General features: G+C 38.6%; 3 protein-coding genes across 3 annotated transcripts; 2 read left to right on the forward strand and 1 right to left on the reverse strand.

Annotated features, from left to right (window-relative positions):
- Positions 1-13,427: 13,427 nt before the first annotated feature.
- srrm4 (serine/arginine repetitive matrix 4) lies at positions 13,428-80,561 on the forward strand. Its single transcript, XM_005473624.4, has 13 exons — positions 13,428-14,289; positions 50,441-50,563; positions 63,772-63,855; positions 63,965-64,045; positions 64,134-64,160; positions 64,428-64,478; positions 68,941-69,033; positions 69,796-69,961; positions 73,486-73,811; positions 74,019-74,213; positions 74,306-74,407; positions 74,524-74,679; positions 76,423-80,561. The coding sequence occupies exons 1-13, from the start codon at positions 14,090-14,092 to the stop codon at positions 76,691-76,693; spliced, it is 1,875 nt and encodes a 624-aa protein (XP_005473681.1). The 5' UTR covers positions 13,428-14,089; the 3' UTR covers positions 76,694-80,561.
- hspb8 (heat shock protein b8) lies at positions 80,380-92,455 on the forward strand. Its single transcript, XM_003454160.5, is given in 4 exon segments — positions 80,380-80,876; positions 80,879-81,052; positions 84,669-84,732; positions 91,468-92,455. Coding segments are annotated over 4 exon segments (681 nt in total). The 5' UTR covers positions 80,380-80,608; the 3' UTR covers positions 91,643-92,455.
- si:dkey-1k23.3 (heat shock protein beta-1) lies at positions 92,065-97,050 on the reverse strand. Its single transcript, XM_003454146.5, has 4 exons — positions 95,128-97,050; positions 94,681-94,744; positions 94,332-94,452; positions 92,065-93,864 (listed from the first exon to the last, which is right to left on the reverse strand). The coding sequence occupies exons 1-4, from the start codon at positions 95,480-95,482 to the stop codon at positions 93,376-93,378; spliced, it is 1,029 nt and encodes a 342-aa protein (XP_003454194.1). The 5' UTR covers positions 95,483-97,050; the 3' UTR covers positions 92,065-93,375.
- Positions 97,051-144,179: the final 47,129 nt, after the last annotated feature.

Below are 144,179 nucleotides of genomic sequence, written 5' to 3' on the forward strand. Positions count from 1 at the left end.
TTCACTCTCTCCCTGTTCAGTGAGTGTGCGTCACAGTCCCGCTTGTCTTCCAGCTGCTGGTCTATTTGACTCCATTTATCATGTGTTTCTGTCACATTAACTGTGCTTGCCTCCTCCCAAATTAGGTGTGGCTTCTACAGGCTCTGCCAGGCACACGTGTGTCTCATTATTCACTTACCTGCAGTGTTTAACTCCAACTCACCTCTCCACTCATTCCTGGAGCTGCACACTGTGCACAGTTCCTCAAGCTAGAATCTAGAACCTGCTTTAACTTTGAACTTGCCCAAGAAAGTTTAAAGGAAAATGTGAAAAAAGTTATGAAATGCCTGAAATTAAAAAAAAATATATTAAATTTACCAAATTATTTCAAATAAAAGGGACCATTAGAATCTGATCAAACTCAGAAGGTGGCTCATTTCCACTGAAATGAAGGCCCACTTTATCTAAAACATTAAGGTAACAACTAAAGATCCTTTTTCATGTAAAAATTGTTTATTCTGCAAAATATCAGCATGCTGTCTGATAGACCCCATTACAAGGAATATGAATCATTACTTCTAGATGTTCAGTTATTTGTTTTTGATTTAACTTATCACTGAGAAGTAACCTTTCACATCATAGTACTCAATTTTCTGGGGAAAACTCAAGATTGCTTCACCTACCTCAACAACCTCAAACCAATAAAATCAAACACTAGATGTCAAGTACTGTTTTGGCATCAGTTTGAAATAATTTATAGCCACTGGCTGTTAACATTTGAAGAGCTGAGACACTCAAACCTTAACTTTACCAAATTACCTACAGGTAGAGTTCCTCTACATCAGCGCTCGGCATCAACGCTTTTTATGAAGGATATGAAAAGGAAAAGTACGTCCTGTATGAATTCCAATGTTTTACATGTCAGGATATAATTTAAAAAGCAAAACAAACAAAAAACATTCTTTGCCAATATGTAAAACCTTAGAATTTAGGTGTATTTCCTTTTTCTTTTCTTTATGACAGAGTATGAAGCCTAATGAGCTTAATGATCTCCTGGTGTTAATGGACCCCTGACCTGTTATTTGTGGTTGGTTCACAACAAATCAAAACTCTGTCTAACACTTAATACTCAAAAAAAGACAAAAACACTCATCCCAAATTTTCAATGCCACGGTAAATTCCTTCAGCTTCATCTTCTTATTTTTGGCAATAAAAAGCAAATCTAAGTGTGATAATTCAGTTAAAATGTGTAATCTGTTTTGCCCTTTAGTAGTTCTGCCAGCACAACCATATAACTGAAATCAATATTTGTAGCATTATGGAACCTCATAATTAAATAATGAAACAGATTGCATGTTTAACAGCTTGCTTATTTTTTTAACCCTTGAAATGTGGCTTTTAGTTTAATATTAGATTGTTTTCATGTGGTTAATTTAGTCTCCTGTGGTGTACACAGGAGGCCGTTAAAAAGAGTGTTTATTTATTTTCAGTTCATTACAATACTATATTTTAATGTTTAGCTTTTATTGGAATTATTATACAGAATAAAAAAATAAATATTATAAGACTATGGTCATTTTTAAGGCTTGAGGTAATAGTAGACAAGGAAAACTGTTTTCAAACTCTTTCTACTTTGTGACTGACAGTGGCTGATACTTTGGAAAATAGCTCTTTGGAAATAGTGCCAGTAAAACTTGATTTCTCTGTTGTCTTCAGGAAAAACACCAAATGAAGAAGTGCTTGTTCTGACACAAAAGAAGGGAGCAACCGGTGATCTCTTCTGTCCAACAGTTAGGGCATCACAAAGGTAAAATTTACAAACTGTGTCTTTGGGGGGAGTGTATGATTGCGATATCTCCTCACATATGGAACTGATAATCTAGAGTCTGAAAAGGAAAGAAAGGAATGGAGAACAGCTACGAGAACCACTTGTGTCTGACTGCATGGCTTTATTGAACACTTTAGTTGACCTATTATGCAACAGTGATGGTTGACAGTAAGACCAATATACTGGATCTGAACATAGAGTACATTACTTTTCTTAGAGCTCTAAACCAAACTGTATCCCCTTTGAAAACTGTCTGTGTCCTGCACTGAGCAGTGCCCTTCCTCAACAACCTGTTTTGTAAGTGAATCCACTGATGGGCTCCTCTAGCTCTGGGGTCAGAGCAGCAGCCATATTGATTTTTCTGTTTATAAAGACAGTGGCAAACAGGGCAGACTCTGAATGCCAAAACGAGTGACTCGAAACAGGCATGGCCTGGAGGTATTTCTCTTTCCCCCCGTCTTTGTCTGCCACTCTGTTTACCTTAAATGCATTTCACTCTCTCTGCCTCTCACAGTATTTTCACCAGCACTTGTTTGTCAATTCATCTCCCACATATTTTGTTCTACATGGATAAATAAATTCAGATAAGATAAACAAGAATAATAAAAAGTATATAAAAACAGCTACTACAGAACCGCTCCATTAGAGACGGTGTTTGTTGTGGGATATTCCCTGCCATCTAGCTAAAGATTTCTCTGACAAGTTGATAAGTATTGCAATTAAATGGACTGCACACTGCAGAATAGGGATTATTTATTTATGGCTAAAGCTCATTACATTTTTGTTTCGTAAAAGAACTTGGAGTGTTTTTATGGCACACGTGCTTGTTTCATTTATGTGAATTTGAGAGAGTTATATGAAATAAATGACACACATTATACCACATACGAGGTATGTTAAAGAGTCTGAAAGGAGGGGTGGTTAACACAAATGAAGTTCTTGTCCTACAAAGAACAAACACATTCAAAATCATTAATAATAATAAATAGACACATCATTTTATAAACAGGGATTGCATGTTTTTCAGGCAAATGTCTTCATGGAGCCGATGATAGTTTTGTACAGATGCAACTATGAAAGGCAGTAAGCTAGCAGGAGAAGACTGTGTCACATGCAAAAACACACTGAAAGTAGCCATCTCCCTGACTTCTGTATTAGTTTCCAATAGATATCAGTGACATTTCTAATATTTCTTTCTTCAATTTGACTGATCCCAGTCAAAAGTTTAAGAGCACCCCAATTTTTCCATTTTTTTTTTACTGAAAATTATGCAGTTTAATGTCTGATTGCACTCTGAAATGAAACCAGAGTGCAAATAAGGAATTGGAGTTAAAAAACAAACTTTTGACTCATCCAAGTAGCCACCTTTGGCAGACATAACAGCTGAACACACCCATGACATTCTTCCTACAATCGAAATCCAGTTTTCTTCTGCAGAAGTTCCCATAAATGTGTGGCATTTGTAGTTTGCTTTGCTTTCACTCTACAATACCAGAGGGTGTTTTGTACAAGTCACCGACCCTGGATCCAGCAAAACAGCCCCAGACCATCACACTTCCTCCTCCATGTTTGACAGTTGATGCCGCACACTGAACCATCCTTTTGCCTACTCAGCAGCATACAAAGATCCTGCGCGATGAAATTTTGATTCATCGGTACCTTCTTCCAGTCTTCAGTAGTCCAATGTCAGTGTTTCATGGCCCAGCCAAGCCTCTTTGTCTTATTCTGACGTCTTAGCAGTGGCTCTCTTGCTGCAACTCATCCTGTCAAACCTGCAGCTCGAAGTCTTCTCTTCACAGTTGAAACTGAGACTTGCTTACACGACCACTATTAAGCTGTGCTTGAAGCTGTTGTGCTGTGAGCCGCCTATCACACAAGCTGTTAACTCACAGAAACTTGTCCTCTGATTCAGTTGTGGCTTTGGGACTGCCAGACCTCTTCTTGTGAAAGTTTGCCCCAGTTTCTGAGAGCTTTTTCATGGTGAAGGAAACTGTACTCACTGACACTTTGACTTTCTTTGCAACTTCTCTGTAGGAAAGACCTAAATTTTTAAGTGTTATGATGGTCAGTCTCTCTTACATTTTTAATTGCCCCTTTCACGCAATTTTTGTAGCAACACACTACTTTCTGTAGCACAATCCTTTTCATCTGATGCTCACAAGGGTATGGTACCACAGTGTGTTCCAGCACTGCTTTTGTGCAGACAGGGGGTTGTAAGTAATCCAGAAAAGTTGGAACACCTGTAGAAATTAGTAGTACCAGCTTTTAAGGCTTGATCAACCTGCATTGCTGCAGAACAGATTTAAATTGTTAACACATTTTGTGTTCCCTGAAAAAAGCCTTTTTGTATAATTCTGAAATGTAAATTATTTTTCAGTTTTGGGTAACCTTACTTGTTTTTTAACCTTTTTTAACCAGTTCACCACTTACCTTTGTATTATTTCAAGCTATTCGTTAGATTTGAACAACTTGAATAGTAATAAATAACTGGAAAAATTGGGGTGTTCTAAATCTTTTGACTGGTAGTGTATATTATCTGTGTATTGTCTATAATGTGTATGAATATCTGTGTGCCCTTCCAACCTAACAGTACCCCCAGTTCATAACTTGAAAGCTGTATTGCTGGCAATTCAAAGAAGTGCAGTGTTGAGTTTCAAGTAGACAGTATGAGCAGAAACTTAAAAAAAAACATCAGTGACTACATTACTATTGGGATGCCTTATCAATGTAATTTATGTTATTGATTATGCCAGTGGTGCATCGCAGAAATGGCCCTGTCCTGTCGAGGCATTGATTTTCCCTGACAACAAACTAAATGGTGGATGGAATGGCATTTATTTAGCGCCATTCTAGTCTTATTGACCACTCAGTGCACTTTTACAATACAAGCCACATTCATACACCTATTCATACAGTTTTCTATGCACATAGCACTTTGTATTATATATCAAACATTTACACACTCATACCTCCCAAGCCACAGATGCCCCAGCTGCTCCTAAGAAAAGAAAAGAAAAGAAAAAACCCAACATGCCCACAATCATCTAAATTGTGAAAGTACTTTACACAGAAACCCAGCAACGCGGTGCTCTGTAAGGACTGCAGATTGGAACTGGCTTATCACACCGCTACTAGTGATTTTTTTTGAGCACTTGAAGTGAAAGCATCCCAGAGCACTTTGTCAAGACTGCATCAGCACAAAGACAGCTTTGGCACGGTTCAGCATACGGCTCTCTGGCTCACATGAAGAAACAGTCACGGGCACGGTTCAATTGGACTCTGTCACATTTCAGGTCTGGTGTGATTGCTAACTGTGCCCAAGAACAGAAATGAAGCACTTCCTGCAGCCCAGCTGCCTCTGTGCTGCACAACTGCTGCAATAAATATTTGACAAGTCTATCAGGCATGTGAAATGGCCATGTTTCACTTACTAAAACAACACCAAAACACACAGGTAAAGGGTAAATAGAATCATGAATTCTATTGTGCTGTGCAAAAAACAGTCATATCATGATAAGAGAGAGAAAGAGATTAAGACTAGTTGATTTGGTGTTTAACACTGCGGTGATGTAGTTTGATTTTTGATGATTAGGTGATTTAATACATTAACATAATATTAATAAGGCCGGTTTTGATCATTATTTTGTGTTGATGGTCATATTAATTGAGAAATACAAATATCTGAAGGTTAACTGACTAATCCAGACAATGTTTGGTTATTAGTAAATGGTCAATGATATTGATCAGAGGTAAAATAATGCTGAATAGACTCTACAATAGTTCAAACAGAAGAACTGCTCATTAAATTTTATTTTTTGTTTGCAAAAAACCTTTAGGTTTCGAAGCATTCCCCTTTTCTGCAGTGCATAATAGAAATGTCTACACCAAGAGTGAAAGAGCTTTGGCCAGTTTCACAGCAGGGCCTCTCGGAGTAGCAGAAAGTCTCACTCAGCAAATGAACATCCGACATATGGCAATGCCTTCCACCTTCTCTTAATTGCCAAGTGTATTTATAGATAAAGGACTCAGCCTTCAGGGGCTGGAGGGCAGCACTGCAAGTTGAATAAAGCAACAATTGCATCAACTGGATCTTTGCCGTCTGGCTTTTTTGTGAATAGCTTGTGTAAACAGAGGGGAGAAAACAAAACACCAAAAGCGTTATTCACTGACACCTCAGTAATTTAGTTTTTATAGTTTGTTATTAGTAGCTCAAAAAGAACACGAGGAGAAAAATCCAGCAAACTTCTGTTAAAGCAAATGCTACATTTTTAAAAAGTGGAATTTTTACCTTATAAAGACACAGCTTATTTTCTCCTTTTGTGCCAAAAGTCCTTAAATTCTGGGTGAGCCTCACAACATGACTGCTGTCCTCTCCAATGCAGCTTATGAGGTGACCCTTAGCTCATCTTTAGGGGCTCTGCGTAATATTTCACGGCCCAGCGTGACACTTACCACAGATGAGCGCCATTCTGTATCCTCTGGGCCCAGGCAAAGCAGATCTGCTATGTCGTCCTCAAAGCCTGCAGTTTGTTTGCCCTGATGGAGACTGCTGATTTAATTTGCCAAGATGGTGTCCTCTTACCCTTGCCCCATGCAGCTGGATCTTTCTTTCGCGCAGCCATCCCTGACCGCCTATTCACCTGCCTTGCTTGATTACACTGTGCTGAAAATGAAATAGGAAATATGAAATATTCTAGAGTCTGCATGTTAGTTGTGTAATGAGCCTGGGCAGTACAAGCAGTTGGCTATTATCCTTGGTTTTATTCCTCTGTTTTATTACTATGGGATGAAAAGTCACATCTGAGTTATATCATAAAAATTGCATGTTTTCATATAAACACACTTCACCTGACATAGCATGGATTTTAAAAGAGCAATTTCAAATTAAGGTTTCTGATTATCTTTTAGTTTTGTCACTGAATGTTTACCTCTTTCACTGTCTCGTGTATTTTGGTCTCCCTCTGTTGGTCTATGTCACCCTTCAGCCTCACACCCCTTCATGTGCCCTCTGCTCGCCTTCAGCTTCTCTCCTGACTACTCCTCGCTTCAAACTTAACATCATGAGGGTGGCAGAGCCTTGTGCTGTGCTCCACCTTGTCTTTGGAACTCATGACCACTAAACCTTGGTCAGATCAACACAGTTCAAATCAAAGCTTAAACTATTTGCATATCCGCTATAACCATCCTGTTTAAGATATTCTATATTTTTTACATTCGTATTATTATTTTGTGTTCTAAGGTGGCGTCAACAAAAAATACAAATAGAATTATTATTATTTGTATTATGTGTGCTTTTTATATTTCAGTCATAGGTATTTCCTGTTTTATTTTGGTAAAATTTTTTGCTTGTGCTACATTTGCTATTTTACTTCCATTTCTCCTTCACCACTTTATGACTGCTTTCCAAACACTAATTAGTTTAATCAGTGTCTTACTGTTAGATTATTGTGTATTGATGGCCCTTTTTGATCTTTCTGTTTTTACACTTTACTTAATTGTAAACCTACCTGTGCTCGTTTCTCCTCTGCAGTGTCTTTCTCCCACAGTCTCCTACTGTTTTTCTCTCTATATGCATTTGAATATTTGCCTTTTGCTCTGAAGTTGCATCATTTTTGGAAGTCCTGTTGTTTTCTGCTGCTGTCACTGCAACACTTTAAAGTTTGTCCATGAAACACAGTGATAGGCTGATGGTTCATCCAATCACTTGGCAAGTGCAATTTTAAAACTCCGCTCACTTTTCAAAACAGTTTCCAAGGACAAACTTTTTGAGTGTACTCACATCCAAAGAGCTTCAACATTCACTGTGGTTAACAGTTTGGGCCAAAGTACACTTCAGTTTCTCTCTGCATCTCAACTCCCCTGTCCTTTCAAGCGCTCGCATGCCTTTGAAAAGAGCTTGTGTAGAGCACAATGAGGTTCATGATTTTATACATTTTGCAACTTAATTGTTTTACTCTCACACGCCTCAGTGTTCATCGAGGCAGCTGTAGGTGAGGAAGCCTTGTAGTTACATGCTTGGGTGTGAACTACTATGGTATTTGGAGCAGGCTGGGGCTTCCTCCTTTTCCACCAATTTGATACTGTTATCAAAATACTTTTTGTCAGGAGTTTCAGGAGTAAAGTGTCAGGAGTAAATTAAGAGACTAAAAAAAACTAAAAATGATGTGAATTTAATGAATAATAATGAATTGGTACTTTCCAAAATTTAGAAAAACAGCAAGCAATAAAGAGCACGTGACAAGTTCTGCAGGTTGAAAAAACATTGTGTCTGTAGGACCAACAGCATATATCTGACATAATAAGGTAATCGTGTTTTACATATCTTTTTGGGGTTACATCTGAGTAAAATGAACTTGCTCAGTACACTTTAACAATTATTAATATGTGTAGCTTATCTAGCACATCAAAATCTAAGACATAAGGTTAATTAAAATATATAATATCTAAAGCCAGTAATTTTTTTTCACATCTTCAATCAAGGAAGGCCATGGTACACTTAACCTTCACAGTAACACAGTGGCTCTCAAAATTTTTCTGGCCCCATTTTAGAAGCCGAATAAAAAGGCCCATGCACAATTTTTAATCTTTCAGTAACAATAAAAAATGATCTATGATGAATTTTATTAGAATAAAGGTGCCAATTATCACACAACAGTATCGGCAAACTACTAGTGTGGAATGAGAGTCCTGAAAGCTGTCATCACTGCCAGTGATTATAGAGTGTTTGGGTTTGGGTGAGGGGTTATGGAGGCAACAGCTTGGTGGAAAAAGCTTTTCCTCAGAGTGTTTGTGTGGGATGCCATAGGTCTGTATCTCTTGCCTGATGAAAACAGTTCAAATAGAAGGTGAAAGGGTGTGAGGTGTGTGAAATGATGTCGTCTTCATTAGATTATTGGTGTAGAGATCCTCTAGGTGTGGGAGCTGCAAGCCTACTACACACATCGTGGATTCTTAAACAAGGTGTAGATCCTTCAGGTCCTTCAGGTGGTCCTGTAAAAGTTCAGCAGCAGTTTCTGGCAGAACTGTGCTTGCTTCAACTTCCTTAGGAAGAACAGTCTTTGTTGGACTTTTTCAACCAGGCTGTTCTTCACCTGGTTGTCCCCTCCCCACCTGCAGTGGCTGCACTGTGAACCTGATCCCCACATTGAAACCACTGCACCAATGTTAAACGCTATCGCTGTGCAACAGCCCTTGTAAGTTGTCAGGCTGCCCGTGTTCAAACTTCCATCTACAACTATAATGCTTTTTTTAATATAAGTTCAGAAAGATGTTACAAACGAGTTATTGGGTGTGCACACTTAATAAAACTTTATATGATGTCTATGGTAAAGATTTTTTTTTATAATAACCAAAGATGAATACATATAATACAATTCTTTTGATTTCTATTTGTTAAATTTAATGAATCTTTCAGTTACTATCCCTTTAGCAATTGGTAGGTTTCCCAGTTGTATTTTCACTGGATTATTTATTCATTTAGTTTTAGTTTAGACCAATGAATGTTCAATTTACTTTTAATAACAAACCCTGTTCTGACATACCTCATACTTCCCATATACTTCCCTGCGACCATTTTAACCTAGCAACTGCCAACACTTGCCAACCATTAAGGGAATGCACATTTTTCCCTAGTGACTGGTAGTTGCCAGTAGGTTTCTAACATGCCTCTAGGTCTGTGTGACTAAAACCAAATCTAATTAAAGCAGTGACAGTAAATGAAAAATGCAATACAGTAATGTCTCCTCAAAACTTTTTTTAAGTAGGCTTCTCTGTTCTGAATGCTGTGGTGACAGCCCATCCCCAGATAATACCAGTACTTGATTTCTCTTGAAGTAATGTGGAGGTGTGCATGCTGAAAGTGAAGATGGAGAAAACAATACAGTGAAAAGAAAATATGGCGAGGCTTTGAAAGAAAAGGTGAATCTTTGCTTCTGTTTTTTTTTTTCAATTTATGCAGAAGTGCCACAAAAAGAAAGCTTGATTGTTATTGATAAAGAAAAAGTAATGTTACATTTGCGAACAATTTGTCATGCCTGTTTCTTTTTGACTTAAAAAAAGATGAATTCATCTATTCTAACAACTGCAATTACTGTCAGCTTGAAATCTGAAAACCATTCAGCCTGACCAATAAGTTTTCAAGTATTCCCTCGGATTCTTTTGAAAAACTCAAATAATATGTGCTTCACTTTGAGTGGATTCACTTTTTGTTTAGCTCCGGTTGTGTATCAACTAACCCAGAAAATTACAGAGGACTGTTCAGCTGCCTTTTTTAATAGGCTTAAAGAGATGACAAAAAGCTAGATGTTGTTGACAAGCTAGATGCAAAGAAAAGCTAAATAATTGTAATTATTTCATTTTTTGATGCTATGTTGATGGTTGAGCATAAATTCATTAAGCACAGTATTGTACAAAGTCTCTTAGATGTATGTGATGTCATGTAACATTTGAAAATCAATTATTGTCACTTCATTCCTTTACAACATCAAGGCTAAAGGATGAAATTATTGTCTTTCCACAAATTAATGACTTTTTCTGCAACGGCTTAGTGTCCTTCAGCTGAGCTTTTTATATAAAACCACTGCTAGCAAAAGCACTTCATAAAAACACTCTGCAGGAGGAAACCCAACCTTCTGCCCTCAGCACAGCCCTCCAATATAACCTTAACATCATCTTACGGCAGAAACAGCTGTTTGATATTCCCGACCATAAATGAAACATATTCTATGTTTTGCTGTACCTGCTCGTCTATGCCCTCTGGTTTGATTTGAGAGTACCTCTGCTCCATCGTTATGCAAAGCACACTGATGAAGCAGCCACTTATCATTAAGTGTCTGACGTTGTTATACATCAAGGTTTTGTGTTATCAGCTAATATATGCATTATTAATCCAGACGAGGTACAGCACCGTGTCTTTGTGCATACGTATTAGGAGGCATTGATATTAATTCCCACCTATGCCTACAACTCTTGATCAGAGAAAAGATAGGTTCACACGACAATGTAGTCAGCACAGCGAGACAAAGCTTGTGTTTATGACATCTTGTTCACAGCTCAGAGCGAAACATCTTGTTAGAGGCAAGCAGAGCAGATTAATTTGGAATCTGGAATCAGCTGTGTGAATGGATTTGACACCTAGATTTTCAAGTGTAGTGGTATCCAAACACAAGAGTAAATGGATTTTTAGTGAACTATTGAGACTCTAAAATGCAAAGTTAACTTTGGACAATTAAGGCCTGTCTGCAAAGAAACACTACCAAATTCTTTATATTATAAATATAAAATCTTCCACAGTAAAGTTCAAAAGGGAACACAAAAGGGCTATTTTTCTGTATTTATTTCAGTTTTGTCATGTGTCATGGAACAAGAACTGTACAATTTATTTACAATTTGCGTATTTACAACCACTTATTCATTTTAGGATGTTTGGAGCCTATCCCACCTGTCATAACAGGGAGAGATCAGTAGGATGGCAGTCTCTCAATTCAATTCAATTCAGTTTTATAGCACCAAATCACAACAACAGTCGCCTCAAGGTGCTTTATTATTGTAAGGTAGACCCTACAATAATACATACAGAGAAAAACCCAACAATCATATGCCCCCATATGAGCAAGCACTTTTAACAGGAAGAAACCTCCGGCAGAACCAGGCTCAGGGAGGGGCAGCTCACATGGCTAATGCAGAGAGATGGACAACCATACACACTCACATTCACACCCAAACGAAATTTAGAATCACCAGTTAACCTAACATGCATGTCTTTGGACTGGAAGAGGAAACTAGAGTACCCAAAGTGACCCCACACAGAGGGAACACACAAAAAAGCCCCAGATTGCCAGCAGGTTCAAACCAGGACCCTCTTGCTTACCACTATACAACCCCATCAGTCCTTGTCTAATGCGCTCAAATGAAACATCTTAGTAATGTTGTAAACACCATCTTAAATTCCTTGGAAATATATATACTGCTACAAAATATTTCAAAATATTGAGGGAAAAAAGCATAGTAATAAAAGTTAAATTTGTGTATGAGTGAGCTTTGCTCTATCACATTACAGCCTGCAAGCAATTCCAAAAGTCTATAAATAGGATATATCCTTTAAAGTATTACACTGAGTTTTCTGTTGTAGCATAAACAGGGTGGCATCCCTGTAGTAGTCTGTAATCCCCTCGAAGATTTCCAGAGTCCTCAGCAATGGCAACCAGCAGATGATATGCGGCATTAGAGACAGAGTGAAGAAGAGAAGAGAGAGAAAAAAGAAGGGAGAGCTGGGGAGGGGGTTGTTGAGTTGTGCCTCTGTGCTCTGTGTCGTGTAGAAGTAGACTAAAGAGGAGAGAAGGAGGTAAGTGACGGTAGGGAAAAAGCTTAAACCCCCGAGGGGAAGTTTGTGTCAGCCACATGCTCCGGCTGGTCCTCACTGAGCCAGGCCTTTTATTATGTTGATTTACTCGGCCTTTTGTCCAAGATACTGACGAGACAATCGTCTGTGTGTGTGTGTGTGTCTGTGTGTGTGTCGCATGAAGGAAGAGGATAAGAAAGACAGACTTACACTGTTTGCAACATAATAAAGACTAGTAGACATATCAGTAATTACATATTCAAAATACAAAAGATTATAGAAACACAACCTACAAAGCTTGATACAAGCTGTTGGTTCAGCTGTTGAGAAGCCTATGAGCAGGTTGATAAAGATTTAAAGACATTTTTTTTACTCTTGGGTCAGTATGATGTCACTGAGAGTGAATATCCCTTATATAGTTATCTCTGGGACAGAGCTCTTGCTGTAAGCACATCAAAAACCACCACTTGCTGTTCAGTTTTTACAAAGAGAAGCCAAGCAAAACAACTTTAGCTTAAAAAAAGAAAGAAGAGAGCCCAAGATGGCTGTGGCTTCGGAGGTATAGTGGATCTTCCATCAGAAAAACGTTTGATGGCTTGATCCTTGAAGTCTTTTTGGCCAAGATAATCCCTAATTGCACATGGGGATTGTGAGAGTGTGGGACAAAAAGTACTTAAATGCATAGAACAAAAGTGTAGTGGCTTTTGGTAAAAAGTGCTTTGAGTGCTCAGTTAGAACAGAAAAGTGTTCTATATATATTTATATCAGTCCATTTGCCATTTACCAAATGCTGACAGTGGGTAAACTCAGGCGCTACAGCAAGGCTCAGTATAAAATACGTTAGGATTATTTGTAAAGTTACTCTGGTGGAGTCCAAGACTAAAACTATACTAACTGAGCGTAATAGGTCCTCTTTAATTATTTAGGAACAATTTTGGATTCATTTTCTGTTTATGATCTAACTGATTAGTTCTTGTAGGTTTAAAACCCTTCAAAATGTATATAATAGAAGGCACAGGGAAAAGGAAGAAAATATGGAGGGAAGGCAGAGAGGGAAGAAGAAATCCAAGCAGAGAGACAGAAAGATTAAAAGAACCAGAGAGAGAGAGAAAAATGTTCCCAGTATATCTGAGGATGAAAAGTGAATCTAATCAAGGCTTTAGAAGAGTGAGACTACCACAGCGAGGGAGTGAGGGAGGATGACGGAGGATGTCCCCTTTACTCAGTGTCCAGCCCCCAATTTTGACGTCACATGCTGAGAGACACAAAACAACCCACTCTCAGCTGAGCTTCTCACTCGATTTTCACTCACACACTCTGGCATACCCACTCTCCAACTTACAGATACGCCTGCCCTCAGACACGCTGCAACACTTGCCTCGACACCCGCTCAACCCTCAGCCTGTGTGCGTGGGCGCACAATTATCTCTACACTAAAACGCTGCACTCCAGCAGCAAGAAAAGCACAAGGTCTCTCACTTCTCACGACTGAAGCATGCTCCATCTATTGTCAAGGAATGCCTAATTTTGTGTGAAGCTGCCGAAAGGGACAAAAAGGAGCGCTTTGGCTTCCAAACCCGACCCAGACCCCATCCCAAAGAGCAGCAGATGTGACAGAAGAGGCGGAGAGAGAAACACAATCTCCCTTACCCCTCCTCATCTGGGAGAACAATACCCGGTCTCTAGTTGGAGAGGGTCAGCTTTTGTCCTTCTCCGCACGCTCCCGCTCAAGAGTGAAGAGCAGACAGACGCGCTGACACATTGACCTGCTGCTGCGAGAAGACGGAGCAAAGCAGCTGCTGCACTTTGCTCGGTTTGATTCAGTACTTGGACAGTTCCTGAGCAACAACCGGTATCGTGCGTGCGCGCGTTTGTATGAGAGTGAAGGGAGACTGTCGGCTGAGTGACTGAAGGTGATTCAGTTTGGAGCGCAAGAAGCAGAAATGCAGCCCCCACGTTCACTCCAGCTTGGTCCCTGTGGCGCCTCTCTGTCCCTGGGATCACAGGGAAGCACTACCACCTTCCAGCTGGAAGAGAAGCAGCTCTTTGAGAAGTTTTGGAAAGGGACTTTCAAGGCTGTGGCCACCCCAAGACCAGAGAGTGTCATTGTGGCTAGCATCACCGCCAGTAGGAGAGTGACTGAGTGAGTATCTACAGTTTACAGTATTTACTTCAGCAGCTTACGTGGATGCTTGCTCAAACTTCTCATTTTTCTTTAAACCTAAACTTTGCAAGCACATGGTAGTGGAGCTATTGCTGATATAGTTGATACACACTTTCCTTTAATTTTATATACATACAAGAAGTGCCAGTTCATACAGTTTCCTCTAGAAAAGCATGCCTTAAAAATATAAAAGTCAAAGACATTTAATTAATCACCTCGCACCTGGATTAATTTTTGTTGTAAGGATACAGATAAATGTGTAATATAGAGAGCTGAAAAAGCTGTGTAATCAATATGTGTGCAAAATTACACCTGCCAAGACATTTTTTTTGATCCGTACATCAGCAAATCAGCGAATACAGGGGTCGTGTAAGAGCCTAGCTCAAACATGTCTTTGTTATTGATTTATCACCCAGCAGCCATCTGGATGATCTTTCTCCACTAATGTATGCAGCCACATGTGACACGCAGCCAAACACAGCTGGCCTGAAGAGTTTGATGTTCAATTATCTGACCCCTTTAAAGGTCACGTGACTGCACTTTTTGTGCTTTTAATGTCAGACTTGTCCTTTTGTCCCCCTGTGACATGGCGCTGTGCCAGAGCCTCCGTTGAAGGAGCAACATGTTAGACATTTTCTTCCCCCTTTTCATCCCTTCGACCAAAGGTTAGCTGTAGCACTTAAAGCCTTTAGGGGAGGATGAATGTCTGATGCCCTTTTCCTGCATATCTCTGCTCCCTTTTTTTCCCCCATCCTTGCTCCTGTCTGCACGATCAACCATCATCTGCTAGCTTTGACAGTTTTATCCATGTTATCAGGCACTGTTCTGTCTGCTTTGCCTATTTCTCAAATGTATCAGAGGAGGTTACCCTGCTGCAACTGAAACGGCACATACAAATGGAATAAATGTTCAAACATACATACTTCTTACACAGTCACACACACACACAGAGCCACGGGCACATGGATATACTTATCTGTCAAATGGTGTAGCTTGCTTGGGTGACCTTTGAATGGTTTTGACACCCACTATCAACTTTCTCTTATGTGAAATTAGCTATGTTAATGAGGATTAGAATGGCCCATTTCATCCTACATTGGCACAGGCAAGCGAAAGACACAGTGAACCAAATAATGTGTCCTTAATGGCTTCTATTACAGCAGGACCGTAATACTGCATATGGCTTGGTTATAAAAGATTTTATTGGCCTGTAGGATATGGATAAAAAAGACTTTTTATTATAAGAAAGTGATCAAATATGCATTTGTTCCACTGTGCCCCAGCTCCGCAATCTAACCAAATAATTGTAGCCACAATTTTTCTGTCAGTCAACCATAGCCTGGCGCAGATGACAGATTCAAGTCTATTTGGGGAACCTGGCAAAATAAATTAGAAGCAAACTGAATGGACTCTGATTAAAAAAAAAGAAAGAAAGAAATGTATTGTGGCTGGCTGCCGTGAACTGAGCAGCCTTTTTGAAATAGCTGGAGACTCTGGAGCGGGGCCCAGCTGTCTATTCAACTTTAGCTTCACTAGGAAAGAAGCTTTCCTCAAGTGGCTCTGCCCCTCCACGGGCTCCGTCGGGGTGACAGTGATGATGATGGCGGCATGGCAGGGGCAGGCGAGAGCAAATGTCCCCACAGAGAAGAAGACATAATGTTGCTAATTCGCCTGGGTCTATTTGTGAAAGACAACGGCAGCGCCCCTGTTGTCCAGAGTTTGTCTCTCGCCCTGTCTCTGTGTATGTTTACAGTTTGGCTTGGGTGATACAGATTGTAAATAATGAGAAAAACAAAACAAACAAATGCAACACCCAGAGACTATGGATGCAGGACATCCTAGCTCCCTTCCTACCGCACTGTTGATTTTGCCCAGGCACAGGGTGACTGGGGAATGCTTAGACCATCAGAATGCATTGCCTTAGGCTTGCTCCTCTGCCTCTTTCTCTCCAAGAGGAGACATTATTATTCACTGTGGATAACTGAGGGGTGATGAACAATTGCAGTGAGTGCGAGAGGGCATTATGTACAACAAGCAGAGATGGAAAGAAGAGAAGAGACTGAGGGAGAGCCACAGGGTGATGCTTCATGTTCAATCGGCACGAGTCTGTCTGTTTGTGGCATCCTCGGCTTTCCTCTCCGTTCGCCTCCTTCTCTCTCACTCTCTCCCGTAACTCCTGAAATAAAATGCTGGAGGAGCCAGATAGCCACAGAGGAGTAATTAGAGTCCGCTGTTGTCCCTCTGTCCTCCCTGTATCCTCTTCTTCAGGCCAGTCACACAGAAGAGGGGAGGAGTTCACCAGCTCTATGCAGTGGGGTAGGGTTTGTCTCAAAACCATTATGACCCTGCAAGCTGTGTTGCTCGTGGGGGCTTCTCATTAAAAATGCAGCATGCCTAACTTAATGTTGTATAGCGTGTGACCACGAGTGTGTGTATACGTGTGCGTTCATGTGTGTCTGTGCAGTTTTTTTCAGCGTTTGTGAGGATTTGAAATAAGGCTGTAAGCTCGTAATGCGTGTGTATGTGTGTGCGTGTGGCTGCCATATTAGTGGGGTCTTGTCCAACTCTGTGGCAGATGGCAAGCTTGAGAGACTGCAAAGAAAGGGAGGGGGTGAAGTGTGAGTATGTGTGGGTGTGTGTGTATGCGTGTGTGGTAGGGGGTTTCAGGCCTCTTACCTCAGCAGATGCTGGTTTAACGAGAAAGGGAGAGAAAGGGTGTTTGGAGGGGCTTGTACTCTGACAGCACCGGTGGGAACGTACAGCAGGACGGACAAAATAACAGGAACACCTTTAAACAGAATGCAATGCAAGCTAACTGCAGCCTCAAAACTTTAGTTTAAGTTTGAATACAACAATTCTTCTGCTTCTTTAATGTGTTTTTGTTTTGTTTTGTTTTTATTATGCCATTAATAATGGGGTTGGGTGCGGTCTGAAATCTACATCTAAGGCTGAAACAGTAGTTTCTGAGTGACAGAAAAACAGTAGCATTTACATATCCTTGGGTTTTGACCTCTCAGATTGGTCATGACACAACCATACCACGAATTTAAGAAGCTGGAAAACACATAAAATAGAAAATATGTCATTGCTGGACAGTTTTATTCATAGCTGGACTGGCCATCGGGCATACCGGGCATTTGCCCGGTGGGCCGATGGTGATTTTCGTTTTTATGGGCCAATGGGGTTTTTTTTGGGGGGGGGGTGTTTCATAACGGTATAAACACTGAAAGGTGGTGGATTGGCCAGATGCTGGGAGATGTGTAAAAATAACTCAGTTGCTTGGTGGTGGCTATTGCGGAGCTTCCACAGATTGAGCAACATTAGCAAGTGGTGGAGGCCAGCAGGTGCAACACGCTGGCAGGTGGATGACGGAAAGGTGAGGCAGGAGGAGGAGAGACCCGAGGCGGCCGCTGGTGTTGGTCCGAGTATCAGGTGAACTGAACTTCAGGTGAGAACTTATGACCTGCAGTCTATCTGGGTCAGATATAAACCAAGTTTAGGTGTAGTTTATTTTCGTTATGCTGACTTTTTTACAGTCAGTTACAATAACTCGTACGTGTACTAGCTAGCATGACGGAGTTTATATACTGCTGGGCGGGTGCTATGATGTTACCGATGTTGAAATTTATTTTATTCATAAGGTTAGTTAGTTTCCAACCGTCCAGGAAAAAACGGAATCGTCTGGTATTCAGAGTCAATATTTGTGTTGAGCTGAAAAGGAACGCGATTTGTCCCGTACTTCAGCTAGAATGAAAAAGACACAAAGCTGGATTTATTCTGTGTCTTTATGCTGCAGCTGTTTCTTCTTCTCTCATTCTCTCTTCCTCTCTCCCCTGTTGTTATTTCAATCATGAAACTGATCAATGATCAGCTGATCGTCTCTCTTGTTTGTTTATCGCCCACTTTGTGCCAGAAAGAGGAAACCAGCGGATGTCGCGCTAAACAACAGCAGCACGTTTAAGCTTGATCAGCTGTTGTTAGAATTTATTTAATATTAATTTCTAGTATCAGCTGATGTTTGCTGGAGCCACAGCTGTAAAAGCTGCTGGTCATGATATCGGTTTGTATATCTGGTGAGAGGGAAACATGAAGATGAAACCAGGAGATGTCCTTAATGAATCATCAGAGCTGAACAGGTGATGGAGAAACAGGTTTACCTTTTAGGTGACATGAATGAGTTGAAGGGAAGTTATGAACTGTTTCTGAGAGACAAATAACACCAGGATCCTTTTTTATGTTGCTGACAGCTGGTAACTGTGCAGGGGCGGGTCTAGCAAAGTTTTGCCAGGGGGCCAGGCAGGGCATTAACAGGGAAAGGGGGGCACAAAGAAATACTTTTCTTTCTTATTCTCATTTAAAATGTCTATTTTTTAATAAATAATTATCTGAATCTTACAACAAACTTTTTCATCTGATCTAAAATGTATAGAAATCCATTATTGTACATAGTAATTTTTTTTCAGGGTCCCATCATAATTTCTTCAGAAATAAGTACTGTATATGATGCCAGTATTTTCCCAGATTCTGTACCAGTACTGTGTGTAAAATGCCATCAAAAAGTCAATTAAGTTTTATTCTTTCTCACCTGTCTTTCCTTTCACTTTTTAAAGGTTGCCATGTTAGAAAAAATATTTTACCCTGCCATGCTGTTTATTGATGTGGTAAATGAATAGTTCATGAAAATATATCTAAATCTGTCATTTATTATTTTTAATATTCAGTAATGATCATGTCTCACCTCTAGTCCTCTCTGTCTTAATTTCAGGTTTCCACCATGTGTTGTATATAGTTCAGGAGGTTAACTTGACCAAGCAGTCTTTGGGTTTCGGCTAAGTACTGTTTAGAATACCAGAATAGGGAGGATGGTGTAGTTTATTAGATTGATACATATATACCAACAGGACAGTGTACATCACTGTGACAACAGAGTTTGTTTTCATTCAAAAGCTTTATGGTTTTTCCTATAATACCTGGTGGGCCGGTCTCTAGTCAAAATGCCCAGGCCGATTTTTTTTGTCCCAGTCCAGCCCTGGTTTTATTACACTTAAGACTTAAATGTAATACAAATCCTTAAACAAAATGCACATTTTCTCATTGTGAATAGGTTGCATTTCCAGATTTGGTGAAATATGCCATATGGAAAAGAAATAGTAAAAACTTATAAAAGACTTGCATAAGATGTGGCCTACTTCATATAGTGAATCATATAAGGCTTATATGATTTACTCATGAAAGTGGCCACTTTCATACATTGTTTTAGTAAGTATCCAAAAGATACAAGTTTCATTTATATAATTTTTCAAGGGATCTTGTATCTGTTTTCACTCTTGTATGCTTTTCATACAAGTTTCACACAAGACAGATACAAACTTTATAAGATTTATATATATCTTTTCCATATGGGATGATAAGTCTACCTCTGCCATTGTGTGGACTGCAATTTAACTGCAAAACGAAAAGCTGGTCTGTGGCTGGATATGATCAAACTCACTGCAGTTTACAAACTTATATGCTTGTAATTCCAGCACTGTAATTTCTTGCACACCGGATTGATACAGGCATATTTACAACATAATAAATGATATTCGCTCAGCAGATTCACTGGTTTAGTTCACATGCAGAGTTAAAGTATGTGGGCTCGTTCTGTTGTCTGTAATAAAGGGACAGTTTGGGTTATAATTATACTGTTTGTCATTGTTTTCTCTTCAAAATTATTTTGATTAAGTGGCGGTTTGTTCATAGCTTGTGATTGTCTGACGGCTTGTAGCCTCTCAGAGTTTTTGATGTTTGCGTGTCCACCTCCTGGGTTTTGGAATTGCACAATTTGCTAAACAAAATGTCTTAGATTTAAATTGCTATGGCAGCCACCTCAGAAATAGAATGCTTACAGCATCCACACCCATTTAAGCAAATACAGGAATAATAATGCTCAGAGAGTGGGCATAAATAAATACAGGATATACTGTAGAGTCTGGAAAACATCAAGGAGTAGCAGTCACAGCTCCCCTTGGGACGAAACATCACTCTCTTTCTTCTTCTCTCTGCGAGAATGACAAACATGATTTAGTGACGGACGAGGGGTTTGTCTGCCGTTGTACATCTCTGTCTGTTCTTCCGCTCTCCTCATTGCAGAGTATCTTTACCCGACTTGTCTCCCTCTCCTCGCATCAGTATCTCTGTCCTTGCCTCTCCTAGTATCTTTTCAGTGTGTGTTAACTCGGCCTCTCTGTGTCTGTGTCATATTACTCAGAGCGCAGGATGCGGCTGCTGAAGCATGCTGACAAGAGAGCGGGAGATGATGCCAGCTCCCCAGGCAGGAATCGGACTTATCACCAAAATGGATTCCCATTTGATACTGACTCCAAAATCCATTTGAACCAATCTACCTTCTGCAGCTTCACACTTGATGCACTATTCCAGCGCGTTTTTCGCCTCTTTTTACGTCATGGGCTGAGTTTAAAAAAGCAGAAAGGATTTTTAAGTCTTTCGATTCAAATACAAGGGGAAAGGGAAAAGATATGACAAATATAAATATGTGAGAAAACCATAAAAAGTTATCAAATCTAAAAAGTCTCCTTTCTAAGCTTTAAATGGCTGGAACATTTGTTACAAGTCTGCAAGTTTTAACTTTAAATAAATAGAGGCATGTATGATAGATTCATTGTCTCCCAGGTTCTGTAATGAACTAATTTTGAGTATCTGTCTCTAAAATCAAAACTGTATCTGGCTAAACTGCAACTGAAAAGACTGGAAAGAAATGACACCTTCATATTTAAGACAGGAGGTCTTAAATATGAAGGCCGTGTTACTGGCGGATGAATTGCTCTGCGTTCGCTATGAAATAGGGTGAAGAAATCTCATGAAAACATGAGCTCTTCAGCAAGAGCTGTTTGTAGCTCGAAGATCAAGCCTTTTTCAGTTTGCCCAATGGAATTTAAAAAGGGTTTCATAAATACTAAAATGTACAGAACTTCCCCTTTTTCCCAAGTAGTGCTGAACTATTTAGAAAGCATCAAAAGAATTCCAGGGGAATTAAAAATCTCTCCTGTGAATAAGCAAATTAAATAACCATTTGAACCACATAAACTGATGCACTGTTTAGTTGAGGTCACCAAAAAGAAAAAAGCATGTAGAAAACCTTCTATGAGGTGGTGAGTAATGTAGCAAATCGTTGCACTTGAGCAGGAGGAATGAGTCAGGAAATTTTTATTGCATCCTATTTTCACTCAAGGAATACAGAACATGTTTCAGAAAGTAGCAGAAAGGATTTGTGTCAATGCAGTTACCTTTTGTGGGAAAATAATAGCCTGCAGGAGTTGGGCTAGGGAGGGAGAATTACAGAATAGTTGCAGGAAGGAGGATTTTTTGGGGGCCCATTAAAATTGAAGCTTAACAGCAGCCACTATGGCTATGAGTGACAATAACTAGATAATAAAAAAAAAACAAAAGATAAACACTGTTAAAAGTTGAGAGAAATTTAAAAAAAGCCACTGAATTCAGTAATTCACTGCCCTTCCAAAGATATACAGATGAGCCTGTTTGCTATTTAACCATAAATGCTATTTACTAGGAAACATTCAACAGGTCCTCAAAGTTCGGTATAGTTGTGATGTCTTACTCTAGATTTTTCTAGCTTGGAGTTTGGACATCACCTAAATTTTATTTGTTTATTTGTTTATTTATTTTTCAACGAGTTCCAAGCAGAACTTTTTGATGACTGAGCTCTGCATGTTTCTCCTGTTTGTACTGCAGCATCTAATGCTATTGCACCACACAGGTACCACACCAACACTGAGTAATTAGCACCGCGTTCTTGTTTTCTTGTGTAGTGTTGGTTGGCAAACAGTTTCGAGCTGCATTAGCGCCAACTTCTGTTTGTAGTTCCTTGCCACAATTCTCCTTCTGGACCTGGACGCATCATGAGATATGTAGCTCTGAAGTGAGAAGCATCTAAAAAAAATTGCACCTGTTCTTAAAGGGATATACCTCCACATGCATTTTCTGGAGGTAGTGAGTTATACAGAATATTTACTGATATAATTTTTACATTAAGTGGCCATAAAAGGGCCATAGTGAAAATAACCCACAGAGGTCTAATCCCTTAAATGTACTGCTGCACTATCTATCAATTCATCCATCCAAAAGTGCTCCCAGCCAGTGTGTCCAGGGTCTGCTCCAGGCATGACCCGGCCTGAGGCTGGATACACTCTAGTTGAGGACAAGTTTTCGGTCATGCACCCCTCACCTCACCAAAACACCTCAGTTGGTGTCGAGGAATAGTTACTCTGCTCTGAGCTCCTCACTGAAAACCCCTCCCCTGATCAGAGGAAGGGAGCCTGGGCTGAAAGCTTGTGAGTGTCTCCCAGGGTACAGTCTGGAGTTAAAAAATGTAAAGCTTCAAGATCATATTTTGTTTTAATAGTAAATGTGAAGGATTGAGTGTAAGCTGAAGGAATGAAAGAATTTGCTCACTTTATCAGCAGGCCCCCAGAAAACTGGCATTCAGAACAGCGCCACCTTAAAAGTCGAATGAGACATATATTCACTGGCCTGCAGCAAAAAATGGCTGTAATATATCACTGGGGTGTCTGAAGGTGTTATTGATGAATGCCAATGACTCAACAATTACTTCAAGGGTGATATTTCTGGCTTTTAAAGCTCACTTTGACATTTCCAAATTTCATCCTCATCTCTGCATCTTAAAGGCACAGCGCAGCGGTGAGAAATGAGTTTAGCTATAATGACACACCTATCGATTGTGCCTGACTACAGCTGGACTCGTGTGCTAACTTGTGATAGATGTTTAATATCGTGTAAGCATGATGGAGATAAAGGTTGAAAGCAGCACTGTGAATAGAGAGCTCAAAAGATCCTTTGATATTTGAGTCCAGGAAATGTGTCATTTTTTGTCCCCATAGACACACTCCATGAAATGATGTAAGACTGTGTGTTTATTCGAGTTTATGAATCAGGGGATCAAGCTACTAAGAACCCTTCAGGGCACTGTGTCCACACACACACACATATATATGTACTGTATGTACGCATGCCTTATTATTATTATTGTATGTAGTGAGTGAGTTCATCAAACCCCCAAAGGCATGAAGAGCCTAGCAGTGAAAAGGAACATACCTAAACAGAATCAGTGTACAGTGTTATTATTCCTGTTTCATCTTGTTCTTTGTCTTGCTCCCCATGCCTGACAGGCAACATGAAGATAATAAAAGAGGTGGCTGTAACATAAACAGAAATAACATAAAACTGAGAAGAGCAACAGCAGCAGTGACAGAGTGATGCAGATAGTTTAGATAAATGTGTGAATGCGGGAAGTTTTTTCAGTAAGGATGTTCAGTTTTAAAGAATTGATTATGAAATCTTGAACTAGCGGTTATAAAGACCGTGGTCACAAGGAAGGACTATTTAATTTAGATTTGGCCCTTTGGTCTGTTCAGGCGTGCCAAGGATTTGGCGGCACCTTAACAGCTGCTTTAAACCTTGAGAAAGTACAAATGTATTTCTGATCGGCCTTCCTCTTATGTTTATATATTCCTTCCTCATTAGTACAAAACATTCAAATAATATACTCGCATGTCCAGGTGCCCACACACGATGGAAAAGACGTGTAGGTATATAATGAGAGAACATATTGAGGTTGACATATAGCACAGGGAGGAGGGGGATCGACGTGATAATTCCTTCAAAGCTGAACAGCAACAGCATCATTTTTAAGATGAAAGCAAAGAGCCGAGTGTTAACCCTTTCCATCAAACATCATCTCAGAGCTGCTGTGAAATTTTCCCTTTAGGGATCACAGTTCACCCACTGTGGCAACTCCTCTGCTTGGAAAATGCCACCCACTCCCCTGGCTCCTGTAGCTGCTGGCTACTGTGTCATATCCTGAATTGTGCATTTTTTTGATTGTGATTCGATGCAGTCAGGAATTGTTTTTCTAGTTTTTCAGGGAATAAATGTTTAGTTAGAACGGCAAAATTCAAGTGTTTTTTAGTGCTAAAATGACTGGTTCATCAGTAAATGACATAGAGCATGTTTTTTTTTTTAATTACATATTTAAATTAAATCTGTTTATCACCTAACATACAAGATCCTTGGTTTAAGAGTCAGAGGAGACACAAATCTCTGGGAGGCATGACAATCTGCCAAATCAAATTTTCGGATTCATCCATTGTGGCGAACTCTTGTGAATAGGGGAGTAGCCAAAAGAAGCTTAATGACGAAAGGCACAGAAGTACTCTTTAATTATGAATACTTATGTTTGTTTGTTTGGGGGGGGGGGTTTGGTAGTTATGCACAAATGCCTACATGTTTGTATTTGTTTAGGAACAAATTTGTATCTTTATTCCACTAATTTAAACATTCAAGAGTGCATTTTTACTTGTAAATGGTGCTAAATACTAAAAAAAAAAAGGTAGTGTTAAGTTAACATTTAGTGGATCAAAATGAATGAATGAATAATAAGATGCAACAGAAGCCACACAAAATGTTCGTAATCATCTTCTAAATTGTTCTGAAGTAATTGCACCAGCCTACTTTCCCACTCTCAGGGCTGACAAAATGACAACAACAGATATTTCATTAAAGCTACATGCAAAGATGTAGAAGTTCAATAAGCATCGGTAAAACATAAGGCAAGACTGTAATCTGTCATGCTGTAAAGAGAAATTTTCTGCTCCAACAGCACAGAAGGGGGAACTGATTTTGTTTGAGCCCAAGTTTTTATGCTCGAATTGATTTAATTCCATAATGATAACAGACAAAAAAACAAATGTGAAAGTTTCTGTCTTGCTCATTAGAAATTTGACTGCTTGCGAGCACAAAATACACCGAGCTGGAGTAATATGGATCCGTTCTGCACCTGCCGCACTTACTTTATGTTAAAATCGAGTGCACTGACATTTAAAAAGACTCATGGCATTTAAGTCCATTAACATAGTAAATTGTGTTGCTTGTTCACAATATGTGTGTTGGAGTATGTGCTTGTGATTTTGTCAGTTTGCCGAGTGCAGGCTCTGCAAGAATAAATGTAGCAGATGGAGACATAAAGGCGGGAAATCATCAGCAATGCACAAAAATGTCTGAAATGTAAAATCCGTAAATTCTCCTTTAAAAAAACCAAAATATTTTTCAGTGCTTTGGTTGATACGGAGTCTGATCGCATGTGTTTTTATTTTGTTTGTATTTTTGCTTTTTGCTCTTTTTTTTTTTAAGAACAAAAAGTCAGTAAGTTAATTAGATGTTCCTTATCTTTATCTATGGCCCAGTAATGTTCTGGCCTCTTGAATCTATTTGAGCAACAAAAACAGAAAAGTTTTGACTCAACTTACTTTGAGGTTTGTTTCAAAGGCTTTCAAAGAAGATGCTGTATCCTTTGTTGACATTGAGGAGCAAGTACACAACAGCGTCAAAGCAAATTCTGCTGTATAAGGAAAAAATTAACTTCTAGTTTCATACATTACCGAAACATATACAGCATTATGTGAAAAGCACATGCCGTGGAGAGTCACTGAATGCAGCCACTTTGTGTAATTGACTTGTTTGTAAAAGAAAGAAAGATGGAGCGAGGCAAGGGGGTAAAATGAGAAATGAAAAGGAGAAATGGTTATTATTTGTAATAATAAAGGTGATAGAAATCAATATAACAGTAGCGTGAAGCAAGGATGTAATGACTTTCTAGTGGAACAGAAAAAAAGGAGGAAAGGGAAGCACAAAAGAAAGACTGCGAGAAGGAAGGAAATAAAAGTGCAGACTCTGTGAGTGACATTTTGAGATTGTCCATTTCAGGACACTGGAGCAGCAAAGGTTATTACATTTTACTGAATATCATATTCCAGCCCATGAATAGAAATCCTTTCTTGAGTTGTGGCCAAAGGGAATTGAATTATATGTAGGCACATAATGTACAGCATTGAATAAACTCATAATAGACGATGAGAGAGGGGGGTGAAACGCTCCTTTGTCCTCTACTGGCTCAAGTTGAAATGGACAGTAGTAAATCTTACAGACAGTAAGTGATGACCTATTCCTTTGAGCAATTCATTACCAATGAGCGTGGTACTGAGAGAGGGACGGCTTGCTCATTACAGCCTATTAGATCTTCACAAACCAGAGATTTCCCTGGACATGAAAAAGGTATGAGTCAACTTTCAACTTTAACTACTAATCACTTTGCCCGCAGCAAACAGAGTAAAGAGAAACAAAAACAGATGTAAAGTGTAAGTGAAGCAAAGGCTTACTAATGCAATATATGTGGAAGTGCTATTGTCATGTACAGTTTTTTAAATACGTAATTACTCAGTGGAGTTGAAATAGAAAACAATGAATTCCCAGTGACTGTAATATCCTGTGATAATTTGGTATTTTGTGACAAACAATAGAGAGAACACTAACTGCTTGCTCACATGGTCTACATATTATAGGTCCATGCAGGTGGTGTATTATTTTTGAAGTGGTTAGTCATTTAATGCATGATCTTTTATGATGGAAATGCATCAACCTCCTAAGACCCAAACTCTTTCATGCCATGCATTTTTAATTTCTCTTTGCTATTTGTGCTGATTGGGACCTGATGGATGTAAAAACAAAGAATTACCAGATTTTTTTTTTCCTGATTTTTGTTTCTGAGAAAAATGAAATCCACATATGAGGACATTCGCTTTAAAGAGATAAAGAGATAGAACAGTGGCAGTATAATGTCCTCGTAAGTGGATATCAGGCCCTTGTAGAGCAAAATGTAGTATTTTGGTCTAGACAACCCAAAATGTTATGTCCACATTTGTGGATGCTAGGTCCTAGGAGGTTAAATCTGATTTTGGCATTTTATTTATATCTTTTATTTTGAAAGCTGTACCACTGGCAAAAAAAAATGTGTGACCGGGAACCGTCTTGGCATTAATCAAATAATTCATAAGTGATGCGCCTGGATGCAATTGTTGTTGAAGTCTCAGTACTGCCAAAATTTGCCTGAAAGGTAAATGTACTCTTATATTAGCAAACCCTAAACCACAGCTCGGGCATTTAGTCAATGAATTGATTGATCAACTGGTAACAATTTTAAAATGAATTATTTCTTTTCTGCAGCTTCTCAAATATATCACGTCAAAGAAAAAAGACAAAATAGAATAAAATACATTGGTCTGTGAATATTACTGCAACTCTATCCCTTTTTTAAAAACCTTATTTGCAGACACAGGGCAGGGTGATCAATAATGAAAAAATTGTCAGTTTTAGCACAACTCCAAGAGCCTCAGTCTAAATGATATAATGTGACAGGTTCTGAATATACAACAGCTGATCATAATAACATCAGTGGTGCTTTAGGGGTAGACAGATTATTACCACATCCAACTGGAACATGCCATTAGGTAGTGCAATCACTCATAATGACAGTAGGCAGAAATCGCTCTCTCTAAAATCGCACTGAAGCAAAAGCCTCATTAAATATGTATGCATACGCCAGAGTTGCCATTTTGGAAAATCTGAAAAATCCTGGATAACAGGCCAAAGCTCCCTTTTACTCTAGCAGCAATTTTAACTCTGGAGTTAAAAAACGTCGTAGGTGTAGGTCTACACAGATTCACACAAAAAGCATTCAGAAACAAGCTCAAGGTTTGTCTCACATGGACTGACCATCAGCTTCGTCGGTCTTTTTCTTTTTGTGCCGAGTGCGCTACTTCTTTGTAACTGGAGCCCCGAAGCAGTCATTGTATTCATTATTAAAATGCAAACTTATCAAAGTCAACTTCTCATCACTTAAATCATTTCAAGGCTGAGTGGCTCCCATGTCTCAGCCTCCTCCATTTTTCATTTTCGCTGCTTGCCCATCCTCATTTCAGTAAGATGGTCTGCCAGTCATGTGAAATTGCTACCATTTGCATAACTGATGCAGGGTTAAGGGTGCAAACTGCAGCAGTGTTGATGTCACAAATGCAATCAGAGATGGTAGTGCAGCAATTAATTGGCTCGCCACATTATTTCCTTCACACGGACTTGCTCTCACCTTTGGTGTCGCCCCATGACTCAAAAAATGACAAGAGGTTCAAAAACTCTGAAACCTCTCAGCAAGGTGAAAGACAGGGTTGCTTTAAATGTAGATCCTTTTTAGAAACATTCCCGTGAAGTTGCATCACATCTGAAATGTTTGTTTTTAGCTGCTGTTGCACGTCAGTCAAAGTAATGACCTTTTCAAACAGCAAAAACATCAGCCTCAAGATAAGATACAACTAAACCTCTCATGATTCCAGGTTATTATTCTCAGCCCTTTAGCCTCATTATGCTATTGAACTGTTCAATATATAGCCATAATAACAAAATACTGATAATGACACTGATTTACTGATTTTTTTTAATCAAGGTAGTGTTGCCTTTTAGCATTTTTGTGCCGATTAGCTAGGATTCATTTTTGCTGCATGCTTTCTTTTTAAGTAGTAACTTACTTTTTAAACACCTTTAAGCAGTAAAATCACTGTAGTTTATGTCAGGATTGACCGGATTGTTGATCAATAGCAGTGTTTCCCAATTTTAAGACACTCCCAGCGTATAACAGCAAGTCATTAGTACAGTTATAGCTCCTCTAGGGAAGATTTTAATGTAGTGTAAGGACACAGTGTCACAGACAATGAAGCACCCTTCAGAGTTTAGCACTGTCACAGATGGGAGGTATGAGAATGATCTTGTTTCAATCTGTTTTGTGATAATAAAAATTATATATATATATATATATATATATATATATATATGTATATATATATATATTAGTATGGATAGCTTTCCACTTGTTGTTGTTGTTATTATATTTTTTAAATGTGTTTATCTCTTCAAAAGGGGCGAGGCCATCAAATGAAGTAACTGGGGCCATCAAATATACCAAATATTCAAAACTGCTGCTGTTTAACACATAGGTTTTGTTTGTTTGTTTTAAATTAAAAATAGGCTAGTTACAGTGTACATTTGCTTTCAGCTCTCATGGCATGTTTTACACTGCACTGTGTAAAGCTGCTCTATAGAGATTTAAGGCAGATTTCAGAGGCACACAGTCTCTAATGACATATTGAACAAGTATAGATTAGGAATACTAAAGCAAGAGGCTGATTCAGAGCAGTAGAAACTATGTCAAGGTCAGTAACAAGGTCAAAGAGTGACAGTGAAGCTGAGTAGAAAGTCGTGCAGAGGGGACTTGTTCAAAAACCTATCTTGCCAGTGTGCTACTTCCTATTGTGAGTGTTATTCTGACTGACATTGCAGTAGCCGGCTCATCTTACTGAGAACTGATTAGGACAAATGGAGCTGACAGGTTTGTCGCTGTTCCCGAAGTAAGAGAGACATGCTAGAAAGTGGAGTCAAAATCTTCGTCTTTCACAAAGAAATGGGAAGATGAAAAGATAGATGGATACCTTTGTCTTTTTTTAGACTATTTAATAGCTCAGTTTTGTTTTCTGGAATAAAAACATCATCTTCTAATCATTTCTTCAAATGACAACGCAAAGTTAAAAACAAACAAAAAAACGAGCATAAACAAAGAGAGATCTTATCTGGCTTTCTCGTTCACACATCAACTAAATGATCTTTCAATTTGAAATGATTTCAGCAAATGGTGAGTCAGTCATGCAATTTTCTATTTTCAGACTATAGAAGATACTCGGGAAAGTTATTATTTTTACATGACATCAGCAAACTACCCAGACACCATGAGATTGGTATTTGAGTCACTCAGGTTCTTGGGAATGGCTCATTTATTTCTTTAATTAAGTTTAGTAATAGCCTTGTTAACTGCTCAGTCATTGGACATTTGTTAAATGTGGTCAGTGTAAGGGAATCTGTGGCTCTGGATGCCATGAGTGCAGAAATTACTTTGCAGATGCCATTTAGCAAATGTAATGCTGACTCATTCAGTCAGTGACTCAGTTTGTTTGAGTAGATTTAAGATTTGATGAGATGGTACTTTGCAGGATAATTAATGGAAATCTTAAAAGTCAACCTAACATTATTTTGGGAGATCTTGGTAGATCAGCTCATTGCAGTGCCAGCCCACGTCAGCTGATAGCTCAGCCGATACCAGTCTGCATATCTTTTTGGCCAATCTTGTGTATAGGACATGCTATTTAAGCTGTAGTGGTGCAGCTGCTCTTGCTATATTTCTGCATGCTGCTTTGCAAACCACCTCCGCTTCAGCTACTCTTTTTCCACTAACTTAATCAATGTCATTTGTGTTGCCATTGCCTCGTGCTTCATTCTGTGCAGGGAGGTTTGCTGCTGCTCTCCATGCCTCAGGGTTGCCATCTATGCACATACAAGGCCAGGGAGGGGCCAGAACAATTTCTGCAGAAGGAAATATCCTTCTGACTAAAACACAGTTTTGTGTTTTTGCTCTTTTCACTATCTGTTCAATGTTTGTTACTCACATTAGACCTAATTAAGTATGTTTGGGCAATGCTGGTGTGATGCCAGAGATTTTAATGATACAAATATTCACATTGCTCTGAATAAAGACTCTAAAATCATGCAAAATCTTGTGCATTTGTAATTGTCAGATAGTTAGTCCTAATTACTTTGGTGATCCCCATCTGTTCCACTGTAGGGCTCACCATTATGGTTTTAAGTTAAAGATTTGTTAGCTGTACCCCTAAGAATCAATCATCTACTCCTTTGTATATACAAATAAAAATATAAATTCATTTCTTGTAGTAGTTTGTGCAAAATACATGGAAAACTGCAGTTCCCATACACTCGTAATCTCAGTTGTCTGATGACAAACACATTTCAAGTATAGGTTAAGTAACTGAGAAGCATCTTGGAGAGCTGTCAATATTTGAATATTATATAACAAAATAATTCTTTATATGTAATCATGGTCACATAAGCTAAAATATGCCCCTTGTTGATCCATTTTCGGTTCCCTCACTTTAAACAGGTCTTCAAAAAGAACTGGTCATTATCAACATTCAGATGAAATCTCCAGCACAAACAGATTCATTGCCTGCTGTGATGGAAATTTGCCTTTGAAAACACCTTGAAAGTAAACCAATATAAACGAAGACATCTATTATCCTCAGAAGAACTGCCTTATGAAAATATGGACAGAGCGAGTAGAGAAGAATTTGTCCAATAATTAAATTTATCTGGCACAGATCGGGGTGATGTGAGGATAGTCCACCTAATTATAAGAAATATAATTAATGTCTCTGGCACAAGAGCTCATTTCAGTGGCTTCCTATCACTTTTGATAGAAGCTAAGAGACGGGTTTTTTTTTCAGTTTTACATCGATGAAAGAATCGGTTATCACACTCCCCCCGATTCATTTGGAAAACATGAAAGCCTCTCAGATAGCCACATAATTAAACAGTTATTTTGGGGCATTCAATTTAAACTTGGGCTCAGCGGTGCCCTTGTAGGAGAAATAGAATTGCTTTGTCTCAGCACTCTCTTTGAGTCTGAAGACAGTTTAAAGAAATCTAGTCGCAATAAAACACCAGATCTGACTACAACGAGAAGCCACGAATTAATGATTTGCCTTTGATCCGACCAGGGCGATGCACCAGTGCCTTTTGTCCTCAGCTAAATGAGTTCCTAGCTCTGAGGAAGACTGCTAAATTATTAAGACTGTTCTAGAAGTTTGACTCTTTTATTTTGCTTTTCTTGCAATGCACCAAGGGAGCATTTGGCAAAGAATCCAAAGGTTTAAAATAGAAAAAAATCTGAACCATGTTTGCAATAATCATGATGTCCCAAAAGACTGGAGTTACAGCACATCTGCCTAATCCAATCAGCTTCCACATTAACCTACATTGTCTATATTTGAATATTGTTTCAGAACTTAGTGCAATGGAATACAGCACAGTACATTAGATGTTGTGATGAACCTTAGGCTGTCAGCTACAATTTAACTACAGGACGCCCTCATCCTGTTTGATATATTCATCCAAGGTGGGGGGGTTGGCCTATCAAAAGATGATTTGAGTAAATAAATAGAATCTGACTGGTGGCATAACCCTTCTCTTGATGGCCAAAGGGCAAACTTAATGCATGTACATATCAACGTCAAAGAGCAGAATAGTTTCTATTTTTAATCCACTTATCTGAGTCCTTGATTTCCTGCGCGTTTGTCTCGTTATTCAGTTTGATGAAAAATGCTTTGAAATGCAGAGCTTTTTAGATACAGGTGGGGTGCGTGATTTCAAACCACTGTGTGCGCTGATAAGGAAAACATTTTATTTAAACTCACACTGCATAATAAATATCCAGGAGTCATGTGTTCTGGTTTATTAATCCGAAGGCCTTTAATGGATAGATGTTGAAAATGAACTTGGGCTTGTTGACTTTTCTCTCTTCCTCTCCAAGAAAACCCCTCAGTGCTTCAGGTGATTGACATATTTACTCCTTCTCTGGCAAAGTCCTCCACTATCCCTCTCTCCATCTGTCAGTGCCCTTAACAGCACCTCATCCTGTTGAGAATGGGCCGAGAGAGGCAGGAGATTAGGGGCTAATACTGTATTGGAAAGGACAAATAATCTCACAGACACCCTATCTTTTCTCATAAACTTTGAGGCGAGAGGACAGTCCTCCAGCTTGACTGATAGACTGGCTTGCTGTTTGACTGACAGCCACCAAGGTGAGGGTATGTCAGATTGGAGGAGTCGTGTTTAAATACCCGTTTAGCAATATACCATCTTCGCCTCCAGGTCATCATCTATGCTATCAATTCTGATCCTGCCCTAAAGCCCCATTCCACATGCCCTGTGGTCCAATATTGCTTGGGAACGTGAGAAGGTTTTGCAATGACATCTAATTTTTTTTTTTTAATTGTAAAGTCAACACATCTGGGCAATTTTCTGATTGTATTTAGATGAAGCTAGAGGTCTCCTGATAACAATAATCTACTGAAAACTGGACTTTGAAGTCTACTAAACCTTTTGAAGGTTTTTAAATAAACTGGGCATGTTTTCGCTGTGGTTCCATTAATTTTAGGAGAAAGCAATCCATATATATATATATATATAAAACTAGGCATCTCCTGTCATTGGAAAAAAATATGTACATTTGATTTTGGGGTAAACCAGCTCTATAACATGGGAAGTTATCTCTTTCAGCCTTGTTGCATGAAATATGAACACTGAACTAATAGCAGAATGTTTCCCAAAATTCAACATAAAGATTTTTGGTGCCTCAAACTCACCTGCATCCATACAGTTCAAATCCAATTCAATAATCCAAAAACAAACTAAATCTGAAAGTGGTTTCAAATGGCAGCTTTGATTCAAAATTCACTTGTGATTGCTAACCAACTGCAGTAACCACAGACATTTCCTGCTGTGATAAATCTTTTCATAATAATTTACTTACTGGTGTGCATTACAGTGGCTCATATCAATAACATAAGTTCTCTTTGCTGTCATCAGGCATATTGACGTTGACAAGGTTATGTATTAATTGTATGTGGTTCCTGACGTACTGTGCAAAAATGACCCTTGTGAATACAGCTTATGTCACTTTTCAGCCGCCTGCTGATGTTTTTTATAATCTGCTTCTGCTCAAAATACTGCAGGATCAGACTCACCTTCCTTTAAACCACACCACCTTCACTTCCCCTGAGAACACAGAGTGGACTCTCAACTCCTGAGTCACTTTTAGTTCGCCTTTCCCTCGCTGTTATTTCCCCTCTGGAAAATGTACTTATAGGATTTCTGTGACAAAAAAGAAGAGAGATTCAAGTTTATTTCTATGCATGCTTCTCAGTGACGGTGGTACTTCAGTTCACTCAGGGTACAACTATGTTTGCCAGCAAGGTGACAAAAAATATGCTGTCAAAATAATGTTTGAAGCATGTGACAGGCTTTTCCTTACTGGGTTATTTTGGAACATATCTTATTTCCCAATACGTCATGTACAGTGGAAAACAATATGAAAGATGTAATTTATATTATATATTTACCTGTGTGGCTATGCTATGAAGCAACAATGCTTTTCATAATGCACTTAAAATAGTTCATATATCTGTATGCTCTGTATGCCTACACATTAAATATGGTTACTGATGGTTTCTGTTTTCACACTGACTCAAAGAAAATAATTAGCTAGAGCTAACTAATTGTGTGAATTATGTGTCTGTCTGTTTTGTTTTTTGGTGCACATCTTCTTGGCTATTCACACAATACTCAGATATTTTGAGAAAGAGTTCAGATAGAAAACTAGTTCTTGGCAAAAGCGCTGACGAGCAAGAGCTAGTCCAATGCATAACTTACTAATTGAACTAGTAGGTGTCTAAATATATCTTGAGAAATACATACATGGGCCACACACACACACAAGTTAAATATTGGGTTTCTTTAAAGGACAGGTATGCTATTATTGAATATATTGAACAATATTTTTTTATTTTTTTATAGAATCTTCCCGATGCATGAAATTAGTTTATCAGCTTTAATGGCCATACAACTGTGAACCCTGTGAATTACATTCACTTTATTGAGTTTATATACAGATTACCTCTAATCAATCCAAGAGCATATGTGTATGTCGCTTTACAGTTGATGCTCTTATTAATTCGACATTAGCACCGTACGGGCTGGTAATGCTGCATGGTGAATCCTTTAAACAAAACCTTTGACTTTTAGGAGGATTATCCTTTAATGGGGTTTAAGCCAAATATAAGACAACTCTTTCATTAAGCCAGAATTTTAGGCGGTGTGGCTGTGATGCTTTTCAATTATATTTTAACGCGGTTTTCTCTTTGTCACTTTAAACTCCAAATAAGAATTGAATGTCTGGACAGAACACTTGGAAGTTTTACATCTTCATACAGTCCAGCAGTACCAAATCCTCATGGCATGTTTTTATTTTTCCATCTGCAGCTGGACAGCTTAACAAAGCCGAGTACACCTCTCTGTCGCTTTATATTTAACATGTTTTAATCTTTTTAAATCTAAATAAATAATGTCAATTGAATATATCAAAGAGGGATACAGACAGAAAGACGCTGCGTGGAGTTTACCTGTTCAGTTAGTTATTGTTTCCTCCTGAGGAACAGAGGTTACATGGCTAAATAAATCCCCTCATGGCCTTGACTGCATTTGCCTTCCTACACATTAAGCATAATGGAATAATTCACTTGCCCTTGAGCCCCCTTGCCATGCATCCATACAGAAGTTCTTATTGGGTCGCCAGCAAATTGAATGAACCTCCTTTCCATAAAAAGGTAATGGACTCCTTTGGATAGCCCTCTAAATAACAGGGATGGTAGGGGAGGTGAGATGAACCAATTTATTATCCGACTTTCAAGAGGGTGCGTACAGAGGGTGAGGTCACTCTCTCATTGATCATAGGTCCCCCCTTAGGGAAATGATAATTATGTGTACCAACATGGACTAAGGTCACCTCCAACCATCACCGCGAGCAGGTTAGACACCCTCCAGTGGGGATGTAGACTTGTGGAGTATAAACTGAAGGTGGCCTTTTTCACTGAATTTGTTTAATTTTACAATAATGTGTACGTTTTTGAAATTGTAACAATGACACTTTTGTTAATTAATTTGTAGGCTGGCTTTAATTTGAAGAAACATTGTTAATTTGGTTACATAAAATTTTTGGTGGACAAATTACAAATGTTGCTAATTAAAATAAGCAGCATACAAGCAATGTAACTATTGTGATCATTTTATATCATTAAAGTAGAATCCAGTTCTTTAAACAAACGCTTCATGCAGCTCTGGTCAGTTTAGTGTGCAGTTTGTGTCTCTTTTGTGGCTGATTACTAAACTGAAACCTGCACTGAATATGTTTGTTATTCAGTGTCAGTCTTACCGACCTAAATCAACAAATTAACTGAGAGGCCAGACAGGTAATAAAGTTTCCATCTGGCCCGTCCAGCTTCAAGTGGGGAGGAAAAAATCTACCTTGTTGTTTTATGTCTGAAAGATGAGAAATTTGTGATTGTGCCGATTACCTCATTCAGTTGCCGGTTAATCAGAGAATCACCAGGTCTATAAATTGTCATGAAATAGTACAAACTACTCCCTGTCTGCAGGAGCCCAGATGGTGACTTGTTTTGTCATACAGCTACTACCTCAGAAAATAAAACAGCAAATCTTACAATGAAAAGGTCAAAAACGACAAATTGTTGACAGTTTTTCTTGAAAAATAGTGAGAAAAAATTAATGTGTCACTGTCAATGATTATGTTTTTCTGTTGATTTCAAAAGAAAGCTTTAACTTAAATATTATTTCATCGGGCAGGAGTCTCAAACTTAAATGAGCTGTGGGCCACTGCTGGCACCGTCATCTCATTGGAGGCCCACTTAGTGTTCAAGTAGTACAAAAAACACCAAACAAACAGACAAGAAAACCACAAAAATTTCTGAAAATGTAGTGTTTTGTTTGTTTTTTGAAATTTCAAATATTGTATAAGAAGACAAAACTGCAAATGTGAACGCAGTTTATTTTCTCACTCTTAACTAACTGAAACATTTCATTGAACTACCAAATAAACAAATTGGTACTCTCTTTCTGGCCAGACACGTGGCAGCATGTCTGCTATAAGTTTGTTCGTATTTAACCAAATAAAAATGCAGACATTAGTTTACTTTTGACTGCTAGTGAAAATTGTTTTCTTTACAAATGACTCTAACATCTTTGTGCTCTTTACTGATATTGGCTTCATATTAAATCATTTTTTGCTTTTGAAAGAACTTATTTTAACATTGCACTCAACAACAAAGAAATCTTCCCTAACAATAAAAGTAACTTCAAGGGCAAAATTGCATTATTTTTCTTCACGTCAATACACGGGCAAGCAAGTAGGGGTGACGTGGGCCTAAAGTACCAGACCTATCAAAGTATGAAACCTATATGAAATAATGAAACTGACAACATTTTAAACAACAAATGACTTCATGACTCATAAAATGACATGAATTGTTCCTATAATTATTTATACTTGTAGTAATTCACTTTTTTAATAAACTTTGATTAGGTAAAATTTTAAATTTTCATGAATAAATGTTATTTTCAGCACGTGCTCTCTAGCCATCTTCTTGCATCTCGCATGTTGTGAGCAGGTTGATCAACCAGTAAGTTGAAAACACAAATGACAGCCCTTTCATTTTCAGTTTGAATAAGAAATGTGAAACATGTAAAAAGATAATTCTTTATTTATTTGATCATCTATCTGAGCAAATTAACAAACTTTTCAATTTGACACTTTCCATATTTGCACAGTTCAAACACTGACAAAATGTATCATTTTGACTTTTAAAGAACGTGTCATACTGACCAAACTATCTCAAGGAGAATACATGGCAAGCACAAAGGTATTCATAGTCCATCACTGGATCAGCGTGCCTCCTCTGATTATAGTATATTGTGTAGGCTGCTCTGCCTTTTTTTCCCACTAGCTAAAGGCATTTCTGTCTCAAATCAGATCAGCTCTACCAGACAGCCAGCAGCTCCCTCGCTGATTAGCATCAAGGGGGAGAAGTGGGTGGAGGAAGGGAAACTCAGCGGGTGTCTTGATTGCTCTCTGTAGTCGCCACATTTTGAATGCCCGGCTCCAATTTTTTGTTGATTATTTTAAATGTGAATGGTAGGTTGCATGTAGCTAATATAAGTCTCCCTGAGGGCCAAAATTGATACGTACCACTTCTAACCAGCAGCACTACACACTTCTGTTTATGCATGAACTGTATATACAAGCACAGTCATGTAGAGTAGGTAGACAATGAGTTTCTTTTATACATGCTCCACAAATCACTGTCATCAGCGCCTGCAATGTTCATGCTGCAGACAATGTCTAAAATTGCTTCTTTAACAGAGTTGGAGAGAAATATGGCTGAAGGTAAACTAGAGAGAGATAGACAGACAATGTGAGGAATAGAAAAGAAAAAAATGAGTAAAAAAGCAAAGAGAGTTGGCAAAAGAGAGATTACATTAAGGATGTGACATCCATGGCCCACAGGGTACAGCAGCAATCGTGGGAGAAGGTCCTGACTCTGATACACCACAGACAGCAGGTGCTATGGGACTCTGGAATTTGCCACTTTTTTGGATGAGACTCAAATAGACAGAGACAGAAGGTTAAAGGAGCACAGAAACAAAGTCGAACAAGCCTGGAGGTTTTATACAAGCATATGAAAAGCGTGGGGAGTTTGTTGGCTGTGGGTTGCATGTGATGCCATTCAATGAGGCACATTTATAGCATCAAAACGATGGTAGATCTGCTGGATTTGTTGGATGCTGTGCCTCCATCTGCCTGTGCGCCACACCTGGTAGGTGGCACAGGATGGCGCAGTGATGAGAACATGAGGAAGGATCATGGGGATTGCTCACCTGTCCATGTCTCAATGCCAGACTCGGCATGATAGAACTGAGTGGGTAATGTGAAAACTATAATGAGAACAGGTGAGGGGGAAGAGACAGGTGCAGATGATTTAAATCCTCTTCTTCGTAAAGTATTACAAGCAGTCTTTCTTCAGCGTATGAAAGTGTGGATACTGACACAAGAGAATGAAACTAGGAAAACAGGAATCCAGATGTTTCTTCATTCTTAAGCATCATCCTTCCCAACGATTGCATACTCTTTCTACAATAGTAGGTAAAATCTATTTACAGAAAGACACAGAGAAAATTCTGGGCCACTTTCCCATCTACTGACATTGATTACCTAATGAGGGAACAGATCTTCTCAAACGTGGTCATAAGCTGGGCTTCATGAATTATTTATATCGCTATTTTGCATTGTAAAAGCATTCAGTGCTGAAGGTGAAGAAATACAGAGAGATGGTAATCAAAAGCAATGGAACATGTTTGTCTACTCTCAACCCATTTTCTAATTACTAGCATAGATCGAGATCTTGTCAGGGGTTTTCCCACTCTTCTTTCCACACCCAGGTGTCAACTGTCCCATTGAGTTTCAGCTTGTCATGAGTGGCTGCATACCTCATATGCCTACTGACTCAAATTAGTTTGGAAAGCCAGCAGCTCATTAAGGCAGAAGTAGGGGAGGGACTGAAATACCAAATTCTAGGGTCATAATTTGTTTGCTCATTGAGGTCTGTGCATGCAGACAGGTGTGTGGAGAAACTATTAATTAAGTTAATGCTAAGAATTATTCCCATGGAGCAACTACAAGGAAATGTGATGGTGGATAATTGGAGACTCAAGTGGGGAAAGGCAGCTCAGAAAGTCCTTAACGTAGACAGCTATGGCTGCTGATCTGTCAAATCGGGTTTTAAATTAGCTTCAGTGTCATGGAAATAGTTATTTATGGTTTTCTTTGCGGTTGCTGGTAAATATTACTTGTGTAATTGGCTGATAAAGTTTGAGCCAGGTGGTAGTTTTATTTTCTACTCCACTCTCTTAATTAACTGGGAGAAATGTGCTCTCACAAATGTGCTCTCACAGAAACACAGTTCCATCTCACTGGCCTACATCGGAAAATGGAGCAACAGAGATGTCCAATCCCCAAAACATCTGTCAGCTGCCTGTTTGACTGGTGAAATTAGACTTTGTTGGCAAAATGAGTTCCTTTTCACAACAGGACAATTTCCATCATCCAACTTTTCTAAAAGATTCAACTCTTTGTCTTGTTCTTTGGTCGAACTCTGCAGGAACGCCGCCTGTCAGTCATCCAGAGGCTCAGTATTCAGCAGCTTCCTCCATCTCTGGTGACATGGTTGTGCTAATTAAACATGGGATTCACAATGATTCTTCCTCAGTGCTCTCCACGTACATTAGCATCTGCAGAAGGCTCTTCAGTAATCTCCTTCACACAGGAAGAAGTGCAGTGAGGAAGTGGAGCCCACAAGCTGCTAATTAAACCAAACTATGCCTACTTCCCTCCCTCCGCCTTCGCACAACGAACCCTCTAATCACTTCTAACTCAATTTAGAAGCAAGTAATTGATGCACACGTTAGATTTATGATGCGTGAAAGATGAGAAACACTACCAGTTTAGATGTTAACAATATTTGCAGTGAGGACCGACCATGTGATGCCGGAGCTATTCTACTGCTAAAATTCTACTGCCTCTAAAGTAGTATTGTTGCGTTTGGCCATGTTGGATGCAAAATGTTGGCATTCAACAGTTTATATTGCCTGTCTTAAAATGTTTTGCGATTGGAAGTCAACTGCTGCCAATTACTCCATTGGCTTTGTCTCCATGCACCATACTGGCATAAATTTAGCCTTAGCCTTTCTCTGACATTCAACAAGAATTAAATGTATAGCAGGAGCAGCAGCAGCAGCAGGGACTGGTGCCATCATTTTTGGAACCTCGAGGTGTAGCTTCCAATTTAGAAGTGCTGCAGCTATAGTTCACATGTCACTTTCCAATTAGACATTTTATGCTGAAATCATACACTCTGAGCAGTCGCAGCATGTCATATTAAGATGTTATCCAATTGTTAAGATACCCCAGTGTGCCTTCCTACAAGTTCTCCTCTCTTCTCAGTCTGTAGTGGCTCCGATAATGAACCACAGCTCCAGCAGCTCTTGTGAATCTGAGCGCTAATACTGTGCTTTGATTTGATTTTTAGCCCTACTGAGAGAGGGCAAACAGAAAGAGCTGCGAATGAAATGCAGTAGGTTTACCCAAGTCAAGTGAAGCCCTTAGGCTTTAATTTACTGGCTAAAAACATGAATTTATTTTCCGAAAGGGTTCCTCCTCCAGTTGATGTTCCAGTTTTCATTTACATATCTCTGGAGAGGAACATCCAGAGATATTTTAATTTCAATGAGCTGGTCTTTGGTAGCTTTAGCTTCAGGGACAGCATGGTCTGATTTTACAGATACCCTGATATTTGAAAGTAAAATATTCTGTCTTATGTTCTAAATTCTTACCTTTTCAAACTAAGCATTATTTCATTTTTGTTTACATTTAATTTCATTTGGTCTTTTTTCATTTGTCTGTATACTTTATTAGGTAAGTCTATGAAAATATGTTTTTCAATTTTATCTTAAAGATGAAATACACTGTCAGATGCAAAATAAGCAAAGTTTGAGGGAAAGACATTGGCTTATTTGCTTTATCACACATATTTGGTTGTGGTTTGATGACTGATTGATGACTTGACTGGTATTGATAGTGAAGAGTAACTCTGTGTCTTGCAGTATTTACTGCCTAAGACTAGCTTTGGCTTCCTGTTCAGACTCAACATACTGTAACTTTAATTTGGGAAGAATTTTTTTCCAATTCAATAAGACTTTTAAAAAAAGTGAAAAAATGACACTGGTGGATTGAGCTCCCCACGCCGTGGTCCTAATGAGCAGTCATGTTATCACAGAATGCCGAGGTCAGAGTTCAGTTTTCCTTCTGCATTGACCTCACATGCCAAGAGATTCAACTGATCTCTTCAAACCAGGCCCCACTAATTATAAGAAATGCCAAAATGCCTCTTTACATGTTGTAAAGGCTAAATTTTATAGGAATTGCTAAGTCAATAAGGACCATGAGTACTTTGTATGGGCAATGGTAATGGAGTTGCCCCAACGTTATTATAAGCTGGCATTTGATTGCATTTCTAAACCTCTTTCCTGCTAGGTTGTAGCTGCCAGTTGTCAACATTGTCATGAGCTATAATGATTGCTTTGGGCACATAACACCACTCAGGTTCTACACAACCTCGCTCATACCGACATTATAATTGTGCATACACAATTTCTATTAAAATTTCTGACATATTCAGAGATTTCTAATCAACCTGAGTAACCTTTGCTTGGAGTTACAGTTCTTAGGTAAACACTTCTCTGGCCGGAGGCGGGGGTCTGAGCCAATCGACTCATTTGTTCTGTTTGAAAGTGATTGCTGCCGAGTGGAGACTGCTTTAATTTGATTGATGTGTGGTTCACCAAGCGGTGGATTTGGTTGTAATTACTCTTTGTGCTCACCGTGATAAGGAAATTAATCAAGCCATTATGTTGCTCCCATTTTATCATCAGGACACAATAATTGAATAAAACAACCTCACTTGTCTTCAAAGTCACTCTGGCACACATGGTACTCACCCGCTGCAAGGGTAAAGGCCTCGCTATTCTTGATTGGCTGATAGTGAGGCAAAGATGATGAGTGTATTTCATATTCACAAATGATGTAGACATTTTAATTGGACTAATCAGAATCAGTTCAATTTAACTACAAAGCCATGTTGTGAACTTTGCATAGTGTGTACAACTAAATGATCCCATTTGTTTTGAGCAAAAATCATGTAGTGCATGGACCATGGTAGAGAAAAAGTACTTGTACCAAAAATATCAGCAGGTAACATTAAGTAAATATGCATTAAGAATAAGATCATGTTTCAGTGCCATATAACTTAATGGCATTTAATGTATTTGTTATACCGATGCACAAGTAAGATTCCCTCTTTTTACTTTGTGTGTTCTCCTCTCATTCCATGACTACTGTTCAGACTCTGCTGGTGTTCAGTGTTGCATTCATAGCTCAAGAACCTTCTATGTATTACGCATTACATTTCTTAAAAGTACTGCAGGGTGTTACTTAATTACTTGTCGGAATAAAATAATTCATTACAATGAACAATATAAACCTATATGCTACTGTCCCACACATCAACACAACAACACTTAATGGTTGTGTGCAAGCATTGCGTTAGCATGCTGTCTGTGCAGATGGGGGCAAAAACCCAAAGTTGTGTTAGCAGAACGAAGCAATTGTTTCTGTCCTGGGAGTAATTTAGTACAGTGAAATGTTACGTTACTGTGTTACTGAAAAATGTAATCTGATTACAGTAACACATTACTTTGTAACTTACTTTGTAATGTCTTATTACCCAGCATTGCTGGTGTTGTAAATGCACCCAATGTACTTTGGCATCAGTGTCTTGACACACAAGCCTCAGTAATACAGGACAGTGACAAATATTAGATTCAGTCACAGGTCTGCTAGTTAGTGGACCTTTGTTTAAGACTTTATACACAATTTTTGACTTTTGTTTTCACTCACTGGTTAGGTTTAGGCACCAAAAACTACTTGGTTGGGTTTGGGAAAAGACTGTGGTTTGGTTTAAAACATGCCTCTTCAAAACATTAAGCCTGGTGAGTGGAAAATATCACTCACACAGTGCATTTAAATGTGATGGCCTGAGTTCAATTGGAGTCCAGTTATCTTCGGGAAAGGGAATTCTTAAATTTCTTGTGAAACACTGACTAATTTAACCTCTTTTGACTTTAGAAGTTTACAGGGAAATTCTATCTTTGATAAAAGCCACTGGTTTCTTCTTCTGCAATGCGCTTTTTATGTTCATCAGGTCCTTTTGACTAAAAAATATGATAATTCTAAATACCAGTGCATAAAAACAGCTCACAAGTTGCTTGAATGAATTACTTTTTAATGCACTCTGCAGGACGCTTTTCAATAATAAAAAACTTGTATTTGTAGATAAATCATGGTCCTTAAAATTAAAAAGAAAACAGAAAACTTACTCTCATCATTACATAATAGCAGCCTAATGTGCTGTCAAAGCTTTATGCTGAAATTTAATGTTAGACTTGGAGCAAACTAGTAAAGACGGAAAATTGCCTGGAGCCACTGATACCTCATAGCTGGGGCTTACATCTTTGATATTCACTTCTATCATTCTGCCTTCCCTTCATGCGTAGTATGGAAGAAGAGGCAGCCAATTTAGGGCTGATCTCAGTCCCCCAAAAGGATTTGCATCCAAAGCTGCAATTTAGCTGGTAGGAGAAATGTCACCAAAAATCTATTACCCATCTGCGCACATTTAGGAGAAAAATTGCCTCCCCTGTGGAGTGAAAACATTAGGTGATTTTGGTAGCTGAAAGAAATGAAACCACATTTTAACATGGGCTGACATGTTTTAGAGCATGCTTTCACAAAAGAAGCCATGGAAACTGGACTGTCACAGCAACATATGGGGGTTTACAATTGGATATATTTCACTTTGCAAAAGATATCCTCATATCTAGAAGCTCATTTAAATCAGTACTTCATAATTTTATGCCATTTCCTGATTGTGAAACTTTTAGTGCTCAAACCAGCAACTTTCTGCAGTTTTAATGAAGTGGTTGGAGCTCATGTGGCTAATTGATTAGGACTAGTTAATTGCAGCCCTGTTTGTGTGTTTCTTCAGCTGAATGATTGCCTCAAAAATATCTTGACATTTAATCTATAACACTTGACCTAAAAGTATCCACTTTAACTTTTCATTGAACAGTTTTAGCAGGTCTTGTGTGCCTTAAGACTCAACCATGTGAGAGATGTGTTTCATTCACTTTGTGGGGATTTAATTGCTTGCTTTTCTCCTTTGGATGGTGATAAAGTTGCTCTTCACTTGAGTCTAAAACATAGATAAACACTCTCTGTAAATTAAAGCAAAGTGACTTGGGACCACAGTGTTGGGATTTTAATTGTGGTAGTAGATCACCTCTTTCTCTAGTAATTATCTCAACTATCATCACTCCTGTAATAATGATAATCAATTGCTCCCAGTCACTGTGACAGGGATAATGAAAAGTTTATTAGCTACCCTGAATCTCACATGAGTAGTTGGAAACTCTTAAATCATTTACAGAAACAGAAAAAATAAAAGCATCACTTCTGCACTGTTGTCAGTCTTTTTCTGATTCTTTTTCTCAGGGTGAAGGTCACACAAGTCCTCCCTCATTCTTTGTTATCTTTTACACTTTTCTTGACATGTTTATAAGCTAGTGAGTTAGAGGGGAAACCCTCCACTCTGAATAATCAGGGTATCTGGGCTGTTAGACTAAGGGCTACTTCACTGTATAGGGAGGGATTGTTTATACCAATATATGTGCTTCTGAAGTAAAAAATAAATAATCATGAGCACGTTACTTGGTGTTAACAATTAACTTGATGGGGGGGAAATGCTTAACAGTAATCTTCTTCAGCTTTAAATCCTTTTCCTTTGTGTCACAAAGTGACATATCATCCATCGAGTGCCAGATGTTGTTTTCCTGTTGTTGCTTTAGCATTAGCAGTATTGATCTTTCCACGTATCCCTTAACTTGCTTGGCGCAGTTTGTTATTCACTTGCTCCATTAGACATGAGTCTTCTTGGCTCACTCACTCAGCAAGACGGAGCACCTGTGAGGATGGCATGGCAACCAAAATGAGAGGAAAGTCAGCCAATATGGATTTTTGAATGCTGGATCCAAGATTGTATCAAGGTTCCATACTGGTACTGGTTTGTTGTTGCTACCATGTTAAGGATGCGAAAACAAAGCATTCTCTTGCCCCTATAAGAAGCACTAATAAAAATCTTTATTATCAATAGATGACTTGGTTTAGTGGTTCCCCTTCTGCCAGAAACCTCCCTTACACGAATAAATACGATCAAAAGATTGATAAGAAAAACAAAATATAGTTATGAAACTTCAGTGTAAGACAATACTTTGTCATATGGGAGCATTAAAAAAGGCAAACTATCTACTTGCAGGAGTAAAGGAAAATCGTTGAACTATTCCTGTAAAGCTCTGAATATCTCCCCAGTTAGCAAGAGTTCGTAATGAAGCGCACCTTTTTTGTTTGTTTTTGTTTTGTAATTTCAAAAGTACATATGGATACTGTACAATATACTTGCAAATATGTGTAATTAAAGGTTAATTGAACTAAATGAACGCTAGCAGCAGAGGTTGTCAGGGTACAATCATTTATGCTGAGAGAGCATAACACAGCAGTGAGGGAGTGCATTTATCTGTTTGTGCTTTCAGGAGATCACGGAATAGAAAATGCACAAATTCCCCTTGGGTGTCTCTTAGCGCTATCTTGTAAGATCTCATTCTGTCACAGTGGGGTGTCTATACACGTAAGGTTTAGAAGGAAAAGGTTGCATTCAAGTGATGTGTGTTTTGTTGCGTCCCCAAAGAAGCTCTAAACTGACACGGCTCTGAACGCTCTGAAGCTGCCACAGAAGCTTTGCTGAATTGTCAAGCAGCAGTTTTAATCACACGCGTTGAGTAAAAACTTGATTTGAAATAGCAGAGTTCGGATGAAAACATGAAAACATCTTGCAGAATCTAATTGCATCAGCTGAGAATGCGATCTGTATTAATCGTCAGAGAGATGTTCGACACATTTGAAATGCAAACATCGGAGCTGTGCAGCGGTGTTTTGCTGGTGGGTTTAATGGCTGGCTGCATGCTTCTCGCACACCTGTACGGTGTCAGCCGATGTTATGAGTTTGAGACCCCCAACTGTGAGCTGGCGGTGTGTAAAGCAGCTGGCAGATTACTGACTAGCTCCTGGCAGACGTTGTAGCAGTTTATCTCAATTTTACATCGTTAATGGGGTGTGGACAATGAAACTGTACACAAAGTATGACGATCCTTCTGTGACTCTAGCTGTCTGTGATGTTTTATGATTATCTCAGCACACAGCTGAAAGTAGAAGTAGGAGAACTTGCCAAAAGATTTCATTTTAAGGGAAACTCATAATCTACGCCGCAAATAACAATTCTCCTCACATATTTAGTTGGACTCGTCTTACAGCGTTGGTCTTCTCACCACAGTTTTTTCATTCACCATGCTGCCTCCTGTGAACATATTTCGTCACATTCACGCTGATGTGTTTGCTGTGTTCATGTGAAGTATAGGAAAGTTGGAACAGTGCTGTTTCTCCAGTGAGTCTCACTTACAACAACTACTGTTGCCAACTGTGGTCCAAGATAATGGATTTGGAGTACATCCAGTTAGGGAGATATGAGATAGAAAAGGCTGAGGCTCAAAATAAAATACTTTCGCCTGGGACCTTTTTATGAGTTGATCAGTATCAAAAAGCAGATGATATCCCAAAATAAAGCAGCATACTTATATTTTCAATAATAAGTATAAAATATAATATCAGACCACCCATCTCTAGCTGAAAGGGAAACAGATGGAAGGATGTCCTCTGTTAAAACCATACAGGTCCTGCTTTAGGGACGAGCCCATCTCTCTCTGCCCTGCACCATCACGGCATTCGATATTTTAAGATTAATACAGAACTTTGGTAATAATTTCTTTCAGCCAATTACTCCTTGTTTGATATGCTGATGAAACTTCTTCTGCATCTGTTGACCACACACAGTCCCCCATTCAAATTTGGAATCGTACACAGGGGGAAATCACAGCCACTGGACCTTAAAAAAAAGCACTGTCGTCTTGTTTGCAGCATGTTTTTGTGTACCATCTGTCCGTGTCAGCATCAGTGGTGAACGATGGAGCAAGGGAGCCTCATGTTGAGAGGAGATAGACTCTCCCTCTGTGACAAAGACTGGAACAAGAGTTGATCACAGCATGGTCACTCCTCGCTCCCCCCCGAAACACAGCCAAAGGAGATGTTCTGCAGCACACACGTTCAGCTTGACACACATAATAGAAGAAAGAGTTCAAAAAGTCAAAAAGTGGGATGCTACACTCACTTTGAATTTTATCAGCCCGCTAAGTCTGTTGTGATCCCTCCTGGAGATGTGGCTCGTTGGCACCCTACTGCACCACTGTACCAGGCTATAATGTGTTATAAACAGAAAGTTACCCAAATTGTAGGGACCAACTCTGTGTTTTACATCGTTAAAGGGTATTCTTTATGCTTAGCTGAGTAGTTATGGTGACTAAGCCATTATCAGGTTGTTGTAGTACATAAAATGACCTAAATGACAAGAAACAGCCCCCAAAAAAGTCTGAAACTTACGTTTTCTGGGTGACAATTTAACTCCTCCGTGACGCTTTCACCTGTTTTTATGGTAAACAGATCTCGAGTTAATGTAATACTTTGTCATCAGGCACCTTAACTTAAGATGCACAGTATTTCTTTTTATTTGCTTTTTGCAGTTTTGGTGCTTGGAATTCTCCCTTTAAATACTTTCAACTGATGTCTGGTTATAAATTAGAATAAAGGACTTCATGTGAACATGTGAGAGAAGAAGCACGAGGTTTGGTTTGACAGCTTCAAGCAGCTTGCAATAAATCCAGGTGCTTATGGGTTGTAAAATTCTAGCCATAAATTGCAGGGCCACACCAAGGGAATGTGCATTTGTGATAGCAAAATTGATTTCATTCAAAAGTCATCAACTGCTGCTTTTAGAGTGACAGCAAATAACAAAGAAGCCAAAATGGGGCCAGTAAAAGAAAATTGCTCTTTGTTCAGGGACATAAAGTGGAGAGTTCAACAGGGCAGAGCAGTTTTCAGCTCGTGCTTGTGTCTAAAGCGAATTGTGTATATTGTTAAAATACTTACAGAGAGCAACATAGTTACATATAAAACAGCACTATCAGGATACATTGCTCAGAAAAACTGTGGAATCATGATACAGTGATTCAGTGTGTGTGTGTGTGTGTGTGTGTGTGTGTGTGTGTGTGTGTGTGTGTGTGTGTGTGTGTGTGTGTGTGTGTGTGTGTGTGTGTGTAATGACTAGCCTTTTGAGACCAATGGCATTTTTGTACATTTTTGTAATTATCTTTTGGGAAAGTCAGCATCCACAACTCTTTTGTATTTTATAAGGATTCATAATGTGTGTTTTTTTTTTTCTTTTCTTCATTATAATCACCAGATTAAAATGAATGGCCATTATTCAGTTGATATTATGTGTTTTGGTTCTGGACTGGTTGTGATATTTTGCGAGTGGATACAAATCGTATGGAAAACACATGACTCATAAATAATTTCTACTCTGCTTTTGTATTTTATACTGAAAATAAGTTAATGAACTGTTACTGAAGTTGTTTCACCGCTGACATTTCCCTTTGCTACATGAGTGAATACCAGCTCATGATGTTTATAATGTCGGCTTTTGGTATGTAGAAAAACGCTGCATCTTTTGTGCTTGTTTTGCTTGATCAAACAAAACTAAAGAAAATCAGTTGAGAAAACAATGTCTCAACAAAATCTATTAGTTGCTGTGTTATAGCAACAAATCATACATCTTTGAGTATGAGTTTGACACGAGTTTTGTGTACAATTGTAGAAGTTTTGAGTCTTAGTATCCATATCAGAATATAATACAGGCCCACATTAAGAAATGCTGAGATGACGATGGCATGTTATTCTTTACTTTACTATTTTTTTCTTCAGTGAAATTCAGTGTATTTGATTAGGCATCCTTAATACCAGGCAACAGTGTGGTCTGACATTTATTCAGCTCTACATCAGCAAGGAGAAAATTAGCCAAATCACCAGGTTATTCAAAGGTTCCTTTCCATCAGCCTTCCTTATCAGACTAATCATCCTTCCGGTGGCTGTCTTTATCTCCCCTATCACCTTTCACACACTCGGTCATGTTGCAGCACCCAGTCTGCCATTTTACATTATTAGTTCCCTGTCAGGGGCACTCCCTCTAATGCTGAGAGGCTGAGGAGAATGAAGGTGAGGAAGATAGAAAGCGACGGGCCCTGCCTGCTCGTCGCTGGGGGAAGAGGAGGAGGCGGCGTTGACGTCCTAATCTCTGGCTCTGATTATCTTCTCATTACAATCAGACGGGAGCCACTCGACGAAGAGGAGAATGTGTAATTACGCTCAAATCTCCCATGACTAAAACAGAGAATAATAAGCAGGGCTAGAACTGTGTGCTCACATCAAATCATTCAGTTTATTTAATCATTCATTCTATGCCATATTTTGCTGTAGATGACGATTTTGGGTGGGTTCAGCTGAAAGTGGTTGAAATACCTGAACACCTGACTTATTTGGGAGCCAGAAATAATTTTCCTCACTTTTGAAAAAAAAAAACCCCCAGAAAATCCGAGTGTCTGATTTGATTTTGCATTTACGTCTTATTAAATATATGTAGCTTATAGATAAGGAAAAAACTTTAAGAACTGTTCCAGCACAAGGCAGAAAGCACCATTTCACAAAATGGCAGGGCAGCTGAGGCATGTAAATAACTATATTTCAATTGACACATTGATTTGAATGGTAAACGGCTGACCTCCAGTTTTCCTAGAGAGTGGCTGGAGGAAAGAAATGGAGGGGAATAAAACACATACCCAGTCGACCAAAGGGAATAAGGCTAACCAAGCATGTTAAATGCCCCCTCACTATTGTGCGATGGAAGCATTAGCTGTGTGGACAACTACAAAAATCACTTGGAGAAGTTCTCACTGAAGGCTCGAGAGCAAAAACGAAATCTTATTTGTCCTTTTTTCTCTTCCCCCACAGCTCAGAAACAACAACCTGCCAGCAGCTCAAGCCTGATGAGAGGAAAGCTGTGGACACAAGGGACAGATATGGCTGCATCAAAGGAAACAGACGTAAACATCGCAGCCATCGCAGGGCCAGGAGGTGAGTTAGCCTTTGTGTTTTCACACATGCCAAGTAGCAATCCTTCAAAATCATCAGGAGGGTTTTCTGAACTAAAAGAAAACAAGTGCTTGTGAAGAGATGAGAAGGTTGAGAAAAGAATGGGCTTTAAACATGTGCGATTGTTGATCAGTTGAGTTTTGTGATTAAAGTTTGTTTTTGTTGCTTCTGTAGATGATAAAGCCTTTTTAACAGCAAAACCAACACACCTTCGGGGCCTGATTCTCAACAAGAAACCCAAGCTAATCTCTATATTCCGGTGCAGGAAATGCAAACACTCTTATCAGGGTAGGAAATACAAATGGTGTAAGGAATTCCACGCTGTGTCATTCAGATGCAAGAGTCTTCTTCACATGCCGAGAAGAACAGTTTTTAGGCTTTTTATTCAGAGTTGGAGAAATCAGTCCAGGCAGAGTTGGTTCTTTCTTTCTTTTTTTTTCTTTTTTTGGAAAGAAACCTTTTTAATTAATCTGACACCTTCAAAGCCGTTGCAGTTACACAGCAGGGAAGCAGGCAGTGATATGTAAAACATGACTCAAGCAGCATCTGAAGTGTAAGAGCGGATCATAAACATGAATCTTTTCTCTTTGGATGAACTTTACCCGGCGGCTGCTTCTCTTTGTTTTTGAATTTAACAGCAAGCGCAGAGAACACGCTGGCATGCAGGCTTCTGATAATCATTTTTCTGGTTTATGCGTGCAAGAAAAGACATCTGATAGAAGAAAGCACGGTGAGAAAGATTTATAGCATTGTTATCTTTGGAGCTGAGGCTTTTCTGTGAGACACCCTTCTCACCAGCAGCTCCAAGTTACAGCGTTTTAAATTTTAAATACTAAGAAATCAGAGTAGTCCTTGGTGTACTGAGTCTACATAGTGCACATAGAAAGTACACCAAAGCTCTATCATTGCTGAATCGCTGTTTTTTCATCATTTGGTTTGGTGAATCTCTTAAATGATGACTTTACACTTTCTTATATAGCAGCTCTGCAGTGTATCCATTTCATCAGACAGTGGCAGAGATGATCTTGACTTCATGCAGGGATCTCATTGTGAAACTGTAGGTACTTACTATATGAGCTTTATACCAATAAAGTGAATGCATTTTCAGTGTCAAATCTTGCACAACACGGCTGCATTGAGACCAAAAAGCACAGCAATGCTAGAAGCTGCAGGAGGTTCTAGCAGAGACGATGAAAGGAAGTCCACTTTGAGTAAAGCATCCATTAATTTTAATGAGATACCAAACTAAGCCAAACTCTCAAAACCTTGTGCTATATCAAAAAAATAAAGAAATTATATGTCAAATGAATTTTAAAAATTGTATTATCGTTAAAGTACTGTAAGATTACAGCTAAAGGTGATTAAAAACACTTTTGCTAGAGGCTATAATGAACAAGCCAGACCTCTCAGCTGTTTTGGCACAAGCCTGCTTCCTGTTCCCGTATTGAAAAATAAACAGGATTAATCATCACTCAGTTTTTATGCAGCACATATGTGGAACGAACTCCAAGAAAACCAGAGCTCTGTTTGTAATCAAGGAGATAATGTATTTATAGCATATCTACTCTACTGTCCTTTAAGCTGCCCAGTGTTAGATTTGATTTATTCTTTCATACTTACTTATCTGTGTTTTTGCTGTTTGTTATGTCACCCTTATATTTCACATAAATGAATTTTGTGTCCAGTGTGAGGACTTTTTACTGCCTTGTTTAAGGTTTGAAGTAAATCTGCCTTGTAAAGACGGCAACAATGTGTCTACACATTGTTAATTTGGACTATGTATGTGATTGATAATACAGTGGCATGTAAGATGACATGGTGTTGCTGCTGCTTTCTAAAATGCATAACTGCAGGAAATTTTTTTTGCTTAATGTTACTTAGCAACAAATTCTTAGATTCGTTTACCTATAATATCCACTCTTTTGTTTACATTTGATGTCTCCTGGCAAATCTTGTAGAGCCATAGATACATAGACATACATAGATCCATAGTGCATATATCACTGCGGATTTGGTTCTATCATAACTTTAACACACAATGTTTGGCAACACCGAAATCTTTTGCCTAACCTTAATCAAACAATTTTACTTTCTAAATCAAAGCACATATCATACTTGGAGGCTAACCCTGATCTCTGGGGTCAAAGACTCTTGTTTTGTATTTCCAACACCAACTTCTGCCGCCAATATTTGAAATCCTATTCAGTAAATTCATGAACTGTTCCAAAACAGTAAAAATAATCATCTTTTTCCTCAAGACCTATTTTGCAATGATTTGTATTAGACGTATATAGACATGGACTGTGAACTACACCTTTGCAAATACTAGGAATATTGGAATTATAGATTCATTCACAGAATCATTAACAGAAATATACTAAAGGATACATACCATTGAAAAATTAAAGGAAATACCAACATAACTTGTCTTAGTAGGGTGATAGACTGTCACATACCAGAGCAAGTTCAGTGCACCTTGGCATTGTGTGAGCTCTGGGACACCGTCCTTCCACAGGATATTTCCTTATATGGGTGTATGGCTCTTCCTTCATTCCTCCTTCTCTTATTATGTGACAAGTATATAAAACATCTAGAGTTGATTCCAAGTCATGAGTTTACATTTGGTATCTGGTCTTTGTAATTCTCAGTATGAGGTCCAGAGAGATGTCGATGCACATGAAGGATGTCATTATTGGAAAATTCCAAATAATGCTAGAAGAGAGATGTGGAAAACTTTAAGAGTGGCAAAATCAACAATCTGATGCAAAGGAAAATTCACTGGCCAGCTCAGCAACACCAAAGAAAGGCTTGAAAGATGACAGACTTCAACTAAAGTGACTGGTCAAAGAATTCATTCCTCTCTAAGTTAAGAAAAATCCCTTCAGAATGTTTATCCAAGTTGAGAACACTCTCAAGGAGGTAGTTGTATCATGATCAAAGTCTACAGTTGAGACTCAAGAACAGGAAGGTCAGATTAGACCATGGCAGCTATGAAAAAATATCTTTGAATAGATGAAATTCTTAAAACAATGATCAGAAGAAAAAAAGTATAGAGAGGTAAAGTAATAGTTCATGATCAGAAGCAAACGGGCAGTTAAACATGGTGGAGGCAACACTGTGGCATAGGGCATGTATGGCTGCCAGTGGAGCTGGGTCACTGGTGTTTATTGAAGATGTGGCTACTGAAGTAGCAAGGTGATCTCTGAAGAGTACAGAGTTCTGCTTACTGCTCAGATTCAGCCAAATGCAACAAAACTGATCAGATGACACTTCACATAGCAAATGGAAAATGACCCAAAGTATACTGCAAAATCAACCCAAGGGTTTTCCAAGGCAAAGAATTGGATATTCTTCAGTGACCTAGACAGTCATCTGATCTCAACCCAGCAGAGCTGCTTTTCAGTTACTAAAGACAAAACAGAAGGAAGGGAGACCCAGAAATGAGCAGCAACTGAGGGCGGCTGCAGTAAAGGCCTAACAGAGCATGTAAACACAGTGTTTGGTAATCTCCATTTTTACTAGACTTCACACAGTCATTGACTGCAATGACTTAATACTTTTCATCTAAGTATTAAGAACAATCCTCGTGTTATGTTAGTGAATTCAGTTACTTCAGAGCCTCTGAAAATGCATAAAATTACTGTAATTCCTAAACAGTTGAAAGTCTGATTTCAATCACATCTTGATACTTTCTTGAATTTGAAATCCACTGTAGAGCCATTGCAATTAATAAATGAAAAACCTGGAGCATTGCTGTGTATGTAGAGATTGTACTTCATAAAGGTCAAGCTGGTAAATTCCATCAAATTATATTTATATTAAAAGACAAAAAAATAAGGAAGAGAAACCCATGCACACTGTTTTGACCGCACGGTCAACAAAAAAAGAGGAAACATAACATACTATAAAGCCTTAAAAACAAAAAAGATCTATGTGATTGCATGATATATCTTCTACAAGTCACCAAGGCTAGATGCATGTGTTTTTTCATTGCCTTTTATTAAAATGGCTAACGAGCTAGATCCATTTCCAAATACTTTGTCTCACTTACAAAGCATTGCCTGAGAAAAATCTCTTTTGTTGAGAAGGACATTTGTTCTGTGGATTGTTATCTTGCTAATTGGCCTGCAGCAATTTTGCAGAGAAAAAAAAAGTTAATTATAACATGAGGCCATAAGCCGCTGACACTGGATTCCATCTAGAAATAGTAAGTTGATGTAATGAGTAAGTTTTTGAGAGTAGTTGTTGTCAAATAACAAAAGGAGCAAAATGCAGAAGTAAACTATTTAGATTTATTTCCAGTAAATTGGGAATCAAATGAAAACAGTCTGAACTTCACTAGAAACATAGAAGTGTGTCTGGTTAGAGCTGAAATAAACATACTTCAGTGCTTCATGGGAGAGAGATGTGTTTTGTTCTTTATAATAATATAGGTAATGACATCTACAATGTAGTCACATACATTTATGGTCTTCATGCATAATTATGGCTCAGATTAAAACATCAATTCTTAAAAAAAGTTGAATTGAATATATTTTCATCAAAAGTTCCCAAAAAGCTCCCTTCCATACACCATTGTTTCACAAAATCACCACTCCTAGTGCAGCTGGCAATTGACTGCTTTCTCATTCTCCTTTTCATTCTCTCAACTTCATCAAAAGAAAGTGTTTCTGCTGGCAAGAAGAAATGCAAATGCTTGCCTTGTGCTCTCTTTCTACAAGGCCAGAATGGTAGAGGTGTTAATGAGTGACAAAGCGTTCTCATTACCAGGAGAGGGTACTTGGGCTTGGACTGTCTAATCAGCCCTAATGCATTTCAGTTCCTAATGCTCCCAAACTGCCGACTACTCCAAGCAGGGCCATTTATTATAGCAGGACACTCTTCTGCATCCGATGAAACAGGCACATAGTCTCCAGAGCTCTGTGGTCGCATATATCAAGGGAGAGTGCAGTTTGTCACTGTCTGGATCAGTCCTGATCACACTCACCTATGTGCATGACCTCTGTTTGTGTAACATGGAGGTACATTAAATTGGACACATAAATGGTAACAATTACCCTTCTGTAAGCATAAAAATGATTCCAAATGTATCTTACATAGTTGCATTTGCAGGCATTTTGATAGCTTAAGTCAAATGCTGAGCAATGAAAATAATACCTGAATATTAGTAACATTATTTTAAAAAAAGGTTTCTCTTTAATGACAAGTTTTATTCACTTTGAAACATTTTTTCAGTACTTTGTTCAAAGGAGGCTTCTAATTTACCGGTTACTTTGAGGAGAATTCAACATTACATATAACATATATATATATATATGTATATATATATTTGGTGATTGCTGTCAGTTGGTGCCCTGTTGGCACATTCGCATTCAAAGTGGGCGGCTCACACTTTGCACTGACACTTATGCAATTAAAGTTATACAGTAGAGAACTGGAAACCTTGATCACGACAATTAGGGTTTTTTTCTTCTTTTATACTGTTCCATAGCTGCTATGTACTTCTATTACATTACAGAATCAAGTGCAACTTATTGTTGCTCTTGTACAGTACAGGTAATTTGCATAATCCTTAAGCTTTATTTCAAATCCCCCATGTCTTTAAGTCACTCTTAAGACATGCCAGATGTTTTCCAAGGTTTAGTTCTCAATTATCAGTGTCTTTTTACATCACCATTGTTTGTGCACAAGTGAACAATGCATGCAACAATGCAACAATGCCTTAACTCAAAAATAGCACTGTGCGTGTCCATTAAAGCCTTTGTTAATGGCTGTTTTATTTGGGAAAAGATTGAAACAACTGGAACATTTGTACATGCAGGACTAATGTTAGGAAGATCAGCAAATAAGAAAAACACACATATATATGCTGCAAATGCAGCTTCGGTTTTCACAAATATTCAGTGACTTTTACAATTAATCTTTTAGTCTGTAAGCTACTTGCTCCCTTGCCACAGCAAGTATTTCCACATGTTTGATTTGGCTCCTGTTCCTTTCCTAATGCATCCCCAAAAGGGATTTGTGTCTCTGACTTGGCAAACAAAAGGTCACATTTGCTCGCCAAGCAAATGTGTTAACCACTACACCATTTAGTCTGTAAATTTCCAGAAAATATCCACAAGTTTATACCCGTTATGATAACTACTTTTTTGTTGTTGTTCTGTATCACCCAGATATGGTCAGTCACTCTCTCATGTATTTCCTTGCTATGAATTTCAGTCTCTTCTGCACTTGAAAGGCCCATTCAGGGGGCCTGTGGTGCTTCAAAAGACCTTCATCTTCTTTTCCACATCAGTCATTTTCAAAGAGTAATGAAGTGGACCACTGGACAGCAACCAAGCTGGTCAGCAGATGGAATACGACCATTTTCTTTCCAGTATAATGATGAATTCACACTTCAAGAGAAGAAAGGATGGATAACAAGAATATCTCACACTATAATGAGAATGTGGCTATACACAGAACAATGTGTGCAGAAATAAAGGATCCATGAGCTACATGGAGAAATTCAAACACATTCTCACAGTCACCTGCGTTTTTGGCACCATTACAGAGCGCTGGCCAGGGTAAAATATCTGTCTTTAAATTATTTGGAAACCAAAACTGAGTGTACCCCATTGCTTCTGCAAGATGTATATCACTAGCTGCCTCTGTGCAGGGACTAGAGATGAAATTTACCTTACGGCTATGGTACATTAAAGTATTATGCTTCATCCCTGTTAAATTCAGAAATAAATTACCATCTCCCAATCGAAATCATAAAATTGCTCAGCAGGCCCTGCAGCTGAAAAAGTGAAGGTCCGTATTTTAAGTTCAAGATCAAATCTGTGATCCTCCCTCTGAGTAAAGTATAGTGACGTTCGCTGGCATGTTATTTGTTTTATGTCTATACCAGTTTGGAAAGGATTTTTAATCCTTTTGTCACGAGATTATCTCGTATGGGACATTTGGATCACAGATAATCTTGCTTATGATTGTTGTGAGAGGGAATCAGGATGCATTTATGTGCAGTTATGTGATGCCAGTGATGAGTCATGTGGATTATTTTACCCCACCCATTCTGTCGTGGTTATTTATCTGTAAATACTTTTAGGGAGGAAAGCAATACAGCAAATTCCCGAAGAACATATCAATCAGTTTCCAAAAAAAGAAGAAAAAAAGGACTGTGACGCTGCGAATAAAATCTCAATGCAATGATCTACAAATGATTTCAACCATGTATTTAATTGTACAAGGACAACACATATAATATGGGAACTGTTGGGAATTTTGCTTTTTTGAAAAACATGACCTCATCTTCACCAGATGTCAGATATATAGATATTTTTTTTGCTCCAAGTCTTCTTTTAACACCATAAATGTTTGGGGAATGTGGAGAGCAATTACTGTAGATTTGAAAGCCAAATGTTTTCCCATGCTTGATATAGGATTTCAGCTGCTCAACCGTCCAGTGCCTCCTTTGACATATTTTCTGTTTCATAATGTGCCAAATGTTCTCTGCTTCCTGCAGGCAGATTAGTTACACCACCCGGACTGTTTCGCTGTTGAGTCATGCTGTTGTAATACATGCAGAATGTTGTTTTCGTATTGTGCTGTTCAAAAAGACAAGGACTTCTCTGAAACAAGAAGGCAGCCCATGTTGCTCCAAAATCTGTATATTATGCAGCATTTATGGTGCCTTCACAGATGTACAAGTTACCAGGCAGTGTGTACTAGTGGCCGTTTGCCTAAACAGAACCTACAGAGAGGGATTTTCAACCAATGGAGGCATACTTGTGCGCCGTCTTTAGCTCTTTGTCTGCTATAACTTTGCTTTTTTGTTTGGCATGCAAGAACCCACAACAACACAGTCAAGAGTAGCCCACAAACCAGTCGGTTCTGACACTGCCCCCCTGGTCACAGTAAATGCTACAAAATGTAGACAGCGGTTTGCAAAGCTGTCTGTGTGAAGGACTACAGAAGAGGTACAACCAGAATGGTCCTGCTTCCCTTTAACCCACACAACGTTAGTGCAATGATTTTTTTTAAAAAAGATTTTGATTCACTAGACCACAAGGCAGTTTAACTTGGACTTAGAGAAGTCAGCTGTGTTTCTAGATCTTTATATACTATATATTTATATCATCAGTTGCATTTTAATTTGCATTTATGACACAAAAACAAACTTTTTAATTAGCAGTGTTTTTCATGTTCCTGACACCTTAAACAAATTTTCCACCACAGATGTGTGAACTGTAGATTATGCAGATTATGCAAATACTCGTGTGTGTGTTCATGTGTATGGGCAGAAATCTGTGCCATCAGAAACTGAATTTGAATAAGTTAAATTTGAATTTGAATTACTCGGATTGAATCTGAATTGTAACTTGAATGAAAGCTTTTGAAAACTGAATTTGAATTAGTTTAATTTGAAATTGAATTTATGGTTTGAAAATGAATTGATTTGCTTTGAAACTGCATTTTATCCTTTAAAAATTCAGCTCTCGAATAATTTCAGATTCACTTCTCACCATTCAGTTTCAGTTCTACAATTCAATTTCAGTTCCAAAATTCAGTTTTTTGGGACTTACATCCGGTTCCGGTTCAAGCGCAGATTAATAGAACTACAGACTGATAGCGTTACTGACGGGAATCTATAGCGTCTTGAGCTGAATTAAGACTTCAGAAGTCATTCGTCATGTCGAATCACCAGCGGATAAACTCTCAGGTTGGTAATAAATGTATTACATGTATAAGAACAAGCGTCATGTTAACAAATGATAGCCGTACAGTAACCTTTATGCTTATTGTAGCTGCTAGCTAAAAACGCTAATTTAGCGTAGTTTGCCCTGATTTCAGCTTTGACAAACAAATATGATCGACTGTTTCTAGTAGAATTCCAAAGTTGTCATCTTGTACCCTGTCAGAGCCCTGTATGCTTGCAGAGACCCCTACAGTAGGGAAACATGCAAAACAGTGTCCAAACCTTTGTATTTTAGCTTTATTTATGTCTTACACAGCATCCCAACTCTTTAGCGAACTTAATAACTTTAGCTAAAGTGAATAGTTAGTCTAATTCATTAGTGCAGCTTTACTGGATCACCTCTGTTTGAAGTAATATAATATGATATACAACTATCACTGTGTTTAACTATCATAATAATTCTTAGGGTACTGAGTGCATGCTTAATTAGATTTTTTTTTTTTTAAACATACTGCTCCATTGCTATGTTTGACAGGCTGAAGTTGTCGGGTGACCTCCTAAATCGACCATCTTTTACAGGTGTTTTGTGCCAGAAATGGAGTGTCCACTGAAGACTGAAGATACTGAATCTCTACGCCGTGCCATTGATCCCTCCTGTGCCTTCATCTAGACAAGAGACATTAACTTAACCACTCTCACATGCTCTGTACCTACATCACCTTCCCTGACAGTCGTAGCTTGGCTCATCTGAGGGTGAAATTATAAGAATGTGTTATTTTTCAAAGTGCTCTCTAGGGTTCCTAAATAAAATATGGCATTGAGGTCATTTCTTTTGAATTAATCCCTTCTTCTGAAATATAAGAACCTCTCCTGGTTTAAATGGCACTTTCTGTTCCTTACTTCCTGTTCCACTCCCAAACCCAAATAGATGCTGACAAGCTGACACAGTAACATGGAAGAGGGAAAGAAGCTGGAAAGGACTACTACAAATAAACCCAATGCCTAACAATGAAAAATGTAAAATAAGAAAAATAATAATAAAGATAAAAGATGAAGTAACAAGTTTTTTGTTTTTTTGTTTATTCCAAATGATCATCCAGATGTCTGTGACATGTGATGACAAACACCATAATGGAAGGCCTTAGTCATCACATGCTTAAACTCATCATATATTTTTGCATATGCTGAACAGGCAGTCAGACATGCTGTAACTGTGGGGTAGAAAACTGCATGAACACCATACGGCAGGGGTCTCAAACTCCAGTCCTCGAGGGCATGGAAAAGTTGCATGACACCGGCCTTCGAGGAATGGAGTTTGAGACCCCTGTCATATGGAATATGACAGGTTTTGGTTGAACTTCATGAAGACTCTGAAGTTTCTCTTCTCTTCTGGCAGGACAGGAATGTCGCCTTGTCCTGTGAGCCACCGTAAGGATGTACTTAGAGTAGAACTGGAGTGTCACCAGCCTCAGGCTCTTCACCTTTTCAAAGACAAAGCAGTCATTTAGATAAAATATTAGATATTGTTTACCTGTAAATGCACAAAGAGAATTTAGAAATGTAATTATTGTCAAGAGTGAACAAGCACTGATAGTGTAATCTACAGCTGTGGCCAAACGTTTAGAGAATGAGAAGTGTTGTTTATTTACAAAGTTTGCTGTTTCAGTGATAGTTGTATATCATATTATATCACTTCAAACAGAGGTGATCCAGTAACGCTGCACTAATGAATAAGACTAACTATTCACTTTAGCTAAAGTTATTAAGTTCGCTAAAGAGTTGGGATGCTGTGTAAGACATAAATAAAGCTAAAATACAAAGGTTTGGACACCGTTTTGCATGTTTCCCTACTCTAGGGGTCTCTGCAAGCATACAGGGCTCTGAGAGGGTACAAGATGACAACTTTGGAATTCTACTAGAAACAGTCGATCATATTTGTTTGTCAAAGCTGAATTCAGGGCAAACTACGCTAAATTAGCGTTTTTAGCTAGCAGCTACAATAAGCATAAAGGTTACTGTACGGCTATCATTTGTTAACATGACGCTTGTTCTTATACATGTAATACATTTATTACCAACCTGAGAGTTTATCCGCTGGTGATTCGACATGACGAATGACTTCTGAAGTCTTAATTCAGCTCAAGACGCTATAGATTCCCGTCAGTAACGCTATCAGTCTGTAGTTCTATTAATCTGCGCTTGAACCGGAACCGGATGTAAGTCCCAAAAAACTGAATTTTGGAACTGAAATTGAATTGTAGAACTGAAACTGAATGGTGAGAAGTGAATCTGAAATTATTCGAGAGCTGAATTTTTAAAGGATAAAATGCAGTTTCAAAGCAAATCAATTCATTTTCAAACCATAAATTCAATTTCAAATTAAACTAATTCAAATTCAGTTTTCAAAAGCTTTCATTCAAGTTACAATTCAGATTCAGTCCGAGTAATTCAAATTCAAATTTAACTTATTCAAATTCAGTTTCTGATGGCACAGATTTCTGCCCATACATGTGTGTCTGTGTATGTTGAAAAATAGTATTACCCCGCCAAACTATTTCTACAATCTTCCATGAATTGATGAACTCTTTTCTAGGATGCACTTTCTTATTGTGAGTAATTGCCTAATTAGTTGGGAGATGTTCCACTGGGTGTATTTTATCCATACAAATAATACAACAAATAACTTAGTAACTTAGTAGAATTGAGGGCAAATGGAAGACAGACCACACTTTTCTGGATGACAGTCCAGTGCTTTCATCCACAGCATTTATTCATCCACCCCAACCCTATACCACTTCTATTGTTTGACTTTACCTAACTTCCTAAAGTTTTCTGCCAAGCTAAAAATGCTTTTTGGCAAAAGGCAAACTTCTGCCTCTGGCCTGTAGAAGGCTGCTTTTCAGCAACAAAAAAAAAAAAAAAAAAAAAAGCTTTGATATTCCAGTAAACAATACTTGGCACCAGTTACACTTTATATATTTGGCTACAGACTACCTTTTGAACATAGTGAAGCATTTTGGGCAGTAAAGCTGGGTTTTTCCTTTAGGGTGTGGTTAAAAAAAACAGAACAAAAAAACAGTGGCTGCAGGAATTTGATTCATCAGTTTGATACAAATACAGCTCCAAATAACAACTGTGGTGTAAATACTGGATGTGAAAATAGGAAACTGCTAAGTTAACCACATAAGCTTAGGGTAAAAGGTAACGTGTAAACCATTCAATAATTGGGGTCGACGGACCCAAATCACATGATCAATTTAAGATGGCATAGCAACAAGATGCAGTCTCCCTGAGAATCCATTTCAGCTTGTGTTAAAAGTGCTTCCAACTATATACCAATTTTTAAATTGTGTTGATAGGCCATGATATTTTTTCCTGAATACTATCGTCTGCTGAAAGAAAGGGTAAAAACTGCATTTTTTCAAGTCCTGCAAGCACTTAAAAAAACACGAAAAAACATTCCTTTCCTATTGGTGGACAAATGTACCATGTTGAGCAATCCAAATATTATATGGCAACATGTGGCATTTGTTTATTTAGGAAGAGGGGGGAGTTAGTGATAGCGGTGAAAGCGAGAGAAAGAGAAAGTGAGTTTTTAGATTTGAGAGATTTTTGACGTTTAGTGTTTTGTCTTGTTTATTTAGTGTGTAGTTTAGTCGTTTGTTTTGTTTTGTGTGTCAGAACAACGCGGCAATGGCTGAATGTCACAGTTGCTAGCTAAAAAGCCACCAAAGGCAGATTGCAATGTAGATTTTGACTCCAGGTGGCAAACAGGAGGAGTGATACACCACCTGCTGTCAGGCCTGGAGGTATCAGGCTTGTGATGTGCTCCTCTGTCTTATAGTGGACAGATACTATTTTTTGGAGTGGTATATATAATTTGTGTGGCATCTTATTTGATGAACACCTGATTGTTCTGTAAATAGTTTTAAATGGTTATTAAAAAAAATAAAAAACACCTGAGGAATTGGCTGCATTTTTAGGTAAATAGTTGCATATACAAGATAGATAGATAGATAAATTTAGTATATTATATACTAAATTTACAATTTATATTTGCATTCGCATCTGATTTTAGATCAAATGTGTTAATACTGTATGTCAAAATGAAAAAAAAACTGTAAATTCAGACATGTGAGGTTTTGCTGAAAACAATGATATCAAACAAGGCAAGGTAAACAGTTTTTAAAGGTGAAATATAGAGGTATAATCAAAAGTAGTCAACAACAGCCAATTATACCCTTGACCCCGGAGGGTTAAACTGGTCCAAGCTTTAGAACTGTACAGCATAATTTTTAGGGATATTGAGCTATTAGAAATTAATTTAAATTTCTTTATAAGTGTAAAGGCTTCTGCATTGAGTAATGTTGACAGAACATAAGTCTGAATATTTTCAATTCAGTAGATCAAAAATTGCTGTGGAATTCTTGAATGGAAGACTGTGTGTCATTCATCAGATCCCAAAAAGATTACAAAAGTGTCCCCTCTGCTCTGTGTTTGCTTACAGTCCGTCCTTTGATGAGGAACCTTCCCCTCGGCCAAAGAGGAAGAAGAAGAAGAGGAAGTCTGAGCGGAAGAGGAAGAGGAAAAGGTCAGTTTCCAAAATTAGATGACTTTTTTGTAGTGTGATGTGTGTTGGTGTGGAAATAAAGGAGGAATGCTTTAAATTCATATTTATTTTTAAAATTTTCCTTATTTAGGTCTCCTTCTTACAGCCTGTCACCACCGAGGAAGAAGAAAAAGAAGAAGAAGAAGAGCTCCAAGAAAAGCAAGCGGCATAGGTAGGTACAGTCAATGTTAAAACAATATAAAATAACAGTTGCACGAGTTTTATATTTATAACTTAAATCGCCTTGTTTCCCTTTTCAGGTATACCTCCAAGAAGTCAAAACACAGGTACATATATGATTATTTCTTGTATAACCTCTGCATGTCTGCTTGCACTGTGCACATCTCATTTCTAAAAGAAAGGCTTTAAAGGCAAACAGTTTATAACAGGATGAGTTCCTGTGTAACAGTTGGTGCCTGCTTTCAGCAAGATTACTGGATTTCCACCTGAAACGCAATTCTCTTTTAGTATCAGCAAGCAGGCAGGCTGTCTGTGCAGGCTTCGTCAGTATTAATACCGCTCTCTCATGATTCTATTCTCTTTCATCCTAACAGCTCTTCAAGTTTAAAACATAAGAGGAAGGATGAACGCAAGCACAAGAAAAGGTCAGTGTGTGACTGTTGCATCAGAATGTACTCTCCAGGTCCTACACCATTTTTTCCCCCTCACAACCTCCTCTTCTTCCAGCAATGGTAGTCCATCCAGTATTTTCAGAATACCCATTGCCGAGGAGGAAAAAGAGAGGATACTCCAAAATGCTATCATGTAAGGGCATGATAGGTGAATACAGAAACGTACCGCTTTTATATTTCTTGAGCTAAGCGTGAAAAACCTTTGCAAAGAGAAAAACTGATTGAACACTTGAGCCACAAAGAGAGAAAAATGGGTGAAAGAGGGTAAGAGAAACCAATTTCATGCTGTGATCTTGCAACATTTTTTAATTTGACTTTGGATGAGCGCATTGTTGTTTGTAAGCACAGAGCCATGTTCGGTAGCTGCTGACTTGAACGGAAACCATTGCTTTCCAGCTGACTACAACTCTTTATTCTCTTTTCTTTTATTCAGATCACTTCACTCGTTCATGACTTTGTCATTCTGTTATACTCTCCCCTTCGCTAATGTGACCTGTCAATCAGAGAAGCCAATATAGAAACATAAGGTGATGATGTGACATATACAATTTTGACGTTAAATAAATAAAAGCTGACCTCTTTATCAGGCACTCCCATTCACACAAATATTTAATAAGCCAATCACATGGCAGCACCTCATGAATGCCTGTATTTGACCTTTCTTCCTGATTCTGATCCTGACCTCAGAATTTGGAAGAAAGGTGACTCAAGGCAGCAGTCCCCAACATTTTTTGCACCACGGACCAGTGTATTTATCCACGGCCTTTAAGCTGCCGTGGATAAATACAACAAAATCAAACCATTAGCGGTACCAAAAAAAAGATTTATTCATAACAGACGGGAAAAGACTCAGGGAAACCAAGTTAACGATAAAAACGATGAAAAACAATAACGATAAAAACCGATAAAAACCCTGAAAACCATAAATTTCACACCCAAGCCTCAGCTCTTGCTGCCCGGTACTAATCAGCTCACGGACCGGTACCGGTCCATGGCCCAGGGGTTGGGAACCACTGACTTAAGGGACTTTGGTAGTTGGTGCCAGATGGACTGGTGAGACTTTCAACACCACAATCTCTAGGGTTTACAGATCCAGCTTGTTGATATCAGGGTTCACAGGAGTACGGCCAGACTGCTATGAGCTGATATGAGTACTACAGTAACTCAAATAACCATGTATTACAACCAAGGAATGCAGAAGAGCATCTCTGAACACACGAGACATCGAACCTTCAAGCAGACGAGCTGCAGCAGCAGGATACCACACTTGGTGTCAAATGACTCCTGTCAGCTAATAACACAAAGCTGAGGCAACATTTTGAATAAACCCACCAAAAGTGGAACACAGAAGACTGAAAATATGTTGCCTGGTCTGATGAGTCTTGATTTCTGCTGTGATATTCAGATGATAGGGACAGGATTTGGCATAAACCACATGAAGCATGGATCCAACTTGCCTTGGTTCTTGGTTTCTTCCTGTTAAAACAGAGTTTTAACTTCTCACTGTCGCACAGAGATTGCTAGTATCATCTGATTGTTGAGGTCTTCTCTGTATTATTGTACGGTCTTTAGCTTACAATATAAACTACCTTGAGGCAACTGTTGTTTTGATTTGGTGATACAATATATTCACTAGCTGGGCCCACGTCCTCATTTTAGGTTTGACAGCGTTTTAGTAGGTAAAGGTGAATGCTTGGACATGAATTGAGCTGCGGTTTGGGGAAGGCCTCGAAGGGGACTGGCGATGGCTGCCGGGCCTGGCAGATCCCCGTGTACTAAATAGGAGTGAAGAAGTTAAAGAATTGAGAACAAGGTGGGGCACGTAAACGAGAATGAACAGCTTGCAGAACTGAGGGAACCTATATAGATGACAACCGGAAGAAGTGTGTGTGGAGGCGTGGTCCCGCTCCTGAACTTCCGATACATAATCTCCAATAAATAAAATTTGAGAGCCTTAATGTCTTCAGTGTTGTTTTAACAGTAAACAGAATAGTAAATCTAAAAGTAGTCACACAAGTAAACTGTAAACACTGACATTGATAGCTGAAAATTCAAAGTGGAGAAAGGCCACAGACTGCACATAAAAGATAGATGTAGGCACCATAACATCACCGACTGTCTTGACTACCATTTTAAAGCCTCACCTTTTTCCAAGCCAGTTTTTTTGGACTGTTTAGTCACCAGCTTTCAATTAAAGAGGAGCATCCATAATTCAGTGTGATATTAAATGAGAATCTAATTCTGTTTTGTGATCTGCAGGCTCAAGACTAAATGTATGCAGGGACCATTTTTGGTCTGTTCATCTTTAAACTTCTGGCCACTATTAGGCATTTAGACACTTTTTTGCATTAGCTATTTCATTGCATGTGTTTAAAATGTGGCGAAAGGTGAGAAACTATAGCTGCTACCAATTAGAGATGCACAGAATGTTTTGACTGTTCAACATAAACAATGTGAAAGCATGCAGATGTGGAGTATTGTGGTTTGAGTTTGTTTTCTTGCATTTATTTAAACTAAAGGACGACTAATGTAGCCATTTTTGCCTTTGCTGAATTGCAGATAAATGGACAAATAGCACGTGTCAATTAAATGTGTATATGGCAGTCCTCCGCTTTGTAAAAGAAGTTAAATAGCCACCACAATGAACTTAGCAGGAAAGCTGAACAACCAACGTTTTAATGTATTTTACTGCAAATGAGAAATGAACAGAACATAACATCCACCTGTCACTCTAAGTGGCGATGTACATTACTGTGCACATTTAAAGCAGAGACAAGAGTCAGGAGTGATTTGTGAAAGAAGGCACAAAAGGGTGAAAGGGAAGTTTTACAGGATGGTAGTGAGACCATCACTACTGAGTGCCACTTACAAAAAGACAGGATGTGCAGTTGGAGGTGGCAGAAATGGAAGATGTTCAAATTTTCTTGAGTGACCAGGATGAACGGAATTAGAAATCAGTATATCAGAGGGTAGACCAGGCTCTAACTATATTTATTTTTGCTGCAAAGTTGTAAAGTTGTTGGGAGTCAGTGTGGATTTGTTTGCCAGTTAGCAATTCTGCGTTGGCTCTTTGTAATAGCAGAGGAGGCTTCTGTTTGAGAATGACATACACAGGTCATGGCAAACTATCCTGTAGTATGAACATAAACCATGGAAAGTGTGGTTTCTGGATAATCGTTTAACTCTCTGGCCTCCAGGTTAGCCAGACTTTGGAAGATAAAAGAAAGGTGCCTAAGAAAGTATTAATAAACTTGTTGTCTTTTTTTTTAATCTTACTGTAGATGCACACATATAAGAGAAATTCAAGTTTCTCTCAAAACTAAATGGTTTGTATAACGGTTTTCTTGTGCTGCTGATCTTTGGAGAAGTGCAGCTGTGCTATTTGCTTGCATGTTTGGCTTGAAAGGTCACATGTGTAGCTGGGATAATAGTAGAATTTGTTGTAAATCCTGTCTGGGAATGAATGGCAAAAATATATGCCTAATTGATGGAATAAATAATTATAAATTTATTTCTTTAGGCATTTTATTTGACACTTTAGTGCTCAGTTACAATAACACATAAAAATAGATAAAAGTTCTGATAAACTAAAAGTATCTTTCTGAATAACAGTGGTGACAAATTTCAGATTTTGAAGTGGCATTACTTTGCCTGAATCTGAAACTTAAATATTAAACTATTAAGTATTTCTAAGTACTTTTTCATTTTCTTTATTTATCAGGAACAATGCACAATACATATATTGTAACAGGTATAGCTAAAAGCTAAATTTTCAAAAATAGCAATCAGAAAATGAGTAGACTGGTGTTTTAAATGTTATTGTCACTTAAAATTACATTAAAACAATAATTGCATTTTAACCAACAATGTTCAAATGTTAAAAAAACACATAAATGTTTAGTTGTTGTAATTTTGTAATAAATTTTTGTCTGTCCAATGACCCTATATGCAGATTACTGCTTTTATGCCACAGAATTAGGTAGCCAGCAAGCAGGTAAATAGTTACAATACTAATAATAATACAATTGCAAAAGCTGCCAAAGTTTCAAATAATTAAGTCAGTGTTGTTAATCCCTATGATTAAAAAGCTTTACTCCTCTTTTCCTGCTCTTTGTATGGTGTTACAAAAAGAAAATATTCTTAATATATCACACAGCTCTGACTGTTCTTCCTGCCAATCAACACAGAAGTCCTAACACCAGGTTGTAGAGGCCTTGTGTTTGCAATGGCCCACCGATCAGATAAAATGGTTGTTTTAAAGGGACGGGGAAGAGAGCGCAAAAAGATATGTTTTGAGCAGCTAAACCAAAGTCAAGCACAAGAAGACAGGGATTATGTAAAGCTACTTTAGTGGAGTTTTTTGTGAATAAACTAATCATAATCTTAGCTTCTTCTCTACTTGTGTTTTTTAAAATTTTCCTTTGCTTTGTTTCAGTTCTCGGACTCACTCACGTCGGAGACGGCGGTACCGGAGGTACCGGAGGTCAGAGTCAGAGACTTCTTCCTGCCAATCTTCAGCAGAGGACAGGTAGGCCCGGCGCCCCCACTTCCACCCCACCCCCAGTCCGCTCCCTCGGTTAATCTTATCAGTCTGAGGTGTCTGCCGAGTTCTTGGTCACACCGCAGAGATGACTGATAAGGTGGAGGTGACTTCCTCAGACTCAGGCACAACCGGGCCTTATCACAGCTGCACAGAAAATGGCTGCAAATGCACTCTAGAGATCAATTCACTCAATTATAATGACATATAGCAAAATTTTGGTTGTGTGATACTATGAAAGATGTCTTTTATGGGTTATACTGGGCTGACAGCATAAGGATTTCGAACAGCTAGAAGCATATCTGGATACTTTCTGATATTAATTACTCATTTCAGTCATTTATCACTGAGAATAGAGGATATATATATGAAGGCGTGTACAGTTCAATGACTGAACCTTTATCCCCGAGAAGTTTTAACTCCAATCAAAGTCCAGAATTCAAACTGACTGATCTGTCCAAACCGTTTACTCAAACAAAGAGAATTATGTCGCTTTATTCTACATTCTTCCAACATTTTCATCCAATGAATCATTTAATCTTTCTCGTGGAATAACCTTCAACAAATAATTTTGTAACAGATGCTCTATGATTACTAAATGGCACAAAACGGAGCTGAAATAAAGTCTGATATTTTTCCGACTTTACATTGGTGCTACTTTTTATCCCATTCTCTGAAGTGCAAAATTGGCTGTAATATAACACAACCATCTCTGTCATGATGAAAACTGAATGCAGCATTTTCTCACAGACACCATCTGCAAAAATCTGTGGTTCATCAAGCATTTGGAGACCTGGCAGCTGTAGGACAGGAAACCAATGCAGTGCTCAACTACACAGACATGAAGTGGAGACCTACAACCAAATCAGTGTGTAAAATGGCTCCAAAATATCGCTCCATCCTCTCTGCTGGCACCGTAAGTACTCTTTAGGACTCTCACAGTGCTACCACTGGTTCAGTTTCATTTCTCAGTTATTGCCATGTCAAATGGCTTATTTTCAGGCAACCAGAAATGCCTACAGTGAGGCGGCTGCGTTTGGCAATTTACTTTCAATTCTGAAAGTATTTTTATATAGGCCATTAAAAAACAGCACGTCTGTATTTTTAGAACAAAATCTTACAATCTATATCCAGTTGAAACACAGCATATTTTATTCAGCTAAACCCACTTCACAATCCTCAAAGCGATCAACATTTACAAAATAGAACAAAACATTACATGGCCTAAATCTTAGTTCATTTTATGGGTTCCTTATTTTTCAGCGATTTTGTCAGCTCCTGTTTCTCTGCTTTAAAGACTAATATGATTACTGGGCGGTAGAGTCCCCGCAACATTACAGTTGGCAAAACGCGTTGGATAAACAGTGCGATTTGGGTATTTTAAGGCTTATTTCTCCTTCTGTTGAGAAATCATGCTACAGTCAATATAGTACCGTAAATATCAGAATAAACTGACACTGTAACTGCAAATTCTTATTCCCCTCTGGCCTGCAGCATCAGTAAGCAGACACTTGAACAGCTTTCTCAGCCTGGTGTGTCAAATACTGCCGTTGTGTTAAATGCTACTGGTGTCTTTCGATCCGTGAATTGTGGTAATATTAGATGCCCAGAGATAAGAGTCTTCTTTAAAAGTCAAGTCGAGTAGTAAGTCACGGGATGGTCAGCCAGGGGACTGCAGTTTGTGTCCTGTTCAGGAAGTTTGGGTATAGACTTTGTTTTCCTGGTTCTCACTTGCTCATTAGGTTTATTTCTCTCACTGGTTAGTTGTAAACACTGATTATATAAAGCTGACTGGGAAAAAGACTGTGGTTTGGCTTTAAATCTTACTGGCACATTTAAAAATACCAATTACTGCATTTAAATGTAATGTTAAGAGGTCAGTAGGCATTTATATATAAGGTGGGAGTGAGAGATCTGTCTCACTATTACCATAGTGTCAGAGGACACCTTTTGTGTATCTGTGAGGTGCTTTGATAAAAGTGTTGTTTTTTAGCGCCTTGGGATTGAGAATGGGCTGAACTTTGATAACAGACTAAATTCAGTGATGGAAAAAAATGAGCAGTCTCCTACCTTAAAGCTGTGTGTTTTTACTTTTTCACTGACAAACAAGAGGTGTAACACTGACACGCTGCACAGGATAATAATGATGTGTTTTTTGTTCCAAATGAACAGAAGTTACCGACATCGCCTTAAACCATTATCTAAAAGGAGCGTGCAATTGTTTCTGGTCTAATGGCATCAAAAATACATGAGAGTGCAGCTTTTTCGAGTTAGCACATAGCACTTAAGGGTTAGGGACAGTGTAAGAGGGGATATTACTCATTAGCTATGGGCAACCTGCTTCCTGCATTGACGTCCAACAAAGGGATTGTGTGCAAACCATAAATGTTTTAAGGGTTGAATAAGATTCAGTTGCAGGTGTGTGTTTACAGTTTGGTCTATGACCTCTCAGTAGTTGCATTACATTTATTCGGGAGTTTACATTAAGATGACAGCTTTTGCTCCCATCAGCCCTCTGTGGAGAACTACATTTGTTTTATGGAATACTTAGCAAATCATTTCAGTGGCTCTAGTGTCAAACCAACAACAAAAACATCCTTAAAGCATTTTTTAGAAGGCAGATTTCGAATTTTAAAATTCTGCTGTGGAGTTTGAGACTCCTCTTTTGTTTTTTTGTTGTTTTTTGTTTCTTCCAGCAGCCTCATACATGCAGCTATGTCCTAAAACCCCATTGTCTCTGGTTTATTGGAGCATAAAATATATTTAATTTCTCTCAAGCAATCATTAAATTATGCTAATTGCACAGACGGATGTTTTTAATTAAACACCACAGGGTTTTAATTGAAATTCAATAAATTAATCCATATATCGAATTATGCCTGGCTTTCAATTTCCCACAGTCTCTCAGAAGGACTTTACAGTTGGTCGCTGAGGGGGTAGCCTTGCTTTACAGTGTTTGTATAAGGTTTGATCTGGTGAATAAAGGCACATAATCCAAAAGGTAATGCAGAATGATCTTTGCTTATTATTTCTTTCCCAAAAAAAGCAATCCATAAAGGGACAGGTAGGTATGAGTGGACAAAAAAAAAGAGTGTGGTTGATTTTAAAATATGTCACCATATGTTCATGTGGTGAATTGGTTTTATATTTTGAAAGTAAAAGTGTGTAGTGTGTTTGAGGCAACAACCTGAAAGAAAAGCACAAAAGAACTTTACGCCAGAATGTGAGATTAAATGTTTACTTGACGTCAGCCTTGTCAGAATATCTTGAGGTGACATTGAAGAATGTGTTTGTTTAAATATGTACTTCTGTAAGTGAAATCTTTTACCCCTGAGTATGCACAGATTACGTGCCACTGCAAATGTTAAAGAGGATGGTAGATGGACAAAGATTTGCTTAAATTTCCCTCAGGGTCGGTCTGCTGTGTTGACTGTAGACTTGATAATGGGAAACCTTTGGGAGAAGAGGCTGGCTTAACCTCTTACACGTGTTTTGGAGTCAGAATCAAAGTTTAGTTAACTATCACTGTTAAGAGGTCACTACTTTCATCCATCTGTGGACATTTTGCAATTAAGGAAAAACTAAAATTCGAAATTGAGTTTTCAGAGGTCAGTTAATCAAAAAGGTAACTAGTTTCGCTCTCCAAAACTTTAAAACAACACTGAAGAAACAAAAAAAAGGGAAAATGCCGATATAAGACTAACTAGCTCTGGGTTTTGAAGAGAGGGTTATTGTCTTTTTCTTGCAATTTACGACTCTAATGATGCACTTATGTTGCCCGCTCTTCCCTTTTTTTTTACACCTTACCTACTTAAGGAGGAAATCTTGATTGGTAAGTCGATGTTATCAGCAGATTTAGGGATTTACTTGTAGGTCGGTGCAGGCTAATTATTTACTTCTTACAGGAGAAAGAGCACAGTCATCTGTCCTATTCTGAGGGCTTTCTTAGTTAGACTGATGGGATCTCTCTTTGTCTGCAATCCTTTTCATTTCTACATAATACCCATTTTTGTGATGTTTGTTCAATGTTCTTTAAATGAGGCTTTTCAATGGGGTCTATTATTTACTCTTCTTCTCTTTACTCGAGTTAGAGCCAGTAGATCTTTTCACACAGTTTTTTCTTTCTTTTCTGCTTTTTTGTTGTTCCTTTCATATAATTGTTTTAGTTTAGACTTTCCTTAAAAACTGTTTTCTTGTTGATTTCTTTGACTTTAGTTGAGTTCAGACTTTATTTCGAGGTTAATCGCATGCTTCAAATTTGCATGTCTTTATCTTTCAAAGCTTTCTGTCCCAAGAAAAAAGAAAGAAATCTCTTCACTGTGTTTTCAAGGGAATATGTGCCTTTGTACTAGAGTATTCACAGTGCATCAAAGCAGGTAGCAGGTTTCATGTATCAGTTCACACCTGGCTTTAAGCTGCAGCCTGTTTGTCTCTTTGCAGACTTTGTCGTCAAAACCTGCAAGTGAGATTTTACATGGAAATGGGTCTCAGCATTTAACGAGCCAGACTGTAGGTCCACATGATTACGATTCTGGGAATGACACATCTTCGCCGCCATCGAGCAAAACTGGTGTTTCTCAGGGGAGTGTCACTCTTGACAACAAGAGCAACAGCTGTCAACGTGTGGCCTCGCCAGGGAAGCTAAAGTTCACTGACAGAGACAATGTCTCTGATTCAGGAAACTCTGTGACCAGCTATGCTTCCTTGTGCAAACCTTACGGGGAAGACGGTTTGTCTGCAACCCTTTTCAGTGGAAATGGCAAGAGGTAATTTTTTTTTTTGTTCACAATAAATCATCGATCTGAATGAATTCAAGCTTGTTTAGCTGCTGTTTATATGCTCTGTTTCCTCCTTTGAATCTTTAATCTGATGAGTGGAGAATAAAGGGAAGCATTTATTTTAAACCAACCTTGGATACACAGTTGGTTTCTTCACTCAAAGTTGTGAAACATCTTAATGTATTTCCTTTAAAGAGAGCAGATAACCTTGGGGTGTCGGCTAGAGGTTGTGAGATCCCCAAAGACATCCAGCTGCTCAGAGAGGAGGAGCGACTTGTCTCAAGGGCGACTGAAAACCCGGTCATCTAGCAGCAGGAGCAGGAGCAGATCCTCAGGGAGTTCCAGATACTCTGGACGCTACTCTCGAAGCCCCTCGCTTTCATCTTGCAGGTATTATGTTTCCATTGTACGTCACTGGTTATTTTATTTTGCAGAAATGTCAGTAATCTTCAATAGAATTTTTCCTCATTTTGTCACTGTAGCTCATACTCACGCTCCATGAGTAATTCAGCTGATCTGAGGCGAAGAGGAAGCGTAGCCAGCCTGAGCTCCAGAGGAAGCTACTCGAGATACAGTCCCGACAGGTGAACTTCACTACATGTTTCAAATACTAATGAGTCCTCATTTGCAATGCATGGGAATAAACATATATTGGCATTGTTGTTAATTAAATTTTCACTATGTTATGTCTGCTTCCCAGACTGCGAGACAGAAAAAGAACAGCTAGCTCCAGAGAGACAGATGCAAAGCATACACATAAAGTTAGTGGGAAGAGGCGAAGACGCAAATCCTACTCTCCTATGAAGAAAAGGAGGAGAGACTCACCAAGCCATCTGGAAGCACGGCGAATCACAAGGTACAGCTCTACTGGCCTGGTTATTTATAGTACAATGTACAGTTTTATGCCTAAAGGCAGCAAAAATGTACTGTTGGTCCCACCCTCCACCCCCTCGGTTGGACAAGTCCCCAACCTGAAATCTTTCACCCGTGTTGATGAGCTATGTACCTTGAAATGGCATTTAGCCTGAGGATGAGACAAGTGTTGGCTCAGAAGCCACCACAGGGGCTAAAGAAACAGATGGTGACAGAAGGAAATCTGAAATTTAAAAGAAAGAAGAAAGTCGACCATGACTTTAATATGACGCTACTTTTACTTGGAGAAAAAGACACTCAGAAACAGCCACAGAAATAACACAAATTGCCAGGATGTACTTATTATAACTAAATGTTAATAGTGTTTAGTTATTATTTCATTGTTTTAAAGTTTAATATATTGTATAAAGAGCAGGACTGACTAATTTACTAAGTGGCTGCAGGGATGCATTAACTTTAATTGAGACCCCAAGGCTATGAATGTTTTGGACGCTTCTATCCCTGCAGTGAATGAGTTGGTGATGATCATATAAGATTTCCATATTTTTGAAGATTTCAATTAAAATTTTTAAAAGTGTGCCCATGTAGAAATCAATGAGAGACTGTTATTATGGTCTGAATACATAACAAATGCTATAACCAAAGGATTATAAGGGTTTGGTCAGCACTGGAAAATACACTGGATACAGTGCCTACAGGGTGACTGAGTCTAGGTGGAGGCACGTGGTGGGCTGCCACCACAAATAAATATTTGTTTGTTTTTTAAATTATGAATAAAGTTATGGTTCAGTCATGTCTTGTCTCTACATCACTTTATCAAGTCTAGGGTAGCCCATGCATGAGTAGCATGTGAACATAGTGGGAGAATAAATAATGAAGACCCTGTTTTCTTGGTTTTCAGTCATTCTGCTGAACTTAAGCATGTTAGCCTTTGGCCACTAGGGGCAGCACATCAAACTGTATACACAACATTTACAAATTATCTCCTGGGTTATTAAGATGAGATAAGATAAGATAGATCTTCATTGTCACTGTTACCAGAACAATGAAACACAGTTTGGCATCTCTCCGTTTGCAGCTGCAGGTTTTTACATTCAAGATTCTTTGGATAGGAGAATGAGATAAATAAAGACAAAAATAAGTTTAAGAGGTAATGCACACATCATATACAGAAATAAAATATATAAATATATCTACAGGTGCAGTGTAAGGAGTAGGATCAGTGCAGTATAAGGTGCGATGTGATTGGTGGTATTGCACAGGGGTAGGAATGCTGGTTGCTACTGTACAGTTATATAAATAGAGGTAGGAATGTTGGTTGTATTATACTGTAATGAGTACTGTTTATAAATAAATGCTGTAATGAATACTGTTTATAGATAAGTACAGTGCAAGTGTCCATGAGTGTTAACAGCACAGTTAACCTTCAATCAGGGTGGAGGTAGCGCATGTTTGGCAGCCTGTGGGTAGAAGCTTCTATTCAGTCTGTTTGTCTTTGACCTGATGGAGCTGTAGCATTTACCAGAGGGAAGGGGGGGAAAAAAGTGAATGTCCAGGGTGCAAGGGGAGGGGTCCTTGATGATGATACTGGCTTTCTGCTGAAGTCTGCCAGTATGAATGTCTCCGAGGGGGGTTAGTGAAGTTGGGAGATTGTTGGGAGATTAAAGAGACACGATGCATGTTATGTTTACCCTGTTACATCACTTATATTTTTGGCTCTCATTAGTGCCAGGAAGCGACCCATTCCTTACTTCCGACCAAGCCCATCCTCTAGCAGTCGGTGCACCAGCGTGTCATCCTGGAGCAGCCTCTTCACTCGCAGTCGCAGCCGCAGCCCTCTGTACAGCATCAGCCGCAGCAGGAGCAGGAGCCAGAGCCACAGCTACTCCTCCTACCGGAGCTACAGCCGCAGTTCATCGTGGAACTCAGTCTTTGGGAGCCGCAGTCGCAGCCGGAGCCGCGGTTCGTTGAACAAACGGAACAAAACCAGGCGCTAGGTTTCTCAACATTAGGAGACCAAATCTGCAGTTGTGGTTCCCGATGAGAACGAGGACAGCGGCTGTCAGTGCAATCAACTGTGTGTGTCTCAGTGCTCAGCTTTGTTGCTTGAGTGGAAATGTCCTAGCAGTGGTCCAACCACCATTGAGGCAGTCATGTTCACTCTGCCCACAGACAGCTAGGAGACTGAATGTCTTTTTGTCTCTTTTGTTTTTGTATTGCATCCTTTGCATCTGCACTCATAATGGCCTGAGACTGTTCATCTCCTAGATATTTACAATACAAACTGCATATAAGAAACATTATTACTGAATTTAGTCACCTACCATCCCTGTTCTATATATTTCTGTACAGATGTCTGTACATTTCACTTTAATTTATTTCTGCAAATGCTTTAACAGGCTGTTATTTATTTCATAATTTACGGCACATAATGCAGCTTAGTAATGGGTTCAACAAGCACTGAAATTACCTCATTCCCATTTTGATTTTGAATTGCAATATATGTTTTAGCCATATGCAAGTGCACAGTGCATATGGTTAACATGTAACTAATGTTTAACATGACATCAAGCATTTAGCATACCTGTGTCCTAGTTTTTGCACTAATAGATGAAGCATAGAGGTAACATTTGAGCCGTTTGATCCACTTACAAATGATTTCACAGGGATCGTTATCAGGAATAAAGAGAGGGTTTGTCGCTCTGATCTCAACACTTCACAAGGTGGAGGACAAACATGTTTCCCCCTCCTGACAGCAAGCAAACTGGCTGTCAGCTCAAATGTCAAATTAATTCATCCTCTGATCAAGAGGAAAACAATTGAAATGTCAGTCCATGTAGTATAACAGAGAGCGATCGAAACAAGGGGAGATTCTTTTGACAAAACATCTGATGAATTTGTTTTGAGAAAAGGGTGTTTTAAAGATAAGATGATGAACTTTTTTTGTGCTCCAAAGCAGATCACATTTGTAGCTATGTTCATGTAGGGAATAGTCTCTGACTTTATTTGCTAGGTTGTTTTTTTTAAATTAGGTGCAGAAAAAAGCTGTACTTTGCTGAAAATTAGTCTAAATTTATGAACAGCACACATTCCCCGTTTATTTGGAAAATTGTGGTCTTGCTGCACCACTGGAATAAAACCCATAAACCATTTTATTTCTGAGTTGTTACTCAGCAGAAGGTCTAGTTTTGAGTTGTGCAGCACTATACATATTTATTACTCGACTAATATTTATTGTTTCATTTTAACTCTCAGTAGTAGTCAGTCTTTCTATGCAACACTGTCACTTTGTAGTTTTTATGACACTGCTGTAACTGATTTTGTTGTAAATTATAATCCAGCTCATACATATTGTTCAACACAGACTGGATGAAAAACTGCAGAAAATGGTGGAAAATCATCCTCACTGTCTAAGCTTTTTATCTTTTGTGTGTTTTTAAAGCACAAGTAAGACATTTTTGTAAAATATGCTCATCTGCTTTCTTGTCAAGAGTTTAAAGATCAATACCATGCTCAAGTCTGTTTCCTAAATATAACACCACAGCTAGAAGATAGCCTAACTTATTAACACTGGAAAGAAGGAGCAGCAACTAGCCAAACTAACAAAAGGTAACAAATCTTCCACCATGTTTGAAGCCTGATAATTACCAACTTACATTTTATACAGTAAGACAAATATTTTAAAACTAGTAAATGATCAAAAGAAAATTTCCATCTGCAGTAATTTATATTTCTTGGCATGACTCTGTTCTGGGAACTCGCTGCCTTTTCGTGTCAAAACAGAAAAAGATGGGACCAGAAGCAGAACAGGGTTGACATTAGGGGTGACACTGATTAGCCAGAAACAGCACGAGAGGAGGAGCTAGGGTGGGTTGCAAAGTAGCTTGCAGGTGTACAGCAACTGTGCACAGACTAAAACAAGTTAAACATATTGTAAGCTAAGTGGGTGTGTTGAAAGGTGTCAGATAAGGCTGACCTGGGAGCAAAGAGATCAGTGCATTTGCTGGGATTGTGTCTGAGCTTGAGTCTGTGGCCTGACTGAAGTAAAGCTATGCACTCCAAGGTTACTGCAAAACAAAGAAAACTGTTAATTAGTGGGTATTAAAGCTAGTAGGTGGAATGTGTTACTTTTGGATAGAGACACATACCTATTTCCTGCTAACCAGCAGCTGATCAGTATGTCACAGACATGAGCGTGGTAATGTTCTCATTTCGCGTGTGCATCTCCTAAGATATCAAACGATTTCTTCAAAGTTAATTTTGAGGGTGATCCAACTCTATAGTTTCAATCTGCAAAAAAAAAAAGTTTGAAGCTGCCTTGGCTTATAATTAAGAGTTATATTTCTCGATCATTTCAAATCCATCATCCTGTCTGCGTAACTGCTCCAGGCCTGACAGACTGCTCTCTATGCACTCAATACTCTCAGCTTATTTCCCTGAATGTCATCTAAATTGGAGGAATGAGGGAAATATGACGCAGGAAGAGGAAGGAACTTGGCACAGAACTCATTCATAAACTATAAACTGATGATGACTCGTGACAAGCAGTGTTGACTGGAGCCATGGGAAGATTTGTGCAGTCAAGTTGACAGATTTTTCTAGATGGGCACCCAGGGCAATGCCCCCCGCCCCCCGCCCTCCATTTCTCAATGTAAAGTTTACATCAGTTCTTGTGCAAAATTATTTTGTATATGTGGTGTAAATATGCATCTGCATTGTATAAATTATACAAAGGGTGTGACTATTTCATTTGGAGAATGTGATTGGAGCCTCCTTGGATGTTATGGATAAAATGTATCAACCAGTTTAAGAGGAAAAAGAAGACGATATGCATCAGTCAACAGACTCTAGCTGTCTTTGTGCTTAAGGTCCCTTTGATCATGTCTTTTGCTATTTTAAGAATTCCAATAACAAGCTCATATAGCAATAGTGATTCTATGTTAGTGTAAAATTATGCATATTCTCCCCGTTTTCCACATGAACGAGCATACCGAAAAAGCATATTTTTCATACTGTCACGTTTTATCTTGCGTCAGTGTGAACTCTACATTGTAATGTCACCTTGAAATTGAATCGCCCCCTCTATGACCCCATGAAATTTCCTTTTGACTGTGTGTTAGCTATATAAAATGGTGTTCTGAATGGTGATGATTGCAGTCTTGTTTTACGTTCAAAAAGAAAAAAAAATCAATTCGCTCGGATCAGTAAACAGATTTCATAATCACAAGTTGAGCGCTTAGCTGTTTTGTTTTATTCGTACCGTGACATCAGTGCGTTTGACGCGAAGCTCTGCGTTACTTTCTATTAAAAAGTCTGTGAGTCACCAGGGAGCTCAAACAGCATGAGTGACATGTGGCCTCTGCAACTTAGTTTGGTAAAGAGTAGGCTTGGCCTTGATCAGCTGTTGCGCGCCCACTGTAAAAAATCGTCACATCAACAAGCCATATTTTCTTAACTTACGCCTGAACGCGTAAGTGAATGCTAAAAAATTCTAAAAAGCATAAATATTGCGAATAGAAAATCATTGTGTTTTGTTACAGTGTTTTTGTCTTGTGACTTTAAGATTTGGTATTACTACTTTAATGGATATTTTTTACAGCGCGCTTTCTCCAGATCCTCCCAGCACTTTCCGGACACTTGCTCAGTGCAGACTCATCGGCTAGGAGGTATAAAATCAAGCGCCAGAAGAAATGAGATCAGTTCAATTTAGAGTTCAAGAAACTCGGAGACCACTTCGAAGTTTGTCGTTGGATCAACAGATGACTTATTGAGTAATGGTGTTGTGCCTAACCCAAACGATATAAAGTTTTCCTCATAGAGAAAGTCACTTTTAATTTTTATTTTTAATTTTTTCATTTTGCACCAGAACTTCATTACCAGAACTTCATTACTGGATTTGAACTCAAGTGGATATGGCAGAGGGAGACTTTTACACGATGGGAAACCGACAGAGGTTTCCCAGAGATCCATTTGGAGAATCGCCATTCATTGATCAGTCTCCATTCAGAGACCAGTCTCCTTTCAGGGATCAGTTAGCGTCTCGGTTTATGGAAGATGAATTTGGGATGCCACCTTTCCCCGATGATCTGTCGATGGACTGGCCGGGGTGGGCTCGTCCGGGCCGGCTAAGCACGCGTCTCAGCTCCTCGCCCTTTAGCAGCACTTTACGCACAGGTTTCCCCCCGCGTCAGTCCACGGGAGCCCCCAGCTGTATACCAGCAGATACGGCGAGCCCTCCTCCCGGAGTTCACCCACCACCACCTGTGGGGAACCCTGGAAAGTCTGCGTGAACGTCCACAGCTTCAAACCAGAAGAGTTGCACGTAAAAACGAGAGACGGATTTGTAGAAGTGTCAGGTGAGTTGGAGTATGTTTGGAGAAATGAAAAGTAGACGCTTTTCCTGGAAGAAGAAGTTCACTGAGGATAACAGCTTTAAATGAATCATTTAAAAAAAGCTTCTGGTGAATGTTATGTCTCATCAATGACACACTGATATCAAAATGCAGTATATCACTGTGGTAGTCAGTTCTATTTATATGACACATTTAATAACATGCTTCTAAATTCCTTTAGACTTGAATTAGCAGGTCAAAACGTTATGTTTAAAGCCTATTATTGAATATAAATGTCGCAAATAGAGTGCCTTGTACTTGTGAAAGCTCATATCTTCTTAAGTACACCTGCCACCAGAAGCCTAAAGTAATGCCCTCTGTCTTAGAATATTTTGTTTTTTCCATTAGAAAATTTGTTTCTTGTGTTGAAAAGATGCTTACAGTTGAGGGTACAGCAAATCATTTTTGCATGTTTAAAATGAAGTAAAAGCATGCAGGTGTGTTCATCTACTAATTTAACATTCCAGGGTTTGATTCCTTTTTGTAATCTGGTCATGAAATATCTGATCTTTCACTTTGGCACCATGACTGACACAGTACAGTGAAAAAGCCTCAGTGGTATAATATGGCCTCAGATTTAATGAGTCTCGATATGGAAGAGTGGGACAGATTTGGGGGACTGGGACTTCAAGGCAGGCAGATCCTCAAGCTCAGACACCTGTTTTGGATTCTTGGAGAATCACTCCCACAGCCACCCATGAGCTCAATTTAGATTTAAGGCAAGGCCGTGACAACAGTCTCTGTTTACAATAAGAAGAGTTGCTCACTGTCACTAAACACCAGACAGAGAATGTTCTGGAAATAGGGCCTCACTTTTACCCGCAGTTCTCGGGTAGGTTGTGTCTCTGTTGTTGTCACGTTCCTCCTCAGTCACTGATTACTGGAGTGAGTTCTACAAATTGCTTCCTTAACTCAATGTTTCAAGAGACAGCTGAATTCCAGGGATACCCAGGACTGAGGAGGCCACAGAGGACAGCAGCCCCACAGCTCCGAGGCTTTTTTTAAACACATTGTTGGTATGCCAGTTGGGTCATTCACTCAGCGCCATGTTGGGGCTGTCTGTCACAGTGACTCATCGTGATCAAGAAGTGTGACTGTGAATGTAATACAAGCAAGTTAGAGGTGTTCAGTACATGAATGAACTAGTCTTTTAACATGTAAGCATATTCAAAGTTTACTGAAAGAGGAGGCAAAGATTAAAAGAAGGCCAAGCTGAGCACAAATATAGTCCTGAAAAAGTACAGTGAGGTTGCATGTTAATGCAGATCTTTGGGGGTTTTTATGTTTGAGTTAAATTAGAATATGTGGTCTTAGAGACCCACACTGGTGGTCTGAAAAAGTATCTCCAAGCAACTTTGCAGTCCATCAGATTCACTGAAACCTGAAATGCAACACATAAGGGAGAGATCGCGTGTCCCCTGCAAGAAAATGTCAGCACATGTGTTTTGTTCAAATGCCTAAAATTAGTTTCTATTTATATCTTCTTGTTGTTGGTTGCTCAAGAGAAGTTCAAGAGAAAAGAGATGAGCATTGGCTTGTGAAGTCCCATAATTTAATCCAGATATTTTTATTGTTGGTGGCCGTTTAAGTAAGTGACCGTACTTATATGATAGATTGGACTACTAAGTTGGTAAAAGATTCTTAGTATTAATAATTATTAATTAATTCATAATAAGCAGAACTTATTAAAAGGCTTTGCCCAATTTAAGATAATAAACATTTTTTTTATGTTAGCCTTATTTTATCTGCTAATTTGCCTGTTTTTGTTAGCAGGATGTTTTTCTGCATTAATGCAAGTAGTAACATACAAAAAAATGTCACACACTAAACCCATAAATCAGACTTTTTAGAGCATCTGTAGCCACATAGCAAGGCTTATTATTTTTCTCATACTTGTATAAAAAATGCTACAAAAGGTTTGAATTGGCTTGGCTGAAGCCTAGTAGACAGCACCTAGCTACAGTTGCCTTTGTTAGGCTCCACCTGTCAGTCAAAGTGGCCGTGCTTCTTATATTGCAAACTAAAAGCCTTATTACAATTTAAATGGGTGAGTTACTGTATAATAAAATTAATGTTGCAAAGAGCTATGAAATCACAGCTCTAGCTTTTACAGATTATGCAGCAGTAATTTAAATCACCCATGCAATGGACATTTGCTTATATTTCATGATTTGGAAGGCACAGAAAAAAGTATTTTTGATCAAATCTGCTCTAATGGAATATTAATATATGAGTATATACTCAATAATACTTAATATAATACTTAATATATGAGTAAAAGCTTTAAAAGTAGTCTTTCCCTAAAGTAAACAAGAAATACACTAAACATACTGAAGAACCGAGACTGAAATGAATAATGTGAGAAACATTGTTAAATAGAGCTGTAAATTAGTACTGTGACCTGTGGTCTGTTCTGCATTTGATTAGATTGGCTACCCTTGACCTACACACAATATGCATTGACCTTGACACAATAAAATTACCTCAGCACAGTCAATTCCTGCAACCAGCTCATAGAAAAGTCTAAATTACTGCATTTTGTGTGTCTGCCAACCAGTCAAGTTGAAGTTTACCTTAATTTCTCCTTGTGTTACTAAGTTATGGCACTGAGTAATGGCCAAGTATAATGGCATTTTCTTATCAGATCTTATTAGATGTTTCATGAAATTTCGTCATAAGTAGCACAAAAAGCTGTATCCTCTATCTGCAAATAAGAAAACTACACCCAAGCTCTTGATATTTGTATTGACAGAAAATCTTATCCGTTACATAAAACACCACTCTCCTCCAAGAACATGATGTATTACACATCTGGAATCTATAATCTCTGTCGTAAGAAACCAAAAAATGAGGGCCTTGTTGGACTACTCCCCTGACTAAATCTTTAATCAGGGGACCGGTTGTACTTCTTAAGTCAGGATGAAGTTTTCATAATTATCCCATGACATCACTAGTGATCGTAGCTCACTTCTCTCCAGAGCATGTTCTAGCTTCGATCTCTGGAGTCCAGCACTTTGAGCAGCTAGAAACGTCACTGCAGGGGTATAGGGTAGCACATAGTCGAGCCTGTCTTATACAAAGGGGTCGAGGGGTGGGGCAGGCCATGCTGCTGGCAGCGGCATTGACATTTAGCAGTCCAGGAGCAGCTGCTTACTAAGGCTGACAAACAGACTGGCCATAAACAGTGAAGGAGAAGATGGAAGAGGTGCTTTTTAGGCTTATATGTTCTCTCTAACACGAGTCTCTCTGCTGGGGAGTCATTTTAGGAAACAGCGAAAGAGGAAGAAAGAGAAATCATGTTAACAAGTTCATTGCAATCACAAAGCAAACATTCTGGAAGGAATGAGCAATGGAAAACTGCATGATGTGTGCCAAGCTTTGAGCTCAGTTATATCAACACCTTTTTTTATTTACACCATACAAAAGATCTAAGAAGTCAAAGGTGATGGGTGGACTCTTTATGAGCTGTGTCCATTTGAACTGGTGACAGAGACAATTATAATGCATGACCTTGCCTAATCATTGTGCAATGTCAAACTACATCATTTCTGAAGTTGCGTTCACTCCTTTCTCCAAACAGGAAAGCACGAAGAGAAACAGGAAGAAGGTGGAATAGTGACAAAGAATTTCACAAAGAAGATACAGTAAGTATGATTCTTGAGTTGCACCATTATTTTTTTGTTTTCCTTTGCTGGTTCTCATAATGGATGAAAAAGGCTCCAGTTTTCATAATATATAGCCACATACTAGTGCATGTCATAAAATGTAAATATTGTAATGACGCAGAGAACTCTCCTGACCTGAACCCCAGATTTTTGTCTTAGAAAATAATCTAATAATTTGAGATATGGATTTCTGATTTTCAGTTATAAATTGCAATAAAAAATGGAAATAAAAAGCATTTTGTAATATTTCACGACAAATAATGACTATAGAATATGTGAAAGTGAAATGCATTGCATTTTAGACGTTGTACTTACTAATATAGCCCAGTGCAATTTTAACAGCAGACCTGTTTGTTGTCAGCTGTTATGAATATGGGACAATTTTCTTTAATGACTTTGGACAAATAGAATTATTAGCATAGTGATGTTTTTGCAATGGCGAAAAATTAATGGTACCTTTCTGCATTTTACTGTGTAAATTAAGCTCTCTATGTTATAATGTAAGAAATAGCTGTTGTTGTGGATTGGCATTGTGTAAATAAGCTTGAAATGAAACTTACACAACAAATCAATTGCAAAGATATGGTGGTCAGTAACCAGTGGACAAAATCCTATTATTTTCTCCACTGGTTACTGACAAAACTCTTGTACACAAAATAATTTTTTCTGACTTTCACTTATTTACATGTAACAGTCACTCCTTGAATGAACCGCTGACAGCTCAAACACAAGAAGGACGCACAAAAATCTAATAGTTTTGAATGAAACGTTACACTCATTTCCAAATTCACGTGAGGGGGAACCGAGCCCAGGATAGAATCCAAAGTCCAAAATCAAATCTTTCATCCAAAAGCAGGCATGGTGCAAAACGGAGCAGGCAGCAAGACAAACAGTATTGTAGGGGATCAGTCAAAAGTCAAAGTCCAATAAACAGTCCAGAAGGCCGGGCACAAAGAAACAAGAAAAATATCAGGAAGACTAAGACACTAAAAATTAAGACCTATTAGCTGGAACAATCTGACAACTTCATCTGCATTTATGCACACTGATGAGACTATTTACCAGCTGAACACATGCGTGGCACAAAAAGGGTGTGAAACAGAAGAAAGCATGGGAGTGGAACTAACTGGCAACCAGAAATTTCAAAATATAAAGGAAATAACAAATACAGCACAGGTGACACTAACACAAGGAGGGATACTACCTACGGGCGAAAGCAAAAGTGACAGCAAGAGACAAGTATCAATGATTACAAAATAAAACAGGAAATAATTAAACAGAAACTCCACATTTGATATTTACCATTTACTGGGGGTAAGTGCCGCTCCCCCAGTTTACTGTTTAAAACAAGTTCCTTTCCCTTTAAAGTCGCCTGCCTTTAAGCCATTTTTCTTCTGATTGGCTGCCCCTCATTAACTGCAGGATTGAACAGGAGGTGAGTGGGGCTTCTGTGCTCACAGTCAGAGCTGCATTCCTCAGATAAATATTTATTACAGATATCTTTTGTGTTGCATCAAATAGAGCCAGGACTTTACAGCAGTCTGAAGCTGGAGCTTTTTCTTCTTAGGGATTACCTGTAATCTCATCTTTGGATATGTTTAATAAGAACATTCAGATTGTAACAGTGTACAGAACATAAAAATAAAGAAAAGCAGAACTGGTGCTCTTTAAAGCCACAAGCTACATTATGCATCAGTTTTCTGACCCTGAAGCTCCCTAATGCTGATATCTGAAAAAAGATAAAACCTCCTTTCCTACAGAAATCTGTGGAAAGCGTCTCAGTATTACTTGACTGTGCCAGGTTTCAACTGGGATTGAAACATTGTTCTATAAACACCACAAAACTACAGCCAGAAAGATAACGCATAGTTGGCTCATAGAAAAAAAGAGATAGAAGGTAATTTAGTATTAAATATTAGCTCATACCAAAGTTTTCTCCCAACTTTCTGTCTCCTTTGCCACTTTTGTCCCTCTTCTGCACTTTTATTTCTAGCTTTTCTTTAATTACAGATTTGAAAATGAACCACTGTATGTATATACAGTTATGGGCGACCTGTCCAAAGTGTAGCACGCCCATGCCTATAACAGCTAAATTGGACAAATGGTTGAGAACATGACAGTTAGCTTGCTTCCTTGCATGGTTTTCATATTAAACAGTCCATTACAGCAGAGATCCTCATGTAGTTTGAGAATCATGGAGAAAAAAGCCTTTAATCAATGAGAGCTAAGATAAGCTGAAGAAATGCTCGACCAATGTTATACGAAGTTCATAAGTGGAGGAGTATGTAGATACATGATGTATTCGCTTGTTGAACAACATGAAAACATCCTGCATGTATAGGTGAATGTTTTACCTGTCAAGATTGTAAAAACAAGGTCAAGTCTGCATTCCTCGTTTTAAATGTCATGTTGAACTCTCCAGTCAAAACACCAAACATGACTAGAATCCTAAAGTAGGTTTTACATAGACAAAGCAGCATTAGTGCAAAGCAGGAGTCTCTTACAGAGAGTATTCATATGGTAACTAATCCAACCCAAACGAGCAACACAATAGTTTCCACATGCTGCCTGCCTCTAAGCCTTTGCCCGTTTAATTGGGCAGTGGAAAGACTTCAAACGGAAGCGATAATCGTCAGTGCGAATCACCATCTCACTGGCACGTCAGTCCAGTTCTACTAATTTCATACTGGCTAATTAATAAGCAGGTGCTCAAACCCCTCACTGTTCATATCACAATATTTTTAATTGGAATGCCTTCAGATCAGACCTGGGCTCCTCCGCTGAATATACGGGACAGGCTGACTATACAGAGAACAGGAGTGACTGGTGGTGTCAATGGGTCAAATATAAATAACTGTCCTGGATACACAAATACACGGGCTATATGAGAATGAAAAGGAAGAAGAGAGAGAGTTAGCATGGTAGACACATATGATATGATATGATATACCTTTATTAGTCTTCATTCTTCTGTCTCGAGATTTGATTGGTTGTTGATGTCAGTTGAGGTGCTACAACCTTTTTATTTTGGCTGTTCTCGTACATATGCTCTGTTCAGTGGCAATAAAGTTTTCATGTGGATTATTATGATTTGCAGCAGCCTATATGCTGCATTTTACAGCAGGTAAGCCGATTGTAACTATTCTTTATATTTAACATCCTTGTCTGCAAAGTAGGTAGTAACTAAAGCTTTCTTTCTGTTAAATGTAAGATAAAGGTACAAAATGCAGATATTTATCTGCCCACTGCTTCTGTTTGCACTCTAATTTGAAAAATTCAGAAAAAAAAACTGTTGGTTTTTTTTGTTTTGTTTTTTAGAAATCTTGCTTTGTTACAAGAAAAATGTATCTCACACCTGAAGTCTTTTGTAATAATAATTTCCACCATCTTCAAAGATTCTTTGGAATTTCTCCAAGGCTACTGCACCAAGAAGCAGTTTAGCTCTTCCCAAAATAATAATAATATAGCTGACAGAAAGATTTTGGGGCTACCATAAAACTGTGCCATGAATTCATGCAGTTTGGACTACATGGATGGGATACATGGAAGGCTAGACATTCCAGATGTCAATGGGCTCACTTCCTGTTTGGCAGAAACTTGGCATTGATTTCTATTGTCCCGAATTTCTATACCCAAAAAAATCTAATTCCATCTGAGACTTAGTCTGAAGACCACCTGTGCCAGTTTTGACAAAGATTTAGAAAAAAATTTGACTTGTAAAAAAGAATTTTCCATTAAATTAAAATGGCAAAAGTCAAGTATGGTAGAAATTTACATCATAGTGTGCTTTGAACTCTTTTTTGAGAGAGAAAAATTCCATCTTCTTGTGAAATTGTAAAAATGCACCTTTAACTTTGGAGTGTTTGAGATGCAGACAAAAAACAGAGGATTGGTCTCAGTCACATTGCACAGCTTTTTCACTGTTTGATTCAAGGGGCTAGACTCCAATGGCAAGAGAAAAAGAAGAGTATGCGTATTGTTTCAACCCTCAGGATGTAGCAAATGAATTAAGCCAAGTTTTACAATTATTAAGACAAGGATTTAGAAGGAACAGATACTTCAGTGTGGGGAGACGAAACCCCCACAGAGTCTGCTGGCTGAGGGAAGCTGAGATAGTTGGAGGGTTGGCTTTTTTAATGCTTATCAGGTGACACTGAGGAACAGTTGCTTGTTGCTTGGGCTTGTGAAACAAAAACGAGAAGGAAGGAGAACAGAACAGCATCAGATGTAACAATAAGAAAAGATACAAAGATTACAGGAGTTTTGCTTCTTGGTCCTCAATTGTGACACAAAACACTGGAAACAAAAAAAACTAGTAAATGAGACAGCTGTGGTGAAAAAATGCAAGAAGTTGGTACAGTATAGGACATAACGCATGTTCTCGATAAATAAGTGACCAGACAGCTTAGCTTAAGCTTACTGAGAACTGAAGGGTGACTTCTTCTGCTTTCCAAACTGAGAAATTTGTAAGTTATTAACTAAAAATGTTGTTAAATCAGCCCTGGGGACAAAGATAACTTTTGAACCTTGGGTCATGTAGCTCCGCTGCAAAACAACAACCTTGCTCTGTTTGTCTGTGAATGTTTTGTTATTCAGTAATCTCTTTTTTTCTGTTTGCTTCTATTCTCAAAAGACAAATAATACTGCTAGGCTGACTTAGCTGAAATGTGTAGTGTGTGGGATGGAGGAAAGGGTTATATGTGCTACACACACACACACCTCATGAACACCCACGCTCACTGTGCCAGGTCTCACTCGTCTCTCTCTGTCTCAGAATCTCTGCAGGGGGGAAAGCATATTGCCTAGTTTTTTTGGCAGCTTTACAGAATCAATGCTTGAGATAAACTGTACTCTTGCCAAAGTTAAATAAACTCCCCGAGCTGGAAAGATAAGGTTTCTGCTGGAGTCCCACGTAATGGACCAGCTGAGTTATTTGACTTTGTCAGAAGGGGCACAGATACATTTAAAATTATTAAAATTATTCAAGGTTACACACTTAATACTGGCTTACACAAACCTTTCTGAAATACTTTTTGAATTATTACCTGAATTAGAGGGAGCTGACAGGTCCAAGATCCACTTTTTTTAACAATATGCTGAATGAAAATGTTTGACACGAGTGTTGATATCATCCAGTATACACACAGCATGCAACATAAGTTCTGTTTGTCTTTAAACCTCTGAGTCTCTGTTTGCTGTCCCCGCTGACTCCACATTCTCTTTCCCCTTGCACTTTTATCTCTTTATACCTATTGTTTGTCTTCTAAATCTAAATTGGATTTAGTATAATTCCACCATAGGATACTGTATGTTATTTTCTGCTTATATTCTTCAGTTCCATTTTTCTATTGCCAACCCTGGATTTTTGTGTTTTGGTGCCTGGTCTCATTTGTGGTTTCTGGTGTTGCTACTTGTGGGTTAGTGAGCTCAAGCTTGAGAGTTGTTATTAAAAGGTAATTTTAAAGCTCAGTGACACACTGAGCTGCGTATATAAATAGATGTGACTTGACCTCTCAGCCTGTGTGCGTCTGTGAGGTTCCTGAGTGTATTCTGACTTGTATTTCACAGTGGAGTGGTAAGTCAGTGGAGGGTCCTCTCTAATTAAATGGAGGGGAGGACCACAAGTCTCATCCTCTGAACATACCAGTCTTGTGTTTATATTAACTCCCTGAAACACTTGGCTGCTCGCACAGAAACCCTCCAATAACCATATTTGGCCACACTGACAAAGAACAGAGATCACCCCCACCCCCCAGTTTTCAGAGTACCTTCAGTCAAAAATGAGCTGCCTGTTTTCTTTTTTCTTTACAATAGAATTTAAATAACTTACCTACCAAGCGTGAATCTGTTGTTTTAAGCTGATTTGAGAATGCTATCATTCTACATGAATATGAAGTTTTAAACAATGACATCCTTGCACATAGTAACTCTGGCTTATTTTCCCCTCAACACTTTCTATCCTCCTGCAGGTTTTGGAAGCCAATTATCCCACTCTGCTTTGGAAAATCTAACATTTTCTGTATGAGAGGTGTCAAAAAATAAAGCAAACAGCCAGGAGAAAAAAATGCTTGACACAAAATCAGCTGTTACCTGGATGTGAGCTGCAGATTTGGAAAGTATACACAGTCAGAAATTTACAGGTTTTAAAATTCTGCAGACATACTCGAGTAAGGCAGTCTCATTAACTGATATGAAGCTTCGTTTTGGGGAGCGCTACACCTGGATCGAGTGTGTGTGTGTTTGTTTTCCTCTCTGTGACAGAGATGGGGGATTTTTGAAGAATATCTTATTTTTGAAGGGAGATTTCTCCTGTTTCTTTTTGTGAGTTAGAATAAAGCTACCCAAGGTGCATAGGGCGACTCATTTTACGTATTTTTTGTCTCACCTAGATATAAAGTACCAAAATAATTCGACTGAGGGTTGTTTCGGAGTTTTGATTAATTATCAATAAAAACCTCCAGCATTCAACACTACTCGTTCTTACACAAGGAAATCTCACATTAGAGTTTTGCATGACCTCCAAGGAGGAATTGAACTCTTTCTCTAGGTTGTTTCTCATCACTGCTCGCCTCAGTTTTCTCCGACACACACTTAAAAACACACTGAACACACACAACAGCGTAAAGATGATCCTGACCAAGTAAACGTCTTCTAATGACTTACATTAAAACAATCAAACTATATTTTTTCTTCACTTCTCTTGTGTCTGATCAGGATCCCCACAGACGTGGATCCCCTGACAGTCTTCGCCTCTTTGTCCCCTGAGGGTGTCCTCATCATCGAAGCTCGGCAGACACCTCCATATTACCTTTTCAGCAACGAGGGCTCCCAAAGTGGTGAAAAGCAGGAGGTGGAAGCCTCCAAGCCCCAGGAGGCTCCTATGGTCTAAACACATCATTCTGCACAATCAGTTACCAGTTTGATGTGAAATGTGTTGCCTCTAGCTTCATGTTGTTTGACACCTGGAGGTATTTGATGTCCAGATTAAAGTTAAACCAGGCATTTGTTTTTTCTGTTGGAAAATCTATTTTTACAAGCTCAGACAATGATGAAAAGCTTCATTTTCCCATTAACAAACAGATACTTCTGAATTTTCCAGAATAGTCCAATAGTCCCTTTTTTAAAGTAATTAACAGGTGTAATTATCAAATAATTTGACTGTTTCTTTTCAGATAAAAATTTTGCCCATGGCAGAGAGTTTTTAATAAAAATTGTAGAAGGCCAAATACGACTGCTTTTTGATTTCCTTTCTGTCTGGCTCAATTCAATTTCTAACACTTTAGAATGAAAGAAAATCATATAAAAGTGAAGTTTTAAGTGTAGCAGCCTTTCCAGCATATATTTTTGTTCTTTTGTTTGCCTGTACTTCCTTCAGTTTCTACAGGTTTTTTTTATTTAACATGATGTCATTGAAATTGACAAGAAATAAAGGTAATATTATATTTCTATGTAACCAGAGGGTGAATTTTCTGCATTAATGCACACAATATATAATATTCTTTCACAGTGTATTGTAAATATAATAGTGCCAATTCATTATAAATCTTAATCTGAAATGTTCTGCATTTTGCAATATGGTTTGAAATTTTCTTTTCTATTTGAGCATTAAGGATGATGGCTGCATGATTGTTGGAGAGGACAGACTCCCTTCTTTTCTGTTGATGTCTTTGTATTGACTGATGCAATAAACATGTCCAGCCAATCGCCCAGTGTGTCTTAACATCTGTGTCTTACATTGAGAACTGTGCCACTCGGGGGACCCGTTCCAGGGCTCCAGAGAGCCTGTGGTGTTATTGTTGGATAAAAGAAGGAATTGGGCAGCAGATTAGCGGAGGGCTTAGTGCTGGGTGAGACTGGCATCGCTGTGTGCTGCAGAATGGGCTGAACTCATTGAGGCAGCCCTGCCAGAGCTTTTGAATGCGAGTGTAAAAAAAAAAAAAAGACTGGGGCCGTTCCATTGCCCGTTGTGTGATGCAAAATACTGTAATCTTCCCTGTGCACTGGAATCAAGAGGGATGATCGGTTTGAATTGAAAAAGTTTCCAATCTGGAGTCACACGGTGGAAACAACAAAAGGCTCGGACTGTTTCGGCTTTCCAAAGTCACCGCTGTGTGCGATGTGTAAGCTCACATGAAGTGTTGCATTTATTGGTATTATAATCATGGACTTCAATTATGCTGTTGCCATGGCAGCAGCAATACTGGAGTCACACCAGTTTTTGTTTTTTTTCCTTAGGCAAGTAATTCACGTTGAACTGACTAATGCACAGCTGTGCAAACATATAGCACCTGATTAGTGTCAAAACCACTTTGCTGAAACAGCTTGATAACATAGTTTCAGAGGTAATTGTGAATATGATTCTTACAAATGTGATTCCTTGTTGCTCATAAACAGTTTCAAAATCACACATAACAACACATTTTATAATTGTGAGAACATAAAACCATTAAGACATTAATAACATGACACACAACATATTATTTATTGTTTTCACATGCTAGTGCTTTATTGGAGCTCCACCGATAGCGAGGCTGTTACATCTAATGACTACAATGCATCTGTGAGACTAAGCAAGGCGAGCAGTGCTGGCTGTTTCATTACTTTATCACCATTATATTGTTTTTATTCGGTGATCTCTTGCTGTATATTTGCTGCTTCCAATTCCTGGCTCTGGACCTGTTCCCCAGGCTGAGTTATGTCCTCAACAGCCTCCCGTGAGCTCTCCATCACCTGGAGCTCTTCATCCACAACTGGCCTTTGGAGTTCTGGCTGTCTGGATGTGTCTGCGTCTGGGCCTTCTTGGCTTTCCGCTGCTTCTGGCTTTGTAGAAGAATCTCGAAGGCCGTCTGTGCTTTCGTCACCTGCAGGCACTGAGGGGGGGGACTCTCCAGCTGGCTTTTCATGGGTCTCCTCCTCTGTTTCCGTCCTCTCATCATGCTGCTGAAGCCCGACTGTGGCACCTTCAGGTTGGGCCTGATCTCTATGGACTTCTAATGAAGAGCCTTCCCCGTGATCCTCTGAGGAAGCAAACTCTGGGTGGTCTGGTGCTCTCCCGCTCTCTTCTTCTTTCTCATCTTTTACCTCTGGTTCTCCATTATCCTCTACTATCACCTGCATTTATGCATAAATATGTTAAAAAAAAAAAAAAAAAACTAAAACTAAATACCAGCAAAATCAAGACAGATATTAAACTGGACACAATATGAAAAGATTGTAAGGAAACAGTCTATAAAAAACTGTCTATAAAAATAAAAATTTAAAGGAACTGTTTCCCAGGAGCGAATGGAAAAGATCAATACCTCTCTGATGTCTGCGTGTAAATATTGTACTGTTGATTTTAGTCATGTTTTGTGGCTCTTCTACAAAAAAATAGTACATCAGATAATTCCTGAAATGTTGAATTTCTACATATCTGTCTGCATCCTAATCTGAGTAAGCCACCCACTCGCTCTAGCATTGTGAATTACATGTGCCAGACAAATATGTCAGTGGTACTGATCTTTTCTTCAACCCCTTGGCAAGTTATCAAAATGTATAATATTTCTTTAAATGTGAACCAACTTTAAAGTTACTAGCACCTTTATGGGAATGGGGATTGTAGCAGGGACAGAGGTTTCGGGAACTGGAGCTTCCACGCTCAGGAAACCATCTACAGAAAATGTGGATGTGATTTTGGTAGCATCCATCTCCACTGGGAGCCTGATAATGACACAACCAGGTTTACAGTGGCATGACATACAAAGCGTAAATACTGAAACAGATGTACCTAATATCTAATTGTTTAGTCCAGCAAACATTTGAGAGATTGAATACTGTTGAAAAAATACCATCAGTGCTGCATGCTTGGCTGCTGACTAATGTTTAAAATGGCTTAAACTGTGCATATTTCATCATCTGCAGGTTATTGTCAGTGTTTACTTTGCATACCTGTACTTCCTTGTAAAACATCTGGCAATGAATCCATGCTCGTCTGGCCTCTCCTCGTGCTTCCCTGGGGACGGATTACCATTTATGGGGAAGAATGCGAGGACACACAGAGGAATCAAGCAACATAGAGAAACACTCAACACGGAAATTAATTTCTGCCACAGAGCAGTGATTTTAATTTCCCCAAGCACATTATTTAAGCAGCTTTCTAATTTTGTTACATTCAGCTTTTTTACATCAGCGTTTCATTTTAAGTTTTTTTTCCCTGTGAACTATAAGAAAGGTTTTTTTAAATAACTCTTTGAGATAATATTTGATAGCTAGATAAGATCTTTAATACTTCATTAAGACCCGAGACTATCCTGTGTGTAAAAGTAATTAGCAATGTTAATAAAGTGAACTCTTCAAGCTGTTTAATTAACAGAGATGTAAGCCAATGTTCTATACCTCTGACTTCCAGGAATCCATCTCTGATGCTGAGAGAAATCTCTGAGGGGGTGAAGTGAGCCACATCCATGATGACCCTCCACTTACTAATCGTCTGGCTTGGATGATGCATCGACCCAGAGATGTAGGGCACAAACAGCGGAGCGGGTATGTACCCTGGCCAGGAGCAGGCTGCCAAACTCCTCTGCAACCAGTCCACATCCATCCAGCGAGCATCCCCTGACTCCAGGAAAGATGGCAGGCCAGCATCCTGACTGAAAAGCTGGCTCAAATGCCACCACTTTCTCAAGGGGTACCAAGGGGCACCCCTGCTGTACTCCCCACACGATGTGTCTGTTTTGGCCTGTTCGCTCATATTTTGAGAAATCAAAGAAGATTTTAAAAAGGACACAGCAGACTTCTTCTGATGATAGTAAGCCGGTAAATTATGAACTCTTGAGGCTAAATCAGTGAAATTCCAGCAATTAAAATCTACTTAAAGGACAAGGAAAGGATAAAAGCAAAGTGTGATGAGACAGAGAAAACTCAGAGGGGGTTTATATAGTGCTCCTGTCCATTTTAGCACTTATTAAGCACTCATGTGATCCCATGAGAAGGCTGCATCGGCATGGGGTGATGCATGTGAGGACGTGGCTGCTACCTTTTGCTGGCCTGAACAAGGCCGCAGACTAATTAGTTATATTTATAACTTTTATAGGCAGGATGGCAAATAGGCAGAAGCGGGCTTTGGCTGGTTTGTGTTTGAAACGTTACATGTGTCGCCTGAAGACTGTTCCTCTCACATCGTTGTGAACTCTATTTTGTCAGCAGTGACTGGACTCCTCAGCCAGTCATACTTCCCCTGTATTTCTACCCTCGAAGGACACACAGTGATAACAGTTTGTCTTGCTGAGAAGACACAGAAGAAGACAAAAATGCTCTTTTTTGCTGTTATTTTAAATGTTTCAGTGGCATGTGTGTGTGTGTGTGTGTGTATCCAGTTTACAAAGCTCCTTTTCATTCCATTTTTCTTTTCCCCACCACTTTCAGCATGATTATCATTGTTCCCGCTTTTATCAAGTGTGACAGACACATCACTGCTTCATTTTTAGAGCTGTGTGCCCTGAGATCTTGGCATAATGTCCACTGGACCACAAAGCAGATTGAACAGATGTTTCTGACACTTCGTGTGATGCCTCACCCACAGATTCTGTCTGCGGGATACGCTGTGAGAGGTTAAATTGGGATTCTTGCCTGCTGCTGCTGGAGTTGCCTGAAAAATTGGTTCCTTTGTTTCAAACATCATTAAAGATTTCCATCTCTGCTGAAAGAAGGACACACAGACTGATAGTGCAATAGGGTGTTCGTACTATTCGTTAAACTAGCTGGGGTGAGAGTGATGAGAAATTTAACAGTTGTGTGGAAAGAACAAAGCAGGGTGACTACAATTTTTAGGACTTGTTAGAATTATATTTATATATTTATTTTTTGTGGGTATTATTTAAGGGAGGTTCCGTTGCGTTTGTTTAAAGAAAACATTTAACAGCAATATACCAAATTATATAATCATTCGTGAGATTTTTTGTTTGTGACAGTGCGTCTGCCTTTTTGTGCATATGTCAGGTTTTCTTTTTCTTTCCTGGACTAATATATTATCAGCCAATATGTGGGCTTGCAGCTGTACATAAACACTTGCTAGCCAAGCAGGTTCCAGCAAAACACCAGCAGCTAATTTTCCTGATTACTTCCTCCTCTCCGCTTCCTCTGGTTGTTAATTAGTGGCAGAGGTTCAAGTGGCTCCTGTTCATGTCTTCTCTGTTTTCCAACCTTTTTTTGTTTGTATATGTCTGAAATAAATAATTGGACTCAGGGGAAGGGTGTAATCTTTTATATTCAGCATGTTAAGATTCAAGGTTAAACTAAAGAGCTGTCAATATGGAAGATATAAGATATAAAAAGGTAGGTTAATGACCTGATTGTTCTGATTTCCCAACCACATTCTGGTTAATTAATGTTGAGTGATCTCATTCAGAGGGCTGATTTAATAAAAACTCATCTCAAGCGTCTTGATCACTACAGCCAGTATAATCACAAAACTGAGTGGTGGTTCCCTAAAGGAGTCTTCGACAAAAAAAATAAAAACAAAGAAAGCAGAAGTATTTACAGTCAGTAAATTGACAGCAATCTGTGAATAATATGTCCTTTTCATGGCGTGTACTGTATACCGGTGGTGAGAAGACACATTCAGAAACTGGAGGGTAATTTATGTTAAAAAGTAAACATTATATTAGTTTACTCTACTTTTCCACAAAATAAAAAAGGTAAGAAGCAAAAATCAGAGGAATGGAAGAAAGATTTGTCACAATCCTGGGTCATTTGACCAAGCGTTTTGAGTTTAATATGTATTGATGTTTATGGTTTATGTTTAAGTTCATTAGCTCAGCGGTTCCTAACCCCCGGGCCACGGACTGGTACTGGTCCGTGAGTCGTTTGGTACCGGGCCGTGAGAGTGGAGGCTCAGGTGTGAAATTTACGGTTTTCAGGGTTTTTATCATTAACTCAGTTTCCCTAGGTCTTTTCCCGTGTTGTAGTTGTGTGTCTTATTTTGAAAGAAATATTTACGCTTCACAATAGCAACCAGAGAGCATCAAGGGGCAGAGAGGAGGATGTTACTCTCAATGTTGTTGGCACATTTCAGGAGGACGCTGCTAATAAAGTTACACAATTACACAGTGAATTCGCGTTTATTATTATATTTACAAAATATCACAGTTTTTGTCTTGGTCGTATCATTTTTATTTTATTTTTATTTTGTTGTATTTGTCCCCGACACCTTAAAGGCCGGTCCATGAAGATATTGTCTGACCTTAAACCAGTCCGTGGCGCCGAAAAGGTTGGAGACTGCTGCATTAGCTTATCTGAGTTCATTTCTCTTTTCCCTGTGTTGCCCTGTTATGGTTCATTGTTTCTTAGATTCCCCTTGTGTCTTCACCCCCGTGTTTAAGTCTCCCTTGCCCTTCATGTGTTTCATGTCTTATGTTGTCAAGCTTGTGTTGTCATGTCCACGTCTCATTATGTTTCCTGTTTTATTTTGAAGAGGTCTGGTGTCCCATGTTCGTTGTGTTTAGTTTCACTTCCCCTGTGTCGTCATTATGTTCATTCTAATCAGCTGTTTCCCCGTGTGTTTCCACTCCCCCTGATCACCTCCTGTGTGCATTTAGTCTGTGTGTTTTCATTCAACCTTCTCAGGTTGCCTGTGGAGTTCTCGTCATGTTTCCAGGTTTTTCCATGTTCAGGTTTTGATCATCGTCAAGGTTTTGTTCTTTGTCTGCTGTGTTTAGCATTTAGTTTTTCCCAGTTTAGTTCTAGTTGGTTTTGCTTCATTGTGCATCTGCCTTTTGTTTTGTACCTTTTCCCATCCACAAATAAACGGCTCTCCTTTTCTGTTAAATTATAGTTTTGTTCCAAGTGTCTGCATTTGGGTCCTTTTCCCTCCTCCACATGGTCTGCAAATGCAAACTTTGACAAGATCTTGGCTGAGTGTTGCCAGGAGTAAGTCTCTTCTCTCCAACAAGAACGTGGTGGGGATAGCTTAGGTTTGCAAAGTTGCTTTGGAACAAACCAAAGGACTTGTGGAACAATGTCCAGACAAGAGCAAAGTGGAGACCAAAGGTGCTTCAGTGGAGCAGTCAAAGTCCAAACCTCAACCCAATAAACTGCTGTGGCAGGATCTGTGCATGAATAAATGCCTGTAAACTTCAATGAAATGAAGCAACAATGTAAAGAATAGTAAACCACAATTGTTCCACAATGATCTGATAAAGCCATGTAGAAAACGATTGCTTCAAGTTACTGCTGCTAAAAGTAGTTCTAACAAGCAACTAAATAGTGGGGCGGGGTATTCACAGCACTGCTTGGAGTCCCTGAAATCTTTCTTTTTCACATTACTCTTCATGAGAAGATTGGTGGATGGAGTTAGATACTTATGCATGTAAACAGAAATTCTACATTTGATGTGAGAAACGGAGTAAAAAACAAATTTTCAAAAAAAGATCACATTGCTGGGAACTGCTGCTGAGATTGCAGTGCTGATAAAGAAGCTCCCCGGGTATCAAGTGAAAATCCTAAATGGCCTTCACATCTGGGAAACCAAGTGAACCTGAATATAGGAGTAACACATGGGAAAGATGTGTTGTTGTTAGTTTCCATAGACAGCATGACTGCAGCCCAGTTCAGTACAGTTTTGTTTGTGTGTGTGCTAATGTGAGAATAAGGGGGAATGAGAGACTTCAGAATATATTCTCTCAGATGATGAGTTTCCCCACCCCACTGTAAACACATCATTGCCAAATCGTTTTGATGCTTTGAATCAGGATTAACTTCAAAGATCGCTGGAACTTTATTCATCTCACCCAAAATAATAAATGTCTTTTGAAGGAACTAGACTTTTTCCATCTTTTCTTCCTGATTTCTGATTCATGCCATCCCATCAGGCAGCTGCTAAAAATCAGAACGTCTTCATGGTCCCTCCTGTTTTCCTCCCTTGAACTGCTAATACCCTTCGCAAGTGATATTTTTATATCTCTCTGTGTATGTGATCCCTTTCATTTCATGGCAGGGCTTCTATCTCTCATTCATCAGCCCCTCCCCCTCCCCACAGGCCACACAGAGTAGACTCATCCAGACCTGTCACTTCCTCTACTTTTAATGGACGCCGAGTTTTCTCTTTACGCAGCTGTGCCGCCAAATAAACAATTCTAGACCCAGACGACAACACATCTTGGACTTGCAGTCAAACAATGGGGAACACAACCGTGACCCAGTTTACTTTAAGGCGACCTCCGTGTGACTCCAGTGAGAGAGGATCTGTGAGAGATAGTTTTGAAGGCAGTTTTCCTAATCAGGAACACAGATGCTGTCTGATCCCCCAAAGACTGCCCCCACTAACAAAACACATTTGAAGTAAGACATTGCCCATTTTAAGATGATTAGAGCCACCTATGCACAGGGGAGGGCTCAGCAGAGGCCAGTCACACCAAATCAAAAGGCTTCAAACAGCCTGCCATGGATCTGCAGGATATTAGGAGATAATGCATCAAGGGGGATGAAGTGTCAAATGGCTGGTTTGTTCCTGTGGACACTGCATTCATCATAGTTATTGTGAGGTTGGCTCAGTCGGCGAAGCAGGCCGTCTGGCCGGCGAATAGAGAGACGTGTCTGTATCAGAACTGACACATTACAATGGGGTAACTTATCTATCGAAATATATTTTGGGAAAGCTGTTTTACAAGTTATTGCAGCTAGTAGGGAGTCAGAAATAATATAGAGCAATGCTTGAACGTGAAACAATGTTATTGCTCAAAGAAATTTGTTCTTTGAATTGGTTCATCCATGCCTGCTGCCAATCCATTGTCTCTATGACTACAGCAAACAAGAACGCGGCCATATACAGTGCAAATCACTAAGGAAGAAAAACAGGCAATCTCATCTTCTGCAGTTTCCTGCTCTATGGTATTGCATTTACAAGGCTTTTGATTCAGCTCTCAGCGGTGCTGTTAAGACAAATGCAATACTAACAGCACTGGTGTGTGTGTGTGTGTGTGTGTGTGTGTGTGTGTGTGTGTGTGTGTGTGTGTGTGTGTGTGTGTGTGTGTGTGTGTGTGTGTGTGTGTGTCTTGGCTCTTGCCAGACATACACAGACTAAGAACCGCTTCACAGACCTTTTATATAATAATAAGTATTTCAAACACATATTTACTGTCTGGAACATGCGTTTTCTGTGTGCGGTCCTATGCGCACATACAGTATGTATATGCTGAGATCTCAATCCTCAGTGCCCACTGATGTAGCAGAGAGGCAACAACAGTGTCCCGGTTTGACTCGATAGAGATTTGCAGCAAATGAGCTCATCCATCAGCAGAAGCGTGTGGGGACAGGGGGATGATGAGGAGAAGGAGGGTGAGGAGGAAGATGAAGAGAGACGGTGGTGCTGGGCAGGGGCCGAACAGAGACAGGACCGCTCGTAGTGAAGCCTCAAAGTGAAATATGATGGACTTGCCATTTCCACAGCCTCCAGCACCTTCTCTTGTCCTGTTTGAAGTCTTGAGCTCAGCATGGTTCTTGTCCAGTTCATCTCAAGATTTCACATACATTTAAGCAGGAATGCAGTGTAAAGGACTGGCATTTCTTTCTTTATTAATCACAAAAAAATCAATATTCACTCTCTGGGTACTACAGTCTTCTGTAATCAGCGTTTCATGTTTATTTGCACTGACTTAAATTCTCAAACCTAAAATATCTGAGAGGTAGTTTTAAGTTTCTTTCTTTCTTTCTTTACTTCTGAAACATTTAAAAACATTTTTTAAAGATGTGGGTTTGCTTTGCTCTGCAGCATAACTGATTAAACAGAAGGTTTGTGCAAGGGATGCACTCCATATAGCAACAAATAATTTGAAGCAGCAATCTTAGCTGTAAAAGTGACTCCTTGAAGGCGCAAATGAAGTAGACTGATGACTGATCTGGAACAAAAGATGTTCTTTGGCTTGCTTTTTAGTCATTGATCTGTGGTGAAAGCTTGAATCATGCGTCCATTAAAACATTGTGCCATTTCTCATTGTGAGGGGAGGAAAACCCTCCCATGGGTAGATAATGCAATTTTAAAGTTGAATTAGCATTGTATGGGACAATAAACTGACAGAAGGGTTCCATTTAACCTGACAATATTTTAGAAACTCTCACAGACATAAAGAACTTTTTATTGAAATTAAGGGACGCTTTGTGTTTGTGGTTATTTAAAGTTAATTTCCAGACATCTATCCCCAATTCCCTAGTAATTATCTCTATTGTGTGTCATTCTTGCCACAAAAAAGGTTCGAAAATCAGATTTACCTCTTCAAATTCTTGGTTATTTTTGAAACAATGTGTCCCCGACAATAGAAGGGTTGACAGTTAACAATTGGTGCCCAGCTCTTGATAGCTAACCCTATAATTAGGCAAACATTAGCTCATTGAGTTGTTGGAAAAAAGTGGTCTCCAGCTGACATTAATATTTCCAGGAAGAATTCTGCTAAAAGGGTGCTGAACATAACCTTGATGCCCATATAATGATACTGCACTAAAAGGCTAAATGTCCAATGTCCAGCATTGTTCATGCATTGTAGTGCAGACCCAGCTATTATATATATTTATATATTGTATGTATCTATATTTATGTGTAGTTAATTTTTTTTCTTTATTTTTACTGCTTTCTACAATGTAGGTACATATTGAAGACATCAGTTATATGAATCAAGATATATGCAATTATGTAGCAAAGGAAAAAAATGATAAATAACTCTAAATATGGCTTAGATTTTAGGGGTTTTTTAGCCTGCCAGCGCTGCAAACCCTTGGCCTTCCGTCATTGAGCTTCATGATGTAGTCACCTGAAATGGTTTTCACTTCACAGGTGTGTCTTGTCAGGGTTCATTTGTGGCATTCCTTGTCTTTTTAATGGGGTTGGGACCATCAGTTGTGTTGTGCAGAAGTCAGGTTGGTACACAAGTGACAGTCACATTTGACAACTGTTAAAATTCATAATATGGCAAGAACCAATTAGCTAACTAAAGAGAATTGACAGTTCATCATTACTTTAAGAACTGAAGGTCAGTCAGTCCGGAAAATTGCTAAAACTTTAAACATGCCCCAAAGTGCAGTCCCAAAAACCATCAAGCGATACGACAAAACTGCCTCACATGAGGACCACCCCAGGAAAGGAAGACCAAGAGTCACCTCTGCTGCTGAGGACAAATTCATCCGAGTCACCAGCCGCAAAAATCAGAAGTTAACAGCACCTCAGATTAGAGCCACACAGACTTCCAGTAGCAGACACATCTTTACATCAACTGTTCAGAGTTGATGTAAAGATGCGTAAATTAGGCCTTTACAGTCAAATAGCTAGTTTACATACACTCATGGGAATGCATGTCATGGTAGTTTTGGGTAATTATTAATTTCTTTGAGCTGTTCTTTTTCCAGGGTGGAATGATTAATCAACAGACATCTTTAACAACAAATTTTGAATTTATTTTAGATTTTATGTGATCTGTAATGGGTTGAAAACATACATACATACATACATACACTCATTTAAATATTTTAGTAATAATGCCAATTCAATAATGCCAAGCGCTATTAACTTCTTATTTGTGATCATGACTGACTACTTTGGGATTTTAAAAAAGGATTTTTTTGACAGCACTTAGTGGACTGACCAATACTCAGAACAATGAGAAAGATCTAAGGATGAGAATTATAAATTTGATTTCCAAGCGCTTGTGACTCCAGGATCATCAGATCAAAGAATTATGCATACATGTATGTTATGTGGATGTGTCACCTCTCTGTCTGGACATTGACCGAATCTGTCACCCTCAGATAAAGGGAAACTGGTTAGTGTGTTCAGGGGTTAAATACTGGGTCCATGCCAGGAAACCAAGTAATTTAAATTCACTCTACCAGTTCTGCTGAGAAGAGTGGTCAAATATCAAGGTCAAGGTGTAACTTGCCAAAGGATCTTTAACCACATATTAATAGGGGTATATGTATATATATATGCCCATGATTAGTGTATGCAAACTTCTGACCACAACTGTAATTCCTTTTTGCCTCCTCTCTAATGATGTATTCACAAGAGACTACAGATGACCCATCAACGACCGGCGGTCATTCCATTAACAGAAACCCTCCAGATTCCACAAGAGGAAGTAAGGTATGACTGTTGAATGAATACGCCACATTTATACTCCTCTCACAGCCTGTTATTTAATTTATACTGTAGAAAACATTGGTTTATCTTGCAGAATCATTATAGTTTTATTCACTGAAGTTAATTATGTAAAGACAAATTGCCGTTGTCATTTTAATGAGCAATGTCATCTCGATCTTTGCTCCTAGTTTGCTGCCCAGTTTGCCTCCACAGAGGTCATATGAGGATGCTGCAGAGTTTTTCGTGAGTGAGGAAGTGCTCTCGACTCAGAAGGCAAACTGATAATAGTTACTACTTTTGTTTTTGTGTCTTTTTTTATACACCCTCTTTTTCAGAGTTTGTCATTTGGTTGTACTCGGCCTGGAACAAAGTCGATATCGCTACCCTGAGGAGGCATCTGGGCCAAGTCAGGTGAGATTAGCATCTTTAAGTATTTAGCAAAGAGAAAAAAATCCAGTTTGTTTATTTCTCGAAGACAACAGTGCAGATAACAATTGCTAGCTCCTATTTTCAGCAAAGCAATTGAGGAATGCAGTATCACCTATGGAAAAACGGTTACATCTACTAGCATCATATCTCATAAAAACATTAAAACTACAACAGTTTGCTCACTGCAGGTATCTTGAGCTTTCAGCACTTCTGTGTCCTGCAGGCAGCGAAGTCCTGGCACTGAAAAAGCCATGGCATTTGGTCATCTGTATGTGTGGTTAGTGAGTGTGCAACCCCCTAACCCCACCACAGGGTGTAGAGACAACATCCTCTCGGGGCAGCTAAGGGTACTTCCAACCGGCTGACATTTCTGACAGCCTCTGATAGAGCTCAGAGTGCTGAATTATTCATACAGGTGTTATGGGGAAAGGTTGCCATTTTCACAGGAGAAACTAACCCCCCAGATGAATTGTGGCTGTTTATCCCTGTAAGTGAATACAGTAGTAATGATTTGGGACTGTGATGGCTTTTAGGCCAAATGGCAGCTCATTCTCTGTCAGTTCACACGTTGAAAACTCATACATCTCGCTGCTTTTCAAGCCTGCATGAAGCTCCTAAACTCAATCAGCCTGGATTTGTTTTTCTGCTCGGACAGCTACATGGAAACCTTCGACACCTTGCTGCCTGTCTTTCAAGTACTTTGCATATCATAATGGGAAAATATAACCATCTATATACATCATCACCTTTCACTAGATCGCACACACACTAAAAGGTTTAGTTCACTCATCTCACAAAACATTTTCTCACTTGCATCCAGTGGTGTCTAACCATGCCGATGTTTCTGACATTAATATTTCTGCTCACAGTCCAATGCAAAAGAATGGATTATATATCCTTTAAGCTTGTATCCTCTATCAGAGGCCTGGGAGCTTGAGGGTGCTGTGCAGTATCCTAGCTGATCTCGGATGTTGTTCCCTTATTACATTAAGATTCATCGCATTGAGGGTGCTGCATGCTCAACCCCTGCGAAAAAGTCAGTGCAATCATGGGGAACCACCAATTTTTCATAATTATAAGGAGGTTGCCATCCTATTTCTGATCTAGCGACCAAGCTATTCAAGCTGTATTCTGTTAGTTGTGCAACTATAAAATGTAAAAATATTAGTGCTGTCAGCCTTCATCTCATTAAAATGACGTTAACGCCATAGCCACATTAACACCGCAAATCTCCGTTAGCAAGTTAGCGCAGATCGCCCCGTGCGTGGGGCTGCAAGGCGTCAATGCATTAGCGCAGTTAGCTCATTAACGCATAAGCGCTGTCCAGTCCCATGCACGGGGCGATCCGTGCTAACTCGCTAACCGAGATTTGGCGCCTTAAAGCGGTTATGGCGTTAACGTCATTTTAACAAGATTAACGCTGACAGTGCTAAAAAAATATATAGCTAAAATTTAGTTATTATAGGTTTCCTTTATGCTAAAGCTATACTAATCACCTTATGGGTCCAGCTCCACATTTAACCACATAAAAGATGGATTTGACTGGAAGATGAACAATGAAACCTGCACTGAAGGGCCTTAAACCTTCATTCTTTCTAAAGGCCGGGGGGATGCCGCTTCTCTGCTTGCATTAAAGAAGTGAAACTGTATTGAAATCTATTGAAAAAATGACTCTACCATTCACTTGAGATATAAACTCAATAAACATTTTGCTGATGAGTTTATGGCATCACTTGCTAGTTTTAAATCCACAGACTCCATTAGTGTCAAAAAGGATGATAAAGCATTTCACGCCTTAGGGCAGGCCTACGTTGGGATTGACAAGTCACTACTTTATAAGCATGCAGTGTGCTTGCTTTGTCAGTCAGACATAGAAAAAAGGAAGCAAATGTGAGGAAAAGGCAATAATAATATTACATAATGTCAGTGTATTTTAAGTAGCAGTAATCCTCATTTGTAGGACGTGAATTTGTCACATTATTTATATAATCTCAAAAGAACAGGCACAGCTGTAATAGTGTCGCTTGTTCGTATTTCAAAAGACAAGGTGGAAATTATGACATAAATGTGACAATTGATTGGCTCCTTGACCACAGATCGAATGCTTTTTACTTTGTGTGCACTTAAAATAGTTTTCCTTTAACCTTTTTTGCATGTTAAGACAGATTTACTGACATTTCACAAACCTATCCATGCCCTGAATGTGCAGTTACTCACTTCTGTCAGATTCGCGGTAATGTGCCATGAAATTATCTGTTGTGAAGCCTCAGTGAATGTCCAGTTTTGTTTCATCTTTCCCTCCTGTTTTGTCTCAGTAGTCACTACAAAGCCTAATGAGATTGTTTTGGCTCTTACCCTTGGCAGTGCTACTCTGTCATTTATGACTGCACCAGCTTGTGTTGTCGCGGTCTGCCATTTTTCTCTGGTGATGTTGACGCGAAACATCCCACGCTGTCTTGTCAACACAACTGCGAGTTCTGTTTCTCATCACACTGTCGCTGATGGAGAATACTGCCAAAGTTGCACTCTTCTGCTGCATTTATTATAAGGATTTAACATTTAGGAAATGTGTTTGCACTTGTTTATGTCATACAGTTAAAGTGGAATTACTATCACACCCTGCAAAAATTAACCATGTTGACACCTTTAATTTTTTTAAGGATTCACTTGCGGAATTTTTTGTGGTTTGAGAGTAGAAGCGATGCGTAAATTCAAAATACAGCCATAACATCTTAGTTGGTTTAATTGGTTTAATCACTGTAAAGATTCCTCACCTACCAGAAAACCTCTTTTGTTGCCTGGCAACAAGCTGCAACCCATGGGCTTTCAAGATCTGATCAGCTAAAAACTGTCGCCCTCCACCATTACCAAAACCACTACCACCACCACTACCCTACCATTAGACACAAATGTCTATTTTTTTACAGTGCAGTCACTTTAACCACCTATCAAGTACTTCTTGCAAAAATTCTCATCTTTAGTAAGCTTTTCAAGCCAGCCTCCGGTTAGCGGTCATGATTCACTTTCACAAAGAAGAACGGCTTGTTATTGACTGGTAGGACAAACAGACGGTGCTGATGAGAAAAGGCATAATGGGGTTTCACTTCAGAGCCTCTTAGCTTTCAAACACAAGTTTCATTGTGTGTTTGCGTATTGATGATACATTGCTTGGCCTCAATGCCTTTTATTTTCTTGTCACTCCAAATGCTGCAGGCCATCATTGACTCTGCAGCTTTATTCTGTCCCGCAGCCACCCCCCTCGCTAACCACCCATTCCTTTCAGCACATTGTTGTTCAGCTTTTATGGTAGACTCAAGCACACCCAGTTTCGTTGCATTTGTGTATCTTTTGCATCAAACAGAGGCATAAAGGCATCCAATTGCCTCAAAGTTATAAAGTATTAACCAATAGTAATATAAATAATAATAAACGTTAGTTCAACAAAAGTAAGAGTCACTTAAGCACAAAGAGCTAACAAAATTAGTCATGTCTGAGGCAAGGTCATTGAGTCGCCTCCCACACTCTTAGCAGCCTGCAGCTACTCCAGGGAAAAACTTTTTGCACATTTGAAGATACGAGTCATTAGCGATGCTGATAGAAACACACTTTAATTAAGACTGGTGCATTTTGGACTTAGATGTCACATCTGAAGATTAATAAGTAATATCAGGGGTGTGGTGGTATGCAAATAGAGCAGACATGCCTCGAAGCTAAACTGGTGCACTTGGTGTACCAAACGGAGCCAAATTAGCATGCTAGAACATAAGTGCTCCGTGGCCCCCTCCCAGGCTGAAGTGCTTGGCTCCACTTGTGGGTGAAATATTACCAGCCAGCTGCTCAGTAGATAACAAATAAGAAGTGGAACAGCAGAGGCTGGAACATATGTAGGTGTTTATGCTGCTCCTCACCTGTTTCACAAGAAAAATGACAGTTCACCTGGAAAGAAAAGTTCACCAGAATAATGAAAAGTCAAAAGGTCATAGCTCTGAAGCTCTGGTTTTCATGTCTTGTTAATTTGAGTTATGGTTCTATGGTATGGTATGGTACAACTGGTTCTATGGACAAGTTTGGTTACTAAATATTAAAACAAAATCTGTATTCCTGAACATTTTGCAGATGGGGACTACTTTGAATGTTATAAAGATTGTTATGCTTTGCTTTTATAAAAGACATAAGATTTTTTTTTTCCCATTCACTGGGCATATACTGACCACGCTCTGGCATTTTTTTAGACCGGTGTGAGCAGTAGACTCATAGACTCAATAGCAACAGACAACAGAAAAATGAATGGAAAAACTAACATAAAGTATCTTTGTCATGCATCACTTGATTTTAAAAACAGCTTAAGTGCACATGGGAAACTGTTTCTGCAAGTGTCTGGAACTCTGCCGGAAGGATGGAACGGCATTCTTTCTAAAGATAATCCCTAATTTGGTGCCTTCATGGTCCAAAATCTAGTTATTATATATGTATGTATATCTTCTTTCTATATAGTTCTATAATTCCTTTTTTATATTATTAATGAACAATATAAATTGTGTGGGGCTAACACGTGAATGTTTTGCAGCTTGTGAAGTTATGCTTCAAAAAGTTTGAGACCCTTTGCTGTAATTGAGCAATTTTGCTTATCAGCCAAATTCCTTAACATCACGCCCAACTGGTCGCGGCAGATTGCTTGAGCTTGGTTCTGCACGAGGTTTCTTCCTGTTAAAGGGGGAGTTTTCCTTCTCGCTGTTGCCAAGTGCTTGTTGATAGAGGGTAATCTGACTGTTGGGCTTTTCTCTGTATTATTTTAGGATCTTTGCCTTACAATAAGTGCCATGATGCAGCTGTTGTTGTGATTTGGTGCCATATGAATCAAACTGAACTGAGCAGTTACATTCAGTTCGAACTGAATGTAAGGATAATCTTCATATGTTGAAGAGCCTTGTCACTTTATATAATGCAATGAAAGAATAACATTCAGAAGTTTTTCTAATGTTAGATAGCTTTCATTTATTTATTTATATGCTTAGCAAACTGTATTGCATTTAGCAAACTATTGCAAAATGCAATACATCGTGATATAGCTGCACTGAAAGCAATGGTATTGTATTTTTTAGACTTGCTTATATGTTCCTGGATATTATCATTTTGTTTTGATGTCTGCCTATCTGAGAGTCACAGTCTTATTTCAACTTCTGTTGACTGCTGAGGTTCAGCAACATCCATATGAAGTAAACCAGAGCTTTCATTTCATTTTAAAGCACATGCAGCCCTGTAATATTCCTTTTGAAATCCAGTTGATTCCAGCAACAAAGGCCAACACAGCCAACACAGTACATATCACTTTGACTCCACTGTTGCTCGGTATAGCAAGCTTCATCACATCCTGCACTTTGACCTGTTTTTCTAAGGCTCCTTCACTCACAAGACAGCCAGCTACTCTTGTGAAATTATTAAGAAACATGGCGCTATGCTACCTCGGTTGGTCTTCTGGCAAAGTCACCTCGACAGTTGCTTCAATGCTACGTCTTTTAATTTTCCACCGCAGAATTAATACTAAGGTAATTAGGCGTGCAGTATGAGGAAAAACAAGCAAACAATATTTGAGGAAAGGTTATGGTTGGAAGCTAAACCACCATAATTAAGTCATTAATCTGGCCAGACATAACACGTTTCCCTCATAATGCTCTAGTTAGCTGTCATTTGTGCCTGCCTGCTGCTTTGGAGTGCTCTGATTTGGATGATTTACAGTGTGATTTTGTGTGTGTGTGTGTGTGTGTGTGTGTGTGTGTGTGTGTGTAGGTGAGCGAGCATGTATAGTTGTGAAGAATTATTCTAATGGCATACAAGGACTTTTGACCATAACTCATTTGGTTTGATGGTATTTTTACGTCTCTGAAAAAGACAGGAGATTAATGTGTATTCTTGATGTTTGTGGTTTGTCCACATATATCATTATTAAAGCACCCTGACTGTGCCCCGCTGTATTTATGACTCTTGGCTGAGTTCCTCTACTTTGCAGGCATTGGCATCTGTAATTAAGTAGGACCAGAGATTCCACATCCTGCAGAAAGAGAATAGGCAGAGACATCAGGAAGAGGTGAAGCAGCCAACAAAAAGAACACAGAGATGTGACCTCTATGCTTCTCAGTAGAGAGACGATAATTCAGTAAGGTGAGGTAACAACTTGGATTTACTTAACCAAGAAAGGACACTACAAGACAAAACAAAGGTAAAGCATAAAAGTGTAAATTGTTATTTTACTTTAAAGGAAAACTAGCTTTTACACCTTCCCACACCTACACTGATGTAAAGCTGCTCTAATTCATGTTGTCCATTAACACTGATGCAAATGCCTGTGTGCCTCTGTGTAATGATATAGACCACCCACATTAAGTTACAACCACCAGATCGTTCATATTTTATAAGCCCACAGTTTAACTGATTTTAGCACATTCTTGCAGATCTCATTTATAGACTGTGTATAAAAGATGCACATAGCCATTGTGACCTCACATATTTACTACATCGTTGCCTTGTTTCTTGCAGCAGTGACCACATTTGGCCAAAGAGGTGGTGCTAAGTTTCTGGCGAACCTTAACCGGCTTTAATAGCAAAGTGAGAGAGAGGGCATTGCTGCAAACAACTTTCTTTTAGCATCAGTGAGTATCGTTTTCAGTGAAAAGCTAAACTTAGAGAGATTACACTATCTGCTCAACATCTACTATAAGACAGAAAATGTTAGTGACTTGTTAGCTAACAAATAGCGTCTAGCAGGTTGTCCCTCTGGAATGATTGGATACCTAATGATGCACTCATATTCCGAGTCTAATTGATGTATATTTTAGTACAAATATACATTTCAGTGAAGACTGGTACAGTCAAAAATATGTCTGTTTATTGGTTTGTTTTTGGAAAACAGAAATAATATGTTATAAAAAGCTTAATAACAGTAATATAAAAAATAGCAATAAAAATAACAGTGTCATCATCCTTAAATGTTATTAAAAGCTAAGATGGAGTTTATCTCTGCCAGCAGTTGTTCAGGAATAACAGTCAGTCAGTTGGCATATCACCTCTGTCCATCACTCTCTTATCTCCCAAGCACCGAGGTGGTTACAATTCAGTTTATAGTCTATGCATTTCATTTAAGATTATTAAAATGGTTACCTTTGAAGAAGCCTGTGTGGTCAAGGTACTCAGGGTTGCTATTCAACAGTGTATGGTACATTTACATACCACAACATAACATAGTTATCTCCAAGCCGAATGATCTTTGGCGTTGGACTGAAGCAATAAAAATTCTGCTCTATAGTCTCAACACTAGCAGCTGGAAAGCAGCAGCTCAGATTGCTTTGCCCTTCAGCTTGTCACTTTCAGTATATGAGGTGTGGCTATTAAATAATGGGACTTTCATAAGGCCAGCCCAGTTATTAAATAGCCATTGTGAAAGGTGTTGTTCCATCCTCTTGAGAATAGTAATTAGTTACTAATTACTGATTACTTCTATAAGAAAGTAATCCAGTTACTTTACCGATTACTTATTTTCAAAAGTAATTAATTAGTCTATTACTTAGTTACTTTTTAAAAGCATGATACACAACCTGAATATGCAATAAAGCAATAGACCTTTCAGCCCAATTCTATTTTCTCTGCATAATCCATCATATAAAATTGAATCAAATGAAAAAGTCTCTTTTTTAAACTTGTTTTATTAGTTTTAATCTTTTAACTTTATGCATCAAGCAAAAATTAAATTATATGCAACAGTCTTTGACTTGAAGAAATTTGTTTAACATTTAAACCTACTTCTGCATTTTCCAGCATATAAAATAAAATATTTTTTTGTGTTTACACTCACTCTTTCAAATCGATGCAAATAAAACAGCAAAAAATAAATAACATGAAAGATTCAGCGGCACTAAGTCCTGGTGCTCACCTGTTTAGCAGGAGTGGGGCTGCTGGAGGTTTGCCCGGTGCTGCAGCGGTCATGTCAGTGGGGGGATCCGGGGGTGTCTCTATGAATTTCACATTCCTGTGGCGGCGTGATAGGTGCTTGCTCAGATTTGAAGTTTAATTTTTCGCTGTAGAAAGACATTTTCTTCCCACGCAGAGTGTACAGCGGGCACTAATGTTTTTGTCACTTTTTACAGAATCAAACTCAAAGTAATGTCAGTACTTCCACGCTTTAAATGCTGCACGGTCGTGCTCTCTCCCGCACTCCATATTAGCCATTGTTGATCTACACACGTCTGGTGCTGCCACTGACATCGTACGGTTGTACGTCACTGTCATGAGACACTCTCGCGAACAAAATCACAGTTTAGTGACGCAGTAACGTAGCATGCTTACGGGAAAGTAATCTAATTACTTGCTTTCTATAGTAATCCCTTACTTTACTCATTACTTGAAAAAAGTAATCGGATTACAATAGCACATTACTGCCCATCTCTGATTGTCAGTGATGTGTTTGAATAATTAAAACTTTGTCATAATCTGGAGTTGTCCAGTTTTTAGGGTTTAATATTTTGATGGTTATTTTGCATGTTGTTCCTTTATGCTCATACCTGAGGTGCCAGCAAATTAGCCGCTAATCAAAGATACTGAAGGCAGGGTCACATGATTATGTTCTTTGTAGTGAAGGTTTAAAATACAGGCGTGATAGTTGAAACCATATGAGAAGGTTCCCTGTCACTGACATTCATTGTCTAGGGTGAACTTTAAAAGCCAAATATGTCAGTATTTAAGATGTAGTATGCTGCTACCTGCTGTTGTTTATTTACAGTTTGTGCCACTGTGTTGTTTGCCTTCATCTTACTACATGCTCAGGTAAGAAACAAAGGCTGTCCCTTTAACTCCACTGAATGGAGGTTGAAATAAAAAAAAAATTGTTGTGAAGAAAACAGCAATGGGAACGTTTTACTAAATTCTGACTTTTACAAATGAATAATTTGTAACAATTGTCTAAAAATACATATTTCGCTGAAGCTAAGAAGATCAGTTTAAGACTCTTAATGGCTTTCTGTACTTAGGTGTATCTTCAGTATTGTCTGCTGCCTGTTTGTTTTATAAGAATCACCACAGACTGTCTGTCAGTAAAGGAAAGGTTGAGGCTGTTTGAAAAGCATTACGCTTTAAGGAATCACTGCATTTATTCTACCCTCTGTCAGTCAGTGTTCATTCATTCACTTCCTGTCAAACAGATGTGTTACTACACTTCAGCAAACATCAAACGGAGAAAAACAAACAGGCAGATTGTTGAATATTTAATGCAAAACATCTGACAATGACAGGTAGTCCTGATGCTTTCATTTTGTATTTCTTTCATAAGGCGGACTCTTTTGATGCCGCATAAACCAAAGCTAACCTTTGTGAAAAACGTGTCAGAAAAAGTTTTCTCTGACAAATCTGCCTTGTTAAAAATTCGGGTGCCGGTTGACAGGAGACACATACAAAAGTCGGGTGCACAAAAGTAACACTTAGCGGCTTCTGCTCTGCGAGCGTTATGCACTGCTTTTGATCTTAGAGAGGATTTCATGGCACTGCCACCTGCAATTCACAAGTTCTACATTTTGAACAAAAAAGTACAGTATGCATCGCATTTATGTCAAGACAAATGCAATGCGGCTGACAATCACTAAATGGCAAAACACAAAAAAGTGCTCTCAAGTTTTTGGCCCAATAATGGGACAACAGGCTGGAAGTTTCCATACTTGTGGATCAATTTTCATCATACTGTATTGAGTCACTGAAAGATTTATGGGATGTGCACTTTTAATATACCATCATACTGACATATAAACAGTTCATGAATGTTGGATGGCACAGAATATTGGAAATATAAATATAAAATGGTTTCAAACTGTTTTATAGACAGTTTTCAAGGTGACCTTTTGTGCCATAATTTACAGTTCAAAATAATGCTTTTGAACTGGTACTCGGCTTTCTTGCAGCTCGTGAGTTCATTTTCTGTTTGAAACGAGCCCTTTCAAGCTTCCTTTACTGGTAGCTGCTTGCATTTCAAAGATCGGATCAGCAGTTGGCTGGACTCCTGTGTTCTCAACCAGAGCTGTGTGCCTAGGATGACATCATTAAGGATACCGCTTCTCATTGACATAATAGAGATGCAAGAGTAAAACTATAAATATTGGCCATTTATAATGAGCATCCACTGTTGAAATACGTAGTATAAGGAAAAGCAGAGGTCCCCTTTAAATATAATCCACTTAGAAAATGTGTTTTTTAGATCACCAGTTTCATGAAGCATCCTCTGGCATAAAGCTCCACAGACGTCTGTTTAAATTACACAAATTGAGAGATATTTCTTTAAAAGCTTTTTAAAGGTATTTATAATGACTGATCGGGCTTCTCACATAAATCTAAGCTTCCTGATTCTACTTAACCCCACCAGCAAATCCATGTATAAAAACATTACTAGGTTCATGGAAATGAGTCTAAATTTCTGCTTACTGAGGACATTTTGTCCAGCAAGTGCCCTGGCAACTTTTCAAGAGCTGCTGAGTAGCGCTCAGATATTTCTGAGGGCAAAGACACTGAAGGTGAGGTTGGAATTAGGATGAATTGAGTGGATGGTCTTGCAGAACTCACATTAAACCTCCCTGTTAATGACTTGTACATGTGTAGGAGTACTTAATAAATGCCAAGGTTTAAGGTTCACTCACAATGTGGACACAGTAGTGGAGACCTACAGACCTATAGAACTACAGACCTTGGAGGACTGAGTGTAGTTTACAAGTGAATTAGAAGAAGGAGTTCTTGTAATTCTTGCAGGAGGACAATATGGAAAAAGAATAACACTTAAGATCATTTCCAAAGCACAATACAGCCGAGCTGTTTGTGGCATATCAAAGTCAGAAGTCTACATATAAGACGATTGATTAATAGACAACTGACTGTTCACAAAGAGGTTGGAAAGCCATATTAACATTCTCTTTCGAAGGCATTTCTTTTTATATTTATTATTTTAAAATTTCATGTAGTTTTCTGCTTGACAAAAACTCTAAGTCACAAGTATTTACACCAGTAATCGATCCCACTTCACATTAAGGCCTTAGGTGAGTCAAAATTCAAGTCCGCATGTAGCTTATAAAGACAAGTAAAAAAGGACTGCATTTAATGAATCTGCTGAATTCCTTTTCAGAAACTGCAGTAAATAAGCCAATATTCATAATTTATTTCCTGATTATAAATTTTAAGTCATTTCTTTTCTAGCCCTTTTTTTGTGTTTGTGTGTGTTCACTCACCCACCGAGAAAGATCCTTACTCTACAGCTTCAACAAGCATTTCTTCTGACACTGCGTTATTGCTACTGCCAAAACACAGCTCTGCTTTCTGGTGAGAGACCTGTGGAAAAAAAAAAACAGTAATCCTGTTCGAAGGCTGTTACCTGACATCTGACAGATCCGAATCTAGCAGACTATCTGCCTGGCAGACAAATGGCCTTGTCGATAATGAAATGAGCTTGGAGTGACCGGGGGCAGCAACATTTGGCGCATGGAGGGAGCGAGGCAGAAAAGGAGACAGAATTCATATTGTGTTTGATGTGTTAGGAGAGATCATGGGAATGGATGTGGTCATAAAGGCTCGGAGCGTGAAAATGCCAGGGTGACGGACGGCGCCACTTGAATGCAGACGACAATGTAACCAAGCGTTTGAGAGATGGCATGTTTTGAATTTGTTCCCACTACAGCTGCTCTTGTGCTAAAGAGCTGTGCCTCTTCTGCTGATGTTTTCAGCCACTTATTTTGCCCTCAGTAGAAGACTTGATTGGAGCATGCTGCAAGGGTGCCATTGGTTTTGCACTGGCTAATATTGACATACATGATTGATCAACGAGGTATTTACCTTAAATGTTCAAAAACTGCATGTAGAATGACAGACATTTCATAAAAGACAATAAAAACACAATGATACAAAAGGCTTTCTATTTTTTATTATTTTTTTGATGAGCTGCTATTATTGCACAATCACTGTCAAACAAACTACATACAGTATGGATGTGTACCACATGTATTTATATACATGTGGTACACCACAGTGTGCCATATTTATAAAAATATAATAATCTCCTCAATCACCTACACAACAAAGAAAGAATACTGCAAAAAAATCCAAACTAGAGTACAGTGGTCCCTCGCTATAACGCGGTTCGCCTTTCGCGGCCTCGCTGTTTGCGGATTTTTTTTTTTTTTTTGATTGGATTTTTTTTGTGTGCAATTTTATTTATATATATATATATATACACACACACAGCGCATTGTGTCCTGCGTCCTGCGATTGCCTGTAGACCATTGTCAATCTCGTGCCGTGTCTCCTGTACAGTACAGAATGCATTCAGCTTCTCAAATTTACATAAATCTTCGATCGCTAGCAGTGTGACTCTGAAGTGCTGAAGTGTATGCTTGTAAGTTTTCTCCCCAACAAACACAACAATGTCGACGAAACGTTTTGCACCGTCAAAGGCCACCGCGGGTGCCTTTGGTTTCATTCTATAATACTGGACTTATTTTTCTACGAAGGTTTGAACTTTGAGTGTTTAAACAAGAGAGAAGTGTGAAAATGTTCATGCCTGTCTGAGTAAAGTGTATAAAGTGTGTAGTGAGGGGTTTTATAGCCTTAAACATCTATAATAATTGTAAAAAATAAAGTTGGCTACTTCACCGATTTCACCTATCTCGGGTTATTATTGCGATAAACAAGGGACCACTGTACTAGAAAATATAACTTAACTTAATAAGTATTAAGGCTAAGTTCTATTAAGGTAAAGTCTCAGTAAATCCAAATGTTAAATAGTGTAGACAAAATAAAGTGTAAAGGTGCAGCCAAAACATCAGCTGGCTGTTTTAAGGTGTTTAATTTAGCCGCCCCTCCCTGAAACTGGTTCTGATGGAGGTTTCTTCCTGTTAAAAGGGAGTTTTTCCTCCCCGCTGTCGCCAAAGCGCTTGCTCATAGGGGTCATATGATTGTTGGGTTTTTTTCTCTGTATGTATTATTGTAGGATCTACCTTACAATATAAAGCACTTTGAGGCAACTGTTGTTGTTTTTTGGTGCTGTATAGATAAAATTGAATTGAATTGAAAAATGTAATTTGTCAGTCTGAGTCATTCATTCTGATAACTTTTACATTTACAAATCATTTCCGTAGCACGAAGTAGCGTGTGCTTTTATGAACTTTAGTCTCTTTAAATGGGGAATTAAGGGAAAATTTCAATTAAAAAAAAAAACTTTCTTATTTTAAAGAGGACCTCATTTTCCAACTCTATATTTTTATTCTTGGACTCTACTACAGTTGCATTGCATGACTCAAAGCACAAAATAATCCAGATTAGTAAACCGTGGTACATCAACACTGTGTATCCACAGTCTGAAACAACAGTGGCTCCTCTGCCTTTAAGAAAAGATTGTCTGAAACTGAGCTTTTGGCTGAGAGGGATTACTTTGGGGGTGACTTTTTATGTCAGAAAAAAGGAAAAGTATAATTGGTCTCCTGTAATATTAGTCATGTTGTTCATGTAAATAATTTATATTCCATTTCAGCTAATCTGAAATTCTGCTTGTTTTCCTGCTTGACTTAATGCATCACAATGTTTGTCTTTATTTCCTGCTTTGTACTGATTCTGAAAAAATAAGTTTGAATATTAATTACTGTAGTTATTATATACAATATGTAATAATATCTATATTATGTTAAGAATGTACTTTATGATGGGCCATTTTTGTTTTTGCAAATATGAGTATTTGAAAGTTAAACTGGGACTTCCACACTGATCCTCATTCTTATCAGAAATATGATACTGGTGTGCTCGGCTGAACAAACACACCTCAGATATATACTGATCATGTCTGTGTGTGCTGCCCCCAGCTGTGCTTTCTGAATTGGCTACTGGGAGCACTGACTCTGAATTACTGTGGCAGACTCAGTTCCCTCGCATAAGTAAGTTATGCAGGGGTCAAAGGTTATTACCACCCACAGATAAACAGAGAGACTACATGGATAGAAAGCTGGATTTTAAAGTTTCACTGATACCAGATGTCTATCTAAAAACATACTGACTCTCTCACCCCCCTGTCTGAAAACCACAAATTGCCCAAATAAAATGAAACTTTCTCCACTGTGTTTTCTTGTCTTTGTCTCCATTGTTGCCACCTCCTGTTTTATGTTAGTAATTGCTTTTTCCTGTGCATTTCCAGTCCTTTAACTCTGTGTCTTTGTTCTCATATGCTCTGCCCCGATGATGTTCACCTGGCCCTCATTACCCTGCTCCCCCTGCTGTCACATCTCTTTGTCACATCATCCATGTCGGTTGCATCATCTCTTCCCCAGCTCCTTGCATCATCATCTGCTGCTCTGGTTATGATTTACTTTTACTTTTTGATATATTTTGCTTTGCTTTATTTCTTTTTTTTATTGCCAAATGAATTATTTGTTACCTGACTTAGTTTTTCCATACATGTTCTCTTTTCCTATGTCTAACAGTTAATAGTTGTCAAGCTTTGTCATGCTGAAGCTAAAAAGCCAAAACAGCACACCCAAATATCTTTAATATGTTTCATATGCAATGGATATTTAAATCACAACTTATGGAACTACCATATTCATGAATTAATCATTCATAATTTATTTTAGATGGTGTTCACATTTGACAGCGTAATGGCTCATTCACAGTAAACAATGGGCAACAAAAGCACAGAGAACATTAGAATTATGACAGCCGCTGTCTTCACTCTTAAAAAAAAATGTGCATTAAACATGAACTCTCATTTTGTTACTGAAGAGTGATTCTGACATTTGGAGCTTCAGTCCAAATCCTAAATCATAGAACTTAGTGACATGGCCATTAGCTTCTGGCTTGGTACAGTGCTGCCCTCCCCTTGCTGACCAATGAGTAACACCTGTCAAATCAATGCTGGTCTTAAGCGACCCACCTGAAGAGACATTGCTTCTGTACTACAGTGAGCCTGCAATGAAGGGTGGTGGTGATCAGGAGCTACAGGCACAAGCTGACAGTACTGGATGAAATATAAAGTCCAAAGCTCCAGAGGGGGTCGAGGCTTAGCGAGGAGATTGCATTCTTCCATCTTTGTCTTCCCCTCAGGTTCCAGCATCTGTGATATTGACCCACCACAGGCAGTGGAAGTAAGGAAATGGAGGGGAAGCACAAAAGCAGCAGCTTTGTTCTTCTTAAAGCGAAGATTCACGATTGCTATTGGTTTGCATCTGTATTCCAGTGTAATTCCTCAAAGGCACTTCCACTCAAGGACTCCTCTTAAAATCGCTCCATAATTTTTTTCTCTGCCTTGATGTTGATCTATGATGAGCTTTATGATCTCTCTCTTACACATATTCTGCTGTGTTCCTTTTTCTATTGCCTCTGATAGCAATAGGAGAGACAGGCAATCTAATGACTTTAATGCTGCAGATTCTGTAAATGCCAGAGGAGACCTGAGCAGGGAGAATAGATGAATTCATAAAGTTTAAAGGCGACTGCACCTCACTCTGCGACAATGGCTCCCTGTAGAACGTAGTATAGGAATAATATTGCACATCACGGTGAGCCTTGAATAATTGATAGTAACGTGGGGGAAAAACAGAGGGGAAAAAATGCAACAAAGGGGAGCAAAAATGCTACAAAAGGATTTTTTGGCACCCAAACATCATCATGTTACATCCCTGAGGGCCTTCATTCAGCTTCAAATCCAATTTCCCAGAAAGTCTTAAGCTTTATGGGCCAAATGATCCAGCTGAGGTATTACTGTACAGCAAGACAAGGAGAGGATGAAATGAAACATTATCACAAGGTTACAACACTGCTGGGCCCTCTAACAGGCGAGCAGCCGTGATGTTGGGCATCAATCTAAAATACTGTGCAGTTTTTACGATAAAGTGAATTATGATTTTGATAATGGCCGGAGCGACTCTCGAGCTGTCTTTGCCTTGAAGGCCGGTTTCGACTAGTGTTGAACCACAGAAGGTCGGCAGAGTTATGAATGTATCACAACAGCGCTATTATTTTCTATTCACGGAGACCCTGGCTGAGGCAAGACTACGATAAAGATGCAGAAAAAAAGGCAGCGACACTGAAGACAAACAAGACAAGTTTTTCAATGAAGGTATCCCTAACTCTTACCACTGCATTTATTTTATCAATACATCCTTTTTCTATGTATTTTTCTATACTTCGTGTTTGGTGATTACAGAATTATAGCAAAAGTCTATTTTTTTTAGCAACTTCTGTGTCAATACCAAACACACAATGAAAAATCTGATGTACCTTATTTAACTGCAGTCTGTTGAACTTGGTAACATGTTTCTATGTTACCACAAACACAGGTGCTGTAGTCTATTTTTAGTCAGACCATCCTTTGGCTCTAAATACTCACTTACCACATGAGCATTAACCCACAACTAAAAATATTCCAGAACAAATACACCTTTGACTCTTGTTTAAATAGCATTTCATTGTCAGACAAAAACTAACAAATCCTCAATGTTTAAAAGAAACCCTATTTCATTGTTATTCTCCCTCTCTCCCTCTCAGTTCTTTCTCTAAAATAAGCCATTTTAGCTCCCTTCCTCCTTCCTTTAAGCCAGCTTTTTTCTAATTGGTTGTCCAGCGTAAACCGAAGGATGGAGAGACAGGTGGGCGGAGCTTTTGTTAGCCCAGCCAGACCCGTGTGGCTGGGATGACCATATAGGGATGACTGTTGTGATTGACATTATGCATAATTTAACAGAAAAAATTGTGAGAAACTTTCAGGCTGACCTTTTAAAGTGTGATTGTGTGATAATGTGATTGTTTGCTGATCCATGGATGAATGGATGGATACTAATGCTGAATAAAACAAATCCCTGCAGCCCTAAATCTTCCTCTTTGGAGTGTAAGTTGTTACAAGTACATATTCATACCGACTTAAGACATCCTGCAATCACATATGGGTGTAATCTTCAGGTGTCCACATACTCTCGTCCACAGAGGTTTTCATTTTCTCTGTCTGCCACCCCAAAGTCTTCTGAGATCTGGAGAAACTCTGATCTCAGCAGGAGGTCAGAGTTGGCCCACAACTTATCTGTGAAAGTCCTCTACCTGCCAAGCTCTGCAAAAAGAGAGAAATCCTCTGCTGTGACAAGTGTGCGCACACAAACACACACAAGCACACACATGCATGTGCACACACACACACAGAAAAAGAAAACTTTCGTGCATTAACTCATGCTTTCACTTTAACCCTCAGTAAATAGTAAATACATAAACACTGACTCATGATGCACTTATAAAGCTAAAATGAATTCTTCCATTTACTGAATAAAAGCAAAACAACACCTCTCTATCTCTCTCTCACACACACACACACACACACATTCCCATTTACTCCTTAGGGGATGGCAGTGTATGGCAGTAAAGGACATTTGAAGAGCTGTTGCTGCTGTTGCTGAAGTGTTGTTCCTCCTTCCACTCTGATAATTAGGCTGATGGGAGTGTCACACACACTTAAGGCCCGGGTCTTCTATGACAGGCAGGCAGGAGGGAGGGAAGGGCATGGGGTTGGAGGGGAGGGAGAAATATGTCTGGCTCCTTTCTGTTGCTCATATGTCATCTTTAATTGTGAGATTGGTCGAGCTGAAGCTTTTCTTGGTATTCATATTGTGTGTCTGCATATTTCTACACACATGAGAATTAGATCTCTCCAGGAGCTAGGTACACATTTAAGATTTAAGTTTCAGACTTTAAGGTAAACAGATTATTGTTTGAAGAGACAGCTTTTATTTTACGTCTCACCATCTCTAGACTTTTTTGTTTGTTTTGTCTGCTTTACTTTTTCTTATAACTGTCCAAACACAGATGGCTGGATATCACACTGGGATCTTTCTAGCATGACAATAGTGAAGTCTGATTCAAAAACAGAGCTCTGAAGCAGTTAGTCATCGCTGCTTAATGCCAGGTTTTGGTCAGTCCCTCAGAACGAAAACCAAGAGCCTCCATTGTGTGCTGACATTCAACAATAACAAGGCAAGAAAACAGACAGTTATGGCCTAATTTCTATTCTGAGAGTTGCTTCAATTTATAGAAATGTAATGCAGGCACTGAGATGGGTTGTTTTGAGTAATGGCTGTAGTTGCCATTGAGCCTAGCTACACTTTTTTGACACAGTTAACTGCCATTGATTGAAACCTTTTTCATGACCACTCTCATATGGAGAAATAGGATAAAAGACTAATCTAAAATAAAAAAAAAGGATTCTGAATTTTGAGGCATAGTCAGGCACTTCACAATTTCATCATCACAAATTGATCATAAAACAGACGAATAATGTGAATAGTACATGGATGTGTTTCCTTTTGAATGTAAAGGTGTTGAATAAAAAGGTTTCAGCCCCATTTTGATATTGAAATCATGTTCAGGTTAGGATTAAGTAATATAAACGAAGTGTTAAATCTTTCATTGAGGAGAAGCTTTGTTGTCGTCTGTTGGTTGCTGCACGTTTGTGTGTGAATTTCTGAGTTAGCTTGGATTATGAATGATAAGACATAAGAAGATATAGACATGATGATATTGTAGGGTCTGCCCTGTGTGCTGGGGAAGGTGGCATTTAAAGGCTAGACTGTGTGTGCATTACATTTCTGAGTGTATGTGTATATGTTAGAGATGGACCGATCCGATATTACGTATCGGTATCGGTCCGATACTGACATAAATTACTGGATCGGATATCGGCGAGAAATAAAAAATGTAATCCGATCCATTAAATATCAAAAAAGCACCTCACAAAACTTGTTACGGTGTAACTCGGCTCATAACCGTAGCATGTCGGAGCAGTATGTGTCACGTGATAGAGCGGCTGCGTGTATTTGTAGCCTCGCTACCAAACCAGCATTTCATCTCCGAGAAAGTTATCCCAGAGAGAAGTAAAGCAAGTGTGTAAGTTCATCTCTGAATGTTTGTAAAGCATTCCCACGTTAAGCTTAACAACCGATATATGGAGCGACTGCCTCTTCTCTCCCTCTCCTGCTGCTACTTCAATGTGAAACTGATTAATGATCAGCTGATCGGCTTTTCTGTCGCTAGTCTGTCTCTCTTCTTTGTTTTTGGCCCACTTTGCACCAGAAAGAGGAAACCAGCGGCGGAACAACAGCAGCACGTTTAACCTTGATAAGCTGTTGTTAGAATGTATTTAATATTACTTTCTAGACCAGGATCCTTTTCTACGTAGCTGACGGCTGATAACTGTTCAGGGGCGGATCTAGCAAAGTTTAGCCAGGGGGGCCGATAGGGCATTAACAGGAAAAAGGGGCCACAAAGACATACTTTTCTTTCTTATTCTCATTTAAAATATGTAGCTTTTAATAAATAATTATCTGAATCTTACACCCAAAGTTTTAATCTGATGTAAAATGTATAGAAGTCCATTACTGTATATAGTAACTATTAAGTCTAATATACCCTAGTAAGCTATACTACTTTTTCCTTTGGGAAGGTACCATCTGTGAATTCTGCAATTCTGTTGAATCTATTTAATTAATCTTGAAAAATAATTTAATTCTGTGCATTTTTTTTCACCCTGCATCAAATTAAAGTTGATTACATCGATTAAGCATCATGAGGTGGAGGGTGGGGGTGGTTCCCTATTTTTTTTTTGCTGGGAGTTTGCAACCCTATTAGTTAGGTTGCTTAATATTTCTGCTAAGTACTCTTTAAAATACCAGAATAGGGAGGATGGAGTAGGTTTAAGTTTATTAGATTGATCAGTGTTGCTGAACTATGAAATATTTTGGGTGCAGTGTATTTTTTACATACAGGTAAAACAGAATAGCTTTAGTGTTGTTGTTTATTTAAACTTGAGGATGAACTTATACAAAATGCAGCAAGATATTAAAAAACAGTTTTATTGATTAAAAAACACACTATATCGGATTCATATCGGTATCGGCAGATATCCAAATTTATGATATCGGTATCGGTATCGGACATAAAAAAGTGGTATCGTGCCATCTCTAGTATATGTGGGCCTCTATAGCCTCACTTAAATAAACATAATGAGTATACAGCACTGTGCAAAAATCTTGAGCCACCCCTCATTTCTTTATATTTTGCTTACAAGGAGTCAGACTGTTTTGTAATTTTTTAAAGTGGTCTTGCACACTAGTGCTTGAGGCTTTTTGAAGGTTTGAAGTTCTTCTTTGGACATTGGCTGCTTTTTCCCTCTTTTATATACCATCCTTTGTGCCTGACCCTTTTAAGAGGAATATGGTGTTTTTATTTGTTTATTAAGCTGCTTAGCACAGAATTTTCAACCATTCAAGTAGAAAAGAAGGCACCTAACTCAAGTGTTGAACCAGCATTGTCTGCACATAACAGACAAATTCATAAAGAACCCATATGAAATTGTATCTTTGGGCATTTAGTTGCTAGCAGCCTGTCACGATTTGTCACAATTTCTTTAGCTTCTACTGCCTCACCAGAAATGGTCTCAGTGGAAGGGGGGCTTTCAAAAAGCTATTCTTAATTAAAGAAGGGAAACACGGAGAAAATGCTGAGGTGTGTCAGTTTATAGAAGAACTGGACTGAAACTCATTAGCAACAGGTCTTATGCAGTGTTAAAATCACATTTGAAATTGGCATCTTTGGCATCTTGTCAAAACTGATGAAATTAGGAATGCAGAAAATTACTGTGTGATCCACCATCTGGAATGCAGCTGGTTCGCACCAGCCTTATTTGCATGACAGTAATACCAAAATATACTTCCAATGCAGCAAAAGCATGTCAGGAACGAAAAACACACAACACAACACCACCAGTCATGGATCGGCCTCCCCAGAGCCCAAGACATCAACATAGACTAGAATGGAGAAGAATAAATTAGAATAGAATTGAATAAAATACTCCTTTATTATCATCATGTTTGCTTGTTTCACTAAATCAAGAGTTTTGTACATTAAAACTACATGTGCTACATGTGAGAAGGGGACCTTGCTCAAATGCTGAAAGGCTAAGGCAGAGGTTGTGGTTCAAATCCGTGTCTTCCCCCTGGTCTTTCTCCCAACTTTCAATAGTAACCCCAGAGTGTAGCAGGTTATACACAAGTAAAAAGTCACTGGTTTGTTTCCAACTGGAGACAGAAATTTCCCTTTGCGATTGTGTCAGGAAGGACATCGCAAACATTCAGGGATACCGTGGCAACCCTTGTGTCAAGTAAGCAACTAAAAGTAGACAGACTTGTAAACCCCACCTCTACAGGCCATCTGTAACTTTCCTCAGGCTAAACTAGCCTTAATTTGGAAGCTAACCTTTATGTAATTTCTTTCTGTTGAACTGCACCAACACAGTTTCATGTATCTACCTTTGATGAGGTCATAGCATTTCCTACATGAAGCAAGGTTTGTGGCTTTTTGTCAGCAACCAGGTCGCAATTTCTGGAAAGAGGTGAATGCTCACTTTTTCATCTTTTTGGTGCCTTGAGAAATACAAAGCATGGAAATCTGGTTCCATACAAGAAAAGTGTTTGTTATAGTTAATATCTCCTGAATTTGGACACCTCACACCAAAAACTCTAGACAGGGAAATACACCAAATCCCTCATCATTAGTGTTTTTTGCTTAATTTTATGGTTTAATTTTGTTTTAGTTCACTATAACTACCTATTGTAGCAGAGGACCAGAGGTGTGCTATCACTGTAAGGCGATGAATGCAAAAATGCATCATTAATTTTTTTTAAGACTCGGGTAAAAATGTTGCAATTATGCAACAATCACAATAACTTAGATGAGCAAAATCGGAAAATAAAGACCTGCCCTGGGTGTAGCCTGCCTCTCGCCCTACGTCAGCTCAGCTGGGATAGGGTCCAGCCCTTATCCTTAGCTCAACCGGATAAGAGAAACAAAATTCATGGAAGGATAAAGACAGTAAATTAAATAAAAGGTAAAAAAAAAACACACATGTGCGCGCACACGCACACACGCACACTTGTGCACCTCCTGCTGAGTCAGAAATGGAAGTTTAAATAAGAGTTGGGTCTGTTTGCTAAACTCTTTAGCTGGGTGATCACAGGCTTTCTGTCAGGATTCAGCTCTGCTTTGCCCTGCACTGCTTTCCAAAGTGCACTTTTTCAGGCTCCAGAGAAGAATATAATTAGTCATCTGATCTCCTCATCACCACCACCCCCGCCCACTGCAGATTACAGGTTTCATATCATTACCCCCTGATGAAAGACTGTTCAGCTAGCCTTCGCTCCCTGAGTCATCCTCAGGTTGTTGTTTCTTCTGTTTTCCTCTCCATTACTCTCACACATTTTTTCCTCTTTCCTCCCTTTCCCTCTCTCTCTGCTCTCACTCTAATCATAAAAGGAGTCCAAAAATCAAAAGGATTAATTCAGCGTCACTGGTTTAAAGCAATTAACTGCTGTTCCAGCTAATCCCCAGAGTTATGTCTCAAATCCAGAAATTGGCCACTGGAGATGTGCAGCTCTGCCCACACTACATTGTTTTGCCTGGTGAATGGAGCTGAAAGAGAAGTTGTTGTTTTTTTTGTTTTTTTTACATATACTTTGTGAAAAAATAAGTAGTTTTCAAGCTCTTTGATGAAAAGAAGGATTTGTAAAACTTTGAATAATTAGGAGGTTTATCTTTGCATTTCAATGCCTCCCCCAGTAACTTTTTTTTCATTTATTTATTTAATTTTTTTGGCTGTGCAGACTTAATCCATCACATTCATTTGGGGTAATTAAAATAAGAACTCTATTTGTTCAATCTAAAGCCAACCAGTTTGCAAAAATTACTGGCTATTACAATTTTAGCTGCAGGTTTTTATAGCTATTCCTCGTGAGGAATTGTGCTGTACATTTTAATAAAAGCCAAATATCCCACATTTTCCACGCTGTGATTAATTTTGTCACAGCTCATACAGAAGTTGAATCATCCAGGCCAGTATTTAACATTTTAATGAGTGCTTTATACTCTGGGAGATTTATTGTAGCATCACTGCATATGGCATCTATGAATAAACAAGTGCTGGATGCTGATTCAAAGGGATTACATATTAGAGAAAGTTTTATTTTGACAGTGTAGTAACCAAATATGAACACCAGGGGGCGCTATGAGATTGTGAATGAAAGTCACCTACAGCCACAGTAACGCCATGACATGAATTGCAAGGTCCGATTTAGCATAATCAGACATAAGTATATTTATGTTATTTAAATGTCTGCAACCAATTATATTTCAGATTTAGTTTTTCAGATTAGGCGTATAAATCAGGTCTGAAATGACTTGATGCAACCCTGTTTGTTTTTGTGCAAACCCTTCTAAACACAAACAAGTACAACGTTAGAGCCAGGGAGGGTTACAGATCTAAAACAAAACACACTGATGTAATAGCTGACAAGAGATTGACACAAATAGGCACCTGGTGAAAGAATTGTTTTATTTATATCTTCGTACACTGTCCCATGAAAATGAGAAATAAAAACAGAAAAATTTCACTTGCACAGTTATCTGTCTCTGGTTTTCTATTCCACTGTGTTTTAGTAGCAAGTTGAGTAGCAACACTGTCAAAACTGATAAATGTGGCATAAAAATAATGACCCTCTATTATCAGCCTATTGCCATAAATCCTTAAATTACACCCTTGACTGCTGTTGATTCTTGTTACTAACAGTAGCAAAGGCTTTATTTCGTACATCAACACCAGCAAGTTGTAAAGAGGACGAAAGTCCAAGGCACAGTGGCCTGGGCAAGACTCCCGTGACTTTGTAATGAATGTGTGAAGTAAAGAAGTGCTGAGAAAACAAAGCTACAGTGGCAGCTCAGTATGTACTCTTCTCATGTGCTCCTAGGAGCTATCCCTTCAGCTTGTGATTTTCTTTGTAACTCCGTTTATCTCCACTCCTTCTTCATGCCTTTTTACAGTTTTAAAGGCAGTAATCTGAAAGGCTATGCTCTGACTCCCCAGAGGAGTGAATGCTCTTTATATAAAAGACTGTTTGATATGATGATAAATGGTTCCCAGGGATGTGGAGGGGACCTGAAAATAAGGCTATCAAAGATGGACTCCAATATAGACACAGAGAACTGCCTATAACAAGCCTATAATTTCAAAAAGAAAAAAAAAACAGCATATTGTTGTATATCATGGCAGTGTTGGGTTGAGACTGTGTTCCCTGCACCACCGTCTACTATCTACTCTGATTACTTTCTTACCTTTAAGAGAGAGAGGCATAAAATCCAGATATGTGATATGGGATCAATTGATCATTACGATCAGTTACCTATATGAGTGACAGTTTGCATTAACAGAGTTCCAGAATTTACTTCATGGAAACTGAACTTGAATATCCCGAATAATCCCTGGTGAAAAGGTGAATGGAAACTAAAATAGGAACCCATTTCAAAGAACAAAATTGGAGAAGTACCACCTCCCGTGGTATGAAATTATTGTCCAATCGGTTGAATTAACAATAGGGAAGAAAAGCTCATAGCTTTGGAAAACCAGCTGGAAGATTTATGGAATGATGACAAAAAAAGGACTGATTAACACAAAACAACAGCAGTTAAAAAACTATAAAATGAGATCAGCAAGATATACACAGAAGAAATAATTTCTGAAACAAGAAAAATGCAAGGTGATAAATAAAGCTGTGAAATTACTAGCATATAAATTGAGTTGACAACAAGCATACAATGTTACAATGTGATTGTCTTGAACCAGGATACGCCAATATTTAAACTAGATGAGATCCAATAAAGTTCTGACATGCACTACAAAGATCTTTACTCACAGCTGCGATTAGATAAAGCCAAATTGGTGGTACCTAAGCTATCTGAACCTACCTAGTATCAATAAACCCAAAATAAAACTTTGAGTGCCCAATTGCATAACCCTCTTCCCCCATAGAGAGAGGCCTTAATCTCTATTATACCAAAAGAACATAAAGATAAACTGAAGTGTAAACAATATCAATCAGTAACCTACAGGATTTACCAAAGACAGACCTAAGTATGCACAGGAAGAGCACTACACATTATCTGGCACATACAGTAAAATAAGACAAAACCTATGCTAACAGGACAGAAGAGAGGGTCTTTGACTCAGTTAAGTGATCCTTCTGTTACAGAGTACCACATAAAATGGATTTCATAAAATGTTCATTAAAGTTACCCAAGTGAAACCAGCAGCAAGAATTAAAATGGATGGTAGCCTCTCAAAATCTTTTTAGTGCAAGCAAGGCTGCCCTTGTTTCCCATTTCTGTTTATTCTGTTTACAGGTCTCTTTAGCCAATTCATAATAGAGAATGGGGAGATTAAGGGTATAAGAATATTGACAGGGGAACATAAATTACCATTATTTGCAGATGATGCATTAATCTTTATGACTCATCGATTAACAGCTGAAGAGTAAATGAAATCCTAAAGACGAGGCTGGGCAAAGGGGGGAAATTATGTATTTGTAGAATGCACTGCACACACACAATGGTTGTGCTCACAGATGTCAAGTTTATTTTGGTGTTTATACAACGACCCACAGTCTGGTCAGCGCTGGTCTCAGCTTTTCCTCCTCTCTCCTCTCTCGCCTCACTAAAAGGGGAAAAAGACCATCATCAGTCCAAACGCCACCAGCTGTGTTCTCACCTGCCTCCCCAGCACCGCCCCCTTGAGCTCACTGCACCACTCCTCCCCTGCAGCTGAGCCAGGGACCACACCGCCGCCACAGTATTGAATGTCTTCCTATCAACATACAAACAAGAAAGCAGATATAAAATAATATCCAGACTTTAAAGGGCCTCCAAGAGTCCTAAGAAATGAACACCCAACATATTAAAGACAAATGGGAAAGTGAAGCCAAAGTAATACTATAATCATCAACCTATAATACTATCCTCAGGAGAATGGAAAAACCTTTGATTATCACAAAGGAAACGTACCCTTTCACAGGCCAGGAGGAAAACTTTTTTTGTTTTTTGTATTACTCCTGAAATGAAAAACCATTGAGGTGTAAGAACGAACTCTTGGGGGGGTTATGTGGATCATCAGTAGCTAATCGTGTCAATTGTTTTAGGAATATCCAACATGAAAATAATTTTGGAGTAAAGAGTTTAAAATCGTAACTTAAGTTAACTAAATGTTAACATAAACGTAAACCTATGTGAGTTTTATTATATAAATGAGATTTTCAGTCTATATAAATTTTAAAAAGCATGGAAAACGTGTATAAATGGGCATGGAATAACACAGCAAATATAGCTTCAAATTCACATAAAATATAAATCAAGAAAACATAATAATCGCAACACTTACTTATGATGATGGTTTTGTCTGTTCATATTTATATTTTAAAATACAAATGCTATAAAAAAAATAATGTTATTAGGACCAATCTTTCAATGGAACTAAGCCCTACTTGGGCAACTTACCAAATTTTAGTATTTTCTACGAAATGAATGTGATATCATGTAGTTATTAGTTTCAGTTTTACACACCATTAAACCTTTACCCCATTTGACCAATCCCTATCTTAGCAGGTCTTACTTGTTGTAACCGTCACTTTTTCCAGTTTTTCAACACCTTAGTCCAAACTTCATTCTTCACTTTAGAACGTGGGAGGTCAAACCAGCTTCATGATCTGAAAAGATGGAACTGCCACCTCGCCCATAATGAAAACACTAGCAACAATAATTAGCAGTAGCAAAAATTATGCAATCTATTGTTACCTTTGTCAAGGAAATTATCTAATTAGGTTTGTCTGCATGTTAGCAGGATTAGTCAGAATGCTTTCATGGATTTGCATGAAAATTTAATACTATGTTACAAATATATATGTCATTAAATTCAGAACTCAATCTGGATCAGGCAATATTTGGAATCATTCTTTACCGCTGAGAGATATTGGATATGTATCAGCCATAGTGGAAATATGCAGTTTCAGACTGCTGTTGTTGTTTTTTTATGTTTCTGTTAATGTATTATACTGTGTTTATCGGTGATGGAACGTGTACAGTAAACAAGGCAAATTAATAGCATATATGTATGCAGTTTATACATATGCCATCAAATATGCAGAGATAATAACTGGTCTGATGAGCAGACTATGGCATTAATATTAAACGGAACTACTTTAGTACCTGTTCTTTTCTTTGTTGAGGATAGAAATTAAAAAAATGTCAGATATAAGGTCAGAACTTAAGGAGCAAGTAATACGTTAATAGTAATAACTATTAAGTTTTAAATATTATTTATATTAAATACTCTGAACATACAAATAAAGCAATAAACAAGAGACCAAGTGTGCAACGTTACCTGTATTCAAAACATCATACAGTATGTTTGCTTAAGAGCAGGCTAAAAGTACAATTCCACAAAATTACAAAAACGTAAAGATAGCCATGGTGCAGGTCCATTCTTGCAGGGATTGTAGAAAATAAGTGCTTATATACTGTAGACTGCAGTTGACTGCAGAGGGGTTTAAACTAAATATAGTTCACTGTTTGGTGTGGATGTCAATGCCTTAATCTTATTGTCAGTGCAGAACAAAACCCAATATATGTATATATATTTATATATATATAATTTGCCTTTTTGTGGGAGTGACTTATTATGTGCTTGGAAGTTAAAACCACACTGTGTAGTGAAGTAGCAAACATTTATTGCCAAGTCACCATCATCATTGGCCTGTAATCAACACAGAGGCCTCCATGCTGCACAAGATAAAAGTCTCCTTATCTGTGTGAGCTGAGGAGATTCCTCCGAACTATGGAGACTTTCTAAAGCTTAAAGTCGTTTTTGGTAATCATGTAATTCCAATATTTTTGCTGACATACCTAAAATAGCATCATTTGTTATAAATAATTTTCTCGAATGGCATAACTAGCTGAAAGAGATTTGTATAGTGCTTATGTTTGCTTTTGTCAGTTCACGATTGCTTCAGGGAACCAGCATTTTTGTGCTCACACAAGTAGTTATTCTCACCATCATCGCTTCTTGAGCCTTATCACGGCTCATGGTGCCTAAATTTCTCTAGTTCCTAATCTCCTATTTTATCATGTATAAACTTTGACCCACTCACTCTTTGGTTAACTTTAACTATTAAAGAAAACCAGAGAGTGGAACTTATGCAAAAGTTGTTTTCCAAGTTAGCTGTGTGGGTGTGCTTATTTCACATTAGGAAATAACTTGCAGGACGTGTGCCATTACGGTAAAAGCTGTGTGCTGAATGTTAATGAATGTTAGCGCTTATCAGTTCTCACAGGACCTTTTTTTCTTCTCCCCCGCAGAGTGAGGTTAAACATGGTTATTGAACCTTTTGCCACATGACGGAATACTACCCCCTTCTTCATCATGTGACCAGTCAGCTCCAAAGGCTTTGACTAGGAGCAATAAACCCACAGCAACAATGTACAATACAATACAACTTTATTTGTATAGCACGTTTAAAAGACCAGTGGTACACCAAAGTGCTTTACAATAAAAACAGGAAAATTAAAACAATAAATAAAAGACTATTAACAAAGTACCACATATGTCATCAGGTTAAGGGCACTACTTTTCAATAGAAGGGAATATAAGAACAAAGTTACTAAGAACAGATGTAGCGAAAAGATAAAATACATAAATAAGAAATTGAACCAAATATAAAACAGGGACGCTAACTAGATGGAAAAGCTATGTTGAATAAATGAGTTTTTAAACGGGATTTAAAAGATAAAACGGAGTCTGACGCACGGATAGTGATAGGAAGGTTGTTCCACAGATTCGGTGCAACCAGGGTATGCAGCCTGTCGCATGCATTATCTAGTGTGGAATGTGGTTCGTTAGCCCACAAGTCTGTACATGTGGTATACATATGTGTGCATAATAAACACCATGTAGCTCTGATGACAAGTTTAATATATGTATCATTCTCTGCTGTACAGCCCACCTGGGAAAGTTTCCAGGATGCTAGGAGTTCTGAAGACGCTGATGAGTTTTACAGATTAATGGAATCAAAACAGTTCAACCACAGCTTTGTGTGAAGGTGCTAGAACCCTGCCTGATGTGCACGAGACATCATATTTTGCATTTGTAATGTAAACTTTTTTTAAAAGTTTATTCAAAAGATAATAAAGACTTTGTTTGACTTATTGGTCTGCACCTCACACTAGTCAAATGGAAGTTTAATCATCCCAAAGAAGATGGAAGAACATTGAATTTATTTTTTCCAATTATCATTTGGCTAATAGGAATAATAGTAAGGGCACAGTTAAGAAATTTAAGCTCTGAATGCACAGAAATTGACCAAATGCATGATGCACTAATTTTAAATACTAATAAACACTATCATCTGTAGTTGTTGGGGTAGAAAAAAGCTGAAAAAGTGTCTACTACAAATATGACACTCATTGACTGAACATATTTTGTTTTTTAATTTAATTTAATTTAATTTAATGAGAATATCATATAGAAGCTAGCTCACTAATTTCCCTTCTTAACGGTCCATACGGATCTGCAAAAGAATGACTTGTGTTTTCAGAACAGGTGAAGGTAATACATTGGCACAGCAAATGGCATGGCCACCAATGCTCAACACATCAAAATATGTACAGTATTAAAACAGTGCAAACAAGAAGTTATTTCTTGTCATTATGAATTCTGAAAAGGTCTCATCATTTCAAAAGTGCTCCCTGACCTTGCTCCAATCTTTAGCTGACTAATACAATTCTAACTCCTGTCAATTCAACTCACTGCAAGACTAACAGAACAGACTAACACAAATGCATTCATCATTCTAACTGGACCAACACTAACAGTGTCCTGAACATGTCTCTGCTAGCCAGGAATGAGGGGCAATACATTCTTCACTGACTTGTTGTAGTTGATGGTTTAATGACAGGAAGCTACCTGATAAATGACACAGTTGTGCAGAGATTTAGGGGGTTGGCACTGGCATTTTCACCACAGTCTGTGACACTGGTCCACTCCAAAGCTCAGAACTGAATCATTCTGCAATCAAACAGATCATCAAAGTCTAGTTTCAGGTCTCATTTCTGGCTTAGAAGGAGGACAACATGGGGGACTGGGAAATGTGGAACTTCTTATGTGTGAATGTGTTTTGGAGAAAGTTGTATTAGTCTATTTTTGATCGTTACAAAAGTCAACATATATACTCACTGGTCACTATCTTACATATCTGGTTTGACCTCCTTGGTCTAACCAGATATGGTCTAAATTAGGGTCTAAATTAGGGCAGATCCGAAACCTCCTTGGTTTCGGATCTGCCCTAATTTTTCTTGGCATAGATTTCACGAGGTGCAGGAAACATTCCTCAGAGATTCTGGTCCATATTAACATGACAGCATCACACAGTTGGTGCACATTTTGTCAGTTGTGCATTGATGATGCAAGTCTGCCATTCCACCAAATCCCAAAGGTCCTGTATTGGACTGAGGTCTAGTGACTGTGGACACTTTTTGACTACACCAAACTCCTTTTCATATTCAAGTAGTCAAATGATTGGAGTTTTGTGACATGGTGTGTTACCCTACTGAAAGCAGCCATCAGAAGATTGGTGCACTGTGTTATTAAAGAAATGGACACGGTCAGCAACAATCTTTAGACTGGTCTCTTTTCTCTCTTTTTTTGGACCTTTCTCTCTAAACAGTGTGTAAAGATGGTGGTGTGGGAAAATCCCAGTAGAAGTAGCAGTTTTCTGAAATAAACCAGTCTGTCTGGTATAAACAACCATGCCACATTCAAAGTCACGTAAATCACCTTTCTTCTCTATTCTGAAGCTTGGCTTGAACTTCAGCAGGTCATCTTGACCACGTCTACATGCCTGGATGCATTGGGTTACTGCCACACGATCGACTGATTATTAGCTATTTGTGTTAAAGAGTACTTGAACTGGTGTACCTAGTAAAGTGCCTGATGAGTGTTTATTTAAGTTTAGACTTTAGTTGTATATTAGTGTTCTATCTTGCTTTGGAATATAGATGACGTACTTACTTTATGTATCTATTTCTGTTTGTAGTCTGATTCCCTTTGATCTATCAAATTACACTTAAGCATCAGGTCCAAATGCCCAGGGAAGGGCATCATGCCCGGCTGTGTTTAAGGGTCACTCTGCCCCATTATACTATCATGCTCCCTCAAACAACCGGTGACCCAAACTCAGGCTTGGATACTGTAACTAAGACAACACCATACTTATCTTTCTGTACGTCATTGGCAATGCCTCCCAGAATTACACCTTCAAACATTGTAAAAATGTTCAGATCTTTAGTGCTGTGTGCTGAAGTTTTGTGTGGGTACATCTGGCCAAACTTCCCAGAACCTTTCTTTCTGTTTTCTTTTTTTCTTTTTTTTGTATTTTGTGGTTAGTTTTGCTATTCTTGCTAACTTACTCCTTCTTCTTTTATTTATTCTAAGGAAACCGCTGTAGCTGTTGCCAAATGTGAAACTCATTGTAAAACCACTTCCTATTTGCAAGAACAAGTTGTCCTCTACAGGCCTACTTGTGCCTGTGCTTTGACTATCAAAACCTGTCAGAACAGGCAAGGATGAATCGATATCACAAAAAGTGCTGTAAAGAGATTCAAAATATATATTTAATAAATGAAAGTGTTACAAGTTATTATTTAAAAAGGCACATTAATGTAAACACAGAGTTAATGGATAACTAACTGAGTATACTAAAAGTTACACCACAGAACCCAGTTAAACTCATACTGACCTTTGACCCCACGCCGCCTTTCAGTGTGTTTGTGACTTTCTTTCTGTTAAATAACAATAATAAACTCTGGTCCATCTTTTTATAGTCTCGGGTAGGATTTTGGAGGAACTGAAAGAAACTCATTAGTTATCTTTGACATTCCTTTTTAAGTAAGGAAAATCATGTTTGTCTAATTAATAAAAATGTGTTATTGTGTTATTTAAATTCTGTTTTCAATAAAAAAAAAAAAACTTCTGGCACCTTCTAATCCTTCTTATCATTTATGATAAGATAGTCTGTGTATGTATGTTGTTAAAAGTTGAGTGGAAGGGGCGGGGTGGGACTGGGAATAGAGACAGCAGCAAGCCTGCACACATTTCAAGAATGCTACAGTCTCAGAGCTGAGCTGAACCCACCCCCACAGCCTTCAGTGGGCCCTGGAGAGGGGGAAGGTGGTGTGCAGAGTGGCAAACCAAAACATGAGGGCGGATGGACAAGAATTCTTCCATTTGAAGGTCTCACTTGGCTTTTAGAATTCACGTCTCGGGGCGTTTAGTCTAGACTAAATGGAGAGGAAGGCACAAAATAATTGTGCACTTGAGTTAAATATATGAACTGATTTTAATTGATTGCAAATAGATTATTGGTTACAATAATGTCCCCAGTTTAGCCAGCTGAAATGTTTGTATTTCTGCAATTTACATTTCATACTTATTCCAATATAGCAGACTTTTTCAAAGATCGATCAGTCATCAGCCTGTCCTCTGTGGCTCCAGAAGAAGCATTCTTGGTTGAGAACCCTGAAGATATCGTAGTGTCTTCAAGGATTTCTCAGTTTTGACTTGAAATTTCAAAATATAACAAAGTTACCATTGTGCAGTCATAATGCAGGTTCAGTAAAAGATGCCAAAAGATGCCTGGATCTTGCATTTTGGCAAATGAGACTGAAAGTACTAAAGATCAGGATACATGTTTTCTTCATCCTGAGTATATGTAGATTTTGTGATTCAAACTATTTTTAACAGCTGCAACAGCTGCGAGACTGACTTGCTGGTGGCTTAAAGTGTGGACATAAGTGACAATTAGTGTAGACAGTCTGATGTTTGTTTTCTGTGGAGTCTGAAAAGTGAAAGTCATGGTCTTGGATTTAGTGTTATAAACATGAACAGTGTTCTTAAAGTAGAGAGCAAAGAGCCAAGGACGAAAGCTGTCCTCAATAAAGTTCATCTAATCATAAAATTGCTCAAGTACAAGCAGCAAAAAACACATTTAAAAATGAGTGAAAGTTTAATGTAGTGAGAGAGGAGAAAAACAGGAGAAAACACAACAGAATTACACATTTACATTTGCATTTTATGAGGATTTTAAGCCTTTTGATGAAAGCATTTCTTAGGAATACAAGTCTAATCATCACCACTACAAGCGGTCAGAAATGACAACAGTAACAATAATCATGTCTTTGAAAATGTACCTGAAATTTTGAACTAAATATGATAGAACATGCAAAATGTGAATGATGAAGTCATGTAGGCATCCTGTGTTCTTTCCGCTACATCATATCAAAGGCAAAGTGACCAAAGCCACCTACAGGAAAATTCAATATTTGCTCTTCTCCAGTGACGGGCCCTCCGTGCTCCTGTAGTTGTGAAAGTGAATTTGGCTGCATGCAATGTTTGATTAGTGGTGAAAAATTGTGCAAGCTGAAGTTGGGTCTTGAAATAGCTGCTTAAAGACTGAGTTGTAGTGAAATCAACTTTAAATAACGACATTTTGCATTGTGAAATAAAGCAGCTTAAGCTTGTTTTGCAATTTCAGATTCAATCTATTCATTTTTGTATTATATCCTCTTTGTAATTCTTGTTACTTGAAAACAGAGTAATCTTGTGTTTAAGTTATATTCATTGTGGCTTATGGTACAACGCCCAAAAAGATCATTTATAAAATCTATTAATGGGCACATAACACACTTTCATTATTTCCCCTTTTCTATCTTCCTGCTACTGCATGTATCCTTGGTTAGCACTTTATCCTATACTGATAAACTTCCCTGTAGTCAGCTCTTTGCACATGTAGTCACTCTTATCTCAGCTCAGATAGTTAAGGGTAACTGCACAGTTCTCGAACCCACAAACACACTGGAATTTTCTACACCATAGTTTTTCCAGAGATCTATCAGGGCAAGAGCTAGTGATTAACTGGACTTCTATGTCATTGTGACAAATGTTACTTTTCCCAAGATCAAAGTCATGTCTGGTATAGCTGGTTAAAGGCTGTCTTTACTAAAGTAGCTGTGTCACGTTAGACTAAAGTACAGAGGGAAACCACCTGTTAAAGTGGTAAGAATTCACTCCTGCTGTCATGGCTGATTATTTTAAATATAATGTGCTCTATGTCTAGATTCTGACTTTGATCCTTTATTTGTTCCCAGACAATACATTTGTTTGGTGACCCTTTATTCTTTTGTGGACTATGATTTGCAGTTAAATATTTGCAGGACCTTACCATTCACTTCACAGTGTGAGGGCCACTGCGTGGGGGCCAACGTGGGGGCCCTTTATGTTTGTCACATGGTGCCAGTGGTGGACCTGCCAATTCTGGTATTCTACGCCAAATGCCAATCTACACTATCAGTGATGCAGTGCTCACTACAGGATGTCGGGCCACCCTCACAAAGTCTGTTTCTTATTGTTTGGTCACAGAAACAGGCCCAGAGGAGCAGATACCAGTCCTGCTGATGGGTTGAGGACCTTCTGTGGCCCTGTCCAGCTATCATAGACTAGCTGCTTATCTCCTGGAATTTTCTCCATGCTCTTGAGACTGTGCTGGGAGACACAGCAAACCTTATAGCAAGGGCACATATTGAAGTGCCATCTTCATGCTACTGATAGTGGCACTCGCCCTAGCCAAATGCAAAAAGAGTGAAAACATGAAAAGATGAAGACGGAAAAATGTCCGTGGCCTCCACGTGTAAAACCATTCCTGTTTTGGGGCTTATGCGATAAGCCCCAAAACAGGGCACCTGTTGGTAATTTCGTTAACACCAAAGCAGCTGAAACTGATTAACAACCCCCTCTGCTACTTAAGTGACTAGATCAATATCCTGGAAGTTTAACCAACTTGATGCTATACTCTGATTAAAAAGAATTCCTCCAATTTTGGGGGGAAGTTTATTAAGGATTGCTTTTAATTTAATTCACTGTCCACCAAGCTGTCTGTGCTGCAGATAGCATACTAGTATACTAAGGTTAATATGGAGCAGTATGATGGTGCAGTGGCTGCTGCCTCACAGCAACAAGCTCCTGAGTCAGAATCCATCTGCCAGCTGGGGCCTTTCTATGTTTGCATTTTACATGTATTCCCTGTGTTTGCATGGATAGTCTGGCTTCCTCCCACAGTCCAAAGACATGCATGGGGTTAGGTTAACTGGTGACTCTATATTAACCACAAATGTGAATGGTTATCTGTCACTCTTTGTTAGCCCAGGAAAGCACTTATAAACTGTACCCTGTCTTACGTCCTGTGGCAGGTGGGATAGGCTCCAGCCTTAGAGTAAGGTTTTTAGTCTAGTGCTAGCCTTAATCCATGTCTGGGTCCATAGTCTTGTATAATAAGGTGAGTCATTAAATAAAGCTGTAGTTGTTTCCTTGTTAAGCTGACATACAGTACAAAGTTTACACCTGACATCAATTCTATTGATCTCTTAGACCTCCTCGCTGTGGGAGTGTTTAATATTACTACAGACACAGTACAGCCTGTGACAGCTGAGCTCTGTTTATTGTCTCAGTTGGTCCTGGTGAAAACACATGAAAGCTGAAATTCCAAACAGGAATTACCATCCTTAGCTTGCATACGAGTATGCATGCCAGTCTGTCTGAGCTCTGTGATCATGTTTAAGTAGACTGTTATTGCCAAATAAGAGCTGACAGATGAGCCTTTAGGCCCAGAGCCCTGGTTTAAAAAGCCTGTGAAAGGCCATCTAAAAGATCTGGTTAACTTAAAGTTGTAAACAGTCTCAGACAGTTCAGGGTGCAGAATTTAAATTACATTTGAAGATCAAATAAAAGGCAAAACTGTGTCAAGGTAATGAAAGCTGGAGTCATTTAGATGAATTCGTGATTTGCAGTTTAAATTCCCTTGATCTGCTCTGAATCTCCATTACGTGGGTTTGCTGCCTCTGAGAGAGCTTCAAAGGGAGAACCTGACATGCAGTGTAGGAGGAATCCAGCAGACTGATGTTGTCTTTTTGTTAACAGGCTGCCTCTTGCACACTTGCCACATGTACAGGAAGTGAAACCATGGCAATGACGGCTTGTGTAATGTGTGACGCCAGTTCTCCCATAGCATGTATTAGCTTGTGCCTATTAAGCATCACTCCAGGAAGCTTTCTGCTTACGTGATGTCATTTATGGCACAGATTGACTCATCATCTTTTTTTTCATTACATTTTGTTCCAAACAGCATGTTTTTCTCTGTTTAAATGTTTATGTGATGTTTTTCTTACTATTGTTATGTATTTTATTAATGTTTATTTGATCTTGAGTGTGCAGAATGATGTACAAATTTGGGTTTAATGGGTACATATGGTTAGGTACGGAAATTGTGAATAGTGATGTAATCTCAGTTATTATTCGAGAAATCCCTGCCTGTCCATCTGTTGTTTGCCTCTCTATACAGTTAAACATCTGATTATCTTCAGACTAGCTGGATATTTTTACCAGAATAAGTGCAGTACTGAAGTTTTTTGATTTAGCAGTTTTAATTTTTTGGATAGAACTCATTCTCTTTGTAGTCACTCTTATCTCAGTGTTTCCACTCGAGTGACTGCTGCCTCGCTGTGAGGGAAGGGCTATAAACACAGGCACGCTCGTTTGGCTATATTTGTAAGGACATTCACTAACGTGAATAAATTTCCATTTGTGATGCTTTGCCAGTCTTTTGCTGTAATTCTGTCTATTGTTGGTGGGTTTTCTGCCATTAATTTTGTCCTCAGCAGTTGAGATGGAAGCTCATTCAGGTAAAAATTAGATGTCTGACTTGGTCATTGCATAATATTCAGCATTTTAAAACACTTTAAACCTTTTTACCTGCTTAATAAATGAAGAAATAACAGCTAACAGCTGTCTATTGGAACTTTTTTGATTGACATTTAACTACATTTTGGCCCAAAAAAATAAATAACCATGTATTAAAAATGGTCCAATATTTCTGGATTTAACTGTACAAGCAGGATTTTGTTCCACACAACAAGTCTGGAGTTCTTGGTCTCAAAATGAGAAGAAAATATATTACTGTTTAAGGTGTTTTTCGGTGAGAAAGATGAAGCAGATATTAACTAAGTTGCTGTAAAACTCTACTGTATAACATTAACTGTAGAACTGCATATTCTTGACTTTCTGGAGCACTGCCATAAGTAGCATTACTGCTCCCTCAGTGGGTTCTGGCTCAGTGCTGTGGATCAGACGTTCATTAACACACTCGACTGACCATCTTTTGTTGCCAGTGGTAACTGAGGATAAAGATCTCTGTCACAGCTTGAGAGTCGACTGAGCACAAGGCTTGAGTGTGTCTGTGTGTGCGAGCTTATGTTGGTATGTGTATGTCATTGTCTGTTGTTTGCAGATACCTTGAAGCTGTAAAGCAACTAAAAAAGGTTGACATGAGGTTTGGGATGGTCGTGTTATCATTTCCTTTGGTGTTTTTTTCTTCCAAGCAAACAGAACAGCTTGAGCAGTGTGATTCAGAAGAAAAGATTGATTGATTGCTTTTAAACTGTGTAATCATTTACTGAATGCTTAATTATCGTATGGTATGTTCGACCTCACTAAGATCCAGTAAAACAAGCCAGACTTAAATACTGCGGTTTGTTTCTATTATGGGAATAGAGCCACACCTTTAGAAACTGGAAGACTGTTACTGTACTGTGACAGTACTGTCATTTTTAAACATGGGGGTACACTGTGTTTCTCCCTGTTCACAAACAGAGATGGACACATGACGTTTGTTGGCAGTTACCTACACAATGACTCACTTATCTCCAGCTCATTCATTAAGTCATTCGTAAAATTCCCTCAATAGCAATCCTGCGTCCCCATGTCACCACTTCAGGTTGTAATCTGCTTATTAGTCTTTTAATAATGAGACCAGAGTGAGTGTTTGAGCCATTTCCATTCCTCATTTGGGTCAGGTGACCCCTTTCACCCCAAGCCAGCAACTCTGCTTATCCTCACATGAGAAAACTGTCACATGAGGCATGTTATGTGCTTCCAGCTGCCTTGACGTCTTGTTTGCTTTGCACACGATTCACTTTGTCTCTAAATTCTGTTTGATCAGCTGGTAAATTTTCTTAAAGATAACGATGAGGGAAAAAAAGAGAAAAGTACTGGAACAAGTTTCTGTCCTTGTGTCAAATTGTAGGCTATAAAGATATAATCAAAGAGAGATATTTTTAATGTTCATTATAAAGAGCTTTAAAGTTCTATCTGTGGATCTGCACTGACATTGAGGAGGGCAGCTGCCAGTGTAGGTTTAGCAATCCTCTTTATAATCCTGCTGAGTGAAGTAACTCGAGACATGCTCTAAGGTTTATCCAAATCCATGCACAGGTGACAACAGTGTCATATTAGCATGACAAATCTGGCTTTAATTTAAGTATGAACTTTGACACTATGAACCAAGTCAGGTTCCTGATGGGGAAGAAGTGCACATTTAGGACCCTTTCGGAAAATGAAAACAAGCCTAAATGAAGAAGGTAATCAGAATTTCCAGTCACCAAAGTATTGTATTTTGAGGGAAAACATTATGCATATATGTTCAGTATCAACATTAACATGATGCACCTGCTGATACGGCAAGGTGACTGCAGTGGATTTTTCCGACAGGCCATGCAGGCTTCACAGAGTTCATAAAAGCATGTAAACAAACAGGTTAGACTTACTTTTTCTGTAGAATACCATAGAAAAATATTTAAAGGGGTTTAAAAGTAAGGGCAGATCGAGAATCCAACCTATGTAATAACTTAATGTCATATAATGAACATCAATCAAACTGCATCCTAATGATTTTTTCACTTATGGCGAACTATGACATGTTGATATTACCATAAATTTGGGTTTTAAAATACTGTAAGAACCTTAAGAAAGAAAAAAGTTGTGATAAATGTGCAGAGGAGAGCAGAATCGCAAGTGGCTTACAAAGATAACCTCCCAGTCGTAAATATCAATAGTGACACCTTTAAAACTACTGACTGATTTCTTCTAAAGCAAATGTTTATATTTACAAACAGAAATCTGCTGATTAAGCCTAATCTGACTTTTATTATTCACACAAGAACAACATGATTCTGTTAACCTCTGTAGAGAAAGACTTCTGTAACTACCAGGATTGACGTGACAAAAAAGGGAAGGGGGTACAGCTATTTGATCATATTTCAGGAAGCAATTGTTCCGGTTTCTTCATATTGCTCTCCGAGTTGTGGTGCCTTTTTTTTCACTTTACATGATTTTTACAGAAAGATGTTATTAATATTGAATAAAGACCTAGATTTCATTGTACACCTGAAAAATCTACATCACTTTATATTGTTATTATATTATTTATATTGTTATTTATATGAATTTGTAAGATAGACAAATCTAAATAAGTAATCTGGAGTTTATTGACCTGCTTCTAGAATCCTTTATGTACTGTTGCTGTTTGTTAAATGGATTTCACTGCCTAAAGATGTTTTTCTCCTAAATATGCACCAGTATATCTGCCCAAGATCAGTATTGACCAGCATCAGCCTTGTATGTGTATTAAAAATATAATAGAATTTATTTTTACAGTGCTCGGTGAGGTTTTTGCATGTTTTTTAATTGTTTTATTGTTTATTTGAACATCATTTTTTAAGTGTTACTTTTGAAGCAAATTTTGTACTTTGGGGCGAGTTGTTGATGCCAGAGGTTAAAGGAGAAGCTCAAGATAACCTCCCGAAGTTTACAATGAGTATCAGAATGGAAAGGAAAGATGATTTGAGTGATTTTGAACATGGCATGGTTGTTGGTACCAGACAGAGTGGTCTGAGTAGTTCAGGAACTTGTGATTTACTGTAATTTCCTGCACAAAATCTTTGGTTTACAGCGAATGAGTGGATCTGGAGCTATTTTTTTCTCCAAAAAAAGAGAAAATATTCAGTGAATACCTTTTTCTGGGTGATAATTTCCTTGTTGATGCTTAAGATC

This window comes from Oreochromis niloticus, linkage group LG12 (assembly GCF_001858045.2).
Source record: "Oreochromis niloticus isolate F11D_XX linkage group LG12, O_niloticus_UMD_NMBU, whole genome shotgun sequence".
Taxonomy (NCBI): Eukaryota; Metazoa; Chordata; class Actinopteri; order Cichliformes; family Cichlidae; genus Oreochromis; species Oreochromis niloticus.

Excerpts from the sequence above, each read along its gene's own strand:
- si:dkey-1k23.3 (XM_003454146.5), bottom strand. The coding sequence starts at position 95,482 with ATGAGCGAACAGGCCAAAACAGACACATCGTGTGGGGAGTACAGCAGG. Across the intron at positions 94,745-95,127 it reads TGGATTCCTGGAAGTCAGAG|GGAAGCACGAGGAGAGGCCA; the intron begins GTATAGAACATT and ends ATCCGTCCCCAG. Across the intron at positions 93,865-94,331 it reads CAATCCCCATTCCCATAAAG|GTGATAGTAGAGGATAATGG; the intron begins GTGCTAGTAACT and ends GCATAAATGCAG.
- srrm4 (XM_005473624.4), top strand. The coding sequence starts at position 14,090 with ATGCAGCCCCCACGTTCACTCCAGCTTGGTCCCTGTGGCGCCTCTCTG. Across the intron at positions 64,046-64,133 it reads AAGAAAAGCAAGCGGCATAG|GTATACCTCCAAGAAGTCAA; the intron begins GTAGGTACAGTC and ends TTCCCTTTTCAG. Across the intron at positions 64,479-68,940 it reads GAACGCAAGCACAAGAAAAG|TTCTCGGACTCACTCACGTC; the intron begins GTCAGTGTGTGA and ends GCTTTGTTTCAG.